At 45.6% G+C, this 139,889-nt stretch overlaps 6 protein-coding genes, 1 non-coding gene and 1 pseudogene across 13 annotated transcripts in view; 4 read left to right on the top strand and 4 right to left on the bottom strand.

Moving 5' to 3' along the window:
- The first annotated feature begins 19,517 nt into the window (after positions 1-19,517).
- On the top strand, positions 19,518-20,036 carry LOC119043207 (mitochondrial import inner membrane translocase subunit Tim17-B-like; annotated as a pseudogene).
- Positions 20,037-24,724: 4,688 nt separating this feature from the next.
- ZMYND15 (zinc finger MYND-type containing 15) lies at positions 24,725-30,490 on the bottom strand. 2 transcript variants are annotated; one of them, XM_037137099.2, is made up of 13 exons: positions 29,313-30,490; positions 28,623-28,857; positions 28,369-28,524; positions 27,969-28,129; positions 27,292-27,444; positions 26,875-26,955; positions 26,609-26,725; positions 26,404-26,492; positions 26,218-26,316; positions 25,900-26,053; positions 25,757-25,815; positions 25,314-25,474; positions 24,725-25,007 (listed from the first exon to the last, which is right to left on the bottom strand). In XM_037137099.2, the coding sequence occupies exons 1-13, from the start codon at positions 29,887-29,889 to the stop codon at positions 24,833-24,835; spliced, it is 2,217 nt and encodes a 738-aa protein (XP_036992994.2). In that variant the 5' UTR covers positions 29,890-30,490; the 3' UTR covers positions 24,725-24,832. The 2 variants fall into 2 exon arrangements, with proteins under 2 accessions (XP_036992994.2, XP_036992995.2); XM_037137100.2 differs by lacking the exon at positions 26,609-26,725.
- A 124-nt stretch (positions 30,491-30,614) lies between these two features.
- Positions 30,615-36,832, top strand: CXCL16 (C-X-C motif chemokine ligand 16). Its single transcript, XM_037137101.2, has 5 exons — positions 30,615-31,154; positions 31,517-31,655; positions 31,920-32,002; positions 35,260-35,679; positions 36,336-36,832. The coding sequence occupies exons 1-5, from the start codon at positions 31,088-31,090 to the stop codon at positions 36,386-36,388; spliced, it is 762 nt and encodes a 253-aa protein (XP_036992996.2). The 5' UTR covers positions 30,615-31,087; the 3' UTR covers positions 36,389-36,832.
- MED11 (mediator complex subunit 11) lies at positions 36,032-38,823 on the bottom strand. 2 transcript variants are annotated; one of them, XM_037137103.2, is made up of 4 exons: positions 38,575-38,823; positions 38,255-38,385; positions 37,478-37,620; positions 36,032-36,398 (listed from the first exon to the last, which is right to left on the bottom strand). In XM_037137103.2, exons 1-3 carry the CDS (start codon positions 38,657-38,659, stop codon positions 37,483-37,485), a joined length of 354 nt encoding a protein of 117 aa, XP_036992998.2. In that variant the 5' UTR covers positions 38,660-38,823; the 3' UTR covers positions 36,032-36,398; positions 37,478-37,482. The 2 variants fall into 2 exon arrangements, with proteins under 2 accessions (XP_036992998.2, XP_036992997.2); XM_037137102.2 differs by lacking the exon at positions 36,032-36,398 and having other exon boundaries at positions 37,323-37,620; positions 38,575-38,816.
- A 4,630-nt stretch (positions 38,824-43,453) lies between these two features.
- ARRB2 (arrestin beta 2) lies at positions 43,454-52,325 on the bottom strand. Of its 3 annotated transcripts, XM_037137093.2 has the most exons (16): positions 52,211-52,325; positions 49,492-49,539; positions 49,086-49,116; positions 48,434-48,494; positions 48,282-48,326; positions 47,881-48,077; positions 47,525-47,584; positions 47,059-47,126; positions 46,802-46,937; positions 46,480-46,564; positions 46,113-46,185; positions 45,697-45,834; positions 44,736-44,819; positions 44,561-44,643; positions 44,411-44,465; positions 43,454-44,126 (listed from the first exon to the last, which is right to left on the bottom strand). In XM_037137093.2, exons 1-16 carry the CDS (start codon positions 52,231-52,233, stop codon positions 44,033-44,035), a joined length of 1,281 nt encoding a protein of 426 aa, XP_036992988.2. In that variant the 5' UTR covers positions 52,234-52,325; the 3' UTR covers positions 43,454-44,032. The 3 variants fall into 3 exon arrangements, with proteins under 3 accessions (XP_036992988.2, XP_036992990.2, XP_036992991.2); XM_037137095.2 differs by lacking the exon at positions 49,492-49,539 and having other exon boundaries at positions 52,211-52,324; XM_037137096.2 differs by lacking the exons at positions 47,059-47,126; positions 48,282-48,326; positions 48,434-48,494; ... (1 more) ...; positions 49,492-49,539; positions 52,211-52,325 and having other exon boundaries at positions 47,881-47,991.
- A 3,812-nt stretch (positions 52,326-56,137) lies between these two features.
- PELP1 (proline, glutamate and leucine rich protein 1) lies at positions 56,138-85,991 on the top strand. 3 transcript variants are annotated; one of them, XM_037137092.2, is made up of 17 exons: positions 56,138-56,517; positions 68,471-68,535; positions 68,931-69,036; positions 74,123-74,272; positions 74,503-74,574; positions 79,502-79,561; positions 79,867-80,017; positions 80,204-80,333; positions 80,473-80,560; positions 80,986-81,074; positions 81,155-81,271; positions 81,421-81,568; positions 81,711-81,870; positions 82,705-82,760; positions 82,904-83,110; positions 83,242-84,687; positions 84,840-85,991. In XM_037137092.2, exons 1-17 carry the CDS (start codon positions 56,269-56,271, stop codon positions 84,930-84,932), a joined length of 3,387 nt encoding a protein of 1,128 aa, XP_036992987.2. In that variant the 5' UTR covers positions 56,138-56,268; the 3' UTR covers positions 84,933-85,991. The 3 variants fall into 3 exon arrangements, with proteins under 3 accessions (XP_036992987.2, XP_053528576.1, XP_053528577.1); XM_053672601.1 differs by lacking the exons at positions 74,123-74,272; positions 74,503-74,574; XM_053672602.1 differs by lacking the exons at positions 56,138-56,517; positions 68,471-68,535; positions 68,931-69,036; positions 74,123-74,272; positions 74,503-74,574 and adding an exon at positions 74,894-79,364.
- Positions 85,992-108,246: 22,255 nt separating this feature from the next.
- Positions 108,247-108,380, bottom strand: LOC119043214 (small nucleolar RNA SNORA13). The gene has a single exon (XR_005081376.2). It is a non-coding gene; the product is annotated as a small nucleolar RNA SNORA13 (small nucleolar RNA).
- Positions 108,381-135,010: 26,630 nt separating this feature from the next.
- The window catches only part of ALOX15 (arachidonate 15-lipoxygenase), an 11,323-nt gene continuing 6,444 nt past the window's right edge, over positions 135,011-139,889 (top strand). The window contains 9 exon segments of the mRNA XM_053672580.1: positions 135,011-135,245; positions 136,776-136,928; positions 136,930-136,981; positions 137,277-137,358; positions 137,453-137,587; positions 137,738-137,841; positions 138,023-138,183; positions 138,824-138,919; positions 138,921-138,968. Of these exon segments, the coding sequence (XP_053528555.1) occupies positions 135,129-135,245; positions 136,776-136,928; positions 136,930-136,981; positions 137,277-137,358; positions 137,453-137,587; positions 137,738-137,841; positions 138,023-138,183; positions 138,824-138,919; positions 138,921-138,968 (948 nt within the window). The 5' untranslated portion in view covers positions 135,011-135,128.

The raw sequence follows: 139,889 nt of genomic DNA, 5'->3' as shown, positions 1-139,889 counted from the left end.
TAGAGTATCGGGCGGACCCACTGAGGGCTGACCGAGGTCACACATTTACACGCAGACAAACCGGTGAAGGAGCAAGCAGTGAGACGGACCTCGCAGGCCCCAGCAGCGGGAAGTGGCAGAGGGGACTGCTATTGTCCCTCTCTGACCCCGCCCCCACATACAGCATCACAAACCAGCAACCTGGGTGGCCCTGCCCTGGTGAACACCTAAGGCTCTGCTCCTCATATGTAACAGGCACAAACAGATCAAAACATGGCTCAAGAACAACTCAGAGTCCCAGAGCCAATAAATCTATAGTGATGAAGAAATAGCAAAACTTTCAGATGCACAGTTCAAAACACTGGTGATCAGGATGCTCACAGAACTGGTTGATTTTAGTCACAAATCAGAGGAACATATGAAGGCTAAACTAAGTGAAATGAAGGAAAATGCACAGGGAACCAATAGTTATGGGAAGGAAACTGTGGCTCAAATCAAAGGAGTGGACCAGAAGGAAGAAAAAAATGACCAAACAGAAAAGGATGAAGAAACAAGAATTCAAAAAAAAAAAAAAAAAGGAGGAGAGACTTAGGAACCTCCAGGACATCTTTAAACATTCCAACATCTGAATTATAGGGGTACCAGAAGGGGAAGGGGAACAGCCACAAGTGGAAAACTTATTTGAACAAATAATAAAAAAGAATTTCCCCAATCTGGCAAAGGAAATAGACTTCCAGGAAATCCAGGAAGCTCAGAGAGTCCCAAAGAAGTTGGACCCAAGAAGGAACATACCAAGGCACATCATCATTATACTAGCCAAGATTAAAATGAAGGAGAGAATCCTAGAAGCAGCAAGAGACAAGGGGACAGTCACCTACAAAGGAGTTCCCATCAGACTGTCAGCAGATTTCTCAAAAGAGACCTTACAGGCAAGAAGGGGCTGGAAAGAGGTATTCCAAGTCATGAAATCCAAAGACCTACATTCAAGATTTCTCTCTCCAGCAAAGCTTTCATTTAGAATGGAAGGACAGATAAAGTGCTTCTCAGATAAGATCAAATTCAAGGAGTTCATCATCACCAAGCCATTATTATATGAAATGTTAAAGGGACTTACCTAAGAAAAAGAAGATAAAAAAGATGAACATTGAAAGGACAGCAAACTCACACTTATTAACAACCACACCTAAAACAAAAGTAAACTAAGAGGAAAGCTAGATCAAGGGCAGAACCATAGAAATGAAGATCACATGGAGGGTTAGCAATAGGGGAGTGGGAGGAGGAGAGGGGGGAGAAGGCACAGAGAATAAGTAGCATAGATGGTAGGTAGAAAATAGATAGGGGGAGGGCAAGAATAGTAGGGAAATATAGAATCTAAAGAACTTGAGACATGTGGTCATAAACTAAAGGGGGGATGGTGGGAGAGGGGGTGTGCAGGGTGGAGGGGAGTGAAGGTGGGAAAATGGGACAACTGTAATGGCATAATCAATAAGATATATTTTTTTAAAAAGGGGAAAAATGTAATTTTGTACCTTTTAAATTTTATTATCATGTGTTCCTTATCCAAAAAATTATTAATTTTAAACCACATTGTATGACTAGTATGTTGTTTGATGGTTACTTTATATTGCTATAGGGCAGTGATTTATAGCCAGCATACCACCACACACTGATGTGCCACAAGAATTTTTAAAACATGCAGTACCTGACTATTTAAGCAGGGGTGCTGACCTCTTTCCCTTATACTGTCAAATAAAACAATGACGACAGCCAGCACAATAATAACTCTCTGATGTGAATGAATCAGAATTATACCTATTTTTTGGTCAGATCAGTAAGAAATATTTTGGCATGTTGCAGAATTTTCTGGCATGTTGGCACATTAGTTTATGTGTGCCATGAGATGAAAGAGGTGGAAAATCACTGACATAGGGCATATTTACAATGAATATATAATAGCAATAAAACTTTCAGGCACTAAATCATATTGTATTGAAATATATAAAGCCTAAATTGTTACAAATAGACTGGGAAACTATAACATAACTCACTGGTTTTTGGCAGATGAACTAAGAAAAATACACAAAGATATCAAGAACCTAAATAATAATAAGGTTGATTGTTTAGTTGGCCACTCATTCAACAAATATTTATTGAGTCTGTGATGTGTGCCAGGCTCTTTGCCAGATTCCAGGAAAACAGAAGTGAAATAGATAATCTTCATCCCAGAGCTCCCATTCAAATAATATTTATTGAACTTTGTATCTCATAAATGAAGAGCACACCCTTTTCAGTACTAATAATACATTTACAAATAATGATCCAATATTAGATTCTAAACAAAATACCAAATTCCCCAAACCTGAAATTATACTGGCCACATTCTCTGACCACAAAACAATAAGCCAGAAATTTACAAATGTTTAAGTAAAAAAACCCTAACCTCTTAAAACCCCCCAAACAGCCCTAAATAATTATTTAATCAATGAGAACATCCAAATTGCAAACACGGATTATTATAAATAAACAGTGAGAATGTATCCTGGCAAAACTTGAAGAATGGGTATAGATAACACCAGATTATTAAGTACTTATGATTAGCTAGGCGTAGTGCTACAGACTTATTATACATTATCTTATATAATTCTCATAACAGCTATAGCATAGTGCCCCTTTGTAAAGTAGGCACTCAGGAAGTATTTGTCAATGAGTGTATGAGGCTCAGAGAGATTAAGTAACTTCCCTAAAACCACCCAGCTGAAATTAGTCAAGCTGGGACTTATACTCTGGCCTATCAGACTCTGATTCTTGTTTTTGTAAATCTGTGCTGCACGATCAACACGATCAATGAAATGTGAGGAAGGGAAGAGCTAATGATTTAAGTCAGCTTTAGAGAAAACCAGTTTTACCAGGCTTTTTGCATATCTGATTGTTATTTCTCTCCTTCCCCCTATCCTCTTCTTTCATACTACAAAGATTTATTGGGCTGGTATTGTTCAACCAGGTATTGTTCAACATGCTGGGGATTTAGTTGGGAGAGGGAGACAATAAACAAGTAGGCAAATGAATATATAATTTTAGGTAGGGATCAGTGTTATGAAGAAAAATAAACCAAGTTAAAAAGACAGACTAACAGGTATTGTGAACCATTTTAGTTAGGGAGGTCAGGGAAGGTCTCTCTGAGGCAGTGATAATCAGGAAAGAAGGAAGGAAGATTTGGGAGAAGACTTTTTCAGTGATGGCAACAGCAAATGCAAAGGCCCTGAGGGAATGAACTTGGTCTGCTGTAGGCACACAAAGAATGGTTGAGTGGCTGGGGCTTGGTGAGTGAGAGGAGAAGAGCTGGAGAGGTGATGTAGGGCTCTAACCCATGTTGGCTGTGAGTTTGAGTGCTGTCACAGGTGTCACAGGGAAGCCACTGGGGAGTTTGGAACAGTGGCTGACATGAGCTGATTTAGGTTCTACTGTTACTTTTTGTTATGAGGAGAATGGATTATAGAAGGGCAAGACTGAAAGTTGGGAAATCATTAAGATTATTGCAGCATCCTAGGTGAGGGATAAATGTGGCCTGGGCCAGTGTGGTAATGGTAGAGATGGTGGGGAGTGACCAGATTTGGGATACAGTTTCAAGATACAGCCGTTGGCATCTGTTGAGAGTTTACATGCATGGACGAGCCCTAAGATCTGGACCCAGTGGTGGGATGCTCAGCCCCATCAATAAACATGAGGAAGCATGGGGTTTTCCAGGGGTGTGGGGCAGTGGTGGGAAAGTGAGTGTCATCAGAGAAGAGAGGATAGAGGATAGAGAAACTGATAAGAGGAGGTGGAGCTAGCAGAGGGATCCCTTGGCAATTTGAGAGGATAACCAAGAGGGTGTGTTGTCCTGGAGGCCAAGATAGTATTTCAGTAAGAGAGTGACAGCTCTGTTAAATTCAGCTAGGAGCATGAGTATTGTCCACGGATGTGGCATTATCTCAATAAGGGTGCTTTGTCTGGAGTGATGGGGATGTGAATGAGGAAGAAGGAATGACTAGACATTTGAGGAACACATTCAGCACAAAAGACCAAAACTAAATAGAAAAAAGGAATTTGCAGGGAACATGCATCATAAGACGCAGTGGTGGAAAGATGAGTAATTTCTCTCCTGGTTGCTTCCCTTTTCTCTATAAAATAAAAATTAAGACTACTAGCTGAGGATGGGGGCTTGCCATTTGAGGAAAAAAGGGATATGAAGTCATCATTTCAGAGAACAGGAGACAGAATTGAGTAGGGAAACCATAGGATGGTTGGATAGTACTAACAGCTTACCTGTGGCTTATAAATTCCAAGTGAGATCTGTCAGTATAGTTGTTTATCTCCAGCTATGCTTAGTGGCTCAGAAAAAGTCTCATCATTGGTAAGTTCAGTTTAATCACACTTACAGTTTTGCAAGTAAGACGGAGGGAGAAGGACAACAGAATTAGAATTAGAACTGTGTGCAAAGGAATGATTATAGTAATGAACAATCAGATCTAAACTGGGTGAGGTGGAATGTGAAGACATGAAGAGGGTGGTAGGCAGTGAAGGTGTGGACTGGTCATCAAACTAAAGAGGCCAAAGTATTGAAGAATTGCTGAGCTGAGGGGTTCCAGAGAGGGGACTGGAAAGATGGATGCTTGCTATCAGGAGGTTGGAAGTGGTGCAGTTACTGATAATGACAGAGTTCTAGGGTCTGGCCCTTGGCGTGTGTTGTTGAGGTGGCATGGAGAAGAAGGTTTGTCTGAGATTGCAAAGAACAAGGAGACAAGAGGTTGGAGTGTGGGATGAGTTGTTTAGGTGGATGTCTTAGTCTACTTGAATGGAAATCATGATTAATAATGAGTGAATGTAAGTCAAATGCTTAAGCCTTCAATGAAGGTAGATGGTGGAAGATGATTGCAAAAGAGTGGGTAATGAGTGGCATATGGTCTGTTGGTACATGCTTCAAAGAATCTGGGGTTTTGAAGGGAAAAGAAAGTTTTTGGAAAAAACAAAGGGAGTAAGAAAGACACCTGCCTCACCTCAGTGTATATGGAGTGTGGAAGAAGAAATGAAAACCTCCTCAAAGGGTTACCAGGGAGCAGGGGATTCAGAGGAGAGCCCAAGTTTCTGTGAAAGCAAGAAGGCAAAGGGAACCTGAGAAAAAAGATTGATGATTTGGGGATTTTGTTGACTTTAAGTTCCAGAAGGTCCAGTAAAAGAATTTGGGGCAGGGTGGGAGGAGGTAGGAAATTGAACCCATGAGTGGGTAAACAGAGTCATTTGGGGATAGGTCAAGGCAACAATGGCAATGCCTACAATTAACAGGGATATAAAGCATGGTCTTCTCTTTGTGAAAGGAAGAAGGTTAGTGTTAGTTGTAGACTCTGTTTTTGGATTGGCCTCTTAGGCAGTTTACAATAACAACAACAACATAACATTTATTGAATTATGCTGAGGACTCTTCTAAACATTTACATTTATTCATTTCCTTCATCCTCATGACAACCCTATTACTGTCTGATACCATTAATAGGTGGGGAACAGACATAGAGGTCACATAACTTTCCCAAAGTCATAAAGCAAGTAAGTGGGGAGCCTGGATTTAAACTCAAGGCTGTCTGATCCCTAAGCCTTGTCTTTTTTCTTTCTTTCTTTTTTTTTTTTTGAGAGTATATTTTATGTAACCCAATATGTCCCCAAAATGTTATCGTTTCAATGTGTAATCAATATAAAAATTTATTAGTGAGAACTTTTACATTCTCTTCCTCATAATAAGTCTTCAAATTCCAGTTTACATTTTACATCTGATGCACATCTCAAGTCAGACTCACCAAAGTTCTTGCGTACAATAGCCACAAGTCGTGAGTGACACTGTATTCATTAGTAAGGCTTGATTTTCATCCTCTGCCTTTCCACCTCCCACTGTAGTAGTGAGGTAAACAATGTTGTGATGAGAAAGTAGCAATCTTACCAGGAGCTCATGGATCTATCTTTGTGGGCCTCCCTTAAATCCCTCCATGTATTTCAAAGAAAACCTGTTGGAAGTGTTTTTGATTCTTTACCTGGCCAATCAGCAAGGAAAAAAGGGCTTTCATAGTAAGACTTTCTATCTGTCTTAGGAAATTATGTCATTTTCTAAGAAGCAGTATGGTGTAAAGGTTAAAAGCACATATTCAGGAGCCAGATTACCTGGGTTTGTTTCCAGGCTACTCTACTTACCTTGGTTAGGCTACTTAACCTCCCTGTGCCTCAGTTTCCTCATCTGTAAAATAATAATAATACCTGACTTGTAGTTTTGTGCTGAAGAGTAGAATGTTTAGGACACAGTCTCGCACAGAGTAAGCACTGTGTGTATATTTGCTCTTTGTACTTCCCATTATAAGCCAATTGAATGAACCTCAGAAGAGCTTCTTCAGGATTCTGGATCTAAATCAGCCTGCATTCAAACCAGCTTTATCTAAATCCATAACCCATGATTGAACAATCAGACAAAAAAATCACAAGTATACAGAAGAGCTCAACAACATCATCAACCAACAGGATGTAATCCATACTTATAGATCAATCACTCCACCCATCAGCAGCAGAATATATATTCTTTTTAAGCACTCACAGAACATATTCCAAGAGACACTAGGCTGTAAAACAAACCTCAAAACATTTAAAATAATTGAAATCATACAGAGTGTTCCTGACTACAAGGAACTCAAACTAGAAATTACTAACAGAAAGTTAACAGGAAAATCTCCAACCACTTGGCAAGTAAACAAAACCCACGCACGTCCTCACTAGCATGTGGGTACTAAATGGGGCCATTAATGGTACCAACCTATAGCTTGCTGGCTCTTGTTGCACATGCATAATGTGCCCAATATAAAAGTGACAACTTCCAAACTTGCTGGTCATTCCTAGGCCAGGGCCATGGTTTTTGGTTCTTTGGTGTTCTCAGTGCTCCTACAAGTGCCTGGTTATTTCTTCCAGTTCGTATTCCTCTCACTTTCACATTGGGAGCATGACACAGGTGAGACAAGAGCATGTGACACGTTTCCTGGTGTCTAGGTCTTGTGCTCATTCTGTGGCTTTACAGTGACTCCTTTGGCCTCTGCCGATGTTTCCTCTCTTGCAGGCCTCACACCTGAGTCTATAAGGCTGGTCTGGGACTAGAACCCCACATGGACCTATTTCGCTTCCTCATCCCATGCTTCTACCCAAATACCTAAAAACTGCCTTCCTCCTTCCATAAACTCTATGCAATGCATTTGAGGCAAATCAACTCCCCACACCAGGCAGACCCTGATTATCTTGGGTTCCAGTCTGGTTCCAAGTGGGACAGACACCTTCTACTTCCTCCTTCATTTATAACAGAGAAAAATTAAAGCTGCCCAAATGTCCCACTAGGTTATGCTGCACTCATAAAGCAAACTAATACAGTCATCCATGAAAAGAGACTATCCAATGACATGAAAAAACTGTTCAAAAATATTGTTTTATTAAAAAATAAGCTAGTTAGCATTATGTACAGTATGATTAAAGTTCTGTAAAAATATTTAAATTCTTGCAAAAGAGACTGTAAACACACCAAAGTGGTCATCATGTTTATCTCTGGGTATTGGGATTGAAGGTCATTTGAAGTTTCACTTTTGTCATCATGTTTATCTCTGGGTATTGGGATTGAAGGTCATTTGAAGTTTCTTTTTAGTGTTTTCAGTATATTCTACATTGACTAGTCACTATTGCCCCCTCTCACTCATCTACTCTCTTAAGTCTGCCACCATCACTCTATTGAATACTCCTGTGTCCTTGTTGCCAGGTAGAGAAGACACATATTCACCTTGATCTTACCTGATCCAAGCAGCATCTGACACAGCTGTCCACCCTTTCTTTGTTTCTGAACTCTCCTGGGTTTTCCTGCTACTGTCAGGACTTCTCCCTCTCCTTGCTGGCTCCTCTTCCTCTGACCCTCCTGACATTCTGATCTTCAACAGGGTTCTCTTTTTAAGGCCTCTTCTCATTCTCTCTAGGTGCTCTCATCCACTCTTCTAATCATGTGAGTTCCATCTCACATGTTAACTGCCTACCAGAATCTCCACCAGGAGGTCTCACAAACATCTGAAACTGAACAACTCCTACCCTGAATTCATTACGTTTCTCTCCCACCTCCTTCCACTTACTCTAACTCCACTCCTTCTTTTGGTCCCTACTGCGAACAGATGATGCTTCTCCTATCAAGTTGCCCAAGCTAGGAACCAGGAAGTCACCCAACATCCCTTCAGTTTCTTCACTGCCCTCCCTTTGCCCCAATATTTATTCCCTGATGACCACCCGTTATTTCTACTTCCTCATTATCCCTAATTTCCACCTGTTTCTCTCCAACGTCAAGGCAGCATTGGCTCTTGCCTGTTATATTACCAAAATCTTCTAGCTGGTCTACTTCCTCAAGTCTTACTCTGTCATAGTCCATTCTTCCCCCAGGGTAGCCCGAATATTTTTCTAAAATTATTTTCATAAATGCTGAGTGGCGACTTCCGCCAAGATGGAGGTGTAGGTGGAACCACCTTGCTTCCGTGCACAACCAAATCTAAGAACAACTATTTTTAACAACAATAAACACAACCAAGCCACACAGAAAATTGACAATATGGAGTCCAAAGACAACGAAATGCTCAGCTAAACTGGTAAGAGGAGCGAAGCCAGCAGCGGAGCAGGTTGGCAAAAAAAATCCCCGAACGGGTGGTGCGCAAGCAGCCGAAGGCACGAACCGTGGGCTAGCTACAGGAGCACACAGGGAAGAGGCTTGGCTGGCTGTCTGCGGTTGGTCGTGCATCTGCGTACAGATAAACCAGTGAAGAGGCGAGCAGGCGCGGGGCAGCAGGCTCGCACAATTCCGATCAGATAAACAGGCCCGGGGCGAGTGGTGGGACTGGACCATCATTGCTCCCTCTCTGACCATGCCCCCACACATAGCGTCACAAACCAGCGACCAGGGTGGCCCAGTCCTGGTAAACAACTAAGGCTTTGCTCCGCTTACTTAATGGCGCGAACAGACCAAAAATGGCTCAAGAACAACTCAGAGCCCCAGAGCTGATCAATCTAAGTGATGAAGAAATAGCCAAACTTTCAGATGCACAGTTCAAAATACTGGTTATCAGGATCCTCACAGAACTGGTTGATTTTAGTCACAAATTAGAGAAACATATGGAAGCTAAACTAATTGAAATGAATGGTAATACAAAGGAAACCAATAGTAATGGAAAGAAGACTGGGACTCAAATCAATGGAGTGGACCAGAAGGAAGAAAAAAATGATCAAACAGAAAAGAATGAAGAAACAAGAATTCAAAAAAATGAGGAGAAGCTTAGGAATCTCCAGGACATCTTTAAACGTTCCAACATTCGAATTATAGGGGTACCAGAAGGGGAAGAGTCACGAGTGGAAACCTTATTTGAACAAATAATAAAAGAGAACTTCCCCATTCTGGCAGAGGAAATAGACTTCCAGGAAATCCAGGAAGCTCAGAGAGTCCCAAAGAAGTTGGACCCAAGAAGGAACACACCAAGGCACATCATAATTACATTAGCCAAATTTAAAATGAAGGAGAGAATCCTAGAAGCAGCAAGAGATAAGGGGACAGTCACCTACAAAGGAGTCCCCATCAGACTGTCAGTGGATTTCTCCAAAGAGACCTTACAGGCAAGAAGGGGCTGGAAAGAGGTATTCCAAGTCATGAAAACCAAAGACCTACAACCAAGATTGCTCTATCCAGCAAAGTTTTCATTTAGAATGGAAGGACAGATAAAGTGCTTCTCAGATAAGACCATATTCAAGGAGTTCATCATCACCAAGCCCTTATTATATGAAATGTTAAAGGGACTTACCTAAGAAAAAGAAGATAAAAAAGATGAACAGTGAAAGGACAACAAACTCATAGTTAGTAACAACCACACCTAAAACAAAAGCAAACTAAGAGGACAGCTAGATCAGGAGCAGAACCATAGAAATGAAGATCTCAAGGAGGGTTAGCAACAGGGGAGTGGGAGGAGGAGAAGGTGGGAGAAGGTACAGAAAATAAGTAGCATAGACAGTAGATAGAAAATAGATAGGGGGAGGGTAAGAATAATAGGGGAAATACAGAATCTAAAGAATTTGAGACAGGTGTTCATGAACTAAAGGGGGAAATGGTGGGGGAGGGGTATGCAGGGTGGAGGGGAACAGAGGGGGGAATAGAACAAATGTAATGGCATAATCAATAAAAAAGTTTAAAAAAAATGCTGAGTGGCTATGATATCCTAGGCACTGTGCTAAGGCATAGTTATAAACAAGACAGACAAGATCTCTCCTTTCATGGAATTTACTTTTTAGTGTGTTGGGAAGAGAGGAGGTAATAAACACAAATCAATGAATGAGATAAAATAACTGTGCTAAGAGCTCAAAGAAAATGATATGATTGAGAGTGATTAGGGTAAGGGAACCTCATTTCATTCTAAACTCCAACCACAGTATCTTATAGTTTTTCTTCAGTCCCTTGCTTACTTTTGCCCCAGGGCCTTTGCACATGCTATTATTATTTTTCCTCCTCTTCTTTATCTGGCTAAGTTGTCTTTCAGGTCATTGCTTAGATGTCATTTCTTCTAGGAATCCCTCCCTGAGGCTGTCTTAAGTGCCCCCTCTATGTCTGTAAGAGTCTTAACCCTTTCATAATCATATGAATCACACTGTACTGTAATTTTCTCTTCTCTGTTTTTTTTTTTCAGGTATCCTACAAGCTGGTGACTTTTAGATGTTTCGACCGTGGTCTACTGCAAAAAATATATTGTATTTAATTAATTAATTTTCATGAGAAACCAAAAAACAAGATTTGTCTTTTTAAGTATATTTTATTGATTATGTTATTACAGTTGTCCTGCTTTCCCCCACTCTGCCCGGTACCTCTCTTCCCTCCAGCAATCTCCCCAGTTAGTTCACATCTGTGGGTTTTGCATATAAGTTCTTTGGTTTCTCCATTTCCTATACTATTCTTAACATCTCCATATTTTGTACCTACCAATTATGCTTCTTAATCCCTGCACATTCTCCCCCTCCTAGCTAATAACCCTCCAAATGATCTCCATATCTATGAATCTGCTTCTGTTCTGATTGTTTGCTGAGGTTTTTGTTTTTCTTTTTTTAGATTCAGTTGTTGATAGTTGTAAGTTTGTTGTAATTTTAATGTTTATAGTTTTGATCTTCTTTTTCTTACATAAGCCTCTTTAATACTTCATATATAATGGCTTGGTGATGATGAATTTCTTTATCTTTACCTTGTCTGGGAAGCGCTTTATCTGCCCTTCCATTCTAAATGATAGTTTTGCTGGATAGAGTAATATTGATTGTAGGTCCTTGCTTTTCATTGCTTTGAATACTTCTTGCTTGCAAAACTTCTTTTGAGAAATCAGCTGACAGTCTTATGGGAACTCCCCTGTAGGTAACTATCTGCTTTTCTCTTGGTGCTTTTAAGATTCTCTCATTATCTTTAACTTTTGGCATTTTAATTAAAATGTCTTGGTGTGGTCCTCTTTGAGTCCACCTTGTTTGGGACTCTCTGTGCTTCCTGGACTTGTATGCCTATTTCCTTCATCAAATTAGGGAGGTTTTCTTTCATTATTTTTTCAAGTAACTTTTCAATTACTTGCTCTTTCTCGTCTCCTTCTGGCATCCTTATGATTTAAATGTTGGCACTTTTAAAGATGTCCCAGAGTCTTCTTATATTGTCCTCATTTTTTTTTTTGAATTCTTGTTTCTTCTTTCTGTTCTGGTTGAATGCTTATTTCTTTCTGATGGTCTGTATCATTGATTTGAATTCTGGCTTTCTTCCCTTCACTGTTTGTTCCCTGTGGATTTTTCTTCATTTCACTTAGTGTAACCTTCATTTCTCCCCTTGTGTTTTTTCCATGCTCAGTGAGTTCTCTGAGCATCCCAATCACCAGTGTTTTGAACTCTGCATCTGACAGTTTGGCTATCTCCATTTTGTTTCATTCTTTTTCTGGGATTTTGTTTTGTTCTTTCATTTGGGCCATATTTCTTTATTTCCTCAATTTGATAGCCTCCCTGTGCTTGTTTCTGTGTATTAGGTAGAGCTGCTTTGACTCCCTGTCTTAGTGCACCTGTTAAGTCATATGAGGTGGAGCCTTAAGTACTCACCAGGGTGGGGCAACCCACTTCACTGCTCCATGGCTCTATTTGATGGGAGGGGTCAGAGAGGGGACAGTGCCACTGCCTGGCTTCTGGAGGTTTGCCTGGTACTCACCCTGTTTCCAGTTACTGCATCCACTTCCTGTATGTGATTGGTGCCCTTCCAGCTGTTCCTTTAGCGGTGATTTTCAGAGTCAGTGGGTTTGTTTATGTGCTAGTCTGTGTGGGGGCTTTAAACAGGCTCTCTTGAGCAACTGGCAGTTTCTTCCACTGCCCCAACCCCCACTGGTTTTTACAGAGAGAGGTTTTGAGGCTTTATCTTCCCAGCACAGGAACCCTGGGCTGTGTGGTCTGGCCTAGTCCTGGGATTACTTGCTCCCAAGGTGTCCCTCCTGATTTTTATCCACCACATATGAATGTGGGACTGACTAGTCTGCTGCCTCTGCCTCTTCATGACACACCATGACCTCTCTGCCCCAACTCTGTGATTCCGCCCCTCCTACCCATCTGGATTAATATGGCTTCTTTAACTCCTTGGTTGTCAGACTAAAATACAGTTTGGTTTTCTGGCAGTTCTGGGTGTTTTTTTGTTTTGAGGTTAGTTTATTATTAACTAATAATTAGTAATTATTCTTGTGGCTGCATGAGGTGAAGCTGTCTACCTACCTCCATCTTGACCAGAAGCAGAAGTCAGAAATATATTTTAATTATGATATAATATATACACACGCATAAACATATGTTGTATATATGACAAATATTTCACAAAATAATATTCACTCTCACTACATATAATACAACTAACATTTTATTCTATTCTATTTCATTTAAAAAATGCTTCTTGAGGCCCACAACATTGACTTCATGACCCATACTAAATCTCATAAATCTGCATTTTGAAAATCTTGCCCTAGACCAGCAGTCAGCAAACTTTTTCTCTGAAGAGCCTGTTAGTAAATATTTTATGCCTTGCAGGCCATATGGTTTTGTCACAAGCACAGTACTCAGACTCTGCTTTTTGCATTATGAAAGTGGCCACATGAAATACATAAAGAGATGTTTGTGGGTCTATTTTAATATACATTTACAAATCCTGCCACTTGAATTTTATATAATTTTCACATCATGGAGTATTTTTCTCCCTTTGATTTCTTAGTTTGTAGACCATACAAAAACAGGTGCTGGGTTGGATTTGGCCAAAGGCCATAGTTACTGACCCCTGCCATTTGCTGTAAGTTTCACAGAGGCAGGGATCATTATGTCTCCCCCCATCCCCACTGCATCTCTAAGGTCCAACACAAAGCCTTGTGTGCTTTTAAGTGGACTTAGTCAATGAATTAAGGGGACATATGTAAACTGAATATTTTTATTGCAAATATACTGTGTCTTCATAGAAGAAAAATGAGCATTATAGGTAAACAAAATGAATAAACAAATCCTTAGTATCCCACAACTCAGAGAGAATCATATCCTTTCATATTTTTATACAGTATATGACAGGAATTTAGGAAAAGGTTATTTTCTGGCCAAGGGAGTGATGAAAAGTTCTATTTTCCCTCAGTCCACCAGGGACTTAAGCTTCCCTGTTATGGCTGTAGGGAATATACAAGGCTCTGAGGGGTCTTAGCAGGGGGCTCTACCCTCATCTGGGTCAAGAAAGTCCTCCAGCCATAAGGAAGTGACATTTAGCCTGAGAAGGAATTAGTTGAGCAAGAAAACTGGAAGTTCCCCAATGAGAGAATGTGGTGTCTTCACATAGAGGCGTCTGGTAGAGAGCAGAGAGGGAGCAGGAAGTGTCATGAGCTCATCCCAAGAGGTTGGCAGGGACTACATTAAAAGGGCCTTGTCATCTAGATCTAACTACCAGTTTACAGGAACTAAAGAAAATAGACTTTCAGCCAAGATAAAAATGTAGGAAGATACACTTTGCCTCCTTGCACAACCAAAAGAAGATCAACAACAAATCTTAAAACAAAAAATAACAAGAACTGCCAGAAAATTGAGCTGTATGGAAGTCCGACAATCAAGGAGTTAAAGAAGAAATATTCATTTACACTGGTAGGAGGGGTGGAGACAGGCAGCTGGGGAGGAGAGGACTCGCAGCAAGGCAGTAGCTGGTGGACCAGGCAGTCCCACGTTTGCATGCAGATAAACTGGGAGGAACAATTGGTGAGTGAGACAGACCGCAAAACCCAGGGTTTCAGCATGAAAAACTAAAGCCTCAAAATCTCTGGTTGTAAAAACCTGTGGGTGTTGCAGCAGTGCGAGAAACATCCAGCCTTACAGGAGAGTTCATTGGAGAGACTCATGAGGTCCTAGAACATACACAAGCCCATCCACCCAGGTCAGCACCAGAAGGGCTCAATTGGCTTGTGGGTGATGGGGGAAATGACTGAAAGCCAGCAGAGAGCTGAGCAAGTGGCATTGTTCCCTCTCTGATCCCTCCCTTACATACAATGCAATGATGTGGGTTGTCCAGCCCTAGTGAATACCTAAGGCTTCATGAATACACTTAGTGAATGCCCTTACAACACAAGAGGTGTGCAGAGACAAAAAGTATAGCCCAAATGAAAGAATAGATCAAAACTAAAAAAAAAAAAAAACCAACAAACAAAAAACCACCCCAAAGCAAACAACCCCTAAGTGTTGAAGAGATAGCTAACCATCCTATCAGATGCAGAGTTAAAAACACTGGTAATCAGGATGTTCACAGAAATTATTGAATATGGTTGCAAAATAGAGGGAAAAGTGAAGGCTATGCAAAGTGAAATGAAGAAAAATATACAGAGAACCAACAGTAAAGGGAAGGAAACTGGGACTCAAGGCAATGTTTTGGAGCAGAAGGAAGAAATAAACATTCAACCAGAACAGAATGAAGAAACAAGAATTCAAAAAAAACGAGGAGAGGCTTGGGAGCCTCCGGGAAAACTTTAATCATTCTAACATCCGAATCATAGGGGTAACAGAAGGAGAAGAAGAACAAGAAATTTAAAACTTATTTGAAAAAATAATGAAGGAGAACTTCACCAATCTGGCAAAGGAAACAGACTTCCAGGAAGTCAAGGAAGCTAAGAGAGTCCCAAAGAATTTGGACCCAAGAGAGCACACACCAAAGCACATCATAATCATATTATCCAAGATTAAAGATAAGGAAGAATCTTAAAAGAAGCAAGAGGAAAGGAAACAGTTATCTACAGAGGAGTTCCCATAAGACTGTCAGTTGATTTCTCAAAAGAAACCTTGCAGGCAAGAAGGGGCTGAAAAGAAGTATTCAAAGTCATGAAAGGCAAGGACCTGCATCCAAAATTACTCTATCCAGCAAAGCTATCATTTAGAATGGAAGGGCAGATAAAGTGCTTCCAGATAAGGCTAAGTTAAAGGAGTTCATCATCACCACGCCATTATTATGTAAAATGTTAAAGGGACTTGACTAAGAAAAAGAAGATAAAAAATATGAACATTAGCCCTGGCTGGTGTAGCTCAGTGGATTGAGCATGGGCCTGTGAACCAGACAATCGTGGTTTGATTCCTGGTCAGGGCACATTCCTGGGTTGTAGGCCAGTTCCCTGCAGGCCAATTCCCAGCAGGGGATGCACAAAAGGCAACCATACATTGATGTTTCTCTCCCTCCTTCCCTTTCCCTCTAAAGATAAATAAATAAAATCTTAAAAAAAATATGAACATTAAAATGAAAACAAACTAAAAACTATGAACAACGGAACCTAAAACAAAAACAAAAACAAACTAAGCAAACAACTAGAACAGTAACAGAATCACAGTGGGGAGATAGAGGGGGAAGAGGTACAGGGAGTAAAAATCATAAATGTCCTTGGCTGATGCGGCTTAGTGGATTGAGTGCTGGCCTGGGAACCAAAGGGTCACTGGTTTGATTCCCAGTCAGGGCACATGTCTGGGTTGCAGACCAGGTCCCCAGTAGTGGATGTATGAGAGGCAATGGCACATTGATGTTTTTCTCCTTTTCCTCCTCTATTCTCCTCTCTCTAAAAATAAATAAATAAAAGGCAGAAAACTATACTTGAACAATAATTAAAATAAATTTTCAAAATTAAAAATATATATATATAAATATAAAGAAATAAAGAAATAAAATCTTTTTATAAAAAGGAAGCATAAATGGAAGATACAAAATAGACAGGAGAGGTTAATAATCGTGTAGGAAGTGGATAAGCCAAAGAATTTATACGTACAACCCATTGATTCAAACTAAGAGGGTGAGGGATGCTGGTGGGAGGCAGGGTACAGGGCAGAGGAGAGAAAAAAATGAGGCAACTGTAATAAGCATAATCAATAAAATATATATATTTAAAAAGGAACCAAAGAAGATAAATGAACAAATTAAAAAAACACCTGGAGGAAGTAATCAGCCAGATCTAGGATGAAGACAAATGATTAAGTTTCTCATCTGATCAGTGTCATAAAAATTAAAAAGAAAAGGGAGGTTTGTTAGGACAAATGGCAATTTTCAAGCACCTTACATGTGGAACCATAAACTGTATGTCTCCCATTTCAATTTTTAATGCTACATTTTTTTGCTACTGCAAAAAAAAAAAAAAGAAAGAAAGAAAATGGATGTTGGTCTGTTACAGAATGAAAGAGACTTAAGGGACATAACCAAAAGCTGTGTATGGATTTCTTAAAATATATTTTATTTACTTATTTATTTTAAAATTAATTTATTTTTAGAGAGGGGAAGGGAAGGAGAAAGAGAGGAAGAGAAACATCAATGTGTGGTTGCCTCGGGTGTGCGGCCTACTGGAGACTGGGCCCACAACCCAGGCATGTGCCCTGAGTGGGTACCGAACCGGTGACCCTTTGGTTCACAGGCCAGCACTCAATCCACTGAGCCAGAACAGCCAGGGCAGATTTTATTAATTTTTTAGAGAGAGAGGAAGGGAAGGAGAGAGACATCAATGTTTGAGAGAAACATTCAGTTGTCTCTCACATTCCCCCAACTGGGGACCTGGCCCACACCCCAGGAATGTACTCTGACTAGGAATCAAACTGGCAACTTTTTGGGTTTCAGTCCAGCATTCCATCTGTTCCAGAACAGACCTTGAGGGAGGCCTGTGAAAGATATACTATTACCAAATGGACCCACCTTTGTTCTCTGAGGGTCCCCCAACCCTGTACTAGGTTTGCCCTGCCTGCCACCAGGGAAAGACGTCTCTCAATGCTAGAGATTGGTGAAAAGGAAAGGGATTATTTATTTAAAAAATTATACAGACTTAGAGTAATGACTAATGTCTTCATTAAAAATACTAAAGTTTTTTAGAATACTCAGAAATGCACAATCCTTCCTTCTCCCCTTTGTCCAGTCCGGGGAATAGTATCTCAGGAAAAGAAGTAGAAGTCTGTGGTTCAGGCAGCCCCTCAGTTCTAGCACCATCAGCTGTGTTACCACCTCGATGTCCAGTTAATCCAAAACTGGGTGGCACCTTCTCAGGCCCATCAGCAAGAGTCTTTTCACCTCTTTTCTTCCAGGCAGTCTCTCTTGCTTCCTAAGTCATGTGGTAAAAAGGGCATACCCTAAAGTTGCACGGTCCCAACTTCCGCCAAAGCCCTGTGGTCCCAAAAAGCCCCGCATGGCTGCTGCACCTGGGTTTAAATCCCAGCACCAATCTTCCTCTGTAGCACCATTCCTGACTCCTCCCACAATCATGTACATGTGCCAGCATTCCCCATTCTTCCAGCTTTACTGGGCTGCCATAGTAAGTCAGAGCAGGCATGGCCCTATGGTGTGGAGCCAATCATCTCCAAGCTCTTGCACTGGTGCTGTAACTAGGGGGACTTGCCTCCCAATTTATATCATGGGTTGAAGTCACTCCCATCCCTCTGGAGCAAATCATTGTCACAGCTACTTAACATATCCATGAAACCAGTTAAAGGTTATAGATATGTTAAATGACCCTTCTAGAAGTTATCTGCAAAACAACTCTCAGTGGCCCTGCTCCATGCATCCCATCCACCAGCTCAGACTTGTGAGGGTGAGGACATCCTGTATATATATATATATATTTTTTCTAATATTTCCTGGGCACCCTGAGCTCTGGACTCCATTACAAATCCACATTTGGGGCCCTTCATGGCTGCACCCTGTTACATGTCACTGAGCCACATCAGCCAGGCCTGTTTATTTCTTGATTGGAACAAACCAACTGTAAAAGGCATCTTTGAGTTAAGTGAAGAAATTTTAATATGGACTGGAAGAATAATTATTAATTTTATTTGGTATGATAATGGCATGGTGGTTACATTTAAAAAAAAAAACAAAAATGGCTGGCACTGTTACTGAACAAGAGGTCCGAGGGAGGGGCAATACAATATTTGGCCCACCTAGGGATGCCCAAAACTGCTATACAACAGGGGCCCCTCCCAAAAACAAAATACTAATATCTACGGGGCTCTTCTGTCTGCCGCCAATTGGAAAGACATCTCTCAATGCCAGAGATTTGTGAAAAGGAAACAAAATGTTTATTTAATGCTATTCAGGCCTAACGCCACCACTAAAATAGCAAAGTCTTTTAGGGTATACACCTATACCCACACAGCTCTCCCTTCTCCCACTGTCCCAACTCTGGGTACCGTAAATCAGGAAAAGAGCACACGTCTGTGTTGCAGGCAGCTGGCACCGTCAGCTGTGTCACTGTGCAGGCAGGATCTCTAGTTAATCCAAAGTACTGTGGTACCCTCTCATGGTCCACTGGCAAGAGTTCTTTGTACCCAGTTCCAGTCAAAGTCTCTCTTGCTTTCTCAGGCCACGCGGCCAAAGGGGGCATCCCAAAGCCGCGTGGGCCTCTTCTACCGAAGCTGCAGGAGTCCGCACTCGGCCAAAACCATGTGGCTTTCTTCTTCACCTGGCTGCAGGGATCTTCATTCTGGCCCAAACGGCGTGGCCCTCTCCTCACCTGGGCAGTTCTCCCCTCATGTCCTGGAGCCAGTCTTTTCCAAGCTCTCACCCAGGCACCTCACTCAGGAGCGCAGCCCCTTGTTACATCCTGAGTCCAAGTCCTCCTCACTCAGGAGCGCCGACCCTAGTTACATTCTCCTGAGTCCCAGCTACTCCCTTCTCCCTGGCTCCAAACTTGGCCACTGCTATTTAACATATCTATGAAACCAGTTAAAGGTTACAGATATGTTAAATAATCATTCTAGAGGTTAGCTGCAAAACTGTTGCTATGCAAAACAGCTCTCAATGGCCTTGCTCCATTCGTTTCTTCTCCCTGGGGGGAGGGGTGAGGACATCTTATATGTCTCTCCAATATTCCTATACACTTTGAATTCTGGACACCATTCCAAATCCTTTTCTTTTGCCCCCCCCCACCCCACCCCTGGCTGCACCCTGTATCAGCACCATGGAGGAGTACTCTTGGGAGCCCTGCCCATGGCGAATTGTGGATGATTGTGATGGAGCCTTCAATATGAGTGTCATAGGTGGTGGAGTCTTCCAGGCCATCAAGGGCTTCCGCAATGCCCCTGTTGGAATTTGGCACTGATTGAGAGGCAGTGTCAACGCAGTGAGGATCCGAGCCCCTCAGACTGGAGGTAGTTTTGCAGTGTCGGGGGGCCTGTTCTCCACCATTGACTGTGGCCTGGTGCAGCTGCGGGGCAAGGAGGATCCCTGGAACTCCATCACCAGCGGAGTGCTGACCGGGGCTGTGCTGGCTGCTCGCAGTGGCCCACTAGCCATGATGGGCTCGGCAGTGATGGGGGGCATCCTATTGGCCCTCATCGAGGGTGTTGGTATCCTCCTCACTTGCTACACTGCCCAGCAGTTCTGCAATGCACCCCGGTTGCTGGAGGACCCCAGCCAGCTGACCCCTAAGGAGGGTACCCCAGCCTCAGGCTATCCTAGCTATCAGCAGTACCACTGAGGAAGTGACCACCTGTTACCACCATCGTGATTGGCTCCTCCTCGGTTCCCCTCCCTGATGATCTACCTCGAAGGGAGGGCTGGCTCCCACTTGGCCCTGGGACCCTCCAGAGAGGGCCTGTACTCTTTTTGTTCCCTGTCTCAGGGTGGGGGTGGGGCACCCCAGCTACCCTGATGGATGGGTCCCCTTCCTTCAGGGCACCCCAGCCCCACACTCACATGTAACAAGCTCTCACCCAACCCCTTCCTGTGGCTCCCTGATGAGTATTTAAAGCCGATTTTGAAATGTAACAAAACAAAACAAAACAAAACAAAACAAAACAAAAACCCTTATTAGTCCTGGCTGGTGTGGCTCAGTGGATTGAGTGCTGGCCTGTGAACCAAAGGGTTACCAGTTCTATTCCCAGCCAGGGCACATGTCTGGGTTTGGGCCAGGTCCCCAGTAGGGGGTGCGTGAGAGGCAACCACACATTGATGTTTCTCTCCCTCTCTTTCCCCCTCCCTTCCTCCTCTCTCTAAAAATAAATAAGTAAAATCTTTAAAAAGAAAAGCCCTTATTAGTTATAAGTGCATATAAGTGAGATGGCTAGTGTTTGGGGTATGCTTTAAAACATTGGGAAAAAACTGGGGGCATGTGATATTGTGATACAATAATAAATAATAAGTACTAGTCCCAAATTCCTGAAACTAGTACTTGTAAAACCCTCTGAATTTCCTGAGTGATAAGAGTGAGGGGAGTGTCTTTTGTTATTCATAAGCCCCTTTCAACCATACTTGCCTTTTTGCTACTGAGGTGGTGACTCTTGGTAGGTCCTCAGTCCTCAGCTTCAAGACTATTTCTCAAGAATTACCTCCTGCATGTCTGGATTGTGCACAGACATCTGTGATTTTTTAAGAGGGAGCTGTGGTCTTGTATCAACCCAGACCTGCTCTTCTACCCTGTAGCATTTAATACCAAAGTTATTGCTCCTAAATTATTCACTCTTGTGTTCTATTTTAGTTAAAGGTTTTTCAGGAAGTTGATGTTACTGATCTATAAAAATGAAGCAACTCCTTCACATTAATACCCCCTGGTTTTAGTACTTTCTTGGTTTTGCCCTCCCCTCATATTGACTATCTCCTTGGTGACTAGAGGCCTTAGAGGTACTTCCTGCGGTCACAGCATAATTTTTCACTTTGCAGAAAGCTTGGAGGCTATTGGCTAAAGCTTAGACTGACCAACATCTGAACTTAGTCTAGCAACAAAGTCCAAACCAGAGCTCTTTTAAAAAAATTTCATTTTAGCTATTACAGATAATAGCCAAAGGATTGTATATTTTACTTTTTTCTTATTAGTTTGTATTTCCTTATGCATCCAGTGACCCAGCTCCTGGTAGCTGGATCTAACTTTACATTCCACTTGTAACTTTTACTTTCAGTAAATGATTGCAGCACAGCCGAGGCTCCATACCAGTGGTGACCATGTAACCACCCAGGAACCAAAGCTTCCTCATTCCCCACTCTTTCATTTTCTTTCTTTTTCCAAACTAATATAGGAGAGCGGCATAAGAACTATACAAGTTAACTGAAGTCAAACAAAGTTAAGTCAGGGGCCTGCTCCATGCTGCCTGACTTGGAACTCAGCTGACCTGAGAGGCAAGAGGATCATGAAGAGCCTCCAGGCAAAGAAAATGCCAGCACAGATTGAATAATAGCACTTACCCTTACCTTATCATTTACCTGTACCCCAAAGGGAAAACAGTCCACAAAATATACCTTGTAAAAGTTAAAGTTAAACCCAACGTGTTTTTCCACTCTGTATTTCCCCATACCAGCAATTTTCCGTAGAAACTGCAAACAGATATAAGCTTAACCTCTAGAGATGGTTGGGGTCTCTTCCTTCTCAGGGAAGGAGAGTCTGCTATTCTGACAAAGTGGTTTTTCTTGCTTGTCCTCTCTGCTCAATAAAACCTGCTTTTCCACTTTTACCTTTTGTCTGGCTGATGTCTTAAAGTCTTAAATTCTTTCCTACAAGAAGCTAAGACTCCTTTTGGTTTAGAGCTTAAGTCTCCCCTAAGGGACTTGCTCCTTCGACATCAAAACCACATATTTCTGTGAGCCAGGGCCAATCTAGCAAATCTCACTTCTGACACCAATTATTAGCTATTTTTACGACCAGCACTTCTTACACCAAATTTGTGGGTTATTTTTCCCCCCTCACCAACCAATTCTCCAAATACCCATACACTAACTGGGTGTCCTACAATTCAATCAGTTCTGACACTAAATACCCAGAGTGAGCTTAATCCCACAAGAATGCCCTCCAGCTCAGATGCCAGTCATAAGTCCTGGCCTCCCGTAAACCTGACCAACTGACTCTGCATTGGGGGTTTCCATGACCCCCTCCTCAGGTTCACTAATTTACTAAAATGGCTCACAGAACTCAGGAAAAACAGTTTACTATTTATTACTGGTTTATTATAGAGGAAGAGCCAAAGAGAAGACACACACAGGGCAAGGCATAGGGAGGTGGTATGGAGCTTCCATGCTACGTCTAGGTGCACCATCCTCAGCACCTGTGTGTTGTTCACCAACCCACTGGGCAGGGGTAGGGTTCTTCATGAAGATTCCATTACAGAGGCTGATTGAATAAATGCTGATGGTTAACTCAATCTCCAGCCCCCCTCACATTTCCCTGGAGGTTGAGGGATGGGCTGAAAGTTCCAGTCCTCTAATCACATGGTTGGTTCCTCTAGCAACCAGCCCCTATGTGAAGTTAAATACCACCTAGAGTCACCTCATTAACATAAACACACATTTGGCTGACAGGAGTTTATGAATAATAAAAGACACTCCTATCACTTGTATCACACTGGAAATCCCAAGTGTTTTATGCCAGGAACTTTGGACCAAATATATATTTCTCACTATATCATAGTATCACAGGGGGTAATAATAAAATGGTAAAAACATTGATAATTGTTGAAGTTGAGTGATGGGTACATAGAGAGTCATTATACTAAGTCTCTGGGCTTGTGTGAATATTTGGAAACTTAGATAACAAAATATTTATAATAAAAGAAAGAGTGCACACAGCACCTTATAAGCCATAGCAAGGAGTTTGAACTTAATTTTTAACTTTTTATTTTAAAATAATTTTAGATTTTTAGATGAATTGCAAAGATAGTAGAGCATTCCCATATACCCTGCACCCAACTCCCTTTAATGTTACATCTTATAGAACCATGGCATATTTATCAAAACCAAGAAATCCACAGTGATCCTGATGTGGGAAGCTTTGGAAAACCTTTGTCCACCCAAAACCCCAGGCGTCCTGGGAGAACGATAAGGCCGTCTGGGAAAAGCAAATAGCAGGATAGTCACTAGGACTGGGGCTAGCACCCCCACAGTTAGAACTAATTTTCACATTTGGCCTTTGTACTCTGCTTCTGCCCGGTAGATAGAACTAATTACCACATTCCGCTTCTGTATCTCACTTTGCTACATAGACAAGAAGACCCCATAGGCTATATAAACCCCAAGAATCCTTTGTTCGGGGCTCAGAATTTGGAGACTGAGTTCTCAGAGCCCGTACACGTTAATAAAGCTCGTACTCCAGAATCCCTCGGTGTCTGGTTGCTTCGTTTTCCTTTAACAATCCAAAACCATGAATTTAAACTACAGACTTTATTCAGGTTTCTCCAGTGTTTCCACTCTTGTCTTTTCTGTTCCAGGATCCAGTCTAGGCCACCACGTATTTAATCATCGTGTCTCCTTAGTCTCCATTAATCTGCCAGTTTCTCAGTCTTCCCCTGCCTCTCATGACTTTGACACTTTTGAAGAATAGTGGTCAGGCAATTTGTAGACTGTTTTACAATTTGGATTTGTCTGATGTTTTCTCATGATTCAACTGAAGTTACAGGTTTTTGCAAAGAACACTGTGGTGGTGTTGCGGCCTTCTCATTGCATTATGTCAGGGAGCGTATGATGTAAACATGACTTATTACTTCTTTAACCTTAATCACTTGGCTAAGGTGGTGTCTACCACTATTTTTCCTTTTCTATACTCAGTGAGAGTCACTAAGTCCAGCCTACACTGAGGGGACTTTAAAAGCAGAGTGACATCACTGAGATTTGGGGGCAGGGTAATGTGTTTGAATGTCTGTTTGAGAAGGAATATGCTGGCTCACAGGTGGAGGTGAGTTTGTGGCAGAGTATGTGTTGGGACTGGACCTAAACTGGTGGATTTGACTGACTTAAGCAGTCTGACCCAGCAGGAGTTGGTTCCTGATTGGAAACATGTGAGGAGACAAGGTGAAGTCACTCACCGCCTCCAGGTTTCTAACTTGAGCGGGTGAGTGGCTGGGGCCTTGCACTGAATATACACCAAGGGGTCTGTGTGACCCTTGGAGGTTGTGTGCTTCCCGACCCGCAGTGCGAAGATACTTTCTGTTTCTTGGTCTTGCTTTGGGGCAGGCCCCCGAGGGCTGCAGGAGTGGGAAAATGATTTACGTACATATACACTAGGAGAAGTTTGGGGTTACCAAGGACAGTCAGAGTCTCAAGTATGAGAGGGGACAACCTCCGAGGGGCTGCAAGAAGCTGGAGGAAAATGTCATCCCGATATGCTTTTCTCCCCTCCCCGTTTAGTGACCCAGTTATGAGCATTTGACTGAGTGGTTTCAAACAAGCGATTTTATTTACCTTTTCCGTGTTCTGCCTACCGGCCTCCCCCTAGGCCTTGCGTGTTTTGTGTCCCTTTCCCCGGTCTGCTGGGGGGGGGGGGTGGTGGCGGGGCAGACTGCTACCTCTCAGCCTTCACCTCCGCCGGCGGGACCCCCGCCCGGGTTTCTTTTCTCCTCGGCGCCTTCGGGCCGGGGCGGGGGCGGGAGGGGCCGGCGTGGGGGCCGGAGGCCCGGGCCCAGGCACCGGGCGGGCCCCACTGCCCTGCGGAGGCTTGTAGACCAGGTGGAAGATGAAGGCGTTGCAGTACCTGAGGGGGCGTGGCGCCGTCAGGGGCGGATTCCCACCAGCCGGAGGGAGGCGGAGTCTTTGGGGGTGGGCGTGGAGTTGGAGAGATTTTGTGAGTTGGACCTCAAGAGGGGTGTGTTGGGGTTGTTGAGACCCCCAGCGGCGTGGTGAGTAGTCAGGGCAGAAAAGGCAGGTTGTAGGGTTGGGGCAAGGAGGGCCCCAGGAGAGCAGAGACCAGGGTAGGGTGGGCCTTTTAGGATGCTTAGCTAGAGAGGAAGAAGTTAAGGGCCGTTGGTGGGGGGCAGTAGGGAGGGTGGCGGGCCCTTACCAGGGCATGCAGTTGTCGGCGGCTCTGAGACGAAAGGGGGAGCGGAAGGGGTTGGGCTGTGGAGGGCTGGTGCCCCCTCCGGTGGCCACTGCCATGGTCTGGTCGTCCATCACGCAGCCGTACTCACTGCTCTCGGTGAAGAAGGCCGGTACTCGGAGGGACTGGGGCGGGGCCGGGCCTGGGTCACTCTCAGGCTCCTTCCCCCAGGGACCTCCCCCTCGCGCTCCGCCGCAGCAGCAAGAGTTGTAGACTGGGTTGGAAACTGAGGACCCAGGTAGACCGGGAGGGAGGAGAGGTAGAAGGCAGACGCAGGGAGGGGCAAGAGGACCCATGGGTCGTCCCCCAGGGCTGTGGAACAGAGATGATGGAGAAGCAGAGACTTTCAGGAAAGGAGGAGGGACTGGGCAGCAGGTGAGAGAAGTTCCCTCTTGCCCCTCACCCACCTGTAACCGGGGCAGTGAGCTCAGCCAAGTGTCCTTGAGACCAAAGCCAGAGTTAAATCCTGTGAACGAGAGGAGAGAGGGGAGAAGCTGGCTCCCATGGTTTTCTTCTCCCACCTTCTTCCACTCCTACCCCAGGTTCTTACCAATAACCAAGTCAGGCTTGGGCCCCTGGAGCAGGTGGTAGGGACGTGCAGACACTTTGATCTGCAGGTCCCTTCGGCCCCCCTTCTCCTTCGTTCCAGAGCTGAGCCTTGCTGATACCCCAGAACCAGAACGAACAGATACTTCGGGGCCATCCTGGGGAGCCAAGAGTGGGGTGAAGAAACCACTGGAAGTTAGGGTACTGGAGGATGCACCAGGCAAGACAGAGGAGTGGGGAGGAGGGTGCAGAAGGGCAAGATCCAATAAGAAGAACCGTAGGAGGATCAGGGCTGAAGAGCAGGGTCCCCCTCAGCCCTCACCCTCTGCAGGGTAAAATGCTGCTGGTCACTCTCTGGGGGCAGGCCGTCACCCACAAACTGTAGTTCCAAGGCCACATGGGGAAGCAAGACCAAGAGCTCCTAAAGGAGAGAGAGGACGGATCTAGGTCCCATCCTGCATCTACTTTTACACCCCAATGCCCAACTTCTGGGCCTGGAGGGACTTACCCAAAACACCATGACAAGGTCAAACTCCTTCCCGGCTTCCACCACATGGATTTTCAGCGACTGTTTGTTCTGGATGTTGAGCTCAGGGACTGTGTGAGAAGCTAGCCATTTAAGGATATGGTCTTTCTCCTCTTCCCTCCTGTCCCCTACCAGCTCCCTGTTGCCCCTCTTCCTGCATTCCTCCCCCTGTGTTCGCTCTCCTTACAGGACTGGGGCACCAGGTGGGTGATGACGTAGTACACAGTCAGTGGGTAAGTGAGAAGAACAGCCATAGGGGAGTCCAAGCTGAGGCCCCGCCATGCGTAGTAATCCTGCCACGAGCCTGGGGAGAGTACATTACTGGGGGACCTGGCCCCAGGTCTGGATCCCAACACCTCCAGTCTAATAGTCCCCTTTATCTCGGCCACCCAGACAGCTGGCTCTCCAGTCCCTGCTCCTACCCCTAGTTCCTACAGGGCCCCTCCAGCTCACCCAAGAGGCCCCTGGGTGGATCTGGAGGCACAGAAGGCATCAGAGCAGGCCCATCCCCCTGGAGAAGCTGGTAGGGATCTCCTGAGAGGAGGAAAAAAAGAAGAGGAGCCTGGTGTCAGGGAGACCACCCCCCCAGCTGGCACATTTCCTTCTTCCTTCCAAAGGAGCTGTATTACTTGAGAGGACCTGGAACTTCAGCAAGAGGAATGGGGGGAGGGGGTTGCCTAAGGATGGAGTTTCTGGATTGGGAGGGCAGCAGTGATTTAGAAGGTTAGGAAAAGGACTGAAATGGTCCTGGTAGTAGTGGTAAGGTTCAGTGTGCATATGGTGGGGTTTTCTGGGACTCAGACAACTTTATTCTCTCCTCTCCTTTCCCCTAGTCTGAGGGGCCCATGCCCGAAGAGAAGTCCCACGCACCATTGAGAAGAAGGCCGAGGGATGGAGTGCTGCCCCGGGGGTGCCTGGGGGTCCCAGGGCCTGGAATCAGCATGCTGATGTGGGTCCAGTAGCCACGAGTGAGACCCCGTGAGGCCAGGAAGGCCTCCTTGTTGAAGGTTTCACTGGTCACCTCTGGAGAAGGAAGAGAAGGGCTGAGGGCTTGGCGGCTAGGGTCCCAGGCTTTAACTCTCCTCACCCTGGGTGTGAGTAGGGTGCTAGGTGGGGAGACAGTGAACATTTCCTAGTGTCTACAGTGTAGCAGGCATCCAGCCTACAGAATTCTTATAACAATTCCTTGGGAACATTTGTTAGTATTCCTATTTTACAAATGAGGAAACTAAGGCACTAAGAAATACAGTGATTTGCTTAAGGTCACCTGTTAGTGGTGGAGCTGGGAAGCAAGTGTTTGAATTGACAGTTCCAAATCCCCTAAGCTCTCTCAGGGACCTGGGTGCTGAGTTCTTAGCTCCAGAAACCTTGTCTCCAGCTGGAACCTAGTTTCCAGCCCCGAATACGCAGTACCCAGCCCTTGTTCCAGGGATCCAGACTGCAGCCTTAGGCACTTAACCTCCAGGACCCTGTTCCCTGATACCCAGACACCAGACACAAAGATGGGGTCCCAGTTCCACTTCCTCATCCTGACTTCCTTATGGTACCTGCAGTGTAGGTGAAAGGCAGAGTTGCTAGTTCCGCTGTCCGCTCCATGAAGGCTGCAAGCCTTGGGCACCAAAATCTGTGACTCACATCATCTGGGCATCGCCGCCAGTCAGCCCGGAGACAGGCTTCTCCGCAGTACAACACAGCACTACACTGGGGGCTGGGGGTCACAGGGAGTGTTGGTGTCCGTGAGTCCTCTGCCTGCCCATTGTCCGCCCTGCTGCTGCCCACATGTCACTCGCTCTGTTTGTATCCTGTCTGCCAGTAACAGCTTGTTGTTTTCGTCTTATTTCCCTGCCCTTCACTCTGTCTGCAGAGTCCCCCACCGGCCTGCTTTCTCTCTGTTTGCCTGACTGTTGGGTCTTCCTTTCTCTTACTCCATCTTTGTGGGCTGCTCACCAGGGTGTCAGCTTCACTTCAAAGCTGTGCTTGTGACAAACATGGCAGGTTCGAGCCCGAAGGGAGGCAAAGGTGAAGCCTGGCTGGGGACCCCATGTCCGCATTGGGGTCTTGGCCAACTTCACTCCCAGCCTTGGGACCAGACTCTCCAGCTTTCTGAAGTGGGGGGTGGGGGTGGGCAGGGCATTAGGCTGTGGGGTTCCAAAGTTCAGGTCCTCTAGGCCTTCCCACCCTCAGATACCAGATTTCTGTACCGATGTAGCTGGGCATCTCCCACAGTAAGCTGTCGGGGCTTTCGTGGGTCTCCAGAGCCCATGGGGCAGGCCATGCTGTGGCAGAGGAGAGCATAGGCCCGAGGAGCCAGGTTCTCTGTCTCTGAGCCCTTGCCTGCACTCCTCTGGGCTCCTTCCATTAGCAGGTCAATGCCCAAGATGGTGCCATGTTCATCGGTCACCAGTAAGAGGCAGGAAAGGTGCAGGGGGGCAGCCTCTGGAGAAGAAGGGAAAAGTCGGAGGTGGGCAGTGTGGCAAAGATGATCAGGGTCAGGGGTACCAAATCCAAATGCCCCCAGAGGCCAGGCGGGTAAACTAAGTGAGTAAGGGGAACTAGGTGGAGAGGGTGTGCCTCATCTAAAGGGTCAGCTGCTACACAGCACCAGCATTCGCTGCCATGCAGAAATGTGGGCCTGCTGTCAGAACTTCAGTTTTTCTTAAGAAGGTAAAACGCCATACTTCAGGAGGTTGTTTTTACTTTCAATGTTTAAATGTTGGCTCAAATTTAAAAACAAAAACAATGTGGGACAATGAAAACACCTTTTCAGACCAGACTGACCTAAAGCCACTCTTCTGTCTGTGACTCCTAGCCGGGTGCTGAGTGGCAAACAGGACTTCAGAGACGGAGTATGTCTGAGCAGGGGCTAGGGCAGGGCCAGTCTAGGTTCTTACCACTTTTCTGTCCCTTCCTCCTCTCCAGCCCGGATCTGTCTTCTGCCCTGTCCTCTGGGCAGCCATCCTCAGCACCTCCTGCCTCCTGCTCAGCGTCTTCTGGCTTCCCTGGAGGATTCGCTTCCTGGGGGGACTCCCTGCTCCCATCGGCTGGCTCCCCATCCTCCTCTGCTTCTACCTTGTCTGTGCTTGCATTGTCTTCTCCATTTTCTTCCTCTTCCTCCTCCTCTTCCCCTTCCTCCCCTTCCTCCAAACTGACAAAGCTGATATAGGGGCTTAGGTCTCGAAGGTGGAGTGGGGGCTCATCTCCCAGCAGCCAGCCAGCCCCCAGGCCTGGTCCAGGACCTGACTCTGCCCCTCTCCCCAAGCTGATGCCCACACTACGGTTGGGCAAGACATGGAGCACCCAAAGGGCAGGGTCCTGGGGCAGCCTTCTGATCTGAGCCTCCAGCTGTTGCCAGCGTCCCTCAAGGCTGGCCTCCACAGCTCCACGCTCTGCCACGAACTTTCGGAACCAGCCAAAAAGGAGGGCAGTGAAATCAAGGAACTCATCTCGGTATCCAGATACAAACTCCATGTCTTCAGGGTCACTGGGCCTGGGCTCACTGAGCAGAAGAAGTGATTATTATATGGTGAGGGAGAGTGTGGTGGTGAGAATTTGGGGCTGGGTCAGAAAATGTGGGAGGATGGGTTTAAGGCTGTATAGTAAGTGTTAGAAGCTGAAGCTGAGAATAACGTTTTCAAGGCTGAAGATGGGAATCCGGGGGTGAGAATGGGGGGCTACACTTGAAAGTGGACCATTAGGGTTAAAGGATGTACTCAGGAGTGAGATGGTATTTGAGGCTCAAACCTCAAAAGTAGGGTTTGAGTTGAATAGAGAGAGGGAGGGCTAATCCTCTCAGGAAGGGTTTGGTCCGGAGGGAAGAATTGTGGGTCTGTCTGTGGGGTGTGGGGGGAGGGAACAGGAGGAGCCAGAGCATCCCCTCAGCTTGGATCGGTTTGGCCGTGAGCCCCAGTAGACCTAGCCTCTCCCGGCCGTTCCACTACTCCAGTACCTGCAGCCGCCACCACTTTTCGAAGGTAAATACCTCGGGCGGTGGGGGCGGGCGTGACGTCAGGGCTGTGGAGCCCACCGCCCGCTCCTCGCGAGTTGGCAGCGTGTGTGCGGGAGCTTCAGGCCAGTGTCAGTGCGGCTGAGCGCGCGGACTCCCCTGCGCGCATCACCCGGCCATGTGACTGGATCCAGCTGCGCCAGGACCCCGCCAGGGAAGTGAAAGAGTCTTGGAGGAGGAGACGGGGTGTAGACTCCCCCATGGACGTCCGGTGGACGACTTGGAGTGGGCGAGTGAACGGACGGGGCTGGTGACCCTAAGCCGCACGGAATCAGCCCGTCAGGTCGCTGCCGGCTTGCCCAGCCACGCCGCAGCGCAAGTTTTCTCTTTCTTCGGACATTTCGGTCACCTCTCGAGAAAGGCTCTGGCCCGGACGTGGGTGAAGGAGCTCCGCCTTTGGGGGTTTCCCCGCGTGGGAGGCCGGAGTCTGCGGGGAGTCGACGGCTCTCACTGAGCTGTTGGTTCCAGACGCTGGGAGCGCTGAGAGCGGCAGAGGACGGTGCGCCACCTCGCGCCGGTGTCTAGGCCGAGGTCGGGCTCGCACGGCCTCTGTCTCTCCAAGAATCGCAGGCAGAGCAGGTGAAGGAAGCGAACGCCTTAGAGAAACCAGCCGACGTCACTCTCCGCCTGTCGGGGAGCCAGACTGGGCCAGGTGTCCCCGAGATGAGGATGGCCTGGGGACCCCAGTTCTTCGGTCTCCTCCTCCTGCTAGCGGCGCTGACTCTGCCAGGTTCGTCAGGGGCAAGTCTGGGGCCCTGATCCCGGAATCGGAGGAAGGGGAATGGGTGTGTGTGAGGGTGGGGCGCTAGGGCCTTGGGACTGAATTGAATATATAGGGAGACAGGCGTTCCAGGATCCCCAAGGCAGCGGGGCAGGGAAAGGGCCAGCTGCCAGCCGGTGGGGTCAGGCTGGAGGATACCTGGGTACAGCTGGGATTATGATCGTGGGGATGTGATGTGTGGACTGAGCCTGGGAATCAGACCCAGAGTCTACGGGAGAGGCCGCAATGGGGCAGCGGGTTGGAGGTTAAGTAACAGCTTACGGAGCACCTTGGCCAGGGAACCAGTACGTGACCACTTCTGTCTTACTCAGGCAGTGGCAACGAGGGCAGCAGCGCTGGAAGTTGTCACTGTGATAAAACGATTCCTTCCAACCACCGTCTATCAGATCAAGAAATGAAACATCTCCAGAAACATCTGAAATACCATAATCGGTGTAATTCCTTTGTCAGGTAATCTCACCCACCCCCTGGAAGGCAGCACCTGCCAAAGCCGTTCCTGCCAGGGGCCTCTAGGGCTCCCTGCGGTCAAACTTTAACTCCTTCTGGGACGACCTACCCCTTCTCTGGGTTATGTTTGCCTTACTTATACACTCAGTCTTCAACCTTCCTGGGGAATTTCCCAGTTGGGTGTGACCTCACCTGTTTGCAATGAGGAAAGAACTGGGAAAGTGGGGGACACTCTCTTGAAGCTGAGACCGGGTTCTTCTTCATTAGGTTCCGCCTGCTTCGCCTGACTGTGTGTGGGGGCAGCAGAGACCCGTGGGTGATTGAATTGATCCGCTGCTTTGAACGCAAAGGTGAGAGCTCTCCCCTCCTCTCCAGGCTCTATCTCCAGGGGTTAATGTGTCTCCACCCTACAGTTTTCCTTACCTTAGGTCTTTTCCCAGTGACACCCCACATTGCTATTCTGAAACTGGCCAGAATACTTTCACTTAGGGCCCTGTTTACCAAACATCATTCACCACCACTTTCATGGTTTTTTGCCAGTTCATCCTGTGCTATTATTTGCTCAATATATTGAAATCAAGGCATTGTTTTTTTCTGTATTGAGTTTTAGAGCGGGAGAGAAGAAGGGAAGAGAGAGAAAGATGAATATCAATTTGTTGTTTCACTTATTTATGCATTTTTTGGTTACTTCTTGTATGAGTCCTGACTAGAGAGCAAACCTGCAGCCTTGTTGTATCGAGACGATGCTCTAACCAACTTAGCTATTCTGCTGCCAGCGCCCAGGGCATTACTTTTGTTTCCCATTACTTTGTGGAAATTTAAAGACATACAGTATACAAAATTTAAAAGAATTGAACATTAAACATTTATATGCCCACCACCTAGAGTCTACAATACATTATTTTTGTTTATATTTTACATATTTTATATATGTACATAATAAAGCAAATATATTTTACAATATTGAGTTCACAGCACTTTGCTTTATTGTACATTCATCTGTCTATCCATTCTCTATCACCAATCACCTTATTTTTTAATGCATTTCCAAGTAAGTTGCCAGCATGACTATACCCCCAAACATTTCAGCATGCATATTATTAAGTAGAATTCAATATTGTTTTGTTACTTTTTTCTTTTTTAAAAAAAATTTTTATTGATTATGCTGTTACAGTTGTTCTATTCCCCCTTTCATTCCTCTCCACCCCCCTTTAGTTTATGACCATGTGTCTCAAGTCCTTTAGATTCTATATTTCCCATGCTATTCTTGCCCCCCCATCTATTTTCTATCTACTGTCTATGCTACTTATTTTCTGTACCTTCCCCCCCTTCTCTTCCTCCCACTCCCCTATTGCTAACCCTCCTTGAGATCTTCATTTCTATGTTTCCACTCCTGATCTAGCTGTCCTTTTAGTTTGCTTTCATTTTAGGTGTGGTTGTTAATAACTGTGACTTTGTTGTCCTTTCACTGTTCATGTTTCTTTAACTTCTTTTTCTTAGATAAGTCCCTTTCACATTTCATATAATAAGGGCTTGGTGATGATGAACTCCTTGAATTTGATCTTATCTGAGAAGCACCTTATCTGTCCTTCCATTCTAAATGAAAGTTTTGCTGGATAGAGCAATCTTGGTTGTAGGTCTTTGGATTTCATGACTTGGAATACCTCTTTCCATCCCCTTCTTGCCTGGAAGGTCTCTTTTGAGAAATCTGCTGACAGTCTGATGGGGACTCCTTTGTAGGTGACTGTCCCCTTAGCTCTTGCTGCTTCTAGGATTCTCTCCTTCATTTTAATTTTGGCTAATGTAATGATGATGTGCCTTGGTGTGTTTCTTCTTGAGTCCAACTTCTTTGGGACTCTCTGAGCTTCCTGGATTTCCTGGAAGTCTATTTCCTTTGCCAGATTGGGGAAATTCTTTTTTATTATTTGTTCAAATAAGTTTTCCACTTGTGGCTGTTCCTTTCCCTCTTCTGGTACCCCTATAATTCGGATGTTGGAACGTTTAAAGATGTCCTGGAGGTTCCTAAGACTCTCCTCATTTCTTTGAATTCTTGCTTCTTGACTCTTTTCTGTTTGTCCATTATTTGCTTTCTTCTGGTCCACTCCATTGATTTGAGTCCCAGTTTCCTTTTCATTGCTATTGGTGTCCTGTGCAATTCCATTCATTTCAATTAGTTTCGCCTTCATATATTTGTCTAATTTGTGGCTATAATGAACCAGTTCTGTGAGGATCCTGATCACCAGTGTTTTAAACTGTGCATCTGAGAGTTTTGCTATTTCTTCATTGCTTAGATCTATGGGCTCTGGGGCTCTGAGATCCTCTTGCGCCATTTTTGGTCTGTTCGAACCCTTTAAGTGTGAGAAGTGGTGCCTTGGACTCCCAGGTCGCTGGGTTGTGACACTGTATGTGGGGGCGTGGTCCAAGGGGAGAAATGGCGACCCCCTCTGCTGTTTCTTACAGCTGGGTGAGGAGCAGTGCCTAAGGTCGTTCACCTGGGCCGGGCCACTCAGAGTCGCTGGGTGATGACGCTGTATGTGGAGGTGGGGTCAGAGCAGGGAAATGGCGGCGCCCTCCACTGCCGCTTGCCATGGGGACCTGTCGCCTGGTCCAACCGCCCACTCCCTCGCCTGTCCACCCGCGCACAAATGTGTGACCACAGTCAACACGCAGCCCCGGGCCCAGCTGTCTCCCCCGCGGTCGCTCGCCTGGTTGCTCGCTCGGTCGCTCACTAGGTCTGACCCTGCACCTGGATTCAGTGCGCCTGAATCAGTCTGACTGAGTTTTCCTGTGCAACCCCGCTTCACTAGCCGCTGGTTTCGCCCCTTACCGGTCAGGCTGAAGAATTTGTTGTTAACGGACTTCCAAAAAGTTCAATTTTCCGTGTTCTGGCTGTGTTTTCTGTTGCTAATATTTAGTTGTCTCTAAACTTGGTTGTGAGAGAAGGCACAGCACATCCACCTATCCCTCCATCTTGGTGGAAGTCCCTACTTTTTTCTTTTGAGGTAAAATTTACACACAATGAAATGAATAAATCCTAAGTGTGCACAAGCCACTTTTGAAAAACTTAAATAGCAACTTGTCCTAAGCAATAATATCTGTGAAGTCACAAATTTAATGTGCTGGTTGTATTTTTCTTCTAAAATAAACACACGACCATTAAAATACAAAATGGTTTTCATGTCCCACCTAAATTTGTCTTGTGTAGCCTCAGTGGTAAGCTTACCACCCTCTGGGCTCCACAGGCCTTTCTTTACTTCATTTAGTCCTCCTAGCTACCCTGGTACTAAAATTATCCCTACTTCACAGCTGAAACAAATGAGTCCCTTAGAGGTTAAGAGACAAGGGGCAAGGTCAGAACACTACTTTGTAGCAGAGCCAGGGTTCCAACCTGGATTGGAACCCTGATTTCCTGGGTCAGAATACATGCTTGTCCCAGTGGTTTCATGTTGTGGTTGGCGCAGTTTCTTCCCGACCTTTCACCTCAACCCCTGCCTTGCCCTCCTGATCTTCAGCTATTCCCTTGATATTCTCCTTGACCCATGATCCTCCCTCTACTTCTTCACCATGTTCCCTCACATCCCTGATTTCTCACTTCTCGCCTCTCCAGAATGTGGACATGCTTACTCTGGGGGAGTGGCCCGCCAGGAGCATTTACCTCCTCTCAGCAGCCGGGTTCCTGAGTCCACAGAAAGGGCACCTACAGTCACAGAAATCCCTGCCCAGACGTACCTGCCACCCATGTTGCAGTCTACCCAGCAGCCCACCCGTCCAGAAAGCGTACTGTTTTTGGACAAAAAGCTCATTCATGCCAGTGAAACCACTACGTCCTTTGTGGGCCACAGTCTGGAGGCTGGGCCTGAGGCTGGGGTGAATAAGAAGCAGTTGGAAGAAAATGTGGGTCCCACAGCTGGGACACCTGCCATGGTGCCAGTGCTGTCTCTCTTGGCCATCACCTTCATCCTCATTGCAGCCTTCCTCTATGTGCTGTGTAAGCGGAAGAGTAAGAAGTCGCTGCAGTGCTCTCCAGGTACACTGGAACTCCGAACCCCTCCATTAGGGGCCAATCTCCCTGGCAGGCATCCTGATCCCAGTAGCTTCTAGGTAGTTGGAAACCCACCCCAGGTAGGCAAATATGCAAATTACTTGCATGATGGACCATAGGTCACAAGAAAAGAGTTAGCCAGACTACAGAATAAGGGACACCACCATGGGACCGTGGACCAGTGCCTTTGAAAGCCAGGCAATGCTTGGAGAAACATCAAGATGTCAACTAGAGCAGACTAGTGGGAGATGAAGCTGTGGAAAGTGAAAACCATCCATTTAATTCACAAATCTTTTTTTTTTTAATTTTTAAGATTTTATTTATTTTTAGAGGGGAAGGGAAGAAGAAAGAGAAGGAGAGAAATATCAATGTGTGGTTGACTCTCGTGCACCCCATACTGGGGACCTGGCCAGCAATCCAGGCGTGTGCCCTGACTAGGAATAGAACAAGCAACCCTTTGGTTCACAGGATGGCGCTAACCCACTGAGCCACACCAGCCAGGGCCACAAATCTTTTTTGAGCACCTACTGTGTACCAGGTTGTATGGTTAAATGTTTTGGAGTCTGATTCTCCAAGTTATCACCACCACCACCCCAACTTCTCTTGATCTCAGAGCTCATCTCTCAATTTATCTTTTCCAGGTCTGCAGCTTCAATATACATCTGTGGCACCAGACTCCCAACACTTGGGCTAAGAATAGAAGCCTGTGAGGATAAAAATTGTGATTTGGTATCATATATATTGACTATATTTAAACAATCTCTCTGGTACATGGTAAGCACTCTGTACATATATAAATAACCAGCCACTGCTCTCTCTCAGAATTTCTTCTGCTTCTCCCCCCGCCCCATAAGTGTAATTCCACTTAAAAAAAAAGACTTTATTTATATAGAGAGAGGGGAAGGGAAGGAGAAAGGAGAAAAACATCAGTGTGTGCCTCTTACACATCCCTAACTGGGCTACTGGCCTGCAACCCAGGCATGTGCCCTGACTGGGAATCCAACCAGTGACACTTGGTTCACAGGCCCACACTCAATCCACTGAGCTACACCAGGCAGGGCTAATTCCACCTTTAATATGGTAAAATTCTGGACAAACTCTGTATGTGTATTCTTTTTACTAAAAATTATTTGTATAATTATTGACTCTTTTCTGTATACATCGGCTTCATGCCCCTTTACCATGATTCCTGGCTTCAGCTTCTTTGCTGATGGACCTGTTCCCATCCCCTAAAGTTTCCCTTCATACTACCCCAACTTTGGCCCTCTTCTGACCCCACACTTAAGGCCTGGGCTTTCCCACTGTCCCTCAGCAGCCGCCATACAGGCTAGTTTTACTTCCTCAATCCTTTGAATCACCCACATATGCCCCAGTGATAGTCTCAGCTCATTGTTTTTGTCATTACTGTTTTTATTATTAAAACTCTTAGTTCTTGTTTTATCTCTCCCAATGAAGAAGAATGTACAAGTCTGTGGATGCCTGGGACAAGGACATGAAATATATGAGGAAGTGGGTTGGGTGCCTGAATCTCATCTCCTGTCTGAGTTTTTTAGCACTTCTGTGAAGTGCATGTACAACAGCAGCAACCTGCTGGAGGAACCAGGGCAGATATGTGGGCAGGCTTGATCTTCAAATTTCTCCGTTCCCACCTTTTAGCTCACTGTCCTCATATATGCTGACCAACAGGGCACGCATGGCAGCCTGTGCTTCCCATCCTGCAGGTTTCCAGGTTCTGTCCTGGGGTGCAGGTGGTGGTCTCATTCCAAGTTGTCTCTCCACCTACTTGGCTTAGTTTTCCAGCATCTGCTCACAGGTTCGGGCCACATCACTGAGCTTGAGGCGAGCATAGTCCACTCGCTTCAGGGCCATCTGACAGTCCTTCCTTGAAGAATAGCTGGAGCCCTCATGAGGCTGCCCTGTGGCCACCTACAGGACATTTCAACTGGTCAATGAAGCACCCTCTCCCTTGTCCATCTCCCCAACAGGGCATCAGATCTCGTCTCAGGCCTTCCCTGAGTTTGAATCCATTATACCACATGGTATCTGGATGACCTAGGGTAAACCACTTAACTTCTGTTAACCTCATCTGGAAAATGGGGGTGACAGTAACTAATTCCTACAGCTGTACAATTAAGTAAGATAAGGAAGAGTGGCACATTGTGAAATTTTGGTGAATGGTGGTTGCTACTGTAATGACTTCAGAACCCTCTCAATCCTGTCCTTTTCCCATTTGGGGTTTCATGCCCCTGAAGTTAGGTCAAGTTTCTAGGGGGAAAGTCCTGTGGCTTTGGGATTGTTTACAAGCCCTCTCCAAAGCTTTCCTCATCTAGAGGCTCCTTAGACGAAGCCCAGTGAACTAAGCCCTGCCTTTCTTTCCTTTTAGAGGAAGAAACCGGCTCTGGAAAAGAGGGGTCCTGACAGGGTCATCCAGCCTGGTGCCAGCTTGGGCAGCCCGCTTCTGCCTGGCTCCCAAGGCCAAGGCTCTACCTGGGCCCTCTGAAAGCTAAGGCTAAGGCAGATAGCTGGGTGGGAGCACTGCATCACCTACCACCCAACCCACCTGGGTTAGGTAACGGATCTGAGCCGACAGCTCCGCCTCTACATGTTGCACAGACGCCGTGAAAGCCGCTGCTTGCCGGTCTAGCAGCCGTTCATTGGTTTTTTCCTTCGAAAGTTCCAAGATGACGGTACCTGCCGAGAGAGAGAGGGCTGGGTTACTCAGAAAGCGCCAGTAGAGCCCCGCCCACGGGCCAGCCCCTCCAACTCCCGCACGCTCAGCGCAAACCAGTAGGATCCCTCGCTAGCCTCACTCCAATTCTCTGGTTGGCGCACGTGCTCGGCTTTCCGTCACTATCTGCCTTCTGGCGTCGTATCCCCAACCTGCATTCTGAAGAATCGCGCCGATTTCCCGTTCGATGTCTTCCAGGGCGCGTAGTCGCTCGTTTGCCAGACTGTAGGTTGCCATTGTCACTCTGGAAAACGGAGGGATTTTCTTTCTTTCTTCCGACCTTGGAACCCGGAAGAGACAGTCGTTTGCGCCTGCGCAGAGGGCACTCTCTAGCCGACACTACAATTCCCAGGGTGATCAGCGCAGCCTCGCTTTTCTGGATACACCTGCTGAGCTGTAACTCTCGGGGAGTTTTGCGCATGCCCAAGGTGCGTCACTGCCTCGAGAGTACCTGTGTGAGAGAAAGTATGGGAATGTTCTCTAACCAGAGGCCTTTCTGACTCGTACACTTTCACGACACTGACTTGTGGTCTATAGTTAATTTTTTCTACAAGAATTTATTAAGCGTCTGCTGATGTTAGGTGATGATAATAGGAGGGGAGTTCTGGGGTATTCCTCCAGACTACACAGGCCTGGAACCTCTGTGTGCTCGCCCGGCTCCGCCGTCTGTTGGGGTCTGGGGAAAGCTTGATTTGGTGAGTGTTACGTTATTCGCCCTAGCGCTCGCTCCTCTGCTGAAGCCCAGCTGAAATGCCATCAGAATATTCTCAGAGTGAGGCATATTTCAGTCTTTTCCCCCTTTCCCTTTCTGGTTTTCTATTATGTGGTGGCCACTGATGAATGAGATTGGACTCTCCCGTAATAGTGGGATAGGTGTTTTGTTAGAGATATGCCCCAGGTGTATTACCAGGAGCACAGAGAAAGGATTCTGTGAGGAGGTGCAGCTTGAACTGATTCTTCAGGGTAGCCAGGTGTCTATACCTGGTTGAAGAGGAAAAGGGAACTGGCACAGGCAAGCGCATGGTGCTTGAAGGGGTCTAGCACATTTGAAGTACAGCAAGGGGTTCAGTTTTGGAGTGAATGGAGTGTGGTGGTGGTTAGGTGTGACTGGTGAGACTGTTGAGACTGGTGTGGGAAGACACATCAGGAAAAAGTTTGTGCCCAGGCTGGTGTGGTTCAGTGGATTGTGAGCACTGGCCTGCAGACCCAATGGTCGCAGGTTCATTCCTAGTCAGGGCACATGCCTGGGTTGCGGGCTAGATCTCCAGTAGAGGGCGCGGGAGAAGCAAACATACATTGATGTTTCTCTTCCCCTCTCTAAAAATAAACAAAATCTTTTTTAAAAAGTGAGGAGAAATAGAGATTCATTTTACTGTGAAAGAATTAAGCATGGAGAAATGTTTTTTTCTTTGGTTCCTTCATTTCTCCCACCTTCCCGCATCCCCCCCTCCCTTCCTGTAGTGGATTTATTTACCATGGAGGAAGAACCGATAGAGGCAGAGGCTGAAGAGAGGGGAGTGGGAGAGGAGTGACCTGAGCACAGCTGGAAGAATTAACTTTGAACTGGAGAAGGCATCTTAACCTTGGTTGTCCAGGAGAATTGGTGTAGATATCAGTGTTTTGTCCGTAGAAGGTGGAAAGTTGAAATCACTCATTCTTCATAGCTTAATCTATGAAAAACAAGGAGTCACTTTGAACATGAGAAAGGTTTGGAAAATTAATGAGTGAGATGGGAGCAGCAGAGGGAAGTGACCAAAGTCATGGAGTGAGACAGAGGGTTGTCAGGTATTGAGGGCCCAGTTGAGGTCAGAGACCATGAGTTCGTGGTGGTCCCGAAATCGTACTTAGCACAGTGTTGGCACCTAGGATGTGTTCACAAATATTTGCTTAATGAATGAATAAATAATGTGTGATTTTTTTTTCTGGCAGTGCTCACAGCCCAGTGTTGGAGTGGAGAAGAGCAGGGTGGTAGTTGACAAGGGCCAAGGGTGGGGTTTGAAAGCAGGTACTGTGAAAGGAGAGAGTTGAGGGTGCTGATGAGATAGTGATATGATGATCTTGAACTTAATGTGGAAAAAAAGGAAGTGTCAAATTGTGAGGAAACAGGAACTTTGTTATAAATAAATAAGCCATGAAAAAACATAATTAGAATAGGCTACGTTAAAATTTAAAAAACATGAAAAAAAATTTAAAAAACATGAATTATTAAAAACACCAGAAATCGATACTTTGAAACTATAAGTGATGGTTGCACAACATTGTGAATATACTAAATGCCAATGAATTGTACACTTTAAAGTGGTTAACTTTATGTTATATAAATTTGAACTCAGTTAAACAAACAAAAACCAAAACAAATTAAAAAGACAACAAAGTGGGGAAAATATTTGCAAAAATTATGACAAAGGGCTAATTTCTTTACTACATAAAGAGCTTTTAGAGTACACTAAGAAGATAACATTGTGTATCCTGAGAAAGAAGATACCTACTAAGAAGGGCTTCTGGTGGCTAACTGGGCTCAAATTAAAACAAAAACACCCCCACCCCCCACCCCCAAAGCCTAGCAGCCATTTCCACACGGGGGCTTCTCATGCAAACTGCACTTCAGGGAGAAGCCTGCACTGAACTACCTGCCTCTGCACTGAACCACCTGTGTTTCTGCCATCTGAACCAGCCCTTATGAAGGAGTTCTGGGAATCCCGTTTCAACCATAGGACTAAGGCTTTCCCCATCCTTTTGGAGCTGAGCAGCTATGTCCTCCATCAGCTTCTTCACCAAACAATCAGAGTCTCCAGTCTGATCAGGACAGTATCTGGACCAATCAAACTGTGACAATTTGGAGTCCTTATTTGCAAGAGGACTGATCAGTCAGGGACCAGGGTGGGAACTTCTGTCTATATGTCAGCTTATTTCTGGCTGCTCTGACAGTTCACTGTCCCTTTCCATTTCCCTGGCTGGAGCTGAAACATCAAGGGCATCTCCTCAGAGCAGAGCAGAGAAGTCTAGCCCTGGCCCCATGGCCTCCTCACAGTGGTGGTGTTCTACAGCTGTGCTGTAAAACAATTGGGCTGTTTTGCACTGAATGACTTCCTTCACTGCACCCCAAGTTGGGGATTCCTGTTGGCATTGAATTGGCACCAACAACCACTGGTTCACAACATCAGCCCAGTAAATCTGGTTTATCCTCACCCCTAAACAAAAAGTTAATCTTTACTCCTAAACAAAAAAGTGCAAAATGAAGTAAGGATGATGCCACATGTCACCTGCTTATTGGCAGTGATCAAAAATATGCCGTCTTTACCCCACAACTCTACTTTTAAGAACTTACCCTACAGATGTACTTTACGTGGGCAAAAGGACATAAAGATAACTTTACTACTGTTTGGATTAGCAAAAGAGTGGACATCCGTCATTTCACTGATAATAAATTGGTAAAAATAACATCTAGGCAATGGAAAGCTATGCAGCTTTTTAATAGATTGAGGTAAATCTGTATGTGTTGTTAAAGGAATGCTCTAACATCATTAAAAGAAAAAATCAAGGGTAGGAGAGTGTTCATAGTATGCTACTATCTGTGTTTAAAATAAGGGGGGAATGTATGAGTACAACTGAGTTTGCAGAATGCCTTTGGAATAATATCAAACTGGTGCTAGTGGTTGCCTCTGGAAATGAGAAATGGGAAGCTGCGAATCAGCTGTAGGAGGGAGCCTTCTTTTCACTGTTTACTGTTTGCATTTTTTTAAAAACTATGAACATTTTTTACTACCTTAAAAACATAAAAACCTAGAAGAAAAAAGGCACTGTTTTTCAAAGTGTGTGCTAATTTAGAATCCAAATTTCATACATTCGTTCTGGGACTACTGAATTGGAACCTGGGAAGGCAGAGCCTGAGACTCTGGGTCTTTATCTTGCATCTCAGAGGATTCTGATTCACCCCTAAAAGTTTGAGATCCATCAGCTGAGAGCCCAGAGATCAAGGAGCAAGTTTGTGGGAGTCAGAGGGATGCTGGCTGTTCCTGTGTGTGAAAAAGACCAAAGTGTGCAGGGTAGGCTGCTACTGTGGAAGGGTAAGCAAGCTCATTGGTATTTTGGCGGCACTTAAAGCCTGTGGGTAAATAATGATTTGCTTAGACGTGAACTGTAATAGGCTTCTGTGGGCTGCCCCATCTGCTTTACCAGCCTCATCTGGTGCTACTTTGCCTGTAGCTATCTTTGTTGAAGTACCTCTGGCCTCTTTCAGTCCCTGAAATAAGCTGTTGCTTTCTGCCTTCACACATGGTGTTGCTGTTGTCTGGAATGCTGGAATTCCTCAAAGTTTGTTTCTCTGCTCAAAGGTCACTTCCTTCAGGGCAGTCTTCCCCAAACCCCAGCCTAGGTCAGAACTCCATGTCACATGTTCTCATAGCTTCTGTACTTCTCCTTCCAGGCACAGATATTGTAGTTAATTAAGGAATGATTTAATATTTGTTTTGGTCACTGCTATTCCCTATACTATGCCTGGCACCTAAAAGGGACTTAAAATCAAGATTGTTCATGGAATGAATGAATGAGCCTTAAATAGTAAAAGTCCGGAGCATAGGAGTGGGAATGGGTGTGGAGGTGAGGAATGCCGGTGGAGCGTTACCAACTCCCTCCAGCTTGGCCTAGGAGCCTCCGGGAGCCTCTGAGGAACAGCCAAAGAGCAGCAGTTGGATGTTGCTCCTTGGACTTGCCCACAGCAGCATGACTCTGGCTGCCTAAAGCCATGGCTTCTGTGTTAGAATGTAAGTACTAGGCTCCACAGAGATGCTGTGTGACCTCTGTTTGGTGAGGCTGCAGCTGCATCCCACTGAGCCCCAGGAATGGACTGCTTGCACAACCAGGGGCAGTGGAAATAGATACACTAGGTCAGAACAGGTCACCATGTGGTCATGTGTGTGGGCCGCAACAAGGAACAGTCTATACTTTGTGGCTTTTCCAAACTGTACCCTTAAACACTGGACTGCCCAAATTAAGTTTTGATGTTTACCTTGGAACACAGGTACAGCTCCGTCATTCAATAAACATTTATTGTGCCATGTGGGTAGAGAGGAAAGATTAGGTCCTCACCTACAGGCTAGCAGACTCATGGATGAGCACATTCCTCATACACTGCATAGGAAACACACACATGCCTACTAAAAGGTTTATTCTTTATGCTCAGAAACAAAGAAGTGGCCTTGTCCCTGTAAAGGGTCTCAGCTTGAAGGAATGGGAGGCAGACAGTGACAAGAGGGAGTGTTGGTGTGAGGTTGAACGTGGCAGTTCTTTCTTCCCTCTTTTCCTACTATCACTCCTCTTTTCAGTGTCCCCCTCCAAAAAGTTTAGGTATGAACACAGCTTGCCCCCCATTGGAAGGTTGGGGAAGCACAGCTGTAGTCAAAAAATTAATGCCCATGTTCAACAAGAGATAGGTCCAGTGCGTATCTGGTGGGGATGGGAGAGGAAAGGAGGGAAGGGATTGGTTGAGGAAGCTGCTGGGTAGAGAGGAAAGGAAAAGAGGCAGGGACCCACTCCCTAGTGACCGTGGGAATCTTGGTCCTGCCCCTACCTCTCCCAGCACCATCCACTCCCTTCTTCCAGCCCCCCTTCCTAGCAGAACTGGTCGTCATAGTCCTCATCCTTCATCCCCTTCAGCCGAAGCCGGGCAAAGTCCTCAAATACGATGTCGTCATCTGTGGCATAGCTTGGTGGTGGAAAGGAGGGGGTGAGGCGAGGGCTTCTGACCCTCATCTCAACTTCCCACTCCCCTCCAGAGACCGAGGTGTTAGAGTGGCAGTGGGACTAGAGGTATTTGGAGGAAGGGACAAAGCAGGTGCAATAAGAGGCATCTCACAAGGCTGTCATCTTGATTTGATGCTTCAACCATCCCTCCCCCAAAAGAAAAAAATGGTGGGAGGTAGATTTGAACGTTAACAGGAATCTTTGTCCAAGAGTCAAAGGTAGGAAGGGAGGGGATGAGGCTCTTACTTGGTATCAAATTCAATGAGGTTGGTGTCCACAGGGGCATCCATTTCAGGAGCAGCTGAGGGAAGGAGGAAAGTGGGTGGTGGGTGCTGGAAGGACCAGCTTTTTTCCAATGGCCCTGCCTTTGGGGGCTTGGGTGGATGGTGTGCTTACCTGATTGGGGTCTGGGGACAGTGATGTGGTGGTCATGGGGCTTGGGGTGCATAAGAACAAAAGGCAGTTCCACCGAGACATCCCTGAGGTGGGAGAGAGGCAGCCCGATGAGATGACAATGCAGAGCTGGAGGGAACCACTGCAAGCCCCACCCCAGGCTGCCCAACACACTCACCCGCCTCGAGACACCACCAGCTTCACCTTGACCCTGTATGACACCAGGATCCCCAGCACTTCCTTGTTGGCACCCTCTTTCACGCTGCATTTGGGGGGAGAAGCTGGATGATGGTCATCATCCTGAACCTTAGCCCAGACTTAGGGCTCCCATCAGGACCCTGGGCAGGATCCCCACAGCTCCTGGGGCTCTGGCAGCACAGGCTGTACCGTGGGAGCACCCTACGCCAAACCTCTGTGCAGGACCCTCCCGTGGTTTCTCATCTCTCACGATAAAAGCTGAAGTCCTTGTAGCCTTACAGCCCTGCACTGTCTTGCTCACCACCAGCCCTCCAACTCCACCTGCTACTCTTGTCCTGGTAGTTCATTCTCACCATACGGGCCTGTAGGCCTGCTCTGTGTGGTCATGCGGTGTGTACCCTGAACAAAGGCAACAGTGGGGGGTGAAGTTCAGCCCTTAATTTGTGATGCTCTTACTCCAGGGCTGCTGCTGCCCAAAGGCACAATGACACAGCAGGAGCTAGCAGTGGCTCTGCTGGCTTCCTCGAACTTCCTTAAGTTCACACTGGCCTGGATCACCTCTCTGGGCCTTTGTGTTTGCAGCTCTCTCTGCCTGGAGTGCTGTTCCTGTCTGTCCGTACTGCCTACTTTCTTTGGGTCCTTACTCGAAATTCACCTCCGGATTATGTCTTCCCTGGACACCTTATTGAAAATTAACATACCCTGCCCCTCTGTTTTCTCCCTTCTCTCCCTTGCTTTTTCTCCTTAACACTGGTCACTAAACATACTATCTATATGATTTGTCTAGCCTCCCTCCCCAGAAAATAAGAGGCTTTTTGTCTCTTCTGTTCACTGACAGCACCCTGGCACCTAGGACAGAGCCTGGCACACAGCTGGTGTGGAGTGAGCATCTCCCAGGCTGCGGGAGAGCTCCCCGCCCACATTCAGTCCCCCCCCCTCACATGGTGCTGGAAGCCAGGTTGGTGTCCTCATGCTTGAGCTTCCCATCCAGGGCAAGACCACGCTTCTCCCGGTTGTCACTGAGCAGTGGGGTTATGGTGTACACCTTGCAGAATGTGGAACTGGGGGATACTTGGTCACTGGATGGGGCGGGGACAAGAGGACAAGACTATCAGAGGGGCCAGGCTGGGTGGAGGGCAGATCATGCCCCCATCACTAGTCCCTTTTCTGTTTGGGCACGTTACAGGGGAGTAGGTTCTGGCTTAACCTGCCCAAATAAATGAACAGCTCAGAGCCATCAGATGGGAATACCTTTGAAGGTGGAGATGGTTCAAGAAGAATTCCACCCCTACCTCACATCCTTCCAGGCCTACTCTTCTCCCTTGATGTTGGGACTCAGGGCTGTTGTAATACTCACTCTTGTTCGATCTGAGCCACGGGACACTTGTACTGGGCGGTGCTGAAGAGGCAGATGTCGGCGTACTGTCTCACTGTGGGGTGTGGTAGGGGCGGGTCAAGTGGCTCTGCACAGAGTGAAGACTACTGCCCCACTCCAGACTGCGTGGCCCGAGCCCAGGCTCCGGGCCCACACCACTTCCACCTTTTGGCCCTCCCTGTGGCAGTAAACGCCTAGTGCCCATCTCATTCTGGGACAGCCTATGTGAATTCTTTGAGCCCTGGTGGGTCTCCCACACTGGGTATGTCCTTGGGTTGAGATCATTCCAGAAGCCTGGTGTGCAGCAACTCCCTCCCCACTAAGATCCCCTTCCAATTCCTCCTCCTACCAGAGACTTTGATCTTCTTGACAGTCTTGGTGGAGTTGTTGGTAACGTGCACATTGACACTGATGGGCTCCCCGTGGTAGTACAGCTTTTGAGGAGAGGAGGGTCAGGTTAATTGGTTCTATTTTCACTGGTCCCAGTCCTTACCAGTGTGTCCCCGACACAAACATACTGCTTGGTTTCTTCCCTCTAACCCTAAGCCCACAGCAACTTCCACAGTAGCTAAGACAGCCTCCCCTAAAGATGCATTCTTGACACATGGCTTCACCCTGCCCCCAGGGTTAGACCTGCACTGGAGCACTTGCACCACCCTCTCACACCACACCTCTTTGTCCAGGGAAGCCTCAAGGTGCAGGGACCGGTCAGACATGAGGAAGTGACGTGTAGTTTCAGCTGAAGGCTGGGGGCCGGGTTTCTCTGGGGCAAACTGCACCTTTCGGATCACCAGACGCACAGAATTCCTGGGAGTGAGAGGGGTCAGACCTCAGACACCCAAGCACCCACTTCCACCTCCCACAGGGACTAGGACTCCTGGGAGCTGGGACAGAATGGGCAAACCACAGGGGAGGTGACTTCCCTCACCTTTTGTGGCTTTTCTCTTCTACTGATTTGGCACAGAAGGCTCGAATCTCAAAGTCTACCCCGCAGGCCTCAGGAAGGGGAGAAAAGGCTGGGTCTTACACAAGGCCCTTGCTGCTGTCGCCACTCCCTTCCTTCCCTCTTTCCTCAGTCTTGGGTGGGACCTTTGCCCCATCCTGGTCTGAGGAGCATAGGGCCTGGCCCTTCCTCCTCTGCCTGCTTAAGGCCTGGCACCTGGCAGAGGCTTTGTTTTGGCTGTGTCAAGGCGAGCCCTTATACTCAGGCATATGCAATGCAGGTCAAGAGCAAGAAGCAGGGTCACATGTGAGCAGCAACCGTCCCATGCACACCCCACCCTCCCTGGGAAGATTACCCTATCCTTCATCCCACCCTGACTTTTTGGCAGCCCACTCCCATCTTATGGACCCTACTCTGTCCCATAAAGTCCTCAGAACCATTTCTCCAGTACCTTCCCTGTGTCCTCTGGGCCTGGCTGTAGGGTGACAGAGCAGGGTAGATTCTGAGGTATCTGGCAGAGAAAAGGGGAGACTTCAGTTCCTCTTAAAGCCCCCAAGTCTTCCTCCCAATCTCAATATAAGAGGCTTGAGAAGAAGACCTAGGGATGAGGAAGGAAAAGGAAGGAACATCAGGAAGGAGGCAGAGAGGCAAGGGCTTCCTGAATGCAGGGTGACCCTGCGGGGAGGTGGTGGGTCTAGGGTCCCTCCTTACTGTTTCTTCCAGATTAGCTCATAATGGGTGCTTCACCCCCCCAAACAGAGTCCCAGACCCCTTGCCCTGCAGAGGGTGGGGTGGGGGCATCCTCACTGTGAAAAAAAAAGGGTGGGCATGTTGGCCCAGCTTCCTCAGCAGCCGGTCCTGAAGGCGAGTGGGGGGCCGGGGCGGGTTGGGCACTGGGGGGAAGGCCTGGTAGGTGGCGATGAACAGGTCTTTGCGGAAGGACAAGCCCAGCACATCCAGGTCTTCACGGCCATAGCGGAAGGCGCAGGTGAGGGTCACAAACACTGGCAAGGGAGGGCAAGGGAGGTGAGGAGCTCCCCTTCTTGAGTCCACCCAGTGCCGAGCAGCAGCTGCTTCTCCTCGGCAGCACGAGACTGGTCTGAATCCTATAACTGGCTTCTGCCTCAGCCCTCCATATTGCTGGTCTCAGCGCCAGCCCATTTTGCTTCCCCATCTCCCCTTGGGCCACTGGAGTCGGGGGCCAGTACCTTTGCGGTCCTTCAAGTAGTCAGGGTCCACAAGCACTACGCCATCTGAGGAAAGGGACATATGAGCTCATTTCCCGTGAGGGTCTCTCCTCTGTTCTTGGGTCCAGGAACTTCTCTTGGGGGATGGGATGCCCCTTCCTGGGCACACTTACCTACAGGATCCACTTTGTCCAGGTGATCTACGAAGTCCCGCTTGCCCAAGTACACAGTGAGCTGAGGATGGAGAGGGGTCACAGGGAAGACTGGGCAGGAGGGCGGTAGGGCATCAGCGCCTCACACGGGCTGCCCTGCCCCTGGTCTTCCCAGGCTGGGGTATCCAGGATTTCTCCTGGTTTCCTCCCAGTGGGGCTGGAAGGGGAATGTGGTGGGGCTTCACAGACTGCCCAACTTTGAGGCCTTTTAGCCTCTCTAATATCTTTTCACACCTCAGCACACCAATCGGAAGTCTGTGTGGGTTTGTGGTTACAGCCAGTTATAGAGGGGCTCTGCAGTAAATAGTCCACAGCCTGGGGGCTGTTAACTGTTCCTAACCCCAGGCACCCTGGGTTGGTTCCTAAGAGGGATAGGTGTGGGCTTTTGGCTCCTCCCCCTTGGTGTTACTTAGGGACCCAGGCTTGTCCCCACCCAGCCCTGTGGCTGGCTCAGGTGGAGCAGCCTTTGTGGCAAGGGGCTTCTGGAGGGAAGGAAGTTGGCTCTTAGCTGTCACAGGAAGTGGGCAGCTAGGGGTTGGGGATCGTCTAGGGGCAGGCTAGGCCCTATCAGGGCCCAGGGGGGTCAGGAAGAGAAGCGCTGTGGGAGACTCACCTTGCAGTTAGGGCTCGACTTCTTGAAGACCCTAACAAAACAGAAAGGGAAACCCCACTGCCTCCCTCAGACTCAGCAGGTACTGGGGCACTAGGACCTTGTCCCTCCCCAGCCTGAGAAGCAGAGCTCACCCAGGGTTCCTGCCTGGAGGCTTTGGGGCTTGGTCCAGGCCTACCCCACCCTGCTTTTTCCCCAAGAAAAAAAGGTAATCACAGGTCCTTAATATTCCCAACTTTGCAGTCCCTCAAAGGTGGTTGTCATGGCAACCCCCTCCACCCTTACTAGTTCCCCTCCACCATGGCAATGGCCACTCGTTGCCACAGGAACCACCCTGGCTCTCCCCAGAGGACCTCCCCCAGGGGGACCTGAATGGGCAAGTTGCAGTGTTGTCTGTATAAGACCTAACCCGCTTTCCATCTTCTCTGGTCTCCAGCTCCAAAGACTGCTGGAGTACCTGAAAACAGTAATGACCTTGGCCTTTGCTTCTAAAATGGTTTCTACTATAGGCATTATCTAACTGTAGTGCCTATAGTGACCCTACTCCATTAACCTCCAACTCTCCCCATCTATGATCTCAGAAGCTTAAAAGCCTGTCTTTCAAGGCCCAGCTCCAATATCATCTCCTTTAAAAAGTGGATCAAGCCCAGACCCTGGTTACTCCTTTTTTGTTTGTTTCCTGTCACACTTTGTTTATGTTTTATTTGTGGTGTGATACCACACAAGGGCAGTTAGCTGTGTATCGTCTGCTGGACAGACTAGATAGACTATGAGCATCAGTGGCGCTGTTCATGTGGGCACTCCCGCACAGTGCCAGCCGTATGATGATGATAATGCTAACATTTCCTGGGTGAGTACTGTACACCCAGCACTGTGTAAAGTGTTTCATGTGCTATTTAATACTCTTAATAACAAGCTCAGTGGATTGACTGCCGGCCTGAGAATCAAAAAGGCACCAGTTTGATTTCTGGTCAGGGCACACGCCTGGGTTGTGGGTCAGGTCCCCAATTGGGGGCATGTGAGAGGCAACCTCTCATACATTGATGTTTCTCTCCCTCTCTTCTTCCCCTCTCTCTAAAAGCAAGTAAATAAAATCTTTAAAAAATAACACAGCAATGGAGATCCCAATATCCTTATTTTATAAGTGAGGCAACCGAGGCACAGAAGAGGTCAAGTATGTTGCCTAAGGTCACAGCATAAATGGTAGACAGAGGTGGTCCAGCTCTGAGTCCACGCCCTTAGTCACCAAATTATTAAACTCCCCTGCTTCTGTAATTGGGATTAAGTTTGTTGAATTGAAAGGGATTCACTTCCTAACTGCTGAAATAATCTAAGTCTGTACTCCACGCCCTGCTGGAAGAATTGAGAAGTATCTGGCAACTCCAATGCTCTGGCCACTTGTGGGCTTGTTCTTTGCTGCATCACCTTACAATCCATTCCCAGTCCACTCTGCCTCAGCAGTGATCTCTGGGAAGGGTCCCCAGATAGAAGCATATGAAATCCTTCCAACTGGCCCAACCTTCTTCCAATGCTACCACCTGTTTCTACGATAACTTCATCTTCCCCTTCTTCCCAGAAGGCCAAGCTACCTGAAGGCCATTGGGCAAAGGCTATGGAGATCCTTAGGTATCCCCATCCAATAAAGGAGAGTAAACACTGCTATGATGGCAGCTAGAATAAGCACCCTACCTACTGTCCTTTTGATTCCTATGGCATCATTCAGCTCTCCCTCCCCTTTGCTTCTCGTTTTCCTCTTTGTCCCAGTGTTTCTTCCTATTAGGAGCCCTGGTAGAGGGCTGCAGCATCCACAATCAAGAGGGCCAAATGGAGTATTGCTGTATGGTAATTGCCCTGGAGCAGCTGCAGGGCACCTGCCCTCTGGATCCTGCTAGGCTAGGCTAGAGAGAAGCAGCATGTGTATACCGAGGCTGGCCAAGGAGTCAGAATGTGGTGGTGGGGGGGCACAGAAGCAGATGCCCCCTCACACTTCCTGCTATTCTCTTTATTTCCTGTGGCCCAGAATTTGATAGGAGTAAGGGGGAATTGTGCCCAGTCAGCAATCCTCCTTTGGTCCATCCTTCCCCCTCTCTGAACCACTTAACGGAAATCGGGGGCCTCCCTCAAGTCAGCGACTTCCCCTTTCTCTGGGTTGTTTAACCTCAAATCCAGGACACTAATTCTTCCTGTGATCATCTCTCCGATACTGGTCAACTTGGTGCACAGAAGCCTGGGTTCTCCTCCTCAATGGGTGGGGAGGGTGGGTCTGATATGATAATGTTTTGCAGAACAAGTGATACTCAGGACCAGGCTCCCATTCTTGATCCCCTCTGGATAGAGGCATACAGCCCCAATTTTTCCTCTTTTGCTCCTGCTCCCAAGGGACTCAGGCATTCACCCACAGCACCCTTGAGAGTGTTGGCTCACAACAGGAAGTGGATTGTGCTAGAGACCAAAAAAGAGAACTCTTGGGGGTGCCAGTGTAAGGAAGGAGCCTCGATTACACATAAAACATCCGGGGAGCGGATGGTGTGCCCAGGGCAGATACCTCCTCCCCTCACACGCGGGAAGAGGGGTAAGGCCCAGACTCAGGGAAGGCTGCCAAGCACCCTGCTCCCTCAGGATGAGGCTGTTGCTCCTAGCAACCCTGAGGCAGGCAGAAGTTTGGAAGCAGAGCTCCCTGGCCTGTGGGACAGGTGGGGGCAGTCCCACTGCCTGTGGGGTATTAAACAAGAGGTTTTCTAGTGGCTAAGTACCAGTCTATGGGGGATCCCTTTTCCGGTACTCAGCCTGCCCATACTTTACCCCTCGGGACCGGCCACCTGCTCTTCCTTCCTCCGCCCCTGCATCGCAGCCTGCACGGGAGAACTCAGTCGTCCGGCCCCCACATCCCTGAGTGAACCCAGACGCTGGTTCCCTGTTTTCCTTCAGCACTCCCTTTCTGCAGGGACCCTGGCATGCGTCCCCCTCATTATCCTCGAGGACCTAGGCGTGTGACCCCAGATGGCCGACCCCCAGGGACCCAGGTGTACGGCTCCCAATTCTCTCCCCGGTGTCCTTGTCTAGAAACCGTCCAGGCACCCACTCAGAGCCGCAGCCCACATCCCACCGCATGGCCCCACATCCCTTACCTGGTCCCGGGTTTCTCCCCCATAGTGCACGCGCCCGCAGCCCGCCCGGTCCAAGGCTTGCTCTCAGCCTCCCAGTCCAAAGCTAGGTCCCTGCTCCTCCCCACGCCACTGCGCACGCGCGCTCTCTGCTCTTTCTCCTCTTCCCCCTCCCCTTCAGGCCTCCCCATCTCCACCCGCCACCTCCCCCGTCCCGGGTCTTGGGGAACCGGGGGCCAGATGCGTCAGCCCAGATGGCGCGCGCTCCACTGTGCAACAAGCTCTTCCCTCACGCACACAGTGATTGGCTCCGCCCCACCCCCTCCGCGTCCTACTCCTCTCGCGGACCCTCCCCAACTCCTTGCACGTCTAGCCTATTTCTCCGCCCTCCCTCATCCCCCTTAGGAACTGATTGGACCCCCTTAAACGAAGGCTCCCGCCTTCGGAACATTAGAGCCCTCTGATTGGCCCTCTGCATCCAGAACCTTTCAGAGGTCCCCTCCCCTTTGTTTGCTTGCACCGTTGCATTGGAGGCGATAGGTGAAGTGGGGTGGTGGAAACGGTGGGGGTGGTGGAGGCTGTGGGGGATGTAGAATGAGCTCTAGCTCTGTCTGTGAAGGAGGGTGAGGGGATGCACACGTGGGTGAGCGGTTCCAGTTGAGGGATGGTTGCTTTGGTGCGTACAGCTCACCCGCTCACCCCAATACTTGTCTCTTGTGACCAGCCCTCGCTTCTGTATTGTGGTGTGTCAGCTCCCCCTGGTGTCTGTGTTTAATCTTTGCAGATACTTTGCCTGATTTCTGTGACTACTAATTTTTCTCTACTCATTCCAGCTAACATTCATCCATCTACCCACGCCTACTTATTTTGTACCAGCCACTTATATTGTTAGGGCATGAATTAGCAGGCAGGAATGAACATGGGCCCTGCCTTCCTAGTATACTTGAGGAGACATATAAATAGGTTTATGATATAATACTATAATGGAGGTATGACCCAAAAGACAAAGCAACTATAAGCATTTTGCTAGGGTGGGGGTGGAGGGAGTGCAGGTTGTCCAGAGAAGGGAACATTTGAGGACAATACTTCTGGATGGTGGGTAGAAGTGAGAAAGGGTATTCCAAAGAGAAAGGTGAGGCACATACTATGCTTAAGTGTTTGTGGGGTAAGACAGTAGGTAAGGCTGATGAGGAGACTGAAACAGAGTCTGAAGGATTTTGTATAGCAGGTAAAGGAATAAGACTGAGGCCTTTCCTTGGAGGAGGACACATGGATCCAGTTGTTTTTTAAGCCAAGGAGTAGCATGATGAGATTTGTATGAAGATAATTCTGGACAATGTGGAGGGTGGAGTGTGGCCAGGCTGTTGTGGACTAAAATTAGTCAAGGGGGAGAAATGACCCTTAGAGTGGAAGGGAGATGAGGTGACAGGCTGAGGAATCATTTCTAGCGCAAAATTGACTGGACTTGGGGAGGATGATGGATGGCTGACATTTCAGATTTAAGGAGCTACATTATTTCTTCTTTCATCTCTTTCCATACTCCCCCTATCTTCCCCAAATGAACCAACTTCACACTACCCCCTCCACTTTTGTATGCAACAAAACTAACATGCACACAAGACAGTTTCTGAGATCATCTTTAACGTTCAGACACAGGCCTAGCCACCAGCTGCCACCTCCCTGCACTTTAGTTCTATCTCAACCTCCTAAGTTCTCTCTTCACCTCTCTCAAGAATTAAACATTTCTTTTAGACTTATGAATCACTTTTGTTAAAGCATCATGACCAGAAGGTAATGAGATCTTCATTATTACATATTTAAAGTGGTTGTAGAACTGAAAGGTAAGTGTTCTATATGGAATGAAAACTACCGTATTTTTTAAATATTTATTCATTTTTAGAGAGAAGGTAAGGGAAGGAAGAAAGGGAGAGAAACATCAATGTGTGGTTGCCCCTTGTGTGCCCCCTGCAGGAGACCTGGCCCACAATCCAGGCATGTGCCCTGACCAGGAATCAAACTGACAACCCTTTGGTTTGCAGCCCGTGCTCAAATCCACTGAACTACACCAGCCAGGGCTACTGTATTAAAAGATACTAATAGAAAGACAACTTAAGCAAAATATTAAAGGCCAGAAAGAACGAAAAAGATATACCCTAATCTAGGTGAGAAAACATCATTATAAAGATGTCATTTTTCTGAAAATTGTCTACAAGTTTAATGTCACATCAAATAAGGATGGGACTTTTTTTATGCACAAAGATAATCTAATAATTTGAATCTAATAAAAGTAAAGTCCAAGGGTCATCTCTTTCCCTTCCATACTACCCTCTGTCTAATTCTCCAAGTCCTGGCATTCTGCCTTCAAAATACATTAACCCTTTGGGTTATTTCTTCTCTATTTTTCCATCTCCAATGCTACTCTGGTCCCAGTCATCATTCTCTCTTACCTGGCCTGTTACGATAGCCTCTTACAATGGCTTCTTTATTGCTCTTCTTGCTTCCCCTTTGCCCCTCTAAGTTCCTTGTCCACATAGCAATCAGAGTGATCTTTGCAAATATAAGTCAGTTCTTGTCACTCCCTGCTTAGAGCCTTTAAGTGGCTTTCAAATATTATGTGAATGAAACCCCATCTTTTTGCCTCAGCCTTCTAGAATCCTCATGATTTGATCCATACCCACCTCCCTGACTCTAACACATACTACATGTATCAATCATTCTTCCTCTTTCTCTATCCTTGAGCCAAACTAGCCCTCTTTCTATCCTCCAGCAAACCCATTCCCACCTTGGAGCCTTTGCACATACTGCTGCTTCTGCCTAGAGAAACTTTCCTTTGATTCTTTATGAACGACACCATCTTGCCATCTTCAGGGAGGGATTTCTTTTCAAGTCCCCACTCCATTCCACGTCACCCTCTAACACATTACCATGTTTAGTTTTTAAAATAACTTTTTAAAATAGCTCTATCCAAGATTTATTTATTTTCTTATTTATTGACTATCTCTTCTCTCTAGAGGGGTCTTGTCTTCTTCAGTATTTCTTTTCTTTTAATCCTCACCTGAGGACATGTCTACTGATTTTAGAGAGAGAGGAGGTGTGGAAGAGAGACAGAGGAAGAAACATCAGTTGGTTGCCTGATGTACACGCCCTAACTGGGATTGAATCTGCAACCTAGGTATGTGGCCCAACTGAGAATCAAACCTGAAACTTTTCTTTTCCTTTTTGTGCTTGGGACCACGCTCCAACCAACTGAACCACCCGACCACGGCTTCTTCACTATTTTATTATCATCACTTAGAATGGTGCCTGGCACCTTAAAAGGTGCTCAGCAAATATTTGTTGAGTAAGTAAATGAATGTGTCAGTTGAAAAAGAATACCTATTTTTAATTTTGACGGGAACTGACAGAATGGGGTGACTCTAGTGACTTGGGGTGAACACACAATATAGTGTACAATGTGTTGTGGAATTGTGCACCTGCAACCTGTATAAATTCTTTTAACCAGTATCACCTCAGATGAAAAAAATAAGTAAAAGTGCTGTCTAGAAAAAGTGCTGCAACTTACTCCGTCAACCATATAGAATAGTGTTCTATGCCTTATACATTGTCCAAATACTAGATTTATCTTTTTAAATTTGCAAGGAGTGTGTTGTGTCATTTCTGCAGTTGTAAATGTAGTTTAAAGTGTCTCTGACATCAAATTATGGGCCGGTTCCTTAGGATCAGTACTCCTTAGAGCGAATGTTGGAGAATGTTTTTTTAACAGATACCTTTCGGACCCTGGCGCCTCCCGTCCCGACCACGTGTTCTTTAACTGACACCAGGCCGCGCCCCGGGCCGCCCCCCGGGCCATCCCCGGGCCGCCCCACCCACCAGCCAATCCCTGCCGGGGAACTAAACCCTCGCGGTCCGGCTTCCCGGCCCTCCATTCAGCGCATGCTCCCTCCTAGCCAGAGCTCAGGGACCGGTCTTCGCGCACCGGTTGTACAAGACCACAACCCCCTTCTCACTGTTTGATCTGCAATAGCCGTTCGTCGCGGTGTGTTTGCGTCATCGCGCCACGCCACCACTAGATCCCGGCGAAGATGGCTGCCGCCGTTCTTAGTGGGCCCTCTGCGGGCTCCGCGGCTGGGGCTTCTGGCGGGACCGGGGGTCTTTCGGCGGTGGGCTCAGGCCCGCGTCTCCGAATGCTGCTGCTAGAGAGCGTGTCCGGGTTGCTGCAGCCGCGAACGGGATCCACCGTTCCTCCCGTGCATCCCCCAGTCCGCTCGGCCCCTCATTTGCCCGGGCTCATGCGCTTATTGCGGCTGCATGGGACGGTGGGCGGGGCTCAGGTGAGTCAGAGTGCTGCATGCCCGCGGCCCTGTTGGAAGGTTGGGGTAGCAAATCTACGCCAGGTTCACGGTGAACTGCAGCTTCTAGGGGAGGTAGAGGGACGGGGAGGTAGAGAGAGGGAAGGAGAGCTGAGGACAGAAAGTGAATCCGGATATCAGTCTGCACGAAATTTACGCATTTTTTCCTTTATCAGCCACGAGTAGAAAGTAGGGAGAATATGGGCCTCATTTCTCTCTTCCTAGACTATTGGTAGTCACACACGAGTAGGTTCCATTCCAGTCCTCGCCACTCACTCGATCTATGATGTTTAGCTGCTTTTTCCTCCGGCAGTACCTGTTTTGGGGATTTTTTCTACTTGAGCAAATGGATGTACTCAGCAAGTGAATATTTACTGAAGGCCGAGTATCGGACCCTTCAGTTGGTTGTAGAATGCGATGGCGGGGAACAAATGCTCATAGTTATAAAACACTATGAGCATTGTATAGTAGGTAATCTCTAACCTAATCTGGAGAATTAGGTTAGAGGTATTGGAGTTTAAGCTGAAACCCCCGAGGATGAATAGCGGTTGGGTAAGAAGAGAAAATGGGGAGGGTAGGGTGGTTCAGTCAGTGGAGAGCCTGTGTGAAAAGGCCCTGTGGTAGGAAGGAACTGGAAAAAAAAAAAAAGGGCATTGTGTCTGAAGCTTAGGTGGAGGGAAGGATAGTGGGCGCTGTGAAGCTGGTACAGTGGTGGATAGGTAGTGGACAGATCATGCAGAGCTTTTTAGTCTGGCTTAGAAAGGTTCTTTGGATGAACCAAGGGTAGAAACTAATATCCGTTTTGTTCTGTAATTAGAAACCTGTGTCATCCATCCTAAACACTTCTTCTTGCTCACACATCTCCATATGCACTTTGTCAGGTCCTGTTGATTTTATTTATCCTCTGAGTAGTTTTTAGGTCTATCCACTCTTTTCCATATCTTTGTCATTGCCCCCATCCCAGCTTGAACTTCCATCTTGCCCAGCTGAAGGCACTGATTCTAAGAACATAACATGTTTAATCTATGGGAGGTGTTCCTTTAGTATGTCTTGCCTTCAATACTGTCCACAGTCCTCCCACAAATTTCCCCCATTCTTCAAGACCAATGTACATGAGGTCTTCCTCGTCCAGCCTTTGTTACTTGGGTCCTTCCCAGCACTGTGCTTCCTTCCGGGAAGAGGGTCGTCACAACCTGCTGGGTGGTTCAGTTATCTTAGTCCTAAATTTATGAGTGGTATAACCTCATTTATTATATTAATATCATTCATTGTTGAGGGTGACAGAACCATGCCTCTGCTAGTTTAAGAAGCAGGAGCTGATTATATATTTTTCTTCTAAATCCTCCTCCTCTGATTCATGTCATTCCTAAGTATTTCTGAAATATCATCTATTCTGCCTATAAATATGTGCTTTCTTTCATCATCTCTTTCAAGTCTTCCTCTCGTCCTTCCAGGTGAGCCACGAGAACTTAATGTCTTGTTTCTTTTCTCTAAGTGCCTAAAGTCCAGTACAATTTTGAATAAAGAAGAAAAGAGCGATGTGGAAAATTAGACTCCTCCTTTTACTATTGTCTGTACCACATTTTGGGGTATATCCTGCCTTAAATATGTTTTTTACTTATGACTCTTGCATTGGGTCTTCAATATGTGGAACTGTATGGTTTCCTTTGCATCTCCATAGATTTTCATTCAATTAACATTTTATTTTTATTTTTTCTAATTTATTTTTTTTATTGATTATGCCATTACAGTTGTTCTGTTCCCCCTTCATTCCCCTCCACCCTACCCCCCGTCCCCACCATTACCCCTCCCTTTAGTTTATGACCATGTGTCTCAAGTTCTTTAGATTCTATATTTCCCATACTATTCTTGCCCCCCCATCTATTTTCTATCTACTGTCTGTGCTACTTATTTTTTGTACCTTCTCTCCCCTTCTCCTCCTCCCACTCCCCTGTTGCTAATCCTCCATGAGATCTTCATTTCTATGTTTCTGCTCCTGATCTAGCTGTCCTTTTAGTTTGCTTTTGTTTTAGGTGTGGTTGTTAATAACTGTGAGTTTGTTGTCCTTTTGCTGTTCATGTTTTTTTAACTTCTTTTTCTTAGATAAGTCCCTTTCACATTTCATATAATAAGGGCTTGGTGATGATGAACTCTTTTAGTTTTACCTTGTCTGGGAAGCACTTTATCTGTCCTTCAGTTCTAAATGATGGCTTTGCTGGGTAGAGTAATCTGTGATGTAGGTCCTTGTTTTTCATCACTTTGTCTACTTTTTGCCAATCCCTTCTAGCTTGCGAAGTTTCTTTTGAGAAATCAGCTGACAGTCTTATGGGAACTCCTTTGTAGGTAACTGTCTGCCTTCCTCTTGCTGCTTTTAAGATTTTCTCTTATCTTTAACCTTTGGCATTTTTTTAATGATGTGTCTTGGTGTGGTTTTCTTTGGGTTCATCTTGTTTGGGATTCTGTGCTTCCTGGACTTGTATGTCTATTTACTTCACCAAATTAGGGAAGTTTTCTTTCATTATTTTGTCAGATAAGTTTTCAGTTTCTTGCTCTTCCTCTTTTTCTTCTGGCACCCCTATGATTCAGATGTTGGTACATTTAAAGATCTCCCAGAGATTGCTAAGCCTGTCCTTATTTTTTGTTTTTTAATTTTTTTTCTTCTTGCTATTCTGATCGATTGAATGCTTTTTCCTTCCTTGTGTTCCAAATCATTGATTTGATTCTCGGTTTCATCCCCTCCACTGTTGGTTCTCTGTAGATTTTTCTATATTTCACTTAATGCAGTTTTAATTTCGGCCTGAGTCATTTTTATGCTGTTGAAGTCCCCAATGAGTTCCTGGAGCATCCTGATAACCAGTGTTTTGAACTCTGCATCTGATAAGTTGCTTATCTCCATTTCATTTAGTTCTTTTTCTGGTGTTTTTTTCCGTTTTTTCACTTGGGCCATATTTTTGTTTGTTTGTTTCTTCATTTTGACAGCCTCCCTGTGTATGTTTCTGTGTGTTAGGTAGAGCTGTTTTGAGTAGATGTCTTAGTAGAGTGGCCTATTGTAGAAAAGCACACCTGTTAAGTTGTATGGGGTAGAGCCTTTGGTAATCTCCAGGGCCAGGCAAGCTGTGTCACTACTCTGTTGCTCTGTTTGGGAAGGCTTGCAGAAGGGACAATGCCACTGCCTGGCCTCTGGAGTTTTTCCAGGGAGGAAGCTGTCTCCTGGCACTCCCACTTCACTTTCTCCCCATATGCCACTGGTGCTCTTTCAGCTGTTGCCCTGGTGCTGAATCCTGAAGAGGGTGGGTCTTTGTGACCCCTAAGTCCATTGTGGGCTCATTAAGAGGAATCTTTTGAGAAACTGGTACTTTCTTTCGCCACCCTAACCCTGACCGGATTTTACAGCTAGAAGTTACAGGGAGTTATCTTCCTGCCTCTGGAACCCTGGGCTGGGTGGTCTCCACTGGAGCTGCGATCCCTCGCTCCAGAGGTATCCCTCATGCTTTTTATCTACCACACCAGGATGTGGGACTGCCAGTTTCCACCTCTGTGCCTTCCTACACCTCTCTGCCCTCTCTACTTTCTCGGTGTCTCCGCCCCTCCTACAGGACCATGTGGGTGAATGTGGCTTATTTATTTATTTATTTATTTAAAATATATTTTATTGATTATGCTATTATAGGTGTCCAATTTCCCCACTTCTTTCCCCTCCACCCTGCACACCCCCTTTCACCCGCATTCCCCCCCTAAGTTCTTTGGCTTCTACATTTCCCATACTATTCTGACCTTCCCCCTGTCTATTTTCTACCTACCATCTATGCTACTTATTCTCTGTACCTTTTCTCCCTCTCTCCCCCTCCCATTCCCCTGTTGATAACCCTCCATTTGATCTCCATTTTTGTGATTCTGTTCCTGTTCTAATTGTTTGCTTTTCTTTTTATTTTAGCTGTGGTTGCTAATGATTGTGAGTTTGCTGTCATTTTACTGTTCATATTTTTATCTTTTTTTTTTAGATAAATCTCTTTAACATTTTATACAATAAGGGCTTGGTGATGATAAACTCCTTTAACTTTAACTTATCTGAGACGCACTTTAACTGTCCTCCCATGCTAAGTGAAAGCTTTGCTGGATAGATCAATCTTGGATGTAGGTCCTTGCCTTTCATGACTTGGAATACTTCTTTCCAGCCCCTTCTTGCCTGTAAGGTCTCTTTTGAGAAATCTGCTGACAGTCTGATGGGAACTCCTTTGTAGGTGACTGTCCCCTTAGCTCTTGCTGCTTCTAGGATTCTATCCTTCATTTTAATCTGGGCTAATGTAATGATGATGTACCTTGGTGTGTTCCTCCTTGGGTCCAACTTCTTTGGGATTCTCTGAGCTTCTTGGACTTCCTGGAAGTCTATTTCCTTTGCCAGATTGGGGAAGTTCCTTATTGTTTGTTCAAATAAGTTTTCCACGTGTTCCTCTTTCTCTTCTTCTGGCACCCCTGTGATTTGAATGTTGGAACATTTAAAGATGTCCTGGAGGTTCCTAAGCCTCTCCTCATTTTTTTGAATTTCTGTTTCTTCATTCTGTTCTGGATGGATGTTTCTTTCTTCCTTCTGGTCCATTGATTTGAGTCCCAGTTTCCTTCCTGTCACTATTGGTTCCTTGTACATTTTCCTTTATTTCACTTTTCATAGCCTTATTTTTTTTCTCTAATTTGCAGCTGAATTCAACTAGTTCTGTGTGCATCCTGATTACCAGTGTTTTGAACTGTGCATTTGATGGGTTTGCTATCTCTTTATCATTTAGTTGTATTTTTTCTGGAGGTTTGATCTGTTCTTTCGTTTGGGCCATTTTTTTTCCTTGATGCACCTGTTATGTAGTGAGGGCCAGAGCCTTAGATGTTCACCAGGGCAGGGCAACCCACATAGCTGCAGTTGTGATGCTGTATGTGGGGCTGGGGTCCAAGAGGAAACAGTGGCGCTTGCTCCGCTCCCTGCTGGGTTTTGGTTACTTCCCCCGCTTCCCACAAGCAAATTGGGCCCTTCTGGTGCTGATTTCTGGGTGGGTGGGCTTGTGTACATTCCAGGACCCTGTGGGTCTCTTCAATGAACTCTCCTGTGAGGCTGGGAGTTTCTCCCGGCACCGCAACCCCCCACAGGTGTTTTCAGTCAATGGTTTGAGCCTTTATTTCCTCAAGCAGGTGCCCTGGGTTGTGCAGTCCATCCACTCCCCAGTTGTTTCTCCTGGTTTATCTGTGCTCAAAGGTGGGACTGCCCAGTCCACAATCTGCTACCTCACTGGGTCCACTGACTGCTGCCTTATCCGCCCCAGTCCTCCAGCCACCGCTTTGCTGTGAGTTCTCTGCCGAGCTGCCTGTTTCCACCCCTCCACCCCTGATGGAGGTTTCTGCTTTAACACCTTGGTTGTCAGACTTCCATACGGTTTGATTTTGTCAGTTCTGGTTGTTTTTGTTTTTAAATTGTCTTTCTCTTAGTTGTGCGAAGAGGTACAGTCTGTCTATCTACACCTCTGTCTTGGCCAGAAGTCTGAATGTGGCTTCTTTAAATCCTTGGTTGTTGGACTTGCACACAGCTTGATTTTCTGATGATTCTAGGTGATATCTGTTTTGTAGCCTAGTTGTATTTTGTGCGTTGAGGCAAGGCATGTTTACCTGTATCTTTATCTTGGCTGAAAGTTGTTTCCACTCTTACTCTTTATTAATCCATTTCCCACACAGCAACGGAAGTGAAGTTTTGGAAGGAAAATTTTATTCATGTTTGCTGCCTTTTAAAATCCCCAGTACCCGGGATTTCTTTTCTCCTGGACTTTGCATTTACTGTACTCAGCTCAGAATCTCTTCCTGTGCTGCCTACCTCCCAAAATCTTTTCATGTCTCTGCTTATTTGTTACTGCCTTTGGGAAGCCTTCCTAAACCAGCTGTGGTTAGCTGTTCTTTACTACACCATATTGAAATTATCTGTTCTTTTCACATATACATACAGCCTCCCTCCATACCCACACAACTTGGTTTGATTTGTTTTGTTGTTTGTATGTAATTAAACAACTTATGGAAAATTTCAGATTATACAAAAGTAGAAAAAATAGTATTTTGAACTGTCTCACCTTATGCTGTCCTCCCTCGCATTTAACAACAAACATTTTACCAGTGTTGTTTAATTTCCAGTACCCAAACTCTGCCTTTTCCCCCCACCTGGAACATTTAAAGCAAATCTCAGATCTCATTCCCCCAATAACTGCATGTACTTTGAGGGCCTTGTTCTGCTTTTATCCCCAGGGCTTTGTACTGTCCCATTCTCTAGTCAGTGGCCAGTTATCTTTTTAAAAAATCAGTGAGGTTACAGTGTTCTTCTGCTTAAAAGTATACGTTAACTTATCAGTCATTGCATGAGACCCTACGTAATGTGGCCTCTGCTTACCTCTTGACCTCATTTCATGTGGCTCCCTCCCTGTCTAAGCCGTACTGCAGCCACCCAGGCTAACCTCTTTCTGGAGGGTGTGAGGCCACACTGCTCATCTGTTCCTTCACTCTTTGCTGGGTTACTCATGGAAAGGTGAGCCTCTCATTTAGGTTTCAACTTGCATGTCACCATTTCAGAGGAGTCTTCTTGACCACCCCTTTGTAAAATAAAGAGTATTTTCTGTTCCAGTCATTCTTTCACATGATCCTGTTTTGTTTCTTTAGTAGCATTACTGATCGAAAGAAATTAACTCATTTATTAATCTATCATGTTCTCTCTTTCCTTGTATCCAGTTTATATCGTATTGTAATCACTTTTTTTCCCCTCTCTCTTCATTGAATTTGCCTGGCATGCCCTGTCTTTGTTAAATCCAACTTGGTTCATTCTTGCCTGCACCTGCATTGCTAAGGGTAGCTGGAGAAAAACATGTGTCTTTGCTGACTGGTCATTTTTAAAAAAATATTTTATTGATTATGCTGTTACAGTTGTCCCATTTCTCCCTTTATTCCCCCTCATACCCCCTGCCACTGCATTCCCTCCCTTTAGTTCATGTCCATGGGTCTTACATATAAGTTCTTTAGCTTCTCCATTTCCTACACTATTCATGACTTCCTCCTGTCTATTTTCTAGCTACCATTTATGCTACTTATTCTCTGTACCTTTTCTCCCTCTCTCCCCCTCCCACTTTCCTGTTGATAACCCTCCATGTGATCTTCATTTCTGTGATTCTGTTCCTGTTCTGGTTGTTTGCTTAGTTTGTTTTTGTTTTAGGTTCAGTTGTTAATAACTGTGAGTTTGCTGTAATTTTACTGTTCATTTTTTTAATCTTTGTTTTCTTAGGTAAGTCCCTTTAACATTCCATGTAATAAGGGTTTGGTGATGATGAACTCCTTTAACTTGACCTTATCTGGGAAGCACTTTATCTGCCCTTCCATTCTAAATGAAAGCTTTGCTGGATAGAGCAATCTAGGGTGTAGGTCCTTGTCTTTCGTGACTTGGAATACTTCTTTTCAGCCCTTTCTTGCCAGCAAGGTTTCTTTGGAGAAATCAGCTGATAGTCTTATAGGCACTCCTTTGTAGGTAACTGTCTCCTTTTCTCTTACTGCTTCTAAGATTCTCTCCTTATCTTTATTTAATCTTGGGTGATGTAATTATGATGTACCTTGATGTGTTCCTCCTTGGGTCCAACTTCTTTGGGATTCTCTGAGCTTCTCGGACTTCCCGGAAGTCTATTTCCTTTGCCAGATTGGGGAAGTTCTCCTTTATTATTTGTTCAGTAAGTTTTCAGCTTCTTGTTCTTCCTCTTCTTCTTCTGGTACCCCTATAATTTGGATGTTGGAATGATTAAAGATGTCCTGGAGGTTCCTAAGCCTCTCCTCATTTTTTTGAATTCCTGTTTCTTTATTCTTTTCTGTTTGGTTGTTTCTTTCTTCCTTCTGGTCCACTCCATTGATTTGAGTCCGTTTTCTTTCCATCACTATTGGTTCTCTGTACATTTTCCTTCCTTTCACTTAGTGTAGCCCTCATTTGTTTATCTAATTTTCGACCAAAATCAACCAGTTCTGTGTGCATCCTGATTACCAGTGTTTTGAACTGTGCATCTGATAGGTTGGCTATCTCTTGGTCACTTAAAAGTATGGGGTCTGGGGCTTTGATTTGTTCTTCTGTTTGAGCCATAAGTTTTTGGTCGGGTAGTGCCTGTTACACGTATGAGTGGTGGAGCCTTAGGCGTTCATTGGGGCGACGCAACGTAACCCAGTTGCTGGGTTGTGATGCTCTATGTAGGGGCGGGGTCAGAGAGGGAACAATGGTGCCTGTTCTGCTTGCGCTCGCGCGCTCTCTCTCTCTCTCTCTCTCTCTCTCTCGGATTTCAGTCCCTTCTGCCGCTTCTCACAAGCAAATTGGGCCCTTCTGAGGCTGGTTCTTGGGTGGGTGGGCTTGTGTACATTCTAGGACCCTGTGGGTCTCTCCAACGAATTCTCCTGTGAGGCTAAGAGTCTCTCCCAGCACGTTTTCAATAGGTGTTTTTAGGCTTTATTTCCCGGGGCTGGAGCCCTGGGTTGCTCAATCTGTCTCGCTGCCTGTTTTTGCCTGGTTTATCTGCGCGTGAATGTGTGACAGCGGTCAGCCCCCTGTGCTGCCTGCACTCCCAGGTCTGGCAGCCACCGCCCTCTCTACTGGCTTCTGACTCTGCCCCTCTTACCAGTCTGGTTGAATGGTTGTTGGACTTCGGTACAGTTCAATTTTCTGTCTGTTTTGGTTGTGTTTTTGTTTAGAAATCTTTGTTGTCTTTAATTTTGGTTGTGCGAGGAGGTACAGTATCTCTACCTACACCTCATCTTGGCTGGAAGTCCTTGTATGTGTTCTGACCATGGATTGAACCACAACCTTGGAGTATTGGGACAATGCTCTTGACCAACTAAAATATCTGGCCAAGGCTCTGTGTAAAACTTTTTGAGGACTGCTAGGCTGTTTTCCAAAGTGGCTGCATCTTTTAACATTCTTATCAGCAGTTCTTGAGGGTTATCAGTGTTTCTTGGTCTCACTCTCCTTTAGGTCTCTGCTCAAATGGCCTTTTTAAAGAGCCCTCTTGTGCCCACTCTACATAAAATATTATCTCCCTTAGTCCAGCTTTTCCCTCCCTTCCTTAGTCTACTTTATTTTTCTTTATAGCACTTAGCACCGTCCAACTTACTATTTGTTATATGGTCATTTATTTATTTTCTGTCTTTTCTGATTAGAATATAAGCTCCACCCCCACCCCCCAGCATCTAAAACAATGTCTCACACGAAGTAGGTGTTAAATAAATATATACTGAATACATGAATATTTCTTTTTAATTCTTTGCTCTCTCTCTTCTCCTGGTAACCCAATGATGCAAATGTTGGTATCCTTGAAGTTGTCCCAGAGGCCCCTTAAATGATTCTTATTTTTTTTGGATTCTTTTTTCTTTTTGCTGTTCTGATTGGGTGTTTTCTGCTATCTTCCAAATTGCAGATTTGATCCTCTACATCATCTAATCTACTGTTGATTCCCTCTAATGTATTATTCCCTCTAATGTATAATGTGAAGTATACAGTTTCTGTATTCTTCATTTCTTACTGGTTCTTTTTTGTGTTTTCTTTCTTCATTTTTATGTTTCCTATGTCTTTGTTAAAATTCTCACTGAGGTCATCGAGCATCCTTATAACCAGTGGCCCCCCCCCCCCAGCAAAAAAAACAAGTGAGGTTTTTGTCATTTCCATACTGCAAGGGTGAACTGGGAATATTTTAGGTAAAGATAGATTAGTAAAGTCCTTATTCAAAAAATTAAACGCAGGTCCACACATGAGTCAAGGTAACACTGTGTAGAACAAAGCTGACAGTCACTTTTTTTGTTGTTCAAGTATAGTTGTCTCTATTTTCTTCCCAATACTCCCCACCACCCCAACCATCCCCACTTTCTACCCTTGATCCTGCTCCCCCTTTGGCTTTGTCCATATAACCAGTGTTTTGAACTCTGCATCTGGTAGATTGCCAGTCTCCATTTTGTTCAGTTCTTTTTCTGGAGTTTTGTTCTGTTCTTTCATTTGGGCCATGTTTCTTTGTTTCCTCATTTTGGTAGCCTCCCTGTTGTTTCTGTGTATTAGGTAGAGCTGCCATGTCTCCCCGTTTTGGTAAAGTGGCCATAGGCAATAAGTGTCTTGTGGGGCCCAGCCCTGGTCACCTGAGCTGGGTGCTCCAGATGTGTCCCTTGTGTGGGTTGTGTGTGCCCCCCTGTTGTAGTTCAGCCTTAATTGCTGTTGGCGTGTCAGTGGGATGGATTGATCATCAGGCTGACTGGTTGTGAGGACTGGCTGTGACTGTAGTGGAGGAACTGTCAGGTGTAGGTTGACCCTGTGGAGCAGGATTTGCTTTATTGGGGCTTTGGTGCCAGAGTCTGGTGCTCAGACTTTGGGGCTCTGAGTCTGCCCTTTGAGGGTGTAATTTCTGGAGGTGGTTGGGTGGTGCTCTGGTGTGGTCTGAAGCTGGCCACTGGGAGCGTTGGTTTTGGGGCCTCTTGGGAGGTATAGGCCAAGGTCGGCTGCTGCATGTGCCCTACTGGGACCACCTGGTATGAGCTACGAAGTGATCTGCAGATTGCCACTTGTGCTGGTCTTGGAGGTGACTGGGAGAGGCTAAGCTGTGGACTGAGGCCGGCTGCTGCTAGTGCTGTTCTTGGGGATGCTTAGCCAGATGGGGCACACTGAGGCCAGTTGCTGCCTTTTTGGGGTTTGTGGATCTCTGCAGGATTTTAGGAGAGTCTGACATAAGCCTAGATAGGCTGTTTAAATGGGAAAGCCACTGGAAGCCACTTGGGTGGGTTGGCAAGTTAGGTGGGGCAAGATCAGGGAGTTCAGTGTTAGCTAGGTTGGTGGAGGCTCATATGTGGCACCCACCTGCACCTGCGGGAAGAGGCCTCAGCAGAGGAACAGTGGCTTCTGCCAGCATTTCTGTCTGGGAGAAAGCTGCCCCTTCATACCTTGTCCCAAGCCAGACAATTCAGTTTTTCCCTGTAGATCCCTGGTACCTTTCCAGCTGCTGCTCCAGCTGGAGCTCAGAGTGAGTGATTTTGAATAATAAGTTTGTGTACGGGCCCTTTAAGAGGAATGGCTGGAACTGCAGAAGCCCTCCATCTCACTGAACCACAATCTCTGCTGGTTTTTGCAGCCAAAAGTTTTGGGGACTTCTCTTCCTGGCATTGGAACCAGGGCTGGGGAGCCTCGGGTGTGGGGCTGGGACCCCTCACTCCTGAAGGGGGATCTCCACAGCTGAGATATCCCTCCTGATTTTTAACCACCACAGGTGGGTGTGGGACCATCTCGTTCCACATCTTTGCCCCTCCTGCCAGTCTCGATCTGGCTTCTTCTATATGTCCTTAGTTGTAGGACTTCTGTTCTGCTCGATTTCAGGCTGTTCTCAGTGATGGTTGTTCTGTAGTTTAGTTGTACTTTTGGTATGGTTATGGGAGGAGGTGAGCACAGCATTTACCTACTTTCCCATCTTGACCAGAAGCCTACCTTGGCATTCTTTAACAGCTCTAAGGAATCCAGGGACAGGAGGAGGGGGATTTGTGTGGGAGTGAAGGAGGAAGAGTAAGAGATGAGTTCAGTGTCCATTTGGCAAATGTTTATGAATGTCTCCTTTGTGCTAGGCGCTGAGGTCTGCTAGCTGGGATGAGTTTGGCTCTCTTCTTTATAGCACTGATTTGTTGGGTGGAAGGTGGGAGAAGGGGTCAAGGAAGATGTGACTTGAGGAAAGCCTGTGGGACAGGCTGCTGTGTGTGTCACCTACTGAAAATAGGACAAAGGCTGAAGACCTCTAAGGAAGGAATGGTCTTTTATCCTCAAAGGAGGAGTAACTTCAGAAAAGGCTTCATAGGTACTGGGGCAAGGGAGGGCTTTGAGAACTTCTGCATCTCTAGCATCCTTTTTCTTAATTCTCTGTTTTCTCTCTTCTAGAACCTTTCAGCTGTTGCGGCCCTGGTGGGTCTCAGTAATGCACGTCTCGGTTCTATCAAAACTCGGTAAGTCTTTAATCTTTTTTTTTTCCCCAAGGGAATGTTTCCTTAGGAAGTGAGCTATACATCTGTCCATCCAGTGTCACCACCCCATGGATTCAAGAGATTTCTCCATTCCCAAGAGGCTGGGGTATGTCATTCTTTTCATGAGCTTACTTGAGCTGAATATCAATTATTCCAGCTTCCAAGTTTCTTGTGCCCCATCTGGGATGATCTGTCTTCCCTTCTTTTCTCGCTGCCCACACCTCACTCCAGGTCTTCTAAGTATTTCAGGAGTTAGAAACCACAGTGACCTGGAGGGGAAGTCTTGCCGTAGTACAGTGAGAATGAAAGAGCAGTAAGTAGCTGTCCCTGAAGCCTAGCCTCCACCTACTTGTTACCACTCACTTCTCTCCCATAAGGTTTGAGGGCCTCTGTCTGCTGTCTTTGCTGGTGGGGGAGAGCTCTACAGAGATGTTCCAGCAGCACTGCGTCTCCTGGCTTCGGAGCATTCAGCAGGTCTTGCAGGTGAGGGTATAGCTGTTGCCCTGATCCTGTCCCCTCCTCCAGCCATTCCTTGTTCCCCATTCTAGATGTGGTATGTTCTTTGTGGCTTGGACATTCAGTTCTGAGGACAGAATAATTGAAGCAGTTTTCTGATAGCAGGGACAATAAGCTTCAAATGGAAATCCTTTGAAACTTTTCGATATTTTTAGCTACTGGGTTAATTTGAACTCATCTCACCTTTCGTATATCAGAACCTCTGACTGTTTCATTTCCTCATTAGCTTTTCTTAAAATTTTTTATTTATTTATTTTTAGAGAGAGGTGAAGGGTAGAAGAGGGAAAGAAACATCGATCTCTTGCATGCCCCTGACTGGGGACCTGGCCTGCAACCCAGGCATATGCCCTGAGTGGGGAATGAACTGGTGACCTTTCGGTTTGTGGAATGATGCCCAACCCATTGAACCATACCACTCAGGGCCATTATTAGCTATTCTAATGAGTGACATCTCTAAAGTGCTTTTTTCTAGGTGTTTGATCTTTTTTCTTGCCTAGTTCTTTCTCTCTCTCTCTTTTTTTATTTTCTTCTCATTTCTCTTTTAACATGTCATTTTTTCCTGCTTTTGCATTCTTTGATGACATCTCCACTTAGTTCTTCCGCAGTCATCTTCTGAACACAGGTGGCAGGCTGTGTGCTCAGCTCTAGGGAGACAGTGGTAAGATGGACTTGGACCCTGTTTTCCTGGTGCTTGGAGTCTAGCTCAGGGGGTGGGAAACTTTCTATGAAGTACACGTTTGTAGGTAGTAGATCTTTTAGGTTTCTGTGAACCATGTATGTTTTTTTTTTTAATTCATTTTTTTATTGATTATGCTGTTATAGTTGTTCTATTCCCCCCCTTCATTCCCCTCCACCCTACCCCCCCGTCCCCACCATTACCCCCCCTTTAGTTTATGACCATGTGTCTCAAGTTCTTTAGATTCTATATTTCCCATACTATTCTTGCCCCCCCATCTATTTTCTGTCTACTGTCTATGCTACTTATTTTCTGTACCTTCTCCCCCCTTCTCCTCCTCCTACACCCCTGTTGCTAACCCTCCTTGAGATCTTCATTTCTATGTTTCCACTCCTGATCTAGCTGTCCTTTTAGTTTGCTTTCGTTTTAGGTGTGGTTGTTAATAACTGTGACTTTGTTGTCCTTTCACTGTTCATGTTTTTTTAACTTCTTTTTCTTAGATAAATCCCTTTAACATTTCATAACATTTCATAAGGGCTTGGTGATGATGAACTCCTTGAATTTGATCTTATCTGAGAAGCACTTTATCTGTCCTTCCATTCTAAATGAAAGTTTTGCTGGATAGAGCAATCTTGGTTGTAGGTCTTTGGATTTCATGACTTGGAATACCTCTTTCCAGCCCCTTCTTGCCTGGAAGGTCTCTTTTGAGAAATCTGCTGACAGTCTGATGGGGACTCCTTTGTAGGTGACTGTCCCCTTAGCTCTTGCTGCTTCTAGGATTCTCTCCTTCATTTTAATCTGGGCTAATGTAATGATGATGTGCCTTGGTGTGTTTCTTCTTAGGTCCAACTTCTTTGGGACTCTCTGAGCTTCCTGGATTTCCTGGAAGTCTATTTCCTTTGCCAGATTGGGGAAATTCTTTTTTATTATTTGTTCAAATAAGTTTTCCACTGGTGGCTGTTCCTTTCCCTCTTCTGGTACCCCTATAATTCGGATGTTGGAGCGTTTAAAGATGTCCTGGAGGTTCCTAAGACTCTCCTCATTTTTTTGAATTCTTGCTTCTTCACTCTTTTCTGTTTGGCCATTATTTGCTTTCTTCTGGTCTACTCCATTGATTTGAGTCCCAGTTTCCTTTTCATCGCTATTGGTTTCCTGTGCAATTCCATTCATTTCAATTAGTTTCGCCTTCATATGTTTGTCCAATTTGTGGCTATAATCAACCAGTTCTGTGAGGATCCTGATCACCAGTGTTTTAAACTGTGTGTCTGAGATTTTTGCTATTTCTTCATTGTTTAGGTTTATAGGCTCTGGGGCTTTGAGATCTTCTTGAGCCATTTTTGGTCTGTTCTCGCCCGTTAAGTATGAGGAGCTGAGCCTTGGACTCCCAGGTCGCTGGGTTGTGACGCTGTATGTGGAGGCGGGGTCAGAGCGGGGAAATAGTGGAGCCCTCTGCTGCCCGCTTACCGCTGGGGCTGCTGGCTCCCGTCCAATCACCCACTCCCTCGCTTGTCTATCCACACATGAATGTGCGACCACAGTCAACCCGCAGCTCTGCTCCCTCGCTGTTTCCCCACGATTGCTTGCTGAGTTGCCCACCAGGTCCAACCCTGCGCCTGGATTCTGTGCGCCTGAGTCCGTCTGACCGAGTTTTCCTGTGCTACCCCGCTTTGCCAGCTGCTGGTTTCGCCCCTCTTACCGGTCAGGCTGAAGAATTTGTTGTTATCAGACTTCCGAAAAGTTCAATTTTCTGTGTTCTGGCTGTGTTTTCTGTTGCTATTATTTAGTTGTCTCTAAACTTGGTTGTGTGAGGAAGCATGGCGTCTCCACCTGTGCCTCCATCTTGGCGGAAGTCCCATGTATGGTTTTTTTTGTGAGTGGTTCTTTTTGTTTTCCAACCCCTTAAAAATGTGAAAATCGTTCTTAGTTTGTGGGCCACGTCAAAACAGGCACCCACAGACCATACTTTGCTGATTCCTGTTGTAGTGCAAGAGACTTTAATTGGCTAATTATACAGAGGAGTGTGACGTGATAAATTGAGGGAGGTGCTATGAAGGTAAAGGAGGTGGTCCCCTGAGAACATGTAACGAGAGATTGGCCCAGACTGAGGTGGTTTGGGTCATCAGGGGCAGTGATTGAGAGAGCGCTTTTCTGAACTGGTGATTAGGAGTAAATTGGGCTGAGAAAGTGTTGGGCTGTAAAAAGGCCCGAGAGAAAAGGAGTTTGGCCCATGTGAAGAATTGTAAGCAAGTTGGTGTGTCTGGGGCTGATGACATGTGACTGGGGAGATAAGTAGATTGGGACCAAGTATGGTGTGGAAGGCATGTTAGGAGTTTGGCTTTTAGTTTTGGAGCAGTTGCAATTCAACAAGGTGTTCAGTAGGGCTGAGGAAGAGGTGGTAGTAGTGGTACATGATCCAGTTTTCATTTGAAAATGTCAGTCTAGCTTCTCTGTGGAGAAAGGATTAGAAAGGAGCCAGAACAGAGGGACAAAGACCTTGTAGAACACTATTCAAATAACTCAGGAGAACATTCACAGTAGCTTGGGGTTGGTAGAAGTAATAGGTAGATGACTTCAAGGGAGATTTAGAGGCAAAGTGGACAGGTCCTGATGATGGAGTAGGGTCAGGGAGAGGACGTGTCCAGGAGGACCTCTAGATTTCAGAACATTGGAAGATAGCCAGGTTCAGAGGCGAGAGGTTAAAATACTATGAGTATGGCCTTGGGATTCAGTAGAAGGCTCCTTAGTGAACATCTAACCTGATCTGGTGTGAGTGGAAGTGGCCGGGTGTCTCAGTGTAACCTTGAGGGTTCGGTGGGTGGGTTAGGGCCTTCATTCTGTACATTTTACAAAGGGGGAAAGTGTTCAGCATTTGGATGGCAGCTGGAGGCGAGGAGGAAAACGAGATGATCATCGTGTGTCCTTATGCGGATTGGACTTGAAAGCATTCCAAATTTAATGCTCATGTGGAGGACGATGAGCTTACAAAGGAAAACAAGACAGCGGCAGAAAGGATACAAACTTTCATATAGTACAAGAGAAGCAGGATTGTGGGTTAGGTGGAATACAGGGGACGGTCTTTGTGTTTATGCCCCTATGAGGTGGAATAAAACAAGGACTGAAAATTATTTATCAGATTCAGCAGCTCATAGGTTAGTCAGAGTATTTTTGGTGGAACAGTCTATACTGAAGCCACAGTGCCTGGAATGAAAAGTGAGTAGGAAAAGGAATGGAAATAGGGAAGATGGGTAGTCCTTCCAAAATATTCAGTATTTGGCTCAAAGGAAGAGAAATAGGGAGACTGGGGTTGGGAGAAGATAAGGGAGAGAAATAGCTGGGGTTGGATGAGATGGACTAAGGAAGGATTTTAAGATAGGAAAGACGGTCATGTATGAATGTCAGTGGGAAGAGTCCTCTTAGGAGAGAGTGGTTAGAAATACAGGAGAGAAGGGTATAGTTAAGAGTGTAGGGAGTGTATGGTTCTTAGAAGAAGGGTGGGGATAGTTTCTGAAGCACAGTGGTGGGGGGTATCTTGAATAGAAGGGGACCTACTTCCTCTAGCGTAACAAGAGGAGGGAAGGAGAAGGAGGTGAGGATGAAGATGGACTTTTCAGGTTTGATAGTGGGAAGCTGAGGGAGTGCCCCTCTTTGCATTTCAGTTTCCTCTGTGAAGTTGCAGAATAGGTTTTCCAGAGGCAATGATGGTGAGAGAAGGTTTGAGTAGCAGGGAAAGCTAACCAGAGAGAAGTGCAGCAGGATTACTGGACATTGTTGGGGGCCCATTTGTAGTTGGTAGGTCTGCTATTCTTACTTTCTTAATAAACATTTTTATTTGCCTTTTTGACACATGACCTCTGGTCTAGTGGGAGATACGTGCTGAATGCTTTTCGTTAGATACATGTTAACATTTTAGGGAAGTCCTTCTAAATCCAAACCATTTTTCCTCCATGAGTTCAGGGTAGGTTTGAGCCAGCTTGGAGAGGTGGGGTGGTTTTGCTGTGGCTGAGACTTTTTTTCAGTCTGAGAGTGCTGTTCTCCATTCCATTCTAGGGAAGTATATAGTACGAGAGAATCAAGCTCTTGAGATCTTCCAGTTAGATCTTTAATGTGTGGCTTTGTTACTTTTTTCTCCCTCAAATTCCTAGGACCCCAGACACCCCTAATACGAAAATGTAAACACCTGTCCTTTCTATAGATAGACAAATGTGTTACTGTGGATTCTCCATATTTCTAATATACTCTGTTCCTAGTGGATCTGATGGTAATATTGACATTAACTATGGTGTTTGTCAAAAGCCCCATGTTGTCCTGCCTCTCGTTCCTCCTCTTCTTGGTTACCATGAAGGTGAGGTGGAAGCATGAAGTGTTATTGCTCTTTAGTCCCAGGACCCACCCCCCACAATGGAGTTGGCTGTGGCTGTTCTGAGGGACCTGCTGCGGTACGCAGCCCAACTTCCTACACTGTTCCGGGACATCTCCATGAACCACCTCCCTGGCCTTCTCACCTCCCTGCTGGGTCTCAGACCAGAGGTGAGACACCTCCCCAGTCCCTCTGCCCTTTGGCCTCGCAGTACCTCCCTAACTCTGACCACTTGGATTAAGGAATGTGATGGGAAGTGAGTGGGAAATTGGATCAAAGAAGTGAGAAGGAAGGGCCAAGAAAAAGTGTGTGGAGGAGGGACCTTGAGGGGTTGTGGGGTGGAGATGGCTTCTGTGGGGTATTGGGCTCTCACCTCCTCCTTACTTTGATTTTCCCACAGTGTGAGCTCTCAGCACTGGAGGGAATGAAGGCATGTATGACCTATTTTCCTCGGGCTTGTGGGTCTCTCAAAGTAAGTATTCATGGACATTCTTCTTTGTACCAACACAAGCCTTGTTAGCTCTCTTAACCTCAGATTCCATTGCTGAGACTTCTTTTTTTTTTTTTAAAATTTATTTATTTATCTTTAGAGGGGAAGAGAGGGAGAGAAACATCAATGTATGGTTGCCCTTTGCGCATCCCCCGCTGGGAACTGGCCTGCAACCCAGGCATGTGCCCTGACTCATTGCTGAGACTTCTAAGCACCTCTCTCTTGCTCTCTTTTTATTTATTTATTTATGTATGTATGTATGTATTTTTAGAGAGAAGGGAAGGAAGGGGAAAAGAAAGGGAGAGAAGCATTGATGTGAGAGAAGTCAGTTGCCTCCCATACATGCCCTGACTGGGGACTGAACCCACAACCTGGGCATGTGCCCTGATCAGGAATTGAAATAGCAACCTTTAAAAATTTTTTTAAAATTTTATTTTATAGAGACAGGAAAGGAGGGAAAAGGAGAAAGAAACATCAATGTGTGATTGCCTTTTGAGCACCCCCTACTTGCGACCTTGGCCTGCAACCCAGGCACGTGCCCTGACTGGGAATTGAACTGGTGACCCTATGGTTCTCAGGCTGGTACTCAACCCACTGAGCCACACTAGCCAGGGCTGAACTGGCAGCCTTTCACTTTGTAGGATGATGCTCCAACCAACCGAGCCAGACTGGTCAGGGCTACGCACCTGTCTTTTGATTGTTCTATCATTTATCTCCACAGCTATAATTATATCACCTTGTAGCATTCTGTATGTATAGATGAAGAAATTGAAATGAAATAACTTGCCTGAATTCAGTAGAGATGGGAAACTATATCTGATGCCAAAGCCCAGGCTCTTAACTGTGGGCTCCTTTCTCTTTCTCCCCTCCTCTGTACCTCTGGAGTGCCTCACCTCTTTTTCTACCATTCAGTCTTTGTCCATGAAGCTCTTGTAATTTCCTCCAGGGAGCTTTCATATTACTTCCCTGTAACAGTTTTCCAACATGTCTCCTTATATTCTTGACTCAGTTCCCCTTGTCACTTCCCCACCCTTTGCTCCAAGCTGCCCTGACCTTTACAGCATAACCTCATTCGGTTAAACAGGTAAGGTGTATGTGGGTCAGGTGAGGGAGGCCAGTGAAAGAGTTGGCTTTGTTTTCCAGGACATACACGAACGGCACCTGTTGTTTGCAGTATAATTGGATGATAGTTCATACCTAAGAATAAATTGTTCTTCTCCTGTAGAATAAATGTTTTCTGTTGTTTTGTTGTCTCATCATCGTTTGAGAAGCCACTGAGCATCCCCTTACTCAGATGGAGGCACAAATCTGAATAGAGAACTGGAATAAGTGCCAAATTAATAATTTTTGTATGGCTGTTGTGGTTAACTATGTCAGTATTATCAGTTTAAGTGGGAGTTCGCCATTCAGATTATCTTGAAAGTAAGATCATATGGGTCTGTGACCAAGTCAAGGAAGTAAAAGAAAGGGTAAGGGGACCGGTATGGGCACCGCAATGTGCCAGGCGTTGTACCGCGTGTCCGAGATGCAGCGTCGCATTTTATCATTAGAGTAGGTGTGTGGAGTTGGTGTCACCCAGCTAACCAGGGAACAGGCCCACAGGCACTTAACTGACTTAACCCGAGGTTGTGTGTGTGGTAGTTGTAAAACCAGTGTGAGCCAGATGTTTTTCCTTAAAGCCTGTGTTTTTTTTCCCCACTTAATCACACTCCCAGAAGCTTTCAAGAACACAGACAGGATTGGGAGGTAGGCTTCAACACGAACGCTGGCTCTTACCAGTTAGCGGCTTATGGAGGGTTGTGAGCCCGATGCGGGTGGTGTCCGCTGTGGCTCCAGTAACTGGACTGAAAGGTCCCTGAGCGGATGATACTACTCAGAGAACATCTTTTTGATTCTTTGTTTTTATGTGAATGCCACTAGTATCAGGTGACAGAATCTTGGCAAGACTTTGGTCAAGAACGCATTTGGAGTAACTCATGGATTTTACTGAGTTTAAGTAAAAACTGCCTTTCTTGTAGAACATTCTGTAAATTAAGTTATCAGATTATACAGGCTAGATAGATCTTTGTCTCTGACCCCTCACTGGTCAAAGTTGTGAGGTGCTATATTGACTCACCTCAGTTTGGGGTAACCTGTATCTATCTGCATCCCCCCATGAAAGTGGAGGGAGGATTGAATGTTATCTGCAGGGTCAGCATTTGAAGAGTCAGGGAGACGAGAATGCCAAGCATGTCCTCTGCTTACTTTTCATTGTGAGTGGTCAGGAGAATTCATCTATAACTTACAACCTTTTGTCGGAGGTGTAGTTTTGAAGTTATGGCCTGCATTTTGAGTATTCTTTCCAAACTGACAAAACTTTCACATGTTAACAGGGTATGTATGCCTTTATTTTTTTAAGAATGAAATGTCACCTGAAGAACTTCTTGCTGTTGACGATTTTGTCTTTGTTGCCAACATGTCAGATAGGGATCTGTTTCGTGCAGAGGTGCCAGAGGCAGTTTGTACTTGGAAAATCTTGCAGACCAGTGCTTAGGCAACCGATATTTGCCATTTTGGAATGTTTATCTGTTCTTTGTCCCATGCCCAGAAGCTCCCAGGGTAGGTGAGTCTTCAAAGTTAGGACCGATTATGCCTCCCGAGTGGTGAAACGCAAGCAATCCGAGTCCGTGGAGCCACTCCTATAGAGGCTTTACCTCTTTTTGCCAAATTGATTACCAGTTCCTGGGAATGAGTGGGAAGGCTAACCCCACTCTTGAGAGAGACCCTGGACATGCATATGCACTTGCATTTCAAGTGAACCGCTCCAGGTGAGCCATTGCTTTAGTTTGCTTGGCCCTGGGGCAGACCTGTGGTCAAAGCCATGTCCGTGTACTCTGCCTTATTGCAGTCGCATAGCAGACTTCTTTTGGCCTCAGCCCAGCTTTTGGAGTCCCAGGAGAAGTGTGAGCTGTAAACTGGCCAGAAGGGCTGAGTGCCACAACAGTTGGGGCTTTGGCAGCTCTCTAAGAAATCTTATCCTTGGAGACCTGTGGATGGATACTGTGTTTGGGTTGAAGTGTTCTGAGTCCTGCCGCATCAGACATGAAAGTACTGTCCAAGTCCCAAGGGAAATGGTTCCTGGTCGTCTTCTATCCTGGCATCGGCTATAACAGGACGTCAGCTGTAACAGTGGTTGTCTTATGGTCACCAGAATCCTGAAGTGTGATGTGGGTGACTAAGTGGTTCCTGCCCTAGGGTAGGTGGGAGGCAGTCCTTGGAGGGGTGGTTTCTGAACCACGCACTGACAGGCTTCTACTCCTGCTTTGCTTCCGTAAATCCCTTGCCATATGTCTGGTGCCACTGCTGATTTCTCTGCAGATTTGTGTGTGTGGTGCCCCCATTCTACCTTCCCCCAGAGTCCATCTTTTCTGGGCTGGGATGTGAGGCCTCAGCCTGCTTCTCTGTGGCATCTTCTGGGGCTGTAGCTTTCCTCAGTGTTTCTGCTTGCTGGCCTCGTGGGGATTCTCCCCTTTCCTTTAAGCCTGGCTCAGTCCTGCCCTCCCTAGCCCTGCCGCCCAGCATCAGTCCCTCGGGACCCCCCTTCTGCCTCATCTCCCTGCAGGGCTCCTTCTGTCCCCCAGTGTTGTCTTCCATAGACGGGTCTGCCAGACCAACCCACATCTTCCTACTGAGGGCAGAAGCCCATTTCATTCCTTTCCGTAGGTCTGCTTCAGTGTGCTTACCCCTTTTATGCCATGGTCTGCGTCTCAGAATGTTTTATAGAGGTTTTTATTTATTTTTTAGAGAGAGGGGAATGGAGGGAGAGAAACATTGATTAGTTACCTCTTATGTGCTCCCAACTGGGGACCTGTCCACAACCCAGACATGTGCGCTGACTGGGAATCAAAACAGTGACCTTTTGGTTCGCAGAGTGATGCTCAGCCCACTGAGCCACACCAGCCAAGGCTCAGAGTGTTTTTAAATTCATAAAATAAATAATACATAGACTTTTAAGGGAAACTGATTCTGTTGAAGTATATATTGTAAAAAATTGTGATAGAGTTGTATGTGCTTCTTCATTAATGTATCAAACAGGAAGATCTAGCAGCAGGTCTCATACTTACTGAATTTAAAATTAGCGATACATGTGAACACTTCAGGATACCTATTATAATTATAAGGTGAAATGAAAGTGGATGATTTCTATTGGTGACAACCAGTGGTGCTGCTAATACTACTGTGGCTTTTTGTTTATTATGCCTATAATTAATTGAAAGGAACACTACGTTTTACTTACAGGTGACTGAAAATGATATAACTTTTCCCCCATCCATTTCACAGGCCCCTTTCATTCTACCTCCAAATAAGTTGATCCCAGGTTGTGGCCCAGGTTGATCACTCCCATGGCAGCACCTTCACATAGCAGGCCGAGTAAATGTTTGCTGACTCACAGGTCGCTGCTCTGAGATGTGCTGCTTCAGTTCTTCTCCCAAGGCCCTCCCTTTTCTCTTGACCTTGACCTACCCTCACACTTCTGGTTAGAGCCTCAGCTCCCAGCTTGGACCCTCACTTCTTGCTAGGGAGTTGAGTGTGGGGGTTGCTGCTTTTCAGTATTCAGTTTCCTTTTGGCTTGAGGAAAGTCATACTCCCTGTGGCAGCAGGGAGCCCAGAAATTGTGGGGCACAGGCCAGACCCTTTCTGCACCAAGCAGGGAGGGTAAGGATGGGAGCTGACATTCAGGATGTCTTTCTACCATGAGAGCATGTCAGCGCCCCCCCCCCCTCGACCCCCTGGTGAGTGCTTTGCTTCCTGTGTCTACAGGAAAGAGGGCAGCAAGGGCTTAGATTCTGCTGCTGGGAATGGACAGGGTGAATGTTTCTGGCCCTTGGCGCTGACTCACCAGCTTTTTCCTCTCTTTTCCACAATCCAGGGCAAACTGGCCTCATTTTTCCTGTCTCGGGTGGATGCCTTGAGCCCGCAGCTCCAGCAGGTAAAGGAAAAGGCAGGAGATGAGAAGCCTAGTTGTAAGTTGGAGCTTCTCTTATCTCTCTCTCTGCATTTCTCTCTTGTTATTGCTTGGGCTGTGTTTCTACTTCCCTTTCTGTTAACATAACTCAAGAGGCACAGGCATGACTTCTGCCTCTGTGTTATACCATCTGTGTCCTTCTTTTCCATTGTCCCTTTTCTATGTTCCCTAAGGCCTCTTTGTGATCTCCAATTTTCTTGGCATTGGTGGTGCTGGGGGGTTCTGGCTGGCCTGGATTCCTGTCTGACCAAGTTTCTGACCTTCTGCAGCTGGCGTGTGAGTGTTATTCCCGGCTGCCTTCTCTAGGGGCTGGCTTTTCCCAGGGCTTGAAGCATACGGAAAGCTGGGAGCAGGAGCTACACAGCCTGCTGGCCTCATTGCACAATCTGCTAGGGGCTCTCTACGAGGGAGCAGAACCAGGTAGGGACCATGGCCGGTAGTCTGTGGCAGAGTGGTTGGAGAATGTGGCAGAAGGGAACCAGGAGGGTGACCCGGAGAGGTGGGACAGTTGATTTCTAGGCAAATGGTGCGTCATTCATTAGAAATGGAAAGGGAGGGGGTTGGAAAAAAGCCCCGGAGTGTGAAGGTGCTTATGTGTGTGTCCAGCTCCTATGCAGTATGAAGGCCCTGGAGTGGAGGTGCTGTTTTCCCCCTCAGAGGACGCTGATGCCCATAACCTTCTCCGGCTTCGGCAGAGATTTTCTGGGCTGGCCTGTTGCCTGGGGCTCCTGCTCAGGTATGTGAGTGAGCGTTGGAAGGAGTGTGGGCCTGGAGGGGGAGGGGTTTTCTGCATCATAAAGAAGGAGACTGAGGGTGTGGGTAAAGTCGTGCTGGGGAACCTATGCTGAGGGTATCCCTGCTCTGATTCTCTTTAGGTCTGAGTTTGGGGCCCCCGTGTCCATCCCCGTGCAGGAAATCCTGGATGTCATCTGCCGGACCCTCAGCATCAGTGCCAAGAATATTGTAAGTGGTGTTTGTCCTCTGTTCACAGTCCTTCCTCGGGACCCTGGGCAACCAGGACAGTAGCATGGGATCTGAAGCTCCCTAAGCGGTTGGCCTGGACAGGGCCTTTCTTTTATCCCAGTGCCATTGTTCCTTGTGCTTCTCCTGACACACCTAGTGTGGGGACACCAGTAGGTGCTTTTCTAGGGGAGGGAGAACTTGGGGGCCAGTTGCATCATTGCTGAGAGGGTCAGCCATTCCTCCCTTCGTCCTCCTGCATGGTCTGTTTTATAGGATGGGGGTTTGATCCTGTTGGGAGAGCTGGGCTCATGGGTGGGTTCCTTATGTGTGTGTGCACATGTGTTTAGTCACACATCTGCCTTGTCTCCATTTCTCACTCCGTGTCTCCCTTTCTGCCCCACTCCTTTGCCAATTTTGTCCTGCAGAGCTTGCTTGGAGATGGTCCCCTGCGGTTGCTGCTGCTGCCCTCTATCCACCTTGAAGCCTTGGACCTGCTCTCCGCGCTCATCCTTGCGTGAGTGGGACTAGGCAGAGTGTGATGAAGGCACTGGGATGTGCTGGGAATGGAGGTCACTGTTGTGTCTTCGCCCCCAGGTGTGGAGGTCGGCTCTTGCGCTTTGGGGCCCTGATCAGCCGCCTGCTTCCCCAGGTCCTCAATGCCTGGAGCATTGGTAGAGATACTCCTTCTCTGGGCCAGGAGAAGCCTTACAGGTGACCATTAAGAATGGGGGTAAAGAGGAGGGGGTGGTGAGGGACGTGGGTGGACTGGGGGTTCCAAGGGGCTGGGAGTACTGAGGGAGGAGAGGCTGGATCTGGCATGTCGACCCCCTTTGAAAAGCTGCCCTCTGCTCACTGCACAGCGCCATGCGGACCAAGGTGTATGCTGTGTTAGAGCTGTGGGTGCAGGTGTGTGGCGCCTCGGCAGGAGTGCTTCAGGGAGGAGCCTCGGGAGAGGCCCTGCTCACCCACCTGCTCAGTGACATCTCTCCTCCAGCTGATGCCCTGAAGGTGAGTGAGGCCTCCGCTTGCCTCTCCTGTGCCAGGACTCTCATCCTGCGCCCCTTGTTCAAATGAGTCTCCACATCCAGCACTGTCTCCCGTGCCTTCCTGTTTATCTGTGAATGTGATTTTTGTTTCCCTCCACCACCAGCTGCGCAGTCCCCGGGGGAGCCCTGATGGGGGCTTGCAGACGGGGAAACCCAGTGCCCCCAAGAAGCTAAAGCTGGACATGGGAGAGGCTGTGGCCCCTCCCAGCCACCGGAAAGGGGACAGCAATGCCAACAGCGATGTGTGTGCAGCTGCGCTGAGAGGTGGGTGAGGCCTGTGCCCTGCACCTTCTGGTGCTGTGATGGCCTGGGGCTGCAGCCTGCACCTGGAGGGTGCAGATAAAATGCAGAACCATCTGAAAACCTGCAGGGGGACCAAAGGGGCAGGAGTAGCCCTGCAACTCCCAGGGCTGTAGGCAGGATCTTGGACCCTGCTGTTGATGGGGTTTGGCCATTTACACTGCCCCAGCATCTCACTTATTTTGTCTGCACGTCCTCTGCACATGCTGGGGACAGTTGTGGCAAGGCAGAAATCCTTGCCCAGTGTAGTTTACATTCTGTTCAGGCAGGCTGCTCAGTGGGGTTCCCTGCTTCCTACACAGTTGCTAATCTGGAAGCAAAAGTGCAGTCAGTCAACGCGTACAGGGGACTATCATTTGGGTCCCCTGTGCATGTTATGTCACTGCCTGCCACCCCACCCCACCCCATGTAAAGAGGAGAGCCAGTGCTCCTCAGATCTACAAATGCACATTTATAATGGGCTTATAGCAGGGGCGTCAGCCTCATTTTCACTGGGGGCCACAGCCTCGTGGTTGCCTTCAAAGGGCTGAATGTAATTTTAGGACTGTATAAATGTAACTACTCCTTAACTGTTAAGCAAGAGCTCGGCGTTGCAGCTGGGTAGAAACAAGGTGCCAGGCGGATAAAACAAGGTAGAGGGCTGGATTCGGCCCGAGGGCCTTGTGTTTGCTACTTGTGGCCTACAGTATCAACAGCTCTACTTAGTATGATCCCCATTTCATAGTGGGCTTCTGTGCTGCAGAAGCCCTTGCTCTCAGTCCTCCTAGTAGCCTCTTAGACACCATTCTTCTTCCCCAGGCCTCAGCAGGACCATCCTCATGTGCGGGCCTCTCATCAAGGAGGAGACTCACAGGGTTAGTGGAGCATGGTCCTCATGGAGATTGGGGTGGGGGCAGCTGTGCCCCCAGAGGGTATCCATTCCAACTTGGGAGGAGGCCCTGGAGAAGGGTTACATAGTCTCGGTGGTGTCTGTAGTTGTGCCCTCTGTCCTTTTCAGAGACTGCATGATCTGGTCCTTCCTCTGGTCATGAGTGTCCAGCAGGGCGAGGTCTTAGGCAGCTCCCCATATACCAGCTCGCACTGCCGCCGTGAACTTTACCGCCTGCTGCTGGCTCTGCTGCTGGCACCTTCTCCTCGCTACCCACCTCCTCTTGCCTGTGCCCTGCAAGCCTTCTCCCTTGGCCAGAGAGAAGACAACCTGGAGGTAACTGCTGACTGGGGCCAAGTCTGCCTCTTTGGTTTTGGGATTCTCTTGTTCCTGGTGCTGGCAGGCTGTCTTGTGCCATGAAACCCTGTGTTCTGGAGGTTCACACTCAATTTTTCACCCTTCCTCAGGTCTCTTCTTTCTGCTCGGAAGCTCTGGTGACCTGTGCTGCTCTGACCCACCCTCGGGTTCCTCCTCTGCAGTCCATGGGCCCCACCTGCCCCCCACCTGCACCAGTTCCTCCCCCCGAGGCCCCATCTCCATTCAGGGCCCCACCTTTCCATCCCCCGGGCCCTATGCCCTCAGCAGGCACCATGCCCTCAGCTGGGCCCGTGCCCTCGGTGGGTTCCATGCCCCCAGTAGGCCCTGTGCCTCCATCACGCCCTGGACCTCCAGCCACAGCCAACCACTTAGGTCTCTCTGTCCCAGGCCTGGCATCTGTACCCCCCCGGCTCCTTCCTGGCCCCGAGAACCACCGGGCAGGCTCAAATGAGGACCCCATCCTTGCCCCTAGTGGCACTCCTCCACCTACTATACCCCCAGATGAAACCTTTGGGGGGAGAGTGCCCAGGCCAGCCTTCGTCCACTATGACAAGGAGGAGGCGTCTGATGTGGAGATCTCCTTGGAAAGCGACTCTGATGACAGTGTGGTGATCGTGCCTGAGGGGCTGCCGCCTCTGCCACTTCCACCCCCCTCAGGCACCACCCCACCCCCTGTTGCCTCAGCTGGGCCACCAACAGCCTCCCCTCCTCTATCTGCCAAGGAGGAGCCTGAAGAGCTTCCGGCAGCCCCAGGGCCTCTCCCTCCACCCCCACCCCCTCCTCTTCCAGGCCCTGTGACACTCCAGCCACCCCAGTTGGTCGCTGAAGGAACTCCTGCTGGGGGAGCACCCCCAGCCCTGGAAGAAGATTTGACAGTTATTAATATCAACAGCAGTGACGAGGAGGAGGAAGAAGAGGAGGAGGAAGAGGAGGAGGAGGAAGAGGAGGAGGAAGAAGAAGATTTTGAGGAAGAAGAAGAGGATGAAGAAGAGTATTTTGAAGAGGAAGAAGAAGAAGAAGAGTTTGAGGAGGAATTTGAGGAAGAGGAAGGTGAGCTGGAGGAAGAAGAAGAAGAGGAGGATGAAGAGGAGGAAGAAGAGTTGGAAGAGGTGGAAGAGTTGGAGTTTGGCCCAGCAGGAGGGGCGGTAGAAGAAGGAGGACCTCCACCCACCAGCCTGCCTCCAGCTCTGCCCCCGACTGAGTCCCCCAAGGTGCAGCCGGAGCCGGAGCCAGAGCCTGGGCTGCTGTTAGAAGTGGAGGAGCCAGGGGCCGGCGGGGAGCCTGGCCTCGAGACCGCACCCACATTGGCCCCTGAGGTGCTGCCCTCCCAGGAGGAGCTGGAGAGAGAATCGGGGAGCCCCCCATCAGGGCCACCTCCTCAGGAGCTTGTTGAAGAGGAGCCCTGTGCTCCCCCAACACTGCTGGAAGAGGGGATTGAGGGTGGGGGTGATGAGGTCCTGCCGCCACCAGAGACAGCTGCAGCAGAAGAAATGGAGCCTGAACCGGAGCCGGAGACCCCTGCTCCCCAGGAAAAGGTGAGTGGGCAGGTCGAGGGTGCAGCCCGGGGAAGGCTGGGTGGGGAGAAGGTGTTGCAGCTGCTCGTGTTAGGGAAGAGGTTTCTTCCCTGCTCCCCCTCTTGTGTATGTGTGGGAGACCATTTCTAACCTTATGTCTTTGTCTCTAAAAGGAGCAGGATGACACAGCTGCCATGCTGGCTGACTTCATCGATTGTCCTCCTGATGACGAGAAGCCACCACCTGTCACGGAGCCTGATTCCTAGTCCTTTCCTACGCCCCCCACTCGTTCCCAATAAACTTATGTACTTGGATATCGACTGCAGCTTCTGCCTTTTGCCACAACTGTGCCACCAGCCAGAAGCCCCACTGTCTGCGGGCTTTTCAAGGTATCCAGAATATTCCTCAAGTGTTTCCATAGCTGTTCTGTTGTCTCCACTGTCCGGAGGAGGAACCATCGACTTAAAGAGTTTAGTCATTGAATTCTGTGAAATTTGAAACTTGGATGTACCAAATTTAAGGGGCGCCCATGGTGGGTATGGGGAATGAACTCTGTTCTGGGCCTGGTCCTTCTAGTGACAACATCCCAGCCTCGTTCCTCTTCCCTGCCTCCCCCAGCACCCTCCTGACAAGAATTTGACAAGCTCACCCTAGGCCTTCCTACCCATTCTTGAGATTTGGACATTTTCCAGCCAGTGTCTGATCCCTGTAAACAGTTCTGTTCATTCTAGGCCTTGCTGGGATGCACGTGTGAGCATGAACATAGAGGTGTGTACATGAGAGGGTATCGAAATCTGTGGGCTTGAGGTGAATGCTCCTGATTTTTTCAGTCTGTTGAAGGATGAACATGCGTAAAGGACCTTGGAACTGCAGCGAAGGGAGTGTGACTGTCCGACTGCGTGTGCACTGAAGGGCCTCTGAGAAGTGACGTTTGTGCTAATTTGGGAAACTTAGGGGTTTCAAAAAATTTCCCCCAACTTGTTATTCTAAAAAATTTCCAACATGCAGAAAAGTTGGAAGAATAGTACAGTATAATACTTTTGCCTAGATTCATCGGTTGTTAACATTTTTTCATGTTAGCTTTTATCTCTATGATGTCCGTATAGCTACATATAGGCATGTATTTATATGTACATAACTCTGTCTGTAATCAATACATATGTATATCTGCACACATTTCCTTTATTGTGGGGCCATGTAAAAAGTGACTTGCACCTCTCCCTTCTTCAACATTGTCTCCTACGGTTAAAGACATTTTTCTACTTAATCACAATACCACCATCGGTCCTAAGAAAAGTCATAGTAATAAAATAATGTTGTATGTACTATATTGTGATAATCAAGTGTCCTGTTTATCTCTAAAATATCTTTGATAGCTGTTTGTTTGTTTTTCTCAGATTTAAGTTCAAGAGTGTTCTTAGGTGGAAAGGGCCCCTGCGGCCTCGGGCTCACTGCAGGGATGGGTGCAGAGGGGTGAAAACTCCTGCAGTAGCAATTCTTCAAAAACGTAAAGACCCTGAATTCTGGGAACTGTAGCTGTGGAAGGGTGGTGATTCTGAGGAAGAGGCCAGGACAGGAAGTTTTAAATGTAAATTGCACCGTGACTAGGTAATGTTCATGTAGTTCAGAACCCAGAAGGTGCAAAATGTTGGAAAGTCTTCACCCTGTTCCCCAGTCACCAGGAGCAGCCGGTAGCATCAGTTTTCACTTACTCATCCAGAGATAATATATGCAGACAGAAGCAATTATGTATAAAAATCCTTTTATTTTTCTCACAATGATAGTATTTTATTACTTAATATAAATCACTTAATTTCACTAAGTCATGGGATTTATTCAGCAAATTTTGAGTGCCAGGCACTTGGCACTGTTTTCTCATATATTTTTTATATAAATATATTAAAATATATAAATATGAATATATATATATTTAAATGATTGGCTCACAGGAGGTTGCAGATAGCACAGGGAGGGAGGGAGGGAGGAAGGGAGGGACAAGACGCCCTTTGCCCTGCCTCCCCCAGTGGCTACATCTGACAGGATTATAGTGCATTGTGAAAACCAGGAATCTGGTGGTGCAATGGTGATAGGCGCTTGTTTTACAAGAAATAGAGTGGTGAGTGAAACAGAAATCCCTGTTTGGCCCCTAATGGGGCTTAAATTCTCTTCTGTTGTGTGTGAGGTTGACCATAAGTACAGTGGGCATTAGATGTTAGTGCAGGGGGAAGCAAGGAAAGGGGAATTGGTTTATGTGGGTGTGTTTCAACATTTTGAAGAATTTCAAATCTTAGGAAAAGCTAAAAGAATCAGAGAACAGCCATATGTCTACCATGTTCTGCACTGTTATGTGCGTCTGTGCAGTTTTAAGTAGGGCAGTCAAGGAAGTTCTGGCCGAGAAGGTGACTGAATAGAGACCTGAAGGAGTTGAGGGAGAACAGTCTGGGGGAAGGGTTTCCAGGCAGAGAGTGCTGGTGAAGACAAGGTTCTGAAGCCAGGAGCATTTTGGGGTGTTAAAGGAAAGGGAGACCAGCAGGGTTGAAAAGGAGAAGAGGTCAGAGAGAGGTTGGGAGTAGGAATGAGGAGACAGTGATGTGCTTATGGCTACTCAGTGAGGGAGCAAAGCACCTGGAGCGTTTGGAGAACAGACTGGGCACCCTGTGGTTTAATGTCTGAGCAGGACCCGGCTGCTCTTGGGAACTAGGTGACCGGGAGTAAGGGTGGTAGCTGAGACTCCAGTGAGGGGCTGATTCAGCCAGGAGAGACGATGTCTTAGGCCAAGCAAGTCTTGGAGAAGTGGTTGGATTCTAGATTTCTTTTCTAGATAATTTCTGAAGGTAGATGGCAGACTTTGAAGATCATTCCATTTTAGTTTATAAAGTGCTTCCTCATTCTTTTAAAAATGTGTAAAGGACCCATGGACAAAGACAAAGGTAGGTAGGATTGAATGTGGGAGGTGGGAGGTGGCTAGGGCAGGGGAGAGGAATGGGGGGGGGGGCAATGGGGACAACTGTAAACCAGAAAAAAGGAAGAGGAAGGAAAGAAAAAAAGGAGTGAATGAATGAATATATAGCTGTTTATGCCCTGGTTGGTGTGACTAGTGGATTGAGCACTGGCGTGTGATCAGAAGGGTCACTGGTTTGATTCCCTGTCAGGGCACATGCTTGGGTGTGGGCCAGGTCCTTGGTTGGGGGTGCATGAGAGGAACCCAGCTGATATTTCTGTTGCTCATCAATGATTCTCTCCCTCTCTTTCTCCCTCCCCCTCTCTGAAAATAAGTCTTAAAAATATATATACATATATATAACTGTCTAGAATTTCATTATACCATAGTTTATTTAACCAGTCCCTGAACAATTTGATTAATTCCCTATCTTTCACTGCCAAAAAATGAGTGGACACGTACATGTCTATGAATAACATGGGCACATGTCATTTGCATGGAAGGGTCTGCTGGGTGAATTCTGGAGCAGAACTGTTGAGTTTTGGATGTTGTACCAATTTTTGCCCCATTAGGAATACCAGTGTTCCCCGAACTGTTGCTGATGTGTGTTAGCAAACTTTGTCACCTTTGCCAATGTGTTCTATGGAAATGGCACATCTCTCTGTAACTTATTTCTCACGAGAGAGTTTGAGCTCCATCGGAAACATCTTTCTGATGTTTAAGATTCTAAATTTACTTTTCCATGAAATGTCCACATGCTTTGCCTATTCAGTTGTTGATTTATTTCCTTGTTTCATAGATTTTTACATATTAGGAAATTTTGCCCTTTTGTCTATATGTGAGTTGCATTTTTTGACAGTTTGCTTTTGTCTTTTGACTGCTGATAGTGGGTTTTGCCATGCTGACAGTTTTTATTTTTATTAAACAAATTAATCAGTCTTTTAATTAAAACTCCTGGGTTTTGAGTAATTGTTTTAAAAAAGTCCTCACCATTCTGAGATTGTTACAAGGTGCTAACGCTTTTTTTAGTATTTTTATGATGCCATACTTTTATAATAATTCTTTTATGGTTTTAGTTTTCACATTTAAATCTTTTATCCATTTGGAACTTACCCTAGTACAGGTCCAACTTCACTGTTTTATCTAAATGTCGTCTGTGGAGCAGTCCATCTTTCCCTGATGTGAAAGGCCACCTTTATTATGTCCTAAATTTCTCTATGTATTTGGATCTATTTCTTGACCTTGTGTTCTATTCCATTGGTCTGCCTGTGTATACTTATTGTGGTTTTATGAACTATTCTAGTATGTTAGGAAGAGTAGGTTAGGTTATTAAGGTGAGTTTCAGCTTCACTTTGGGGAAAAATAAGTTGATTGGAGCCAAAATGGGTTCACTGTTCAGAACAGGGCCTGTCAGACTAGCTCTTCTGGGGTTTTGGGTTGCTAATCCTGGAGATGGGAGAGCACTTGCCTTCACAAGCTCCCCAACACTCTCACAGTATGAGAACACTGGCTGAATACAGGGTGGAGCAAAAGTAGGTTTACAGTTGTGAGTATGTGAAACAGTTTATTCTCGTATTATTTTTATTATTTTATTTTCCATACCAGTCACTGTAAACCGACTTTTGCCTCACTCTGTATTAGGATAGTTAATAAATTATTCAAGCAGTTAATAACCAAATCCAAACACTAACAAATCAGGGCTATTCTGTAGATTTCTTGGAGGTATGCTCCAGACCTAATTCACAATCATGTAAATAACTTGGATGTGGAATCTGTTTATTAAATTTTTATGGGACACAAAGTTGGAATGTTAGCATATATTTTGTTATTTGACAAGGAATTTAAAGAAGTGCATGGTAGAATTTCATAGGGATCAGAGTATGGTTCTTGTTTTTGGGCTCTGCAAACAATTGCACAATATAGGAAGATGTGGCTTAGCAGAGGATTCAGAGGTAGGTGAGGGACTTGGGAGAGCCTTTCTCCTTCAGGTTTCTTGAATCGAGCTGGATGGAGCCAGGCAGGTGGTAATTAAAGGCGGAATGGGGGAGGGGGGCAGGGTTGGATGGGTCTGTGGTTTGGGAAGATGTGCTCAGGAATTTGGGCTTTGTTCTCTGGGTAGCAGGGATTCCTTTCAAGTTTAATGGTGAGGAGGGAGGTGACTAGCTCTGTTTTCTGTCAACTTTGGCAACTGGCAACCGGTGGAGGAGGGCTGGAGCCTAAGAGATCAGAGGAAATATGCACCGGTCCAGGCAGTAGCCATGCTGCGAATGGGAGGTCTGGCTACTCTGGCGTCCAAGGGTGCCCCTGGTTTGCTGTCTAGGATAGGGCTGCTGGGCTGCTGTGTTGGCCTTTTCTTTCTTTCTTTCTTTCTTTCTTTCTTTCTTTCTTTCTTTCTTTCTTTCTTTCTTTCTTTCTTTCTTTCTTTCTTTCTTTCTTTCTTTCTTTCTCTCTCTCTCTCTCTCTCTCTCTCTCTCTCTCTCTCTCTCTCTTTCTCTCTTTCTCTCTCTTTCTCTCTCTCTCTCTCTCTCTCTCTCTCTTTCCTTTCTTTCTTTCCTTTCTTTCCTTTCTTTCTTTCCTTTCTTTCTTATTTATTTACTTATTTATTTAAGATTTTATTTATTTACTTTTAGAGAGAGAGGAAAGTTGGAGAAAGAAGTGGGAGAAAGGGAGAGAAATATCAGTGTTGGGTTGCGTCTCATGTGCTCCAGCCAGGGACTGGGCCACAACCCAGGCGTGTGCCCTGACCAGGAATTGAACTGGCAAACTTTTGCTTTGTGGGACAGCACCCAACCACTGAACCATGCCAGTCAGGGAATGGAGTCTTGAATCGCATCAGTTTTGGGAACTCTTGCCAAAGGCTGGCTAGGCCTCACCTGGGAGCAATCTCTAGGTCTTTGTGCTTTTCCTCAGGAAGAGCTAGCTCCCTGGCCCAGGCCTTTAGTCTTCTGTTGTCAGTACAATGTGTCCATCTTTATTACTTATTACACCGTTCCCCACCTCCACCCCCAAGTTGGGGCTCTTTTGGGAGACTAGCCAGCTGGAAATGGTAAATAATCCCCTAAATGGCAGGACCTGTAGCCCACATAGGAGTAATTTTGGGGTTTATTGAGTGCTTATGGTGTATAAGCAGGGAGCCAGGCATTGGGGGGATGATACATTAATCAAGATCTTTCTCTAAACCACAGGTGGCAAACATGAGGCCCATGGCCGAATCCAGCCCAGTGCTTTGTTTTTCTTGTGCCCCCCACCGGCAGCACTGAGCTCCTTGCCCTTAGCCCCTAGGTAAGGAACAGTTACATTCATACAGTCCTAAAATTACATTCAGCCCTTTGAAGGCAACCACGAGGTTGGTGTGCCCCCCCCCCGTGAAAATGAGTTTCACACCCCTGCTCTAAAGGCATTTACAGTCTGGCAGTAATTTAAAGCATGTAAGCAGCTGGATATGCGGGGTTTGGAATCCCCTTAGGAGGGGGTTCAGGGCTGCAGAGAGATTTGGGAGGGAAAGGCACCCAGGGACTATGGGATGAAAAGAGAAGTGGGCTGAGTGTGGAATTTAGACAACACCTACGTTTTAAGGTCAAGAGGTGCCTTTGAAGAGTGAAGAGACCTTGGAGAGGGTTGGTCCCAGAAATGAGCAGGGAGCTTCAGACTCGAGGTGGAACCTGAGTGCTGTTGAGAATTGGCCTTGGGATTTGTCAGCAGTCAGTGGGAGAGCAGTCTCAGAAAGGGGTGGGGCAGAACCCAGGGGAAGAATTGGGAGGTGAGTCACAGATTCTGCCTGTAAAGGGAGGAGAGAAGATGCAGGAGTGAGGGCACCGCTGGCTCTGTACCACGGCTGTCTGTGGCCACCCTGCTGCCTCTGCAGCCACCCATGGGCCCTTGCCGCTCAGCTCCTGCTGTGCTCTCCGAATGCTTTGTCTGCCAGGAGGGGCCGCTCTTCAGCCTGGATGTGGCTCCTGCCACAACCTCCAGGGACAGGCAGTACCCTGGACAGACGTCAGGCCCTGGACCCTGGCCACCCCTAACACAGACAGAGATTTAATGTTTTCAATTTGATGTTGGTCCTGCTTCTCTTATCTCCCATTATTAAGCCCTTATCCTGCCCCACCCCCACCTTTTAGCACTTACCACCACCCAGTCTACATTATTTGATATGAATTTGTTTAGTGTTTGTCTCCTCCCAAAAGAATGTAAGCACAGGAGAGCACTGTTGAATCTCCAGCCCCAGATTCCTGGGTCACAGTGGGGGGCTCAGTCACTACTGAATGAATGAACACATGAATGGCTGAATGAGTAACTGAAGAGAAATCCCTGCTGAGCCCTGGCAGGTCATAAACATGCATAACAGTGGCCCCATCTGGTCCCTTGAGGAACCAAAAGTGGGATAAGCGGACCTTTCCCACAGCTTAAGCTCTGCAAGGGATGGGAGGCCTCCCTGTCCCACGGATGGGAGTATATTGCCGGCAGACAGAAACCGAGTTCAGCGGAGTGTAGCTTGGCAGGCTGGTCCTCAAGCTGTTATTCCCTTAACCATCTTACACAATGTCTGGTCCATGCCTCTCCCTCTGCAAAGACTGAACGTGACAACAGCATGGGCTGGGATTGTAAGGTGCCCCTGGAACTGTACTGCCCCCTGCAAGCCAAGGAGATCTTTTGAGGGGCAACTCTCAAAGCACAGGTCCTGTGGAGCTCACAGGGTGCCATTTCCTGGGCCTCTGGCTCTCTAGGCTCACACTGGCTTCCAGCCTGTGTGTCTGGTTCACTCTCCCGTTCCGTCAGTCTCAAGCTGCCTGGGTCCAGGTAGAAATCTGTTTTCAAAAGCTGGATGAGTGACCTTCCTACAACCAGCCCAGTAGGTTTCTTTAAGAAGTTACCCATCTGTGGCAGGCACTCTCTGAACAGAGATTGTGTGTTAGGCACTCCTTTCTCGCTGCAGTTCCTAGGAAAATGCTTGCCCTAGAGTTGTTAGTAAATGGTAAATAATTGAAATGTGTCTGCATGTGATCCAGAGTTAAGAGGAAGCCACCCATTTTCAGTTCTTTTTACACTTGATTTCCCTGATCTCATGCTGTTCTGATGTTTCCCCCTACTTTATTCTTATTTTTTGAAGATTTTATTTATTTTTAGACAGAGGTAAAGGGATGGAGAAAGAGAGGCAGAGAAACATCAATGTGTGATTGCCTTGCATGTGTTCACTATTGGGGACCTGGCCTGCAACCCAGGCATGTGCCCTGACTGGGACCCTTTAGTTTGCAGGCCAGCACTCAATTCATTGAGCCACGCCAGCCAGGGAATCTTACTACTTTAATGTAGTTCTGCCTGATGTCTTCACCACTCTGACTCCGTCCAGTCTACCACACCCTTTGTTTCTCCAGCTTCCATGTGGTAGAATAGCACTTAAGCCACATTTTTGGGTCTCATACACCAAGAATCTAAATCTGTTAACACTCCAATCATTTCAGTCCCTGTCAACCAGTCTGGAGGTTACTTGCTTTCCACCTACTTTTTGTCATGTTCCACCTACGGACTACCTATCTGTTCATCCAACAGGCCATTCCTTCACTCATTGCTTCCACAACACATATGTAGTTCTCCCTGTGGGCCACACATTATGCCAGGTGCTGGAGGAAACAAAAATGAAAACCAGTCACTATCTTCAAGGATACCTGAGTTTCCTGGAAGAGAGGGAGGTAAGTAGGTGAATACAATGCAGTGAAATTGCTATGTTATTTAGGATACAACGGGAGCCCCAAAAGAGAGCTGTTGGGTCTGTGAAGGGGTGGGGCTAGTGGGGAGACACGTGTCTGAAGGGCTTTGGGAGAGGGAGAGAGCAGGGCTGGTTGGGCAGTGGCTGGGGGGGGGGGGTCGCACTATGGAGCTCCACCAATTCTAGGTGACCGGAACCCAGAGGCTGGCCATTTTGACATTCACATTGTAGCAAACAAAGTTGTTTTTTTTCTTTTTTTTTAATTTAAGCTTTCTTAAACATTTTCTCAAATCTGTAGAAAAGTTAATAGCAGTACAACACACACTCATATACTTCCACTTAGACTAATCAAATGTTGACATTTTGCCACATTTGCTTTCCTTATATCTATTTTTTTCTTGAACCATTTGAGAGTAAGCTGTGTTGTCCTGACTCTTTACCCTTACATACTTCCACACCCCTAAATATTTATACAGTATTTCCTAAGATTAATGACATCCTCTTACACAATTATGATATGATTCGTCAGTCAAGAAATCTAACAGTTCAGAGAATAGTTACCTAATACATTGCCATATTCTCATTCACTCAATAGTCACACTAATGTCCATGATAGTTGTTGGTGAGTTTCAGCTTCTTAATGGCACAAGTTCCAGGTACTCATCCTGTCTCTGTCTCTGACCCGATCTGTCCCTCGTCCCTTCCTGAGCCTCATTTCTTTCATGACCCCACGTAGGCCCTTAGATGGATCTCTATGGCATGGGTCATGACTTTTGCTACCTCCTGCTTAGTTAGTTTTTAGACATGACATTCTAGATTTAGTATTTACCTCTTTCCAGTCAAAATCTTACATAATCCCAATTATCCAGGTATATATAACTTTTAACTAAAAAGATACCTGTTAAACATGAATGCCAAAAGGTCCAGGCTGTGGCAGGATTGATAGACTATCAGATTCCCACCAAGCATCTCTCTCTTCTCACCTGGTAACACAGTCATCTGGAGAGGAGCCCGTGGCCACTGGAATGCACACACACACATACACACACTTAACCTGGTCTCACTGCTTGCATCACTTTAGTGTCCCCAGAACACTGAGGCTGACACCCCAAAAGACTGCTGAACTTATGGGTCTGAATGTGTGATACAATCACTGTTTTAGCAACACAGCCAGTACTTATATTTTGTGCCATGAACGAAACATAAAGGAATGGTTGGGGAAGCCAGGCATTGACTTGACACCAGACAACAGGAAAAAAATTTTGGGATTTGTTCTAGCAATGTCATTATGCATTGGCATTGCAAGGGGGAGTAGTAGAAAACATTAACTAATGTTGAGCAGAGAGGATTTAATGGAGAGATTCATCTTATTTCTTTTATTGTGACAGCTCAGAAATATTTCTATATCTTTTAAAAAATGATTTTATTTATTTTTAGAGAGGAAGAGAGGGAGAGAGGGAGAGAAACATCAATGTGAGAAGAAACATTGATCGGTTTCCCCTCACATGTGCCCCGATTGGGGACCGGACCCACAACCCAGGCATGTGCTCTGTCTGACCAGGAACAAAACGGGTGACATTTTGCTTTGTGGGATGATGCTCAACCAACCGAGCCACAATGGTAATGGCAATATTTCTGTATCTTAAGATTTTAATTAAAGTAAAACTTCTTCATTGGGATGTACTTTCTGCTTTATTCTAGATTGTTCTGTAGGCCTGCTATTTAATTGTTATTCTGGAATTTTCTTTACCATCATCTTTGGTTATTCTCTTTGCCTCTCCTCTGTTTCCTGATCCTGTCCTTCCTCTTTCTTGGCTTATTTCCTTAGTTTAGTGGTGCACATCCTCAAAAGGCTTCTTGAGAAAGGGTATATAGGAGGTAAAACGGTTTACTTCTTGCACGTCTGAAAATAACTTAATCCTGACATTTGATTGACAATTTGACCAAGTATGTGGGTCAGGAAAAAATGTATGTGTCTACAGGAATTTGAATTTCCCTCAAATTCTTGTAGACCTTGTCCTGGATAGTTCTCCCTTTCGTTCTCACAAGGCTCAGACTGAGTTGAAGCACGTTCCAGTGCCATCCCTCTAATCTGTGCTCCATGAGCACAGAAGGGGGCAATCTCAAGAAGAATTGGAACATTTTTGACCAGTCTACCTCCCTCCCCATAGTGAAGAGCAGAGTATGGCTCAAGGATGGGGCAAGGAATAGGGCTGTATAGAGGTCCCTACAGACTGCCTCAAACATAGAACATGCAATGCACAAACTAAACACACAAATACACAAAATAAACAGGGCACATGCTTGGGTTGCACGTTTGGTCCTAGGTCGGGGCACGTTTGAGAGGCAACTGATCTATGTTTCTCTATATATTGATATTTATCTCCTTTTTCTCCCTCCCTTCCCCTCTATCTAAAAACAAATTTTTTAATTAAAAAAATAATTTTAATTAATTTGGAATGAAATTGTATGGTTTGGTAATAGAAGATATAAAATATGAAAACACTTGTTTAAAAACAAGAAAATAATTTGTTCTAAAGTTGGTTATTTCTAAACGAGTTAAGAAGTATAGAGGTTTGAGAACAAACAAGAAAGCAGAAAAAAAAAGACACTGAAATAGAGAACAAGGGGACAGCAACCAGGGGGAGAGGGAAGGGAAGTTAAGGGGAAAAAGGGGGAGGGATTTGGAGGAACAAATAGGAAGGACACAGGGATGAGAACTAAGGGGGGTGGAAATGGGAGGGAGGTGGGGAGCAAGGGGCGGGGGAGGCTGGGATGGGAGAAATAGACCAAAAAACTGTACTTGAAAAATAACTAAATAAAATTAAAAATTAAATAATAAAAAAAAGAAGTATAGAGGTTTGGATGTATCATTCTGGGAGTAAAAATGGCGGATGCCTGCTGTTGACAGGGCTGTGCTCCACTGACGGGGCTGCCCCTTCCCTCTTACTGTTCCCAGTGCCTGGGCCCAGGACTTCCACCTCAGCAGATGAGAAGGAGGGGAGATCGAAAAAGGAGCAGCATTTCCATGTGCTTTTTAAAAAATCCTTCCCCAGAATCCCTAGTGTGGCAAGCCATCAGCTCCATCCCTCCCTATTTCTGGGGGATCCCCCCATTATAACTGACTGGTATTGTTTTGCCATTTGCCTGGAAAGGAGTTGATATGTGACCTGTGTATTCATGTATAATTCCAGGTGTTTTTCTGTTGAGTACAGGCTTAGAGGCAGCAGTAGCTACTAAGAGTGCCAAGTTTGCAGGCTAAAGAAATTAACAGGTCATGGCAGATTTAACAAAAAGATGACAGGTGGATACAAAAGCTATCCAGCATTTTTGGGTAGCCATTGAGATTATATAGAACCAGAAGCAAATCGCGAATATTGACTGTATTACAAAGTGTTACTGAACCCAACAAGTTGCAGTGTGTGTGGGGGTCCTATTGCTCACCACCTACCAGGCAAATTTCCGGAGACAGAGTTCAGTGGAAAGGAATCTCTTATTTAACAATCATAACAAAGATAAAGGGGGAAAACACCACAAAAATCTATTTAAATATTTGTAACAATCATATAATTTGAAATAACGGCTAGGTCCTGCCCCAAAGACCATTTCTTCTAAGACACCCAAAGAAAAATCACCTTGTCACTCTCTGCCAGCTCATTGCAAAGTTGTGCTAGGAACCTCTTCTCCCACCCAAAAGTATCATAAATGTAGGTGGATTATCTGGTCTCCAGTTGCTGTCTAGCTTTGGGCATCTTTTGGAGTCTGTGCATCCAGGACTCCTACCCATGGTGCCTTGTCCTCTTCTTACCTCTGCTTATAGGCCCACACTGGGAACTGCAGATACACCTCCCCACTAGGGGAGGGTTGCATAGCCTGTGGCCACTGACAGGTCCTCATGGGGGTGGGATGTGGGGCTGACAGGCTCATACTGTGTTGTAATGAGTTTTAAAATTTGAGGCATGGCCCCCTGGCTGGTGCAGCTCAGTGGATTGAATGCCAGCCTGCAAACCAAAGGGTTACTGGTTCGATTCTCAGTCCAGAGCACATGCCTGGGTTGTGGGCCAGGTCCCCAGTAGGGGGAGTGCATGAGAGTCAGCCACACATTAATGTTTCTCTCCTTCTCTTTCTCCCTCCCTTCCTTTCTCTAAAAATAAATTAGTAAAATATTTAAAAATAAACCATCTTGAGGAATGGGGCCTGCCGCTAACAGGCCCAAGCCTCCTCCCCTTCGTTCTCCTCCTCCTCTCCATAATACCTGGGGTTCAGGACTTTCAACCCTGTTTGGGAAGGAGAGGAGATCAAAAGGAGCCATGTTTCTGGGTGCTTCTTCCTTTTTTTTTTTTAAATGAATCTCCCCCTCCCAGAATTCCTTGCATCTCCCAGTGCTATTCAACCCCTCCCTATTTTCTGTGGGTGGGCTCTTCTGTTACAACTCCCCCCTTTTAACACTCTGGGCACTTGTAATCTTACAAGGGCAAATGGATGAAGGTCTCATTCTTCTGTAACTACTTCCTGCTGGCCAAAGAACATGGTCCTACCTATTCCCTGGTCCGGAGATCCCTAACAAAAGGGGTTCTGGAGTGGAGAGGAGTCTTCACGTGAGGGAGAAGAATCTTGCAAGGTCCAGGTCAGCTGGTTGTCCCTGGAAAGCAGTGTCTGTGATGTCCAAAGGATTGCATTGCTGGACAAGCCGGCAACCTTGTATTCTGGAGCTGACAAACTTGAAAAGAGAGTTAGAAGGCGCAATCAAACTTAATATCCATGGTAGGGACTGTTACAATCCTCCCCACCTTTTTAACACTTCTGGACTTTTCCTGTCCAAACCATTCAGGCAGAAAAGAAAACAAGTTTCAAAAAGAAGCCAGTAGGCTGCCCCATACTTCACCAGCTCAACCACCTAGTCCAGCCAGACCATTGAGGTAGTGATGCAGGTGGGCTTTTCAAGTGGGGCCTACACTGTCTCTGAGTCCACAAGACTATTTTTTGAGAAGACATTCAGGCCTTGTAAGGCCTTTGCTGGAATGATATCAAGCAGTGACAACTTGGCTAATCCTCCATGTCAACTTCTAACTGAAAACAAACCTTGAGGACAGTTAGCTGCACTAAAGTCCAATACTCACAATTATCTCTATGCCTTATATTTTTTATTACTCTACTTTCCAACTTAAGGTGAAGTTGTAACCTTCAGAAACCTCAAAACAGAAACAAAACAGAAATCTAAAGCAAGGGCAGAGTTTCAGGAAAAGGGGTGGAAAAGGACTGGAACTAGCCTTAGAGTCTCATTTCACACCAAGCAGTTCCACTAACTAGTCACACAGCTGACATTTCTGAAGTCCAAATGGCTTGAAGCCTCAGTGGCAGAGCCATTCTCTCAATGCAGCTGATATGCCCACCAACATCAAATGACCTTTTCAAGGTCCAAATGGCATGAAGCCCAAATGGCAGAGACAGAGGATTCCTTGTGCAAACAAAACAGCTAAGTTCCCCCTGGCCCCCAAAAGATCAGAAAGCAAGCAAAGGATAACTGTAACCAAGAACTGAGGTTTCTTTCATTTCAAGTTAAAACTCTCACAACTTTCTATTCTCATTTGGAAATAACCGTTAACTCACTTTCAATCCTTGTTCTTTTTAACAATGGGAAGAACCATACCCTAACTCAGTATCAAGCAGCCAAAAGTCCCTAAATTTTAAACACACCAATAAGGTAAAGGCACATTGTCATTTGGCATTGGGGTCCACTGTTTTCTTCCAAAAGAGAAATTTCAAATCTCCTCCTAAAGTGCAGGTCGAGCTTTCCCCTTCAGCATCAACTATGGCAGCAAGGTTCATTAATTCCTGTGAGCTTTAGAGAAGAATGCGTTGTCAACAGGACATCATGAGGACCAGTCCAGTGCTCTGCTAGCTGATGTTTAGCACCTTGAGTCTTCCAGGTCTTTAGTAAGACTTGGTCTCCCAGCTGGAATGGGTACAGGGGCTCATCAGATGAATAGATGAAACTGCAATGAGCAAACTTGTAAAGAATGGTTAGTGTTTGCTTAAAATGTTGCATATATTGCTTAATTTTTGACTCATGCTCCAAATCTAGGGGGTGCTCCCAAAGCTGAGATTTGGAAGGGTCTTTCACAAACTATTTCAAAAGGGCTTAACTTAAGCCTACTTCTGGGTGCCAACCTAATCTGGAGCAAAGCAATGGGAAGTGCATTTCCTGGCATTATTTTTTTCAGGGTCTTCTTTTTGTGCAATTATTTTCTCAGTGTTTCCTATAGATTGAGGTCTCCAACATGTATGTAGTTTCCATGGAATTTGCAGTGCCTGTCCAAACTTCTGGGAGATCACCAAAGTGAACTATGGTTTGTTGTTACTCTGAATGCTGCGGGAAGTCTAAACCTAGGGATTGTTTCTTTAAGAAAAAGTTTAGCTATCTCAGTTGCTTTCTCCATTCTAGTGGGGTATACCTCTACCCATCTAGAAAAAGTGTTTACAAAAACTAACAAAAAATTGAAATTCCCTCTGGTTTTAGGCACCTGTGTAAAGTCCACTGGCCAGTCCTCAAATGGGCATAACCTTTTATGTTGTACTCTCTTTTCTGCCAGGGCGTGTTTTGTCTTAGAATTGTTTCTGTCTCATATCTGACAAGCTTGGGTGATCCTGTGACTGAACAGCCAAATGTGAGACTTTCAAATGCAGCCTAGTGAAGTCCATCAGAGCATCCCTTCCATAATGGGTCCCTTCAAGTAGGTGTTTGAGGATGGGGGATACACTAGAGCTTTGGGGAGTAAGTTCATACCATGGGTGTTGATCTTCTGTTTAGAACTAGGGTCAGTGTTAGTAAAGCCCCATTCATGGTACCATTCCTTGTCTCATTCTGTGTAATGGGGTTTAAACTTTAATAAGTCCAAATATGGGATCAAAGCCCCCAGGTGTGGTGGCCCCCTGGTTGCCTGTCTTGCTGCTTTATCAGCAGTTTGTTTTCCCTGACTCATTTGGGAAACCTCCCTTTGGTGTCCTGGGCAGTGCGTTATGGCAACCTGGTCTGGTAGATTCACTGCCTCTAGCTATTGTAAAATTTCTTTTGCATGTTTAACATGCAAAAGAGGTCCTCTGAGGACCTCTTGTTCCCTGAGGTCAAGAGCCCTCTCTCTGTCCATATTGCTCCATGGGCATGCATACCATGAAGGCATATTTGAAGTTGGTGTAGGCGTTAACTTTGTTTCCCTGAGACAGTATTAAAGCTCTGATGAGAGCTATCAGTTTAGCCTTTTTTATTGAGGTTCCCAGCACAAAAGCCTGGGCTTCTATTACCTTGTCTGTGGGGACTATCATGCACCCCACTTGTCATTAACCATTTTTCACGAAACTGCTCCTGTCTATATACAGCTCCCTGTATGGTGCTATCAGTGGTTTGTCCAGTAGATCTGGCCTGCTTTAATAGACTTGGTTAATAATTTCCAAGCAGCCATGCTGGCAGGCTGAGTCTCCCTCCATGACTGGCAGCAGAGTGGTCAGATTCAAAGTTGTGGTAGTCTGCAAGGTAACATTTTGGTTGTCTAACAGAATGACCTGGTATTTTCCTATGCACCATGCCATCAGTCAGTACCCTCCTATCTGTTCCAAAAGCATTAGGACCTGGTGTGGTACCACTACTGTAGTAGGCTGTCCCAAACTGAACTTCTCAGCTTCCCATGAGATGTCACAGGTAGCAGCTGCTGCCCAGAGGCATGGCAGCCATCCCTTTGCTGGGTGATCCAACTTCTTTAAGAGAAAAGCTGTGGGTCTGGGGATGTTTCCCAGAGCCTGGGTTAGTAACCTCAGTCCAATCCCCTGCCTTTCATGAATGTACAATTTGAAAGGCTTCTGTAAATTGGCACTCCTAGTGTGGGAGCCAAAACTAGTTTTTCCTTCAAGGTATAAAATGCTACCTAACAATCCCTTGTCCATTTGAAAGGTTCAGAGTCCAGTCCTTTCAAGGAATTATACAGTGGATTTGCTATAAGTCCAAAGTTTGGAATCCAAATTTGGCAGAACCCTGTATTCCCTAAGAACCCACGAAACTGTCTTCTCTGGGATTTTCATTAAAGCTGTAGCGTGTTTTCTATCCAGCAGCAAGCTTCTAGTGCCCTGTTGCAGTTGAAATCCCAGGTATGCCACCTCTTGTTTGCAAATCTGGGCCTTGTGAGGCTACTCCTTAATATCCTTTTTTGCCAAATGACTCAGGACTGTGATGGTGTTGAGTAAACGGTCCTTGTATGTATTTTTAGTTATCAATATGTCATCTATATATTGCAGATGAACTCCTGATCTCAATTGAATATCCCTTAAGTCCTCTGCTAATACTTCACCAAATGCAGTTGGGGAGTTCTTCAATCTTTGTGGATGCACAGTCCAGCAGTACTGGACCATGGCTTTTGTTTCTGGGTCCTGCCATTCGAAGGTGAACAGTTGTCAAACTAGTTTATCAATTGGGATGCAGAAAAAGGCGCCCTTCAAGTCTAGGACTGAAAACCATTTGCTATCTCTAGGTACCATGGTCAACAGAGTACAGGGGTTGGGTACCATAGGGTGAATGTCTTGCACAGTGTCACTCATAGCTCTAACATCCTGTGCAAATCAATATTCATCAGGGTGAGTCTTTTTGACTGGCAAAATGGGAGGTTATAGGGAAATTAGTTTGACCAAATTAGTCCCAATTTTAAGAATTTCTGCAATATTGACTAAATTTCCTCTAAAGCCTCCTTTTGAGGGGGTACTATTCTTCCATGGGATCCAGGCCCCTTCTTTTAGGTTGACTTTTATAGGTTGGATGTTAATTGTTTTTCTCGGTTACTTTTGTATTCAGCACTGAGTATGTAGCTCTTCTGTCTACAATAAATCAGTTGGTTTGTTCCCCACCATCAGCTGTACCTGGGGTTCCTGAGGGGAAAGAGTAATAGGTCAGGAGATGTCCAAGGGAGCTCCCGAGCCTCCTCATTCATCATCAGACTCTCCTCGCCTTGTTAGCATTTCCTGGCAAGGGTTTTCACCTCCACTTTCTCTTTTTGAGTTTTGGGCACTCCTTTCTCCAATGACCTTCCTCCTGTCAATAGGCACATTGATTGGCACCTAGTGAGCCTCTCTTTTTCCCATTAGAGTCCTGCCTCTTTTTCTGGTCTTGTCACCCTGTTTCTAAGAACACCATGGCCTGCTTATCTTCCTTGCTTCCCTGGCATTGAAGACTTTAAAGGCTATGTCTACCAGCCAAGAGGGATTCATTCCCAACACCCCATTTTGTGCAAATCAATATTCTGGAGTTTCCTTCTAATACCCAGGGCACTTTGTCCAATAAAGGTCATGCTCACCTGCATGTTTTCTGGTGCCTGTGGGTCAGCACAAGTGTACTTTCTATAGGCCTGATAGATCCTCTCTAAAAATTCAGAAAGATCCTCATCTAGCTTTTGCTGAAGGGCCTGTATCATATTCAGGCTCTTTGGCTTAGGCACCCTCTTCTTAGGCCCTTCCAGTATGCACTTTCTATAATGTTCCAGGAAGGCTAGGCCTCCACCATTTGGGTTTCAGTCAGGCTCTGTCAAGGGAATTGCCCCATCTGGGTTGGGGGTCTCCTCAGCATTCTCTTGGTGGGGACATTGGGCCTCTTTATTTGCCTTATTTATAACCAGCCGTCTCTCATCCACTGTTAACAAGATGTTAAGGAGAGCCTGTGCATCTGCCCAGTTTGGAAGATGAGTGGCAAAAATGGAGGTGATAAGATCTGCTATTCTCTGAGGACTCCCCCTGTATGTGGGTTGGAATTCTTCCAATTCAGTAAGTCTGAAGTGGAGAACAAGAGTATAGGCCCGATAGTAGCCAGTGGGCTGGCCTTCCCAAGTTATTCCCCCTATAGGGTACTGCCTCAAAGGAAACTGCCTTGCTCCTGATAGGGATGTTCCCTGGCCAAAGTGGGTGCCTGATGGGTCTTTGAGAGGGAGACCCATCTCTCATCATACAGGGGTAGAACCATTGGCTCTACAGGCCCCACTCCAGGAGTAGCTAGTGGAGCAGCTGATGATAGGGGAGGTCCTCCTGCCACCAACCCTAAACCCCCTGGGTCAGGACATTGATGAGGTTTATCTCCTCATTCTCCTTTTCTTCCTGTTTCTTACTATCAGGAAGAGGTTTCATGGTCCCTTTACTTCTCTGCACTGCCATGTGGACCTCTGTCTCTGGTGAAACCCTGTTATGCAACGACATAAGTGCCTTGACATAGTGGACTTTATCCCATTTGTGCAACTGTTGGCAATGCTGTTCCAATTGCGTAATGGTACAGTAATCGAGGGACTCATTCACAGGGCACCTTTCCCCACAATCCAAAATGTATGTAGACCACACAGTATTACAATAATAAATAGTACCTCCCTGGGCCTTAGATAATGACAACGCATGTTTCCAGGTCACCAAAATCCTACCCAGTGGGCTCAGCATAGAACTGAGCCAGCATAGAACTGCCCTTATTGGCCTGGACATACAGGCCTAATGCTATGACCGAAAGAATGCAGGCAAATTGTGAGGATACAAGCAAAACTTGAACTCACAACTCCACCTCACGAGCAGGTTTTGGGGTCCTGTCTCTGCCAACTGATACTGTAAATTGTTGCCTCCAAACCATACCGCTTCCCAAAACTCATGTGCTCCTTACCCAATCCTAGCCACATAGCCTTCCTCAGCCAGTCTCCCCCAGGACCATGGATTACAGCCCCAAAACTCAGGTGATCTTCAAGCCACGCCCCTCCCCCATATGGGCCTCTCAATGGCCACAGGCCCCTTCCCCTTCCCTGGTGTGGGTGGGTTGGGCATATGAACGGTCACCAGTGCAGGCCTGTAAGCAGAAGTAGGAAAAGGACAGGTAGTAGGCTAGGATGCATGGACACTGAAGGATGCCTGAAGCTCAACAGCAATTGGAGACCAGCTAAGTGACCTATTTTTATGATACTTTTGGGTGGGAGAAGACGTTCCTGGTGCAACTTTGAACTGAGCTGGCAGAGATTGACAGGGTGGTTTTTCTTTGGGTGTCAGAGGAAATGGGCCTTGAAAATTGTTAAATAAAAGATTAATTTCCTTTCTACTGAACTGTGTCTTTGGAGTTTTGCCTGGTAGGTGGTGAGTGGTAGGACCCTCACACACTGGTTGAGTTCGGTAACAGTTGTGCACCCCAGGGACTCACCCAGTTTGGGGTCTTTTGACTCCAGAAACCTGTTTCCTTTCATCAGCAAAGCATTTCAAGGCAGCTGATGCCTTGAGAGGAAGAATAGGGTGAGTCTCTGAGATAAGGAATTTTTGGCACCTGTTGGGAAATTCCTGAAATCCCTGCCATGGGGTCAGCCTGCCACAAGAAGCCTGGACCCCAGCCCAGGCCATTCAGGCCTTACCAGAGTCCACATTGTCCCAGCTGAATAGCCAAACACTGACAGAATGAAGGTCTGGCTGTCAGCCACTTCAAAAGCTAATTCTAGAGAGGCAGGTGCTGATGTAAAGAAAAATGGTTTTATTCAGGTGCCAGCAACCCGAGGGACTCTCATCTCAAAGCCCATCTTAGCATCTCAGGTGTCCTGGCTGGTTCATATAGGGGAACCATGGGAAGAGGGGAACTAAGGAATTTCCGGCAACGTGTAGTTCCTCAGCTCTGCTCTTTGGTGGTTTCAATGTTATCTCCATGTGCATCATCATGTAGTTCATTACTCCATTTGCAGTTTTACTGCTGATATCAGGGAATAGGGCATGTAGGCCATATTTCTGGTGGTTCTGATATGAATCTTTAACACTTGCCCAATCTCTCATGGTCAGGGTCATTCCTTGATTAAGGAGGAGCTGCAACTGCTGATGTCTATAAAATACTTACTTACAAGGAAAATTTTAATACATGAATCTTCTATGAGTTTGTTAGTACAGCCAATTCTATAACTACCACCTGATTAGTATATTATGTTTATTTCAAGCACTGTTACATTGTCTCTTAGAGTTCTATGGCTCAGGTTACCTTATATAGAACCTGAGGTAGTTCCAAAATTCCAGTCATAGATTCATGATATCATAGATGAATCAAGCTTCTTACTTAATCCTTCACTTTTGAATCCATGCCCTATATTAAGTCCAAAGTCAATGAACTGAACTGAAAATATCTAATCATAAATTATTTGCATGATTAAGTATCATTTTTCAAGTGGTACCATATCACTTGGAATTTCATTAGAAAATTTTCTAGCTGCTATCTCTTTTCTCAGGTTCTGAAGTTTCCAAAAAAACATGTGTGTCCCCTTTCCAGGTCTCTAAGCCAAGAATCTGAGAAACTTTGTTTTTGAAATACATTATAGCCAAGTTTGAGCTTATTATATTATTACTTCCAAATGACCAAAATTCCAATAACTTCATTCAGAGAACATACCAGGTTTGAGCCAATATTACAAATAAGTTTTGCTTCTAAGAATATACTGTATATGTTACACACACACAAACAAATGGATTTTATGTGTTAGATGGAGCCAGAAAGGAAAAGCAATCTAATTTATTGAGTTCTCTATATTTAACCATTCCATTTAAAGATACAATTAGGAAGACAAAACCAAATTAAATAAATCTACCCCACTTGTTAATTCTTTCTTTGAGGTATTTAATATTTTAATCAATCTATTTCTATAAACATAAAATTACCAATGCTTATTCATTTAACCAATTCACCTACTGTTGCTTTTAATTTAAAACCATTAAAAAGTTTTCTACAAGGCATTTTTTTCATACTAATTTTCTAGACTTTCATGTAAAACACTTTGGATTTAAAAAGAATCCTGGAGTTCTGAAATTGATGATGACACCTTTCTCAGCCCTACCTAGCAGTGGGGTCAGGGTTGTCTGCAGCCCACAGAGCTTCAGGTTTTTTGGTTTCTTTGAAAATCTGATATGATATTGACTGAAAAAAGAATTGAGAGCCTTGAGAAGCTGTGAGCCTTGAAAGCTCTTCATAATCAACTTACTATGGAAGCCCATTGAAGAGCCGCAGAAGATTCAAGTGGTAATCAAATGACAAACTTGTCACCGCTTTCCCTTTGAGGGGCCCTCTCGGAATCTACCAGATGCATCTCTGCACACACCAACCAGACTATGGAAGCCATGTTTCTGCTCTCATTTGAGTTTTCCTGAATGTTTGGATTCTAAATGAAGAATTTTTTTTAACAAATTTTATTTATCTTTAGAGGGGAAGGGAAGGAGAGAGGGAGAGAAACATCAATGTATGGTTGCCTTTCCTGCGTCCCCTGCTGGGAACTGACCTGCAGGGAACTGGCCTGCAACCCAGGCATGTACCCTGACTGGGAATCGAACCACGATTGTCTGGTTCGCAGGCCCGCGCTCAATCCACTGAGCTACACCAGCCAGGGCTCTAAATGAAGAATTTTATTTTGTCTCAAAATTGGCACAGCAATACTCATTTAGTGCTAAAAGTTTTCATATTATTGAGTTTTTCCCATTAATTTAAAAAATATTTATGCATCTTCGATTGGTACCTGATTACTTTCCTTTAAATGTATGATGATTTTTGAAAATGGATTGTCTTCTATGATTAAATACAAAGTCAGATAATTTTCTTCTCTTTTTATTTAATCCTCACCTGAGCACATTTTTCATTGCTTTTAGAGAGAGAGGAAGTGAGAAAGACATCGATGAGAAAAACATCGATGTGAGAGAGAAGCACTGATTGGCGGCCCCCTGTACATGTTGACCGGGGATTGAACCTGCAAGCTAGGTGTTTGCCCTGACTGGGGATCGAACCTGCACCTTTTCATTTATGGCACAATGCTCCAACCAACTAAGCCACACTGGCCAGGGCCAGATCATTTTCTTTTTACAGTCTCTGTATCTCCTTTTTTTTTTTTTTTTTTGGTTAAGAGACCCAATCATTAGGTAACAGCTTTAACTCTTGACTTAACATCCTGTAGGTAGTTAACTTTTTTAGATTTTGAAAGATTTTGAGCTAAAAATATCCTAAATTTGAAACAATAAATGTATTTTCCAACCATTAAAATTAAGAGTGGGAAGGTGTCAATAACTGTGCTATAATTGTTTACTGATTCATCTGTTTATTCATTTATTTAATTTGTGGTCTATGCATAGCCTGAAAGTCTGGTGTAGCCCCCTGGCCTCTTGTATTTTAGGTTGAAATTTTATGAACCAATCCCCAAGTTCCAAGGTGTGGATATGTTCAAAGCTCTCCTCAAGATTTCTTTAAAAACTTATGGACTCATAGCCTGAATGTACTCTCTTAAATAATTCCCTATGAGGAATTCACACAGCTGCCAAAAGATAAAATCTTCACCCTTTTAACCTGTTACATTCTCCCCTGAAAAAATATTTTCTATCATACAGGATTAATAAACAATTTTTTTCCCTGAGAAGCAGGTGAGAAGACAGAACACAGTATTTACTTGTGACTCCTGGACCTCATTTGACACAGCCCACTACTCCCCTTCTTTCCTCCCAAATAGTTGGACAGAACCTTTCTCTGAGGCCCATTTTGGGTATTATTTCTTGGTTCTTCCTGGTTGTTCACATATGGGTTAAAAATTTTCAACCCTTTTCATGATGTCTTCTCTGCAAAATCTACACCAACCACATCAGCATGTATTTCTGATGGTGATGTATTTGCTGATGTTGGATTGAGGCTAGAAAAAAAATCATGTAAGGGTGACTAATCCAGCTTGTTTTTTAAAAACATTCTTTAAAGACTTAAAAATGTCTTTTTATTGTTGTTCAAGTACAGTTGTCTCCATTTTCACCCCACCATGCCCCCCTGCTCCCATCCCCACCTCCTACCCTTGAACTTACTCCTTTTGGCTCTGTCCATGTGTCCTTTATACATGTTCCTTGATGGTTTCACTTACTTATTTATTTATTATTTTATTTTATTTTTTTACACTGTTACTTATGCAGCTCCTACACCAAAGACATCATATTCAAGGGCAGGAAAGGGCTGCAAAGTGTTTAGTTTATGCTTTTCTTGACACCACATTCACTAGTTTCCAAAAGTGAATGGGCAACACAAAGGCAACAATTTTATTTATTTTTTTATAGAGAGGGGAAGGAAGGGAGAAGGAAAGAGAAACATAGATGCGTGAGAGAAACATCCATCAGTTGTGTCTTGCATGCCTCCAACTGGGGACCTGGCCTGCAACCCAGTCATGTACCCTGACCGGGAACAGAACCAGTGACCTTTTGGTTTGCAGGCCAGCACTCAATTCACTGAGCCACACCAACCAGGACTGTTTTTTCATTACCATATTGGATTTGCCAGAGGTGCCACATACATCTTGACATCCACAAAATAGAATGCCATTGGCTAGACACATCCGGTTTGTCCCCCATATGCCTTGCCTATATAGTTCTGTCTCTTGTAAGACAAGGCTCCTGCTATCTCTGTCAACCCTTTTTGCTACAAGGGCTAGGTTGGCTCTTCTCTCTAGGCCTTCTCCTTTTATTCCTTGGTTTCTGCATGTTTGTTCAAATTATCACTTGTGATAATAGATCATCCCAAAACTTAGTGGCTTAAAGCACTATCATTTTATTATCTTCAAACATTAACTTAGTGATTTAAAACATTAGCTTAATGACTTAAACACTGACAATCATTTTATTGTTATCTTTCACAGTTCTGGTGGCTCAGCTGTTATTGTCACTTTGGGAACCTCTTATAGTTGTAAGCAAACAGTGGACAAGGCAGGAGTCATCTCAAATGCTTCCTCATTCACCATGTCTGGTGATTTATATTGCCTATTGACTGGTATCTCAGATTCAGGCTACTGGCCAGAACATCTATAGGTAGCTTCTCCATGTGGCCTGGGTTTCCTCACTTCACGGTAGCTAGGTTCTAAGAGCAAGTAGCTCAAGACAACAAGATGTAAGAAAGAGCATGGCATTTAACCTAGCCTTGGAAGTCACATAGCATCACTTCCATCGTATTCTCTTGGTTCAGGTGGTCACAGATGTCCAGTCAAGACACATGTAGAATAGTGGAGACACAAGCCTCCACTATTCTACAAGAGGAATGTCAGTATTATAAAAGAGCACATGCAATGTTATAAATTATTGTGGAAATATTTGAAAATACAATCTGTTACAGTCTTCATTTTGATCAAAAGTCACATCCCTCTCATGTTCAAAGTATACTCAATCTCTTCCTCAAGTCGCGTTCCATTATAACATCAGTTTAAATCCAGGGTCTCATCCAAATGTGGATGAGGTTCTTGAGTGTGGTGTCTCAGGTGTAGCTGCTTCATTTGGCTTAGTTCTACTGCCTGTGAGTTCACTGTGGCTCTTGGTTTTATCCTCTAGGATCTTCCTTTTCTAAACCATCCTTCCTTTTTTATAAATAGTAACCTATATTTGTAAGTGACAAGTTTTCTTAGCCTGATTCTTGCCCATAGAAGCTTGCAGGTCAAAGGTTCTCTTTTCTATTTGTACTGTTTCCATTTCTTTCAATTCAAGCTTATATAAATATATATTTTTTAAATTTAAAATTGATTTTAGAAAGGGTGGGGAGGGAAAGGGGGAGAGTGAGAGACATAAGTTTATTGTTCCATTTATTTATGCATTCATTGGTTGATTCTTGTATATGCCCTGACCAAGGATTGAACCTGCAACCTTGGAGTATTGGGATGACACTCTAACCAGCTGGGCTACCTGACTAGGGCCAAGCTTATATATATATTTTAAAATCTTGTAGGTGTTATATGTATCAATTATAATACAAACTATTAGATAAAAATTCAAATATAAATTTCTTTGCAATAACCCCTTCTCTTGTGTTTAGTCCTTGTCCTTAAGATTCTTAAAAGCCCTGTTGTTTTAATAGAGAAATTTTGCTAGATAAACCCTTAAGATCCTTAAAAGGCCTTTGTCCTTTTGAAGCACCACCTTATATCTTTCTGAGGTTTTAAAAAATAATTTTTTAGCCTTGGCTGGTGTGGCTCAATGGATTAAGTGCCAGCCTGCAAACTGAAAGGTTACAGGTTCAATTCTTAGTCAGGGCACATCACTGGGTTGTGGGGTCGGGTCACTGGTAGGGGGCGTGTGAGAGGCAACCTATCAATGTTTCTCTCACACATCGATGTTACTCTTCCTGACTGTCTCCCTCCTTTCCCTCTCTCTAAAAATAAATAAATAAAATAATTTTTAGTTACATCTTTGGCTTAATTTTTAGACTGTGTTTTCCTTTAAATGCCCTGGATTTGACCTCTGCCCAGAAACTATTTCTTAATTTTTGCATTGTTAGTCACTTGGAGTGACTAAAAATAAGAAACAGCTTAGTTTTCAACTCAGCAAGTCTTGGATTATTCGTATGTAACATTTCATCTTTAACTTATCTCTTTCCTCTTGCATTTTATTGTAGGCAGAAAGAAGTCAGGTGGTACTTTCAATATTCTACCTAAATTTTTTTTAGATCATGGAGTTTATTAGATACATTTCCCAATTTTTATTTTACTTCAGGGGAAAATGTTTCTACTATCATATAACAATACTACATATGTAACAAAATTTCCTTGTGTACACATTTCTTTTCTTCCGGTTTCCAATGGCACTTTTCTTACTTTCCTTTAAGCCCTCATCAACAATCTTCTGGAAGCACTTGAGGGTCTTCACTAACATCTCCTGAAGGCTCTGTAAGCTCCTGCCCCAAACCTGGTCCTACAGCTAATGCCTCAGGTTTTTGTTTTTTGTTGCAGCAGTGCCCCACACTTGGGGCTGAAATTTGTTTTGAGTACCTAATGAAAAATTACTAGCACTTGGGGGTTTGGAATATTGACAACATTTTATTATTATCTCTAATGGTTTTGGGGGTTACCAAAACCCCCAAACCATGGTAAGGTGGTTCTCACTTGGGATCTCTCATTATAGTCACCTTGTGACTGGAACTGGAATCATCTTGAAGGCTCCCTTACTCACACATCCAGTGATGGATGCTGATTTTCAGCTGGAATACCTTAACCTGCTCTTGCCATGTGACTTGGGCTCCCTCACAGCATGGAAGCTGGGTTTCAAAAAAACAGGTGGAAGGGAGTGCATGAGATTTTTATGATCTAGCCTTGGAAATCACTGAATATCATTTCTGTTACATTCTATTGGTCAAAGCAGTTACAAGGGTCCACTTAAGAATGAGGGGATTGCCCCAGCTGGTGTGGCTCAGTGGACTGAGTGGTGGCCTGCAATCCAAGGGTTCACCAGTTAGATTCCCAGTTAGTACACATGCCTGAGTTGTGGGCCAGGTCCCCAGTAGAGGGTGCTTGAGAGGCAACCACACATTGATGTTTCTCTCCCTCTCTTTTCCCTCCCTGCCCCTCTCTAAAAATAGATCTTTAAAAATAAAAATAGTGGAATCAGAGGGACTTCCGGCCAAGATGGAGGTGTAGGTAGACACACTGTCCCTCCTCACACAACCAAATAAGGACAACAAAAAATTAGAAACAAAATAACAACCAGTACTGACAGAAAATTGAACTGTAGGGAAGTTCGACAACCAAGGAGTTAAAGAAGAAACATTCATCTAGTAGAAGGGGCAAGTTGGGTGGCTGGGAGGAGAGGACTCAAGGCAAAGCAACAGCTGGCAGACCCTGGGCAGCAGGAGGACCAAGCAAGGCAGTGGATTGTGGAGGGGTGCAGCACACAAGGTGGCTGGCAGACTGGGTGGTCCCACATTCACATGCAGATAAACCAGGCAAAACTGGGGAGCGAGACAGACCATGCAACTGAGGGGCCCAGCTCAGAAAAATAAAGCCTCAAAACACCAATTGAAAACACCTGTGGGGGTTGAGGTTCCAGGAGAGACTTCCAGCCTCACAGGAGAGTTTGTTGGAGAGACCCACAGGGTCCTAGAACATACACAAACCCATCCATGGGAATCAGCACCAGAAAGGCCCAGTCTGCTTGGGGGAAGTGGCAAAGGGGACTAGGATCCAACAGAGAGTAGGGCAACTGCCATTGTTCCCTCTCGGACCCCTCCCCCATGCACTGCGTCACAACCCAGCAACTGGTTTGCCCCACCCCAGTGAATACCTAAGGCTCCACCCCTCACTATGTAACAGGCGCATCAAGACAAAAAAAAAATGGCCCAAATGGAAGAACAGGTCAAAGCTTCAGAAATAATACAACTAAGTGATGAAGAGATAGCCAAATTATCAGATGCACAGTTCAAAGCACTGGTGAGCAGGATGCTCACAGAATTGGTTGAATTTGGTCACAAATTAGATGAACAAATGAAGGTTATGCTAAGTGAATTAAAGGAAAATGTACAGGGAACCAATAGTGATGGGAAGAAAACTGAGACTCAAATCAATGGAGTGAACCAGAAGGAAGAAAGAAACAATCAAACAGAAAAGGAAGAAAGAAGAATTTGAAAAAATGAGGAGAGGCTTGGGAACCTCCAGGACATCTTTAAACATTACAATATTTTGAATTATAGGGGTACCAAAAGGAGAAGAGGAAGAGCAACAAGTGGAAAAGTTACTTGAACAAATAATAAAGAACTTCCCCAATCTGGCAAAGGAAATAGACTTCCAAGAAGCCCAAGAAGCTCAGAGAGTCCCAAAGAAGTTGGACCCAAGGAGGAGCATGCCAACGCACATCATAATTATATTACCCAAGATTAAAATGAAGGGGAGAATCCTAGAGGCAGCAAGAGATAAGACAGTAAGCTACAAAGGAGTTTCCATCAGACTGTCAACAGATTTCTCAAAAGACACCTTACAGGCAAGAAGGGGCTGGAAAGAAGTATTCCAAGTCATGAAAGACAAGGACCTACATCCAAGATTGCTTTATCCAGCAAAGCTTTCATTTAGAATGGAAGGGCAGATAAAGTGCTTCTCAGATAAGGTCAAGTTGAAGGAGTTCATCACCAAGTCCTTATATGAAATGTTAAAGGGATTTATCCAAGAAAAAGAAGATAAAAATATGAATAGCAGAATGACAGCAAACTCACAATTATTAACAACCACACCAAAAACAAAAACAAACTCAGCAAACAACTAGAACAGGAGCAGAACCACAGAAATGGAGATCACATGGAGGGTTATCAACAGGGAAGTGGGAGAAGCAGAGATGGGGAAAAGGTACAGAGAATAAGTAGCATCGATGGTAAGTAGAAAATAGACAGGGGGAGGGTAAGAATAGTATAGGAAATGTAGAAGCTAAAGAACTTAATAAGTATGACCCATGGACATGAACTAAAGAGGAGGAATGTGGGTGGGAGAGGGCGTGCAGGGCAGAGGGGAGTGAAGGGGGGAATGGGAAAAATGGAAAAAAAGAAGTATGGATTAGACATAATGTAAAATTGCAAATGCACACCTCCTCTCTTCCCTTCTCTTTGGTTTGTCTGTAGTGTGGTGTGGTCAGAGGAAGCCTGAGAAAGTTATCTTGGGTCATGAATTTCCCCCCCCCCGCCATGCACTTGCTGTTTGGTCTCAAGCAAGTTGTTTCACTTCTCTGAGCCTCAATGCCCTCATCTATAATATGAGGAGACTGGATTGAATAAACTTTTTATTTCTTTCCAGGTCTAAAATTCTGTGATTCTTTCTTCCCTATCTTGTTTTTTTCTCTTTTTCTCTGTTCTCATTTCAATCAGGAAAGGGGAAGAGATAGATAGATAGATAGATAGATAGATAGATAGATAGATAGATAGATGATAGATAGATAGATAGATAGATAGATAAAAGGAGACAAATATTTAATAACCATTAACCAAACACCAAACTTTGAAGATTTAGTATTTCATTTAATACTAATAATAAATGTAGGAAACACATAGTATTACTGTCACGTTTTTATAGGCGTGGACTCAGAGGTTAAAATTTGTCCAGGTTTACACAATTAGTATGTGGTCAGGCTGATCATTCAAATCCAAGTCTGGGAGCTTTGGAAATGTATGTTTTCAACATACATTTCTTCACCATGCTGTACCATGTCTCAAGATGGATAGAAAAAGGAGGGGATATAATGAGACTGGAGGGAGGGAGAAGAGATATGAGCAGCTGAAAGGTCAGAGGAGAGTTATATAATATAAACAAATTATGGGATTGATACCTGGACACAGTGGTCTTAACCTTCTCACCTACTGCCCCATAGGCCACAACATGTTCCTCATGGCCTCCTCCAGTGATGGTTCTTAACAGGGAGAGGTAAGCACCCTAGGACTAGTGGGATTCATGGGGAGACTGTGGAGCTTCCTAATGCCCCCTTAGTATCTCTGATATTCTCACTGGAAACAGATCAGAGACATAGCAAGGGAGACCAACCAATTGTAGTAGTAGGAGAGGAACAAAAACAGGTGTTTATTTTTCTATCCCTTTCTGTAACATGTCCCTGAAATAAAAATTGTAAGAACTATTCTAAGAAGGCAAACCTTTGTGTTATAAAGTTTCAAATCCACCAAACTAATCAAGTGCAAAATGCACTTTCATCATTTCATTCTATGATCTTTCGTGGAAATGTGCACAATCAACACTTTGGATATTTAGGGGGTGGGTTGCAAAATTGGCCAACTATTTAAAAAATCTGAATCGGATTTTGTCAGTTTAAGTAAATTAGTCCCTTGGCTGGGCATTTCTAACAGGTCTGTAGAATATCTGCAGGAGGTGGCATCAGCTGAATCAGGACTTGGCGCTCATCCCTCTGAGTCTATAAGAAGCTGATTTCCCAGCAGGTCAGGGAACAAGTGTTAGAGGTGGAATCTTTTAGATAAGTAGTAAACCTGACCATAAACTCTCAAGGCACCTTCTTTTTGAGCAAGGAGGTTAATGCCAACGTGTTTCCTTTGTCCCAGTTTGGGTCATTATATTTTTAATTATCTCTCAGTTATCCTTATAGGTTCAACAAGATACACCATCACCCACTTCCAGTCTAACTGGAAAGCATTGGTGTCCAGTGTGGCCCTGCCACTAGGAAAAAAGTCTCTGGGTCCTCTCCAAATGTGTCCCTACCCTCTTCTTCATTCCAGGCTGCAATCAATTATGTTTTCACCTGGTGGTGCTCACTTGACTCTTCAATTAAAAAAGGCAAATGTCAAAAAATAAAAAATAAAAAAATAAAAATAGTGAGGAGATTGAACATAGAGTGCCTCAGTCAATGGGAGGAGAGTCAATGGAGCAGTTATGTTTGGAAAATACAGAGTGTCACAATGTCGAAGGAAAAGCTTGGTCACAGGTGCCATTCTTCCTACAATCAAAACCAAGGAAAAGCTGTGTATATAGCTTATTTGACAGTAAAAGCAGATCATTTTAACACCCTTAATTAATTTTAGCAATCATAAATCAAAGAGAATAATTATAATAATCATGGCTAGAAAACAATGAGACAGTGAAAATTTTATTTTATTAAACTTTGCTTACATAATCATGCCAGTAAATGTTTTAAAATTAAAATTATAATAAAAGTTATGAATTCATAGCTTGAATTCTTTAAAAAAAGTTATTCTTTGCCCTGGCTGGTGTGGCTCAGTGGATTGAGTGCCAGCCTGCAAACTAAAGGGTCACTGGTTTGATTCCCAGTCAGGACATATTCCTAGGTTGCAGGCCAGGTCCCCAGTTGGGGCACATGAGGGGCAATCACATGTTGATGTTTCTCTCACTCTCTTTCTCCCTCCCTTCCCCTCTCTCTAAAAAAAATAAATAAAATCCTTAACAAATTTATTCTTTTTTAAAAAGACCTATTTTTTCAATGTAAATAATTATTTTCTTACATTTCATTTTTGTATAGTTAATGGCCTTCTCCAGATTTCTGTGCTCAATCTTCAAGCAACAATTTAAAGCTTAGTGCTTCACTGTATATTGTCTAGGGGCTGAGTACAGCTGGAGGCAAACATTTTATGTCTGATTAATTGCACTTAAAGCTTCACAGCAGAAAGCAAAAAGATAAATAAGAAGTGGAAAACTGCATACACAGAGAATAGGATCTGAGCTAATCTTGTGTTGCATTTTTAAAAAAATCAAAGAGAAACATTACAAAATGAAAACAAGGGTCATTCCAGCAAGAATTCATTAAAATCTTAAATGTATATACACCTAAGAACAAAGAGTCAAAATACATGAAGAAGGGATTTGGGTCAGGATTGCAGTGTAGGTAAACATGGTACTTGGAACTTCCCATGACCACATCAAAATTACAACTAAGCTACAGAGCCACCATCATTCAGAACCGCCTGAAATTTAGCTGAACAGAAGGTCAATAATTAAGAATATACAGAAGAAGCCATGTCCAGATTGGTAACAGGGGTGGAGACACGAAACAGGCTGGTCCCACACACATGTGTGGCAGTTAAAAATTGGGAGGAATACTTTGGCTGTGGGGGACCCCTCTGAAGAGCCAGGGGTCCCAACTTCACACCAGGCTTTCTAGTCCAGGGTTTCAGTGCCAGGAATAGAAGTCCTCATAATTTCTGGCTGTGAAAAACAGTGGAGATTGTAGCTAAACGAGATGAAGTGCTCTTCGAATCCCAGGTGTTCTGAATTTACTTGGACTTACTTGCTCTGAGCTTCAGCACTAGGGCAGCAGTACTGAAGAGGGACATATGGAGAGGAAGTGAATTGTCTGGCATCAGGGTGAAAGCTGGAGGGGCAGCTTTCTCCCAGACAGAATTGCTGGCAGAGGCCATTGTTCCTTTCCTGAGCTCTCCAACCCAACAGAGCTGGCAGCCAGCTGCCAAATCTGAGTCTCCATCAACCTAGTTAACACTGTTTGATGCACCCTGGTGATTCTCTGAGACCCCACCCCACCCATTTGCTGGCCCCCTCAAGCCCTTTTCCATCCAAAGGGCCTGTCTTGGCTTATTGCTGACTTTCCTAAAAATCTCTCAAACAAGCAGCATCTGACTTCTGCGTACCCCTTACCCATTGCTAAGTGGCCTCAGGCCTGGCACTAGCAGAACCTAGCCATTTTGCTCATGGGTTGGTGTAGCCCAGCACAAGTAGGAGCCACCTGCAGATCACACTTTGTAGCTCTTGCTGGGTGGTCCCAGGCAGGGCACAGGTTGTGGCTGACATTGGCCTGTACCTCCTAGGAGGCCCACAGTCAGTATACCTAGTGGACAGATTCAGACCACACCAAAGCACCACCCAACCACCTCCACAAGTGACACACTTAAAGGGTGGACTCAGTGAGTATCTGAGCCCTGCAGCAGAAGTGAATTCTGCTCCATGGGGTTGGCTCCTATACAGCAGATCCTCTGAAGTGGTCTCACCAGCCCTTTCAGCCTATTGGCCTGGGGATAAATCTCTCCTACTGAGGAGCCAACAGCAATTAATTTCAACTACAACAAGAGAGTGCACGCAGACCATATAGGGGTTCACCTGGGGCAACCAGCTTGGGTGACCGAGAAGACTGAGCCACTGGGTCCTATAGGACATCTTCTACATAGGACCACTCTACCAAGACTGGGAGACATCTAATATATAGAAACAAACATAGGGATGTGGCAAAATGAGGAGACAAAGAAACATGTTCCAAATGAAAAAAAAAAAAAAAAAAAAGAACAAAACTCCAGAAAAAGAACTAAACAGAAAAAGAAAAAGAACTAAACAAAATTGAGACAACAAGATGCAGAATTCAAAACTCAATAAATGTATGGGAAGAACAGAGGAACTTGGTGGGAGGGGAATAATGAGGGAAGAAGGGAAAGGGTTATCAAGGAACATTTATAAAGGACCCATGGACAAAACTAAAGGGAGGAAGGAGTGAGGGTGGGAGGTGGGGTGAATGGGGCAGGAGAAAGTGGTGGCAGGAAATGGAGATAACTGTACTATAGAAAATTATTATGAGTTTGAGCCACAAGTGATGACAAATTGCTGAGAAGATTTCAAATGCTCTGGGGAATGACAATTTGCAGTTTCTTTTGTGCATTTGGACTGAAGGAAGGAATGTAAGAAAGACTTAAAAGTGGGAGAAAGCAAGGTAGAAATTGGATTAAACTAAGTTAAATTCATGTGCTATCTAGAGGGTGGTTGAGCCTTCTAGGGGTATTACTTCTGACATCTCAAAGGTGTGTTTTACCTAGATACACAAGATAGACAGGGCTTGCTTAAAAACCTTTCGCTAAAGAAGTTATACATCTGGGGTGTGACTACCAACGATAACCTGTCCATCAGAAATTTATGATTTATTTGAGCACCCCTTTTTACCTGCAGAACTGTAGTTAGCAGAGAGGCATGAGCAGAGTAGGAACAATAGGCTGGGTGCAGGGGGTCACCAGGACAGAGAGCCCCAGGTGCCTGGCAGTTGGCAAAACTGTTACCAAACAGCAAGTGGAGTCCTGCTGTCCACCACCACCCTCTAGGCAAAATTCCAGAAGCAAAAATTTGGCGATAAAGGAAAGAAGTCTTTATTCAAAAGCTTCACAATTTTGGAATAACAGCTTTTCACATGCATTAGTCACTTAAGCCTATCAATTAAGGCTAAACTCTAACACCTGACTCCTCCTAGCATTTTCCCCTGTTAGTTTTTAGTTACCTTATTCTGTTGGGTTAGTTTACAGGCTGAAACAACATAAGATACAAAAGCTGCACAATTTTGGAAGAATGGCAGGGTCATCCCTTCTGACCCTGCTACCTTCTGCCAGACCAGCCAGATCCTAGGCTGTGCCCAGAGTTTCTTCTCCCATCCAAAATCCATCCAAATTACTGTCCTTTGGAAAATGCAGGCAGCTGCAGCACAATCATCCAGGCATCTCTGAGGAAGAGAGCCAGAGGTCACGGTATTTGCCCTCCTTTTATTTTAAATTTTCTGGCCCATAATTCTATGTGCTAGGGAGGCATTCAGCTTCTCAGTCAATCCCTCCTTAGACCATTTACCATTGCCTCGAGCAACCTCCTCCTACTGATCTAATCTGATCTATCTGTATCAAAACTACACAGCTGCCCTGACTAGTTTGGCTCAACTGGGCACTGGCCTGCAAACTGAGGTCACCAGTTCAATTCCCAGTTATGGAACATGCCTGGGTTGCAGGCCATGTTCCCAGCTGGTGGAATATAAGAGGCAATCAATCAATCTCTCTCTCTCTCTCCCTCACTTCCCTTCTCTCTGAAAAATAAATAAATAAAATTGTAAAAACAACAACAAACAAACCAAAACTACAAGGCCTTACATGACAAGTTTCTTAAGTATAAAACCCTGGATATGACATCTTGGATTCAGCTATGTTTCAGCTCCAGGCCCAGCAAAACCAGACTAACTGACACCATGGATGATGTCAGGACAAGTTACATTGACTACTGACCCCCAGCCCTGGCACTGACCAATTAGTGGAGACCACAACCCTGGAAAGATGATGAATAGTCTATTTAGATCTTCCCCTAAGACCTCCAGATAAAAGCCCTCAGGATGAAAGTCTCAGTGTGGCTCTCTCTATGGAGCCCACCCATGTCTTCCCACCCCATTTCCCCAAGTGCATTTTCCTTGCCTCTCTTTTTCTCCTGTTTCCCTCTGTAATATGTTTTTTGAGCCCATTTCTTCTTTGGCTTCCTTCTATTTCTGTGACTTTTTAAATAAACTTTCTCTTATAGCCTGAGTCTTGACTCTGAATTCTCTCTTAGCCAGAACTCAAATACTGAGTTCTGGCTAAGAAAGAATGTCCAGTTCTGGCTAAGAGTGAACCAATGTCCAGTCTGACTCTACTGGTCTATCACTTGGTGCCATTTCACTGCCAAAAGAACAAAAAGGATGAACAGACCAATCCACAGTTATACCTGGAAACTTAAATACTCCACTCTCAGTAACTGATAGAACACATGGACAAAAATCAACAATGATATAGTAGACCCTAACAACACTATTAACCACAAGACTTAACCAACACTATAAAACACTCTACCCAAATACCATGAGAATAACAGTTTTCAAGTACACATGGAAAATCTACCAAGACAGATTGTGTTCTGGACCATAAAAGAAACTTAAATTTAAAATAATTGAAAATCATAAAAAGTATGTCTCTGACCATATGGAATTAAACTAGAAATCATCAACAGAAAGATAGCTGAAAAATTTCTCAAATATTTAGAAATTAAATAACACACTTTAAATAATTCACAAGTCAAAAATATCTCAGTAAAAATTAGAAAATATTTTAAACTGCATAAAAATACAATATATCAAAATTGTGGGAGGCAGCTAGCATTGATTGCTAGTAATTATTTAACAACAGACTCTCTTGTTGGGGAGGGGAAATAACCTTGCCTTGAAGTAGTTTTTAAATTGTTGGCACTATTACAGATATCCCCTGTTGCTTCTCCTCCAGTGTATGGCATTTTCTGTTTTCTGTGCTGTGAACAGTCCCACCACAACTGATTTCAAGGCACCAAGTTGATCACTGAACACAAGTTTGGCAAGGGGCATAACTGACAGACCTGAGTTGCTGCAAGCTGGCTCCAGGTCACCACTGCCTGAAGAGAAGCTGTAGCATTAGCCCTGGCTGGTGTGGCTCAGTGGATTGAGTACCAGCCTGAGAACCAAAAAGTGATTTGTTCAATTCCCAATCAGGGTACATGCTTGAGTTGTAGGCCACGTTCCCTGTTGGGGGTGTATGAGAGGCAACCACACATTGATATTTCTCTCCCTCTCTTTATCTTTCCCTCCCCCCTCTCTAAAAATAAATAAATTTTAACAAAAGTTGTACCAGTAAATACTTATATTAAAAATGATAAAAGCTCTCAAATCAAAATTTAAGATTTGTCTTTAGAGAATAAAAAAGAAGAGCAGGCTAAACCCAAAGCTAGCAGGAGCTAGGAGGAGAAAGGAAATAATAAAGAGCAGAAATCAGTGAAAAAAAAAAACACCCAAACATATAACTCACTCCCTTCCCAGAAACCAAGAGCTGATTCTTAGGAAAAAATAAAGACATTGCTATAAACTCTACTCAAATTAAAAGGATAATAAGGGAATAATATGAGCAATTTTGATACGGAGAGATGGGCTTACTGGGGATAAGTAGGGAGGGGCTGTAGGAGGAGTTTGTGAAAACAATGGTAAGCAGCCTAGGATGGCATTGGCTGACGAGTTGAGCACCTCCAGAGCACTGAGGAATAAGAAGAAGGCTGGCTTTCTGGCTCACGGGCTCTCTGTCTTTAGGTTTGGTTCTGGGGGATCTCAAGCTCTTTTTTTCCCATCAGGATTCCTGTATGATTGTGCTGCAGCTGCCTGCATTTCCCAGAGGGTGGTATTTTAGATGGGAAGGAAGTCTGGGCACAGACTAGGATCAGGCTGGCCTAGCAGAGGGTGGCAGGTTTATTCTTCTGGTGTTCTAGAGGGAATGTGCTTTGAGGTTGAAGCCTGCCATTCTTCCAAAATTGTGTTGCTTTTGTATTTTATGTTATTTTAGTTTGTAAACTAACCCTATAGCAATAAGAGAACTAAAAACTAACAGGGGAAAATTATAGGAGAACTCAGGTGTTAGAGTTTAGCCTTAATTGATGGGCTCAGTTGATTAAACCTGTGATCTGATAGGCTTAAACGACTGTTTTTGAATACAGACCTCTTTCCTTTATCACCAAACCTTTGCCTCCAGAATTTTGCCTAGAGGGTGGTGGTGGACAGCAGGACCCCAACTGTGGTTTGGCAATAATTTTACAATATATTTGACAACTTGGATAAAATGGATTAACTGCTTGAAAGACTTGAACTATCAAAACTCACTCAAGAAGAAATAGGTGAGTTGAATAATTCTATATTGAGACTTCTGCCAAGATGGAGGCATAGGTGGAGGTGCTGTGCCTTCTCACACAACCAAGTTTAGAGATGACTAAATATTAGCAATAAAAAACACAGCCAGAATACGGAAAATTGAACTTTTCAGAAGTCCGTTAACAACAAATTCTTCAGCCTGACCGGTAAGGGGCAAAACCAGCGGCTGGTGAAGCGGGGTTGCACAGGAGGACTCGGTGAGATGGACTCAGGCGCGCTGAATCCAGGCATGCGAAATCCAGGCACAGGGTTGGACCTAGTGAGCTACTGAGCGAGCGACCAGGCGAGTGACCGCGGGGGAGACAGCGGGGGAGCAGTGCTGAGTGTTGACTGTGGTCACACATTTGTGTGCAGGTGGACAGGCGAGGGAGCGGGCGGTTGGACCAGGGCCCGGTGGGTCCCCTCGGCAAGCAGCAGTGGAGGACGCTGCCATTTCCCTGCTCTGACCCCACCTCCACATACAGCATCATAACCCAGCGACTCTGAGTGGCCCGGCCCAGGTGAGCCACCTAAGGCGCTGCTCCTTACCCAGCTGTGAGAAACAGCAGAGGGGGTCGCCATTTCCCCACATACAGTGTCACAACCCAGCAACCTGGGAGTCCAAGGCACCGCTTCTCACACTTAAAGGGCTCGAACAGACCAAAAATGGCGCAAGAAGATCTCAAAGCCCCAGAGCCCATAGATCTAAGCAATGAAGAAATAGCAAAACTCTCAGATGCACAGTTTAAAACACTGGTGATCAGGATCCTCACAGAACTGGTTGATTATAGCCACAAATTAGACAAATATATGAAGGCGAAACTAATTGAAATGAATGGAATTGCACAGGACACCAATAGCAATGAAAAGGAAACTGGAACTCAAATCAATGGCGAGGACCAGAAGAAAGCAAATAATGGCCAAACAGAAAAGAGTCAAGAAGCAAGAATTCAAAGAAATGAGGACAGTCTTAGGAACCTCCAGGACATCTTTGAACGCTCCAACATCCGAATTATAGGGGTACCAGAAGGGGGAAAGGCACAGCCACAAGTGGAAAACTTATTTGAACAAATAATAAAGGAGAACTTTCCCAATCTGGCAAAAGAAATAGACTTCCAGGAAATCCAGGAAGCTCAGAGAGTCCCAAAGAAGTTGGACCCAAGAAGGAACACACCAAGGCACATCATAATTACATTAGCCAAAATTAAAATGAAGGAGAGAATCCTAGAAGCAGCAAGAGCTAAGGGGACAATCACCTACAAAGGAGTCCCCATCAGACTGTCAGCAGATTTCTCAAAAGAGACCTTACAGGCAAGAAGGGGCTGGAAAGAAATATTCCAAGTCATGAAATCTAAAGACCTACAACCAAGATTGCTCTATCCAGCAAAACTTTCATTTAGAATGGAAGGACAGATAAGGTGCTTCTCAGATAAGATCAAATTCAAGGAGTTCATCATCACCAAGCCCTTATTATATGAAACGTTAAAGGGACTTATCTAAGAAAAAGAAGTTAAAGAAACATGAACAGTGAAAGGATAGCAAACTCACAGTTATTAACAACCACACCTAAAATAAAAGCAAACTAAAAGGACAGCTAGATCAGGAGTGGAAACATAAAAATGAAGATCTCAAGGAGGGTTAGCAACAGGGGAGTGGGAGGAGGAGAAAGGGAGAGAAGGTTCAGAGAATAAGTAGCACAGATGGTAGGTAGAAAATAGACAGGGGAGAGGGCAAGAATTGTAGGGGAAATATAGAATCTAAAGAACTTGTGACACATGGACATAAACTAAAGGGAGGGCAATGATGGGGGAAGGGGTGTGCAGGGTAGAGGGGAATGAAGGGGGGAAATGGGACAACTGTAATGGCATAATCAATAAAATATATTTTTTTAAAAAAGAAGTTATATGTCTTGGGCATCACTACCTACTGTGACCTGCCTAGTTATGAATTTATGAGGGGGGACTCCAAAAAGCCTGAAATTATCTTCTGGAGGGTTGGCTGTTTGTAATATAGGCTCCCTCTGGTAGGTAAGTATTCTAGGAACCCATCTGTATCAGTGTACCAACTGGTGTTGTGGTGAGAGGCTATGTTCAGCTTCAGTGAACTTTTTTGAAGACTCTCAACATGTTTGCCCATTTCATGATGGGTGATTTATGAGCGCACTTGCCCACAAGGCACTGAGTGTTCGAAAAGCCAGTGTTCATGCTGACTGTCACATACCAGACCCAATAGGCAGAGACAAGGATTGAATCTCTATGGATGCTTTACTCAGATGGTCAGTGATCCAAGAAGATGGTGGCTTTGTACCCTAACAGACAGACCATATTAAATTCCATTTTAAAACTGCCCTTTTTATAAGGAGAACAAAGTGTAGATAAAAGGTTTGGAATTCAGGGAAAAGTTAATTGAATAAAAAACTGCATGCCCTGGCTGGTATAGCTCAGTGGATTGAGCGCAGGCCTGCGAACCAAAGGATCACAGTTCAGTCAGAGCACATGCCTGGGTTGAAGGCCAGTTCCCAGCAGGGGATGCACGAGATACAACCATACATTGATGTTTCTCTCTCTCTCTCTCCTTCCCTTCCACTCTAAAGATAAATAAATAAAATCTTAAAAACAAAAACAAAACAAAACAAAACAAAACCCTGCAGCATTCTCCCCCCGCCCCGCCCCCGGCAATGGTCTTTAGCTGTGTCCTGGGCGGTGGTCCTCTCACCTTGGAGCACAGTGGCTCAGATACCACCTTGAATTGCTTGCAGTCCTCCTGGGACACAAAGGTGGAACTGCTTATGGTCTCCTGGAGTCAGGGTGGGTCACACCTTCAGTTCCTGGAATAGTAGCTTTTACAGACATTGGTTACTAAGCTTATTAGCTATTATGTAAACTAAACTTTCCCAACTTTCCCCCATCATGTTCAAGCAGTTTTTGACCAAAAACGGCATAACACCTGGGCCCCAACCTCCCTATTCACCTGATCTCACCCTGAGTGACTGTTGTTTTTGTTTCCCCAGATGAAAAACGTCCTCAAAGGAAAACATTTTACCAGTGTGGAAGAGGTGAAAAAATGGCAGAAGCACTAAAAGTCATCAAAGTCAATAAGTTTAAAAACTGTTTCAAGCAGTTTAGGTGTATTTTATTAAATGGAGAGTATTTTGAAGGTAATTTAAGTTTAAACATGTAAGAACAAATACACAATTTTTTAATAAATAAATTCTGTTTTTTCAGTCCCCCTATCTTATAAGAGTACCCTGAAGTTGCTTTCTACAGAACCTCTCTTTTATCCATGGTTCTTAGGGTGGGATGGAAATCCCTGCATATATAGAATTCATATTTAACTGGAAGTCATTGATTTCCATAGTGTGGACCATGTATATTCATGCATTCATTCAACAATTTATCAAGTATTATCAGGTGCCAGGGACTACTCCAGGCACTTGAAATGCATCAATGATTTATGCTTGAAAATAAAAGAACTGAAACAAATAGGGCAGAGTATAGGGTACTGGGAGTGTGGGGTGGGATATATTGCAATAGTAGAAAGGATGATAGGGTGGGCCAGATCAAACATGAATTTTGAATCAAGGCTTGGAGGAAGTGAGGGAGTTATGATGGGAAACTCAAGAGTTGGAAAATTTTAGTTTAAGGTAAATAGTCGATAAGCCTATTGTAATGCCTATATTAAAGCTATTGTTTCAGGAACTGCAGGTACTGCTCACCACTCCCAGAAGAGAGACCTGACCTCCTCGGGCACAGCTAGAGATATCTGAGCCTTGTGTTCCAAGAAGAGACAGACGACCACCACCAGGGGACAGCTAACCACCCAGGGTGAGAATACTGCAGTTTTTTAAATCTGATTTTCCCTGAATTTCAAAATGCCTCACTGCACTTTGTTCTCTGTTATAAAAAGGCTGGTTTGAAAGGAAATGTAAGATGGTCTGTTTGGGTACAATCCCACTGTCTTCTCATATCACCAGCCATCTGAATAAAGCGCCCATAAAAATTCAATCCCTGTCTCTGCTTATTGGGTCTGGTAGGGGAGAGGCAGCATAAATGCTGGCTTTTCTGGTTTCAGTTAGTCATGTAGCTATGTCAATAGGGGCCAGAGAGGAGATCATTCCAAGCAGAAAAAAGTAGCCATTAGAAAAACCCAAAGGCAGGAATAGATTGAGAGGAGTTGGGAAGAATTTGGGGTGGAGGGGGAGTAGATATTGTATCTTAACCAGAAAGGGGACCTGGTCCTGAGTTATGTGCTTAGGGCTGGCACATAGTATGTGGGTTCTTGCTTCATGTAGGAAAGATTTCACAACATAAGTCCAGGTGATTATTAAAGCTGGGATGATGAAGCAAGGAGAGGCTTAGGGTATTGGAAACAATAGGGGAGTCCAGGTGGAGCTGCTTTATAGCTCACTAAGAAGTCAGAGAAATAGTCTTGGGGACAGGGTCAAGGGGTCCGCCCTGGATGAGCTGCTGCCACCCACTGCTTTCCTTGATGCAAGCCTTGTGAAATCTCTTAGGGTTTAGGGGACGCATATCTGTGGGGGAAAAAGAGGAGAAGGGGGAAGAAAAGGCAGAGGCATGTTCCCTGAGAGGGAGCGCATACTCAGGAACCTTATTTTTGAAGGTTTAAGCTATCTACCCTCTGGTTGGGAAGGAAAAAAACAAACCATGTACTCGTAAGTGTTCTTGGTTTAGGGAAGATTGGATTTACTAGATGGCCACAAACTGCTTGTTTAACTCTCTCTCAGTTTCCCTATTCCACTTGCCCTGGCTTACTAGCCTGTCTCAGAAGCACAGATCCATATAAAGATTTGTGATGGCCCCAAACTGGAAACAACACAAATATCCATTTAGAGCTAAATGGATAAACAAATTGTGGTACATCCAGATGGTGGAATACTATCCAACATTAAGAAGAACCAACTACAGCCCAGGCTGGTGTGGCTCAGTGGATTGAGCACTGGCCAGTGAACTGAAAGGTCACCCGTTCAGTTCCCAGTCAGGACACATGCCTGGGTTGTGGGCCAGGCCCCTGGTTGGTGGCATGCTAGCGGCAACTGAGGAATATTTCTCTCCCTCTCTTTCTCTCTCCCTTCCTCTCTCTCTGAAAATAAATAAGTAAATATGTTTTTTTAAAAGAACAAACTACTAATACATAGAACAACACAGACAAGTCTCCAAACAGTGATTCTGAGTGAGAGAAGCCAGACAAAATATAGTATCCACTGTGAGATTTCACTTACACAAAAACCTAGAAAATGCAAACATCCAGTAAGGGAAAGCAGATTAGTGGTTGCCTGAGGTTGGGGTGGGAAGAGGGAGCACTGCGAGGAACAGAAAGGAGAGATTAAAAGGGACACAAGAAAATTTGGAAGAATGATGGGTATGTTTATTATGATTGTGGTGATAGTTTTATAGGTGTATATACATTAAATATATGTAGTTTATTGTTTTTCAACCATGCTTTAGTAAAGTTATAAAATGCTATTACACACAGATGGCCATCTCATTCCTGAACATTGCAAGTGAAGAGAAATTCACTACCTCTGAGCCAGCTAATCCCACCTCTGGACAGCTTTGACTGTGAACATTTTGCTGCAGGTGGAGCCCTGCCCTGCTTTTGTGGGGGTGATGGTTTTGAACCTAATGCACAGTGATACCTTTGTGTCTGCTAAGTACGGTCCTGTGGATCATGCAGAGTGAACACTGAATGAGGTGATCCATGTGTTTTCTCAGCAGTCAGACCCAGCATCAGCACACATGGGACAGAAGAGCCTTAGCTGAGCTGGAGGTCTTTATTCTATGCTGAGATAATTTTAATGACAAAACTGCACAGGGCCTAGGGCAACCTCACCATAACAACTATTCTCCATTCTTTTTTAAAAATATATTTTATTGATTATGCATTACAGTTATTCTATTTCATTCCTCTCCACCCTGCACACCCCCTCCCCCACCATTCCCCCCTTCAGTTTATGACCATGTGTCTCAAGTTCTTTAGATTCTATATTTCCCATACTATTCTTGCCCTCCCCCTATCTATTTTATACCTACCATCTATCCTACTTATTTTCTGTACCTTCTCCCCACTTCTCCTTCTCCCACTCCCCTGTTGCTAACCCTCCATGTGATCTTCATTTCTTTTTTTTTTAATTTAAATTTATTTATTTTTTTGAATTGATTATGCTGTTACAGTTGTTCTATTCCCCCCTCCATTCCCCTCCACCCTGCCCCCCCAACCCCACCATTACCCCCCTTTAGTTTATGTCCATGTGTCTCAAGTCCTTTAGGTTCTATATTTCCCAAACTATTCTCGCCCCCCCCCCATCTATTTTCTATCTACTGTCTATGCTACCTGTTTTCTGTACCTTCTCCCCCCATCTCCTCCTCCCATTCCCCTGTTGCTAACCCTCCTTGAGATCTTCATTTCTATGTTTCCACTCCTGCTCTAGCTGTCCTTTTAGTTTGCTTTCATTTTAGGTGTGGTTGTTAATAACTGTGAGTTTGTTGTCCTTTCACTGTTCATCTTTTTTATCCTCTTTTTCTTAGATAAGTCCCTTTTACATTTCATATAATAAGGGCTTGGTGATGATGAACTCCTTGAATTTGATCTTATCTGAGAAGCACCTTATCTGTCCTTCCATTCTAAATGAAAGCTTTGCTGGATAGATCAATCTTGGATGTAGGTCTTTGAATTTCATGACTTGGAATACTTCTTTCCAGCCCCTTCTTGCCTGTAAGGTCTCTTTTGAGAAATCCGCTGACAGTGTGATGGGAACTCCTTTGTAGGTGACTGTCCCCTTATCTCTTGCTGCTTCTAGGATTCTCTACTTCATTTTAATCTTGGCTAATATAATGATGATGTGCCTTGGTGTGTTCCTTCTTGGGTCCAACTTCTTTGGGACTCTCTGAGCTTCCTGGATTTCCTGGAAGTCTATTTCCTTTGCCAGATTGGGGAAGTTCTCCTTTATTATTTGTTCAAATAAGTTTTCCACTTGTGGCTGTTCCTTTTCCCCTTCTGGTACTCCTATAATTAGAATGTTGGAACATTTAAAGATGTCCTGGAGGTTCCTAAGCCTCTCTTCATTTTTTTGAATTCTTGTTTCTTCATCCTTTTCTGTTTGGCCACTTTTTTTCTCCTTCTGGTCAACTCCTTTGATTTGAGTCCCAGTTTCCTTTCCATTACTATTGGTTTCCTGTGTATTTCCCTTCATTTCAATTAGTTTAGACACCTTCATATGTTCCTCTAATTTGTGACTAAAATCAACCAGTTCTGTGAGCATCCTGATCACCAGTGTTTTGAACTGTGCATCTGAAAGTTTTGCTATTTCTTCATCACTTAGATTTATCAGCTCTGGGGCTCTGAGTTGTTCTTGAGCCATGTTTTGATCTGTTGGTGCCTGTTAGGTATGAGGAGCGGAGCCTTAGGTGTTCACCAGGGTGGAGCTACCCAGGTCGCTGGTTTGTGATGCTATACTGGGGGCGTGGTCAGAGAGGGACAATGGCAGTTTCCTCTGCTGCTTCCTGCTGCTTGGGCCTGTGAGGTCCATCTCACTGCTAGCTCCTTGACCGGTTTATCTGCGTGCAAATGTGTGACCATGATCAGCCTTCAGTGGGTTTACTGCCTTGTGCCCTCAGTGGGTCAGCCCGCTTCTCCACACCTGGGATCCGCCCATGGCCGCCGGCGCACCTGTGGGTTGTGCCGGAGCCCGGTGGGTTGTGCACCTGGTTCTGTCCGGTGGATCTTTCCTGTCCGACCCCGCTCTGCTGCAGGCTCTGCCCCTCTTACCTGTTTGGCTGAAGGGTTCGTTGTTGTCAGACTTCTGTGTAGTTCAATTTTCTGTGAGTTGTCTATGTTCTTGTTGCTAAAACTTTGTTGTTTTTAAACTTGGTTGTTTGAGAAGGTATAGTGCTTCCACCTATGCCTCCATCTTGGTGGAAGTCTCTGAATTTCATTTTTAATGTCCCACAGAATTTGAACTTCAGTTTGGGGTTTCCCTTACAGCCACAATTGATTATAGTTAATGCTTTTATGACAGCATATGTAGCTTTGAATTTTTTTAAAGATTAAAAATTTGAGCACAGAAGCCCCAGAGATACCTGGTGTTCTGAGAAGCCACTCACAGTTCAGTGGAGCATGCTGAAGACAGTTATACTTGAGATGGACTATGGAATGGTATGAACAGCACATACTGGGGTGGAAGTCCAAGTCCAATGTAGAAAGACAGCCTGCTTGAGCAACCAAGTGTGTCAGCTGTACCTAAGATGATCCCAGCAGCAACAAATATGTGTGGTGGACTTCCAGGTGGAACTGAGCCAGGCATTCTTAGCTCAGACACCAAGAGGTGGTAAAAGAAGTATTGAGCCATCCCAGCTGACAGTGTAATATATTATCCACAAAATAAAAAAAGATTAAAAGTGTGAGATTATAGAAATTACTCACACTTTTGTAAAACTTTAAACAATATTGAAGTATGAAAAACAACAACAACAACAACAAAAGTTTCTCATCTCCCCCCACTCCTTAGAAATAATCTCTGTTGACCCTCTGGTACACCCTTTTAGGTATTTTTCTACATTTATTGTTGATAGAGTCTATGCACATTGCTGACAGAGGAACAAACAAACCCTGGTTTTTGGATGATGCTGTTGAATCATGAACTAACAACCCTAGAGCCAACGTATCTTATAAGCTTCTTTTTTGAAATAATACATAAATTTTCCTTATTGTTTGAGCCATTTGAAACTAATTTTTTTGGTTAACTGCAAACAATGAACCAACTGATTTTTTGGTTACTAACTGATACATTTATCTGTTTCAATGAACCCTATTTATTATTCAGCCTTTGCTTCTCAAAAAGTCACAACATAGCCAGTGGGAACCCCTTGAATGGGACATCTTGCCCTATCAGAACTGTTTGTGACTTGCTTGAGAACATCCTTACTATTTTTTTTAAATTGATTATGCTGTTACAGTTGTTCTATTCCCCCCTTCATTCCCCTCCACCCTGCCCCCCATCCCCACCATTACCCCCCTTTAGTTTATGTCCATGTGTCTCAAGTCCTTTAGATTCTATATTTCCCATGCTATTCTTGCCCCCCATCTATTTTCTATCTACTGTCTATGCTACTTATTTTCTGTACCTTCTCCCCCCATCTCCTCCTCCCACTCCCCTGTTGCTAACCCTCCTTTAGATCTTCATTTCTATATTTCCACTCCTGATCTAGCTGTTCTTTTAGTTTGCTTTCGTTTTAGGTGTGGTTGTTAATAACTGTGAGCTTGTTGTTCTTTCACTGTTCATGTTTCTTTAACTTCTTTTTCTTAGATAAGTCCCTTTAACGTTTCATATAATAAGGGCTTGGTGATGATGAACTCCTTGAATTTGATCTTATCTGAGAAGCACCTTATCTGTCCTTCCATTCTAAATGAAAGTTTTGCTGGATAGAGCAATCTTGGTTGTAGGTCTTTAGATTTCATGACTTGGAATATTTCTTTCCAGCCCCTTCTTGCCTGTAAGGTCTCTTTTGAGAAATCTGCTGACAGTCTGATGGGAACTCCTTTGTAGGTGATTGTCCCCTTAGCTCTTGCTGCTTCTAGGATTCTCTCCTTCATTTTAATCTTGGCTAATGTAATTATGATATGCCTTGGTGTGTTTCTTCTTGAGTCCAACCTTTTTGGTACTCTCTGGGCTTCTTGGATTTCTTGGAAGTCTATTTCCTTTGCCAGATTGGGGAAATTCTTTTTTATTATTTGTTCAAATAAGTTTTCCACTGGTGGTTGTGTCTTTCCCCCTTCTGGAACCCCTATAATTCGGATGTTGGAGCGTTTAAAGATGTCCTGGAGGTTCCTAAGACTCTCCTCATTTCTTTGAATTCTTGCTCCTTGACTCTTTTCTGTTTGGCCATTATTTGCTTTCTTCTGGTCCACTCCATTGATTTGAGTCCCAGTTTCCTTTTCATCTCTATGGGTTTCCTGTGGAATTCCATTCATTTCCCTTAATTTAGCCTTCATATGTTTCTCTAATTTGTGGCTATAATCAACCAGATCTGTGAGGAAGCTGATGACCAGTGTTTTAAACTGTGCGTCTGAGAGTTTTGCTATTTCTTCGTCGCTTAGATTTATCTCTGGGGCTTTGAGGTCTCCCTGCGACATTTTGGGTCTGTTCTGGCCCTTTAAATGTGAGAAGCGGCGCCTTGGACTCCCAGGTCGCTGGGTTGTGACGCTGTATGTGGGGGCGTGGTCAGAGCGGGGAAATGGCGGCGCCCTCTATCGCTGCGAGGCGGGTCCAACCGCCCACTCCCTCGCTCGCGCGCAATTAGGCAACCGCAGTCAACACGCTGCACCGCCTCCCCACTGTCTCCTCTGCAGTCGCTCACCCGGTGGGTTGCTCGGTCGTTCACTAGGTCCAATCCTGCGTTTGGAACCCGTGCGTCTGGATTCGTGCGTCTGGATTCCATGCCCGGGTCCGACTGAGCCCTCCTTTGCAACTCCTCACCAGACGCTGGTTTCGCTCCTTACCGGTTGGGCTGAAGAATTTGTTGTTAGCGGACTTCCGAAAAGTTCAGTTTTCCGTGTTCTGGTTGTGTTTTCTGATGCTAATATTTAGTTGTCCCTAAACTTGGTTGTGTGAGAAGGCACGGCATATCCACCTATACCTCCATCTTGGCGGAAGTCCACCTTACTATTTTAGCAACAACAGCATGTTTCTGGCTTATCCAGACTTTTACCTGCCCCAAGACATGGTGCCAGCTACCTTCTAAGGAGCCCAGAATTCTTTTTGTGGAGAATAATATTATAGACCAAAATTTTGGCTCTAAGGAGTTGATGTAGGTAAAAAGGACCATCATTGCTACTGGGACTCTTTTAGTAACGATATAGCCAGAGAACGGCTCATTTTCCTATATAAATAGTTCTTACAAATAAATAAGAAAAAGACAAAAATACAATAGAAAGTGGAATAGCTAGTTCACAGAAAAGGACATACAGATGGCTCCTACAATACAAAAAGATGCTTCACCTTACTCATGATAAAAGAGATGCAATTAAAATTCCACTAAGGTACTGTTTTTCACCTATCAGATTGACTAATGTAGAAACATTTTTTAGCACACTATTGCCAAGAATGAGAGAGAATGGGTGTGCTCATACATTGGTGAACAAACACACTGAGGGAGCGTAAATCAGTATAGCCTCTGCAGAGGGCAGTTAAAGCAATTTCTGCCAAAGTTACTCATGCTTTTGGCCCAGAAGTTCCATTTCTAGGATTTTGTACTACAGTTATAGTTACATATGAAAAAGTGATATATATAACAGATGATTTTTTCAGCAAATTAAAAAAAAGATTTATTTTCATAAAGAGAGGAGAGAGGAGGGAGAAAGAGGGAGAGAAACACTGATGTGTTTCAATCAGTTGCCTCTTGCACACACTTGACTGGAGACAGAACCTGAATTCCAGGGATGTGGCCCCAACATGAATCAAACCAACAACCTTTCTCTTTGCAGGATGACACCCAACCAACTGAGCTGCACCAGTCAGGGCTCAGCAACATTTTTTTTTTATAGTTAGGAAAGATTGCAAACAAACTAAATGTTCAATGGCAACCTTAATAACAGAAAACTCTGTACTGGGTATACAATGACCTCCTGATTTGTATTGCAATGTGGAGAAAACAAAGTGTGGAACAATACGTAAAGTATTCTACCATGTGCACAAAAAGGACAGAAAAGGTAGGCATGTACTTGCTTGTGAATACACACAGCTTGTGGGATGGAGGAACTGGGAACTGGGAAGCTTGTGGCCAAGAGGGAGGGAGACACCAGTGAATACCATTTTGTATTTTGTGGCCTTTGAATCCAGTGAAAGTGTTTCCCTTTCACCACATACACACACGCAAAACCCACAACCCCCCAAAAAAATCAAGCAAGAAAATGGGAATTACCGACATTTTCCATCAACTTAATTTGTTTCAGCATGCTGGTAGTACTCTATACCATGGTGGTACCAGAGTTTGTTTTACTATTCTCTTATCTACATTGTCTGGGAGTTTTTTTTTGTTTACCTTTGTCTTCTCCAAGGGAAGGACTTACTTATAACTGATCTTTCAGTGCAGTATGTTTCAGCAAAGGTTGACACTCACAAGCCTGATGCTGTGATAAACCCAGGATAAACAAAAGTGAGTAATTTGTGCTGGAAATGTGTTCTCTGCCTTGGAAGAGTTCTCCTTGGTGTGGGTATGGGCATACCAACAAATTACTGTAGTATTAAGTATGCAATATTATCAAGAGAAGCATGCACAGTGTGAGAGCGGTACGGAAGAAAGCTATTAGTCCTGCTGAGGGCAGTGGGGAGGGGTAGAATGGCCAGGGAAGAATTCTCTAAAAAATTGGAGCCTAACCCAGGTTTAGAAGGCTGAATAGAATTTTCTAAGAGCAAGGACTGCAAGCAAGCAACGTGGTGGGTTCTGGGAAGCACAGGGCTCCAGCCCAAAGTGGGGAGACCAGAGATGAGAATGGGGTACAGTGGAATGACGTGGAGGAGGGCAGGCCAGGTTAGCAAGAGCTTTGAATGACAAAAAGTTTGGATTTTCATCCTGCAGGCAACAGACAGACATGTTTGAAAGCTAGAAAGGAATGAACCCCGGATCCTTACACGGAATAGACAGATGTTCAAATTCGGCCAAGTTAATTTGGTGGCCTGAATGTACCTTCCTCAAACACTGCTGCAGACCAGGCCTCCTTGTCTCCTCATCCACCCCTACAGCCATGACTGTTGGCAGGGGTGGACCAACCTGTGAAGCTGGCACACAGACGCGCACCCCACCTGCCTGCCGGGTTACGCGACAGTTCCTTCTTTCTGCATGTTTTCTGCTCATATCCTCTTCTACTTCCCCACTCCCTCCTCCTCCCACAAAGATAAGAATCTGCACTTTGTACCCGGGCCACGGCCCCTCCTTTCAGAGCTTGTGGGCAGGAGGCTTGGTTGGAGACCTGCTATCCACATCCCCCACCCCAGCAAGGTTTCAAAGGGTGGGGTCTTGAACCCTTTTATTAGGCCCATCCACTCTTCTCCCCTTTCAGAAGGCAGGAAAGGAAACGTCTTTGGACAAGATGGGTGCCTAACGCGCCCGTGTGTCCACTGGGTCCCCAAACTACTCGGGCTCCGACAACCAGGTGCAGCTGTGGCTGCCTCCCTCGGGACGCGCCTGCGGCTGACGAAAGGGCAAGGTGAGCTGGCCGGAGTCCGGCCCGCAGCCCAGAGGCCATCAGGTACCGGGGATGGGGGCGGGGGGGGGGGCGGGGAAGCGTCCCCTGAGCTAAGAGCGCTTGGAAACCGTGTGGCACACCACAAGCGCTCAATAAAGGCTCCAGCCACCCGGCTTCCTGGGAATGGAGGGGAAGGACGCTCCCGCATACCCGTTGTTCACAGAGCTCTCTCTCTCTTTGAAACTCAGGGGCCCTGGAGCGTCTGTGCTTCTTCTGATTCCTTTATTCTTAAAAGCTATTCCAAACCTCCTCTGCTGTTGCTAAATCTCCGACCTTGCGGACTTTACCACCGGGGTGGGGTGGGGTGAAGGAATTAAGGAGGGGGTCGGCGAGAAGCTAAGAGCTGAAATTCCTGATGAGCTTCTTCTCTCGCGTCACATTCACCTGGTATTCACCCCAGCTCCCGTTACTTTTTCTTCCGCAATTCCCATCCCCAAATTTCCATTGCCCATCTAGCTCTCTCCGACTCCCCCGACCCACACGTCTGCCCCACGGGTGCCTCAAAGGAACACGCCTCAGCGAGGTCCTCCCGTTGCCCCACCTCGCACACCTCTGCCCTGCCTCCCCTAGGTGTCACTCGCGCCTCCCACTCCGGTAGCCCCTAGACAACCAAGAATCTGGACCCTGGACATCTCCCATCCATTTCCAGATGTCCGACCCACCCCCGACCACCAGAGTCCCCTTGAACCTACGCCTCCTTCGGCCCCTTCCCCCACCTTGCCGCTTCCTCTCCTGCCCTTCCAAGCCCTTCTTGCATCTAGAACAACTTCTTCCAGACATCTTCCATCCTTAACACACCCCTCCCGCCTAAAACATTAGAATGGCTTCCGCTTGTTTTCAGGACTAACTCCAAAGCCTTGGCTTTACCTTCGATACTTCTCACAATTTAGCTGTGCTCATCCCACACACGCTCTGTGCTCCGCTCCACGTCGCTGCTCGCCCTCGCTCAGCCTCCGCTTTCTCACTTCCTCTCCCAGACACGCATTTCACCAAACTTTTCCTCTCTCACACTTTCCCTGGCTAAACCCTTCGCACCTAGAGGTCTCCGCTTATACAGAATATCCTCCGGGAAGCCTGCCCCCAGGCCAGGTGGGGCTCCATCGAACTCAACCTTGGAGGTGGTGGTGGGGGCCCCGGGGTCTCACCGCTGAAACTGCCTGGTCCTCAGTGTATCTGGAGGCACAACTGCGCGCTCGCCTAGGGTGTGTCGCGGGTGACCACCGCCCAGCTCAGCGCTTGGTACAATCAATGAGTACAGAGAAGAAAAAGGGCAGGAAGGAGAGCATCTTCCCTCCTCCGCCTCACCCCGAGTGGACGAACTGGACCCTGGTCGTTGGGCCCCCTTTCTCTCTTTGGCTCCTTTTTGCCCCGCCTTCCCAGAGTCCCAGCAGAAAGGCCTGGGTGGGTCTGTGGGCGGGCCCTGAGATCAGTCCCAGTCCCCCTTCCAGTGATCGTCAGGGATGCTGACCGAACCTCTTCTGTCCCCAGCAGGAGAAGGAATTCGAGGTAGACGTGAAGGACTACCTGGGGCCACTAGTGTTCGTGAAAATGCGCAAGTGGCCCTTCTTAAAGGATGACAACTGGTTCTGCAACTGGATCGCTGTGCAGGGCCCCGGGGCCAGTGGGGACGAGTTCAGGTTCTCGTATTTACCGCTGGGTAGTGGGCGATGGCGTCCAGAGCCTACCCGAGGGCACTGGTGAGTACAGGTTGGGGTGTGAGGCCTCTGGGGTACAGGAGAAGCTGGGGGTGGGGGAGAGGAGAAGAGGGATCAGGGCATTGGGGCAAAAACAGGACGGCCAGGTCTTTTTGGCTTTTGGGAGAAGCAGTTGCTGGAGTTGGCACATAGCAGCATGGAGCATGGGGAGGGGCCCGAAGCTGTAGGGTCAGACCCTTTCCCCCCCAAGGATGGTCTGAGAAGGCACTCCTGGTAGGCACAGGGGAGAGGCTTTCAGAAGAAGCCTCATGGTCCATCCCTTCCTCCCCATGTCTAGGTCACACACTGGTGGAGGACCCTCAAGGCCGATTCAAGAAATACAGGGAGGAGGAGCTGAAAGACAGAAAGATGCTGTACTGGTTAGCCTTACCCCTACCCTGCGACTCCTCCTGACCTCAGAGTGAGTCCTGGCCCTTCCTCCAATCTATACCTGATTTCATTTATGCATCACAGATGGGGTATGTGAAAGGAAGGATTAATCCTGAATGTGCTCACAACCAATTTATCTGACCTCCCACTAGATGAGAGATTTCTGGAGGACAAAAGAATTGACTTTGAGACTTCAATGGCCAAGGGATGAGAACAAGGGTGACTGGATGAGAAGGAGGTGTCCTGGTCCAGTGGAGGCCAAGGGAGTCCTATGGACTGCACCAAGCTGGACTAGCCCAAGGTGGGTGCTTATGGTTGTGATGTTGACTCTGAGAATAACTCAAACACTTTGCTTATCTTTCCGTGAAGGCTGGCCGAACTAGTTGTCAAAGACTTTTTAAATGTTCTGGTTAACTGAAATGATCTGGATGACCTCAACAGGATTTTCTGATGTGGCCAGAGCAAGCTGGCTGGTCAGTATGGCTACCCCAGTACTTCTCCCCAGGACCCTTACCACCCATCTAGGGAGCCAGAGCTTGGAGATATGAGGTCTGGGTCCCTCTGGTAGGCTGGGGTCAAGAGGGGATAGTTTGGTGGGAGTTGGAAAAACCAGGAGCTCCGATCTCACAACGTGCTCCATAACTTCCAACCCAGTTCAGGTGCGGGACTCCTGGAAGGAAGATGCCTTATTTGTGTACCAGTTTCTCAATGGTGCCAACCCCAGGTTGGTAAGGTGCTCTAGTCACCTTCCCGCCTGCCTAATGTTTCCTCTAGGGATGGAGGAGCTGTAGACCCAGCTGCAGAAGGAACTCCAGGTATTGACATAACAGTCCACAGGAGGCCACACAGTGAAAAGGGAGTGCAGTCAGTGCTTGTGCTGCTTCGGGGTCCACTGTGAGCCCAGCTTGCCAAGGGAGGGCAAGAGGGAATTCTACAGGGGTAATCTTGAGTGATCCTGGAGATGTGCAACCATTTGGCATTTCTCCTTGAATGAGAAACATATACTGTGCAGGAAGAGTGTGATGGGTACTAGAGATAGTCAAAATAAAGAAATAACTGGGCCTTGATGCCAGGAATTGAGGGGGTGTGGGGTAAGAGAACCAGGTCAAGGGTGGGGTTCTTAAGAGTGGACGGGGATCAGTTTGGAGATAAAATTCATGGATTATAGGGTGAGACAGACTTGGGTGTGAACCCTGGCTCCACTGTTTTAAGTGCTGTGACTTCAGACAAGATGCCTATCTTTTTTGTTTTTTCTCTCATCTGTTCCCTCTTTTATAAAAGTGGAGCTAATTCAAGTATGTTTAAAAATTATGTGAGGCAATCAGCATGTGGCTCATTGCCTGGTAGAAAGTAGGTGATGGAGATAAATTAGTTTCCTTCTTTCTCCTCTTCTTTTGGGGAATCAAGGTGGGAAGATGTGTTATGCTGGTAACCCTTGCCTTCTGCCCCATCCAGGGAGGCACACTGTTTGAAGCTGACTTCTCCCTGCTGGATGGGATCAAGGCTAATGTCATCCTATGTAAGCAGCAGTACCTGGCAGCCCCTCTGGTCAATGCTGAAACTGCACCCTGATGGGAAACTCTTGCCCATGGTCATCCAGGTGAGAGGACCCAGAATTTCTGCTCCCCGTGCTCAGCTCAGCCTCTCAGCTCAGCTCCTCACCCAGATTCACTGAGGAGTCAGTCACCTATGCTCAAGCACCGGAGATGACATTAAAGGAGGAAATGGACAAAGGAGGAAAGGGGTACTCTAGCTGGAGAGACAGATTGGAAAAATCTAAATACCCTCCAGTGCTGAGGAAATTCCTGAGTATGTAGACAGTCTGGGAGGGGCCATGGGAACTTTGTGGGAGGGACAGGACCTTCTAGCAGGGGAAGATGGATTGGGCAGAGAGGTTGAGGTGTGAGAAGTTAGATTACCAGGGGACAGTTGGGCTGGAGTGGTGGGGAATAATGTGAGGTGAGAGGGCCCAGACTGTAGAGGGCCATGGATGCCAAGTCAAGGAGTATAAACACAGGAAGCTGGTGCAGGCTGTTAAGAAAGATGTTGTGGGTGCATTCTATGGGTTATTTTGTTTAGGACAGATCAGAAAAGGGAGATGTTAGATACAGAGGTTAGGGTGACATGCTACATCAATTGTTCAAGATAGAGATGTTGGGCTCAGATGTGGGAAATAGCTGTGGGGTGCAGAGGAAAGATGAATGGGTATGCAAAAGAAAATTAAACTGGCCTGGATTCAAGGAGAGAGAAAATGTAGAGTTAGGCAAGACTCTTGCAGAAATAGGACAAAAAAGAGAAAAAGATGCTCAGGTAGGCTTTTGTTTGGCCAACTATGAGGTAATGGGGAGACATTCAAATTGTCACATCCAGCTAGTGACTAGCTGAGAACTGGAGACTTAGCTGAGTCTGGCAGTACTGGAAGACGAGAGAGATGCTGAACTTTCTGAATAAAAGTATAGCATAAAGGAAGCAGAGGGTCTGAATCTTGTTTACACTGAGGAGACTGAAAGGGGAAGTGGAG

Source organism: Artibeus jamaicensis, unplaced genomic scaffold, assembly GCF_021234435.1.
Source record: "Artibeus jamaicensis isolate MK-2021 breed Jamaican fruit bat unplaced genomic scaffold, CSHL_Jam_final contig_777, whole genome shotgun sequence".
Lineage (NCBI taxonomy): Eukaryota > Metazoa > Chordata > Mammalia > Chiroptera > Phyllostomidae > Artibeus > Artibeus jamaicensis.
Note: the sequence above shows the minus strand (reverse complement) of the source record. Positions and strands in the feature narration are given on the sequence as shown.

Coding starts and splice junctions, on each gene's coding strand:
- ARRB2 (XM_037137093.2), bottom strand. CDS start 52,233: ATGGGGGAGAAACCCGGGACCAG. Junction 48,327..48,433: donor GGACAAAGTGGATCCTGTAG/GTAAGTGTGCCC, acceptor CCCTTTCCTCAG/ATGGCGTAGTGCTTGTGGAC. Junction 44,127..44,410: donor CTCATTGAATTTGATACCAA/GTAAGAGCCTCA, acceptor TCCACCACCAAG/CTATGCCACAGATGACGACA.
- MED11 (XM_037137103.2), bottom strand. CDS start 38,659: ATGGCAACCTACAGTCTGGCAAACGAGCGACTACGCGCCCTGGAAGAC. Junction 38,386..38,574: donor CGCGATTCTTCAGAATGCAG/GTTGGGGATACG, acceptor CTCTCTCGGCAG/GTACCGTCATCTTGGAACTT. Junction 37,621..38,254: donor AGATCCGTTACCTAACCCAG/GTGGGTTGGGTG, acceptor AATGTCCTGTAG/GTGGCCACAGGGCAGCCTCA.
- CXCL16 (XM_037137101.2), top strand. CDS start 31,088: ATGAGGATGGCCTGGGGACCCCAGTTCTTCGGTCTCCTCCTCCTGCTA. Junction 31,155..31,516: donor AGCGGCGCTGACTCTGCCAG/GTTCGTCAGGGG, acceptor TGTCTTACTCAG/GCAGTGGCAACGAGGGCAGC. Junction 31,656..31,919: donor CGGTGTAATTCCTTTGTCAG/GTAATCTCACCC, acceptor CTTCTTCATTAG/GTTCCGCCTGCTTCGCCTGA.
- PELP1 (XM_037137092.2), top strand. CDS start 56,269: ATGGCTGCCGCCGTTCTTAGTGGGCCCTCTGCGGGCTCCGCGGCTGGG. Junction 56,518..68,470: donor GGACGGTGGGCGGGGCTCAG/GTGAGTCAGAGT, acceptor TCTCTCTTCTAG/AACCTTTCAGCTGTTGCGGC. Junction 81,075..81,154: donor CTCTCCGCGCTCATCCTTGC/GTGAGTGGGACT, acceptor CTTCGCCCCCAG/GTGTGGAGGTCGGCTCTTGC.
- ZMYND15 (XM_037137099.2), bottom strand. CDS start 29,889: ATGGAGTTTGTATCTGGATACCGAGATGAGTTCCTTGATTTCACTGCC. Junction 28,858..29,312: donor GAGGAAGGGACAGAAAAGTG/GTAAGAACCTAG, acceptor CTTCTTCTCCAG/AGGCTGCCCCCCTGCACCTT. Junction 26,956..27,291: donor CCTCGGCCTTCTTCTCAATG/GTGCGTGGGACT, acceptor TCCTCCTCTCAG/GAGATCCCTACCAGCTTCTC.